Consider the following 141,455-nt stretch of genomic DNA (forward strand, 5'->3'; position numbering starts at 1 on the left):
TTTTTGTTAATTTTGAATTTCTGTGTTAATTTCATTTACGTGATGGAATATATTGCCCAATTGTAATTTACAATAGACACCCGACCTGAAGGCAGTGGAGCCCAGTTACCAATCTTTAGTAATTAGATCATAATTTTGTTAAAATAGTTCTTTTTTAGTTTGGTATAAATAAACTGCTGTTGTTTTTGTTATCAATTAAGCACGATTTCTCGAGGTAGCTCTTTTCTCCTGCTCCCCACAGGCTAATGATTACGCCTATGTTTGCAGTATTTCTCAGTCCCTGGTGTTGTTTAAGACACTATAAACAGTTGTAATACAGATTTTTTTTTTCCAGAGTCTACTTTGTTATTTTACTTCTGTCTGATTATTAGCGTCTCGGATACCTGTATTCTTGATTCTGGCAGATTGGTAAAGTTAGCCAACTGTTCCCTCAATAGTACATCTGGATAATGCGTCTTGGCAAATGTTTGCTCCAATACTTGAAGTTGTCGAGGCGTGAAACATGTGCGCATGCGCCTTGGCTTGCGTCTTCCTTTCTCCTCTTGACTTTCCAGAATCACATCTGTGTTAATTAGCAAATTGACATCAGTTTTTCATGCGTCTGCCCTTTTATTGATCATGAATTTCGTCATAACATTGTCAAAGTAACTGTGGATCCACGAGGCGATAGCTCTCTCCCGCTCTCGCTCGCTGACGCATCGCATTTTAAATTGTAAATTCATGTGTCTGTCCGCTTATTGACAATAAAAAATTAGCCAATGAGCGCGCGAGAATTTCTGCAGTTATCTAGTTTACATTACAGTTACATTATAGTGCTCTTAACAAATGACCCCCAAGGTTATTCCCAAGGTTATTCATAAGTTGTTTGTTGTTTCTACTTATTTTTGTTTCATTTCACCGCATTACTTTGGTCGCTGGGCATTTTTGCTGCGGGGTTTGCCTACTCTTACATAGCTTAGCCGATTGCATTTACCTCGGCTAAACATTGCCACGGCATAAAAGTGACAAATGCTTGTTAACTATCAACTTGGGAAAAGAAGAAGAACACGGGAAAACATACCTCTGGAATTCTCTTAAATAACCACTATTAAAAACTTATGCACAAAATCTTCAAGAAGTCAGAGTTACGTTACAACACAGTAAGCATCAACTCTTGGCATCTCTTGTTGTGGGTGATTGTACTTTTCAAATGTGGTATACAACTCATAGCAATATAAAGACTGGCTATTCCAACATCGTCAGGGAAGCATTCAGTGAAATCAACTTGTATGGTCAGAAAATGAAGTTGTCATTTAAAATCCAACGACAGCCACTCTTTCTGTTGAATCCTAGCCTATGCAATATTTTGGAAGTAGTACGGTACCTTTTGGCGGTAGCTTTTTTGGCGGCTTAATATAACTTTTTTTTTTACCGAAAAGACAGTAAAAACAGGTATCGTCTTTATCTCGCCTCGCTCTTAAAAGAATTGTTTATCATACTTGACTATAGACAATGGAGAATATGGGTCGGAAAGCTTTTAAGAATGATCTTTACTTTCACTTTTCTCACTGTTTTTATTGACAAGTATTTTCTGAGGCAACAACGTTATGAAGATCTTGTCCAACACAGAGTAGTTTACAGTAGTCTACCTGTATGGCTCTAATAATACGCAACTAGTGCATCTTACTTACGTATGTCGAAGGTTCTCAAGGAGCCTATCGTAATATGTGGGTCCAAGCCATTAACACAGACTTTACAAGACCTGTTATATCACAGAGACATGTAAAAATCAAGCGGTTTTCTGTCTTCCCACTGATCTCGCCTGTCTGATATCAGTGGACCTGAAGTGATACGCGACCTCATGATTCGTTTTTGAAGCACTTGGCCATGGCCCAGTAATTGGTGCCATTTCCGCTAAGAAGGCTTCTCTCCAATGTAATTAATCATTTTACAACTGTAGGTGCGCTATTAGGGCACGTAAATACGTCGAATTTTACTCGGCGCCTTATTTGTTAACCTAATCGCATCGCCGACAGGCAACTGTCGTTTTTCTGACAAATTGTTTTTCATGTAGGACTTGATGGAATTAGTACCCCGCCTATGTTTATGGTAGTCACAAAGTATTGCGCTTCCTGTCCTTTCTTCCTACATGTAACTTTAGCACGAATCGTTTTGTGAAATGTATTCAGTGACTTTGCAAAACTGAACAATGCTTTTTCAACCTGTTTTCATTTTTGTAACTCGTGTTTCAACGTACAGAACTCCCAAGAATCAGTAACAGAAGAACGACCTTCATCCTTGCAAGGTTAACAAAATGATAAAAAAGAGTTTTAGCTGAGAGAAAAAAAAGTGGAAATCTAATTGAGTTTGTAAAGAAGAAAAAGTACATTTCTGCACGGTCTACAAATCATACTCGACATCGAGATCGCACCGAGTTGTTTAAGTCCATTGCCAGGCCTTTCTTGCCGTGTAGATTTTTGATTAAATTAACTGAATATCTCGAGATCTAAGAGAGTATGTGTTTTACCGTTCCGTACCTGTTTGCCGCTGCTGCCAATAGTTTATTGTACAAAAAACTATAAAAACAAAATTTTCCACAAGAGCACCTCATAGGTAACGTCAACGGCGAGACATGAAAGCGAAGCATTGATTTATGTTGTTCACCTTCTTGTGTCACAAATGTATGACGAAAAAAGAATTTCCATTTGTAAAGATGTGTTCACCTTTTCACTATAAAACAATGCAGAATTACCATTTGAATGGATGTGGCATAGTTCTTTTCCCTTTACCCAAGGAATAGCGACTTCCGTGCAAGTACCTCGCCACGTACTAGCTTCCATAGGACGTTTTCATAAAAGAATGTAACTTAAGAGTCCAACTACTGAAGTTAGCTGAGTGATGATGATCAGTGGATTGATTCCCCTTGTCTATCTGGGAGGTTCTATCCAAGGTTACCTTCACTGAATGTCACCTCTCTGAGACCACGAATAACCATCGAGTGAGAGTCTGCTGTTTAAAGTTATCTACGTGTTTTCGCCTGAGGGTCTACATCCTACATGTACGCTGTTTGCAGTCAGGGGGTCATATTATTGACTTACCGCCCATATGCCGACTGTCAGTGGAATTTTACAGGGATGACCCAAGCAAGAAAACATGCAAGCAGACACTTTTTGAAAGGTATAAATCGCTTTTGGAACAATTTTGTATCGGCTAGCTTTGCTGAAGTTGCGATCCTTTAGAGGTTTTGTAACTACATTTGCCCTAAAAAATCCGTTCGTGTTAGCCCAGTGTGCTGGATCCAATTAAAGTAAATGCACTGCATTGAAAACCATACCTGTGAGCCATTCTAATAGCTTGGCCATTGTTAACGATTAAATTACTGTTGATTTATGATTTCTTCTGGGTACAAAAAGCAGTAGTGGAAATAGAATAAATTTGCAAACAAGGCGATGAAGGCAAAGTATGTAAGCCTTGCTATTCGGTGGGCAAAAGCGTTCTCAGTATAATTATGAACTTTATACCCCTTGAGAAGATATACATTTTCTCCCTCTCTTACGCACAGTACTGTTAGACAGATGTCGCTTGGAGACAACTAAAGCGGGGCTAAAGACTTCACGCAGTTGTTGTTTCAATTTACTCTTCCGTATAGTAATACTTAGTGAAAAGGTCAGACCAAAAAGAAATATATGAAGATTAACATTGTGACCCGTAAAGTAGAAATCGTTTTGCGATGAAGTAATTCGAATTAGTATTAACAGATGCTGCCCTAATTAACATGACGTTGCCGCCCTTTCACAATTCAATACCGGATCCCAGAAACCTCTCGTTTACTCGGGGAATTTAGCAATGCTCTCCTTTTATCAGTGATAGGAAGAGCTAATTTCTTGTGGAATAAGGCTAACAAAATCAAACGACCACCCAAAATACTGTGGCGAGTAAACAAGGCGCCTGTACATGTCATCGCAGATTAACTCTTCACGACTTTTGGAGCCTCGGAAGACAGCTCTTGTGGAATGCCAAGTTGTTAAGTCGTAAATGGGGAGCAAAACACTCATGAAAAACACACACACAAATTTGCAGCTTAACACCTTGCGCCCTAATGGACGAGAAGAGCGTTTTTTCCCCCTTATTTAAGCGGAGAGCACTTGCAAATATACTTGCCCGCATAGCCTGCGGACGTGGAGTAACTCTTAATTTGTACGCCAGCGAAACAAAATAAATTCATGTCGACCCTGCGTGTTACAGTTTCTTACTACAAGGAAAAACGATATGAATTTGTTTGACTCATGAATAGTACCAACGAGTGTGCTACTCACACTACATTGTAATTGTTGAATTTAAGAAACGGAAATTTTAATACACACAAATCTTGAAAAAGTTGTAAAACTATAACACTTCCGACAAGTACAACAAATATACATTTCGCCGATAAAAGTAAAATATAAAACTTTAAGGTAGAAAGCTGTTAAAATTACGAGTCTAAACGTTTTCGATCTGTTTGATCATCATCAGAGTGACTCTGATGATGATCAAACAGACCGAAAACGTTTAGACTCATAATTTTAACAGCTTTTTACCTTAAAGTTTTACATTTGTACAACAAAGTGGTAAATTTCCAATATACTATATATCCTTTTTACACCGAAATGAAGTTGAATCTACAAAATGTTCTACAAGTTGAGTTATAAATTAGTACGTTTAAGAGACCTTTGCTCTACTGAAAGATACATGGTATTAAAACAGTGTCTTGCCTGCCAAGTTTAATTTCGTCGAGTGAAAGGCAGCGTCGGTATATTTGCATTTTATCACGGTAATCATTTTGGCCCTCTCCAAAGCAAATGATCAGTAGCACGGGGACAGTAATTTACCGAAAAAAATATAATTTTACATTAAGAATACCAAACATAATTTGCCTTGAGTAAATTTACTATCGAGTCGCTCGTTGTAAACAAACGTCTGATGCTCGAACTATATACCCTTTTCTTCAAGGCCAGAGGCACATAACACTTATTATCTTGTGAACAAAACAACGTGAACATTTGTTTATTATATAGTACGTGTACCGTACGATATTTCATGTTGCATATTCGTATCACATTGACTACACTCAAGAAAGAAACAACTGAATGAAAATGATGAGCAAAAGCACGACAGTTTGCCTCTGACACATTTCCGTAACGCACAGTGTAAGAAGTTCCTTAGGCACCTCGGACGAATTTAAACATGTTCAATCGTACAAGAGTCAAGAAAAAGAGTGAAGTTTTGCGTATGGTATAAGAAGCAGCGAAAAAGTAAAGACTTGTTCAATTCTATTCACTGTCGAAGATATAGGACAGGTTTCCTCTACTGATAACCGCGTTGACTGCGTCGAACAGGATGTCGAAAAATTTGTAAGTTGTGCTCCCTTAATGTTACAAAAAAATAACTCTACTTCTTTGAGCCTTTAGCCAGTGTTGTCAGAGAAGTAAAGCTAGCGAATTATGAGTCTAATCTTTAGGGAACTTACACTGCTGGAAACTAATTTAGAGTAGTAACACTTATCAGTCGATTATGAGGTTCTAAACTAACAATTATCATACCGCAAAAAGTGTTTATTAGCTGCAAACACTGAAATTTGCACTGTTCATGCTCTCGAGCAGTTATGATACTTGTTCTTTTGTCTGTTTTGAGCTCTAGACCGTCACAAAGAAACATCATGTGCCCGAAGTGGTTCATGCAAGACTCGAGTTCCACAAATGAAGACGAAAGTTACGCAAACATGGCGTCTATGTTGTCGGAGCGGATACTTGTGCTGCACGAAAACTGATGCAAACTTAAAGACCAGCCTTTTTCTAAAAGAGAGAACTTACCGTTGAAAAGCTCTATAGTGCGTCGGAATTCATGTGTCGTAGCCCTCGTATTGAATAAAGCCACATGGCGGATATGGCGCTGTAAACGTCTAAGAGAATTGACAGTGATTCCTCTATTTCGCAAATTACTAGTTACCAAAGCTTTGCAAAGACGTAGCTTGTAGATCAAAACGCAAATTTCTCAAAAAGGAAGGATTAGGCCAGTATCACTATAGCTAAAACATCACCAGTTCACGATCAAGACACCCGAGAAGACAAAAATGTCGCTGGGCGTTCTCTTGCCCGCGTCTAAATGACAACAAACCCATCATTGTCGTCGCGTTTGCGCATTTCTCTTTTAACAAGGCACAGGTCAATAAAAAGTGACCCTGTCGCCTTCAGAAATGAAGCTTAAAGCTTGCAAGCAAACAATAACATTGACACGGAAAAAACTCTGAGGAAACATAAAAAAGGGGAAGACGACAAACCTGCTAAGCGTTCGGCCAACGACATTGGTGCTGGTGTAAATGGTACGGGTTCGTGTATATTGACACTCCTGAAGTGACCTTGATTAGAAGCGCAACTATCGTGCCGTAGGATATTCGTAATGTTAAATGGTGAATATTTCGTTTCCATGCCAGCTGACTACCAAATTAAGAAAAGGAACCCTGGAGGAAGGATCAGGAACCGCAAATGAGACTACACTGAAATGTGCCGTCAATTTCAACGGTCTGGAATTCTTTTATCTTCCGAAACTGGGAGGGTCCTGTTGTTTATCAGGAAGTAGATATAATCGACCTCGAAGTCCGTTCATCTCGCGTTATACTCACTTACAATCACAAGTGTCTCATAATAATCTTCGCACCATTCTTTATTGCATCCCACGACTGATGCGATCTCTTCTTTGCATCGTGAAAGACGAGGAACACGGCCAAAGTGGAACCTTTTTTCATTTTTGTTAATGTGTTATGTATGTCAACTCTGTGGAGTGATGTGCCTTTGCTTTTGTATTACCCGGCTCATTTGCGATATTTATAGTCCTTGACACAAAGTTTGTAAACTATTTTGGTTTCCGCCATGATGCCAAAATTTGGCGCATATTCAAGTACAGTGTCCTGATTCCTATGAAATCACAACAGCTGTCAGTTTCCTTTTAGCAGCTTATAAATCTCTAAATCTTTAAGAGTTATTCACGTAGCCCATTTTATCCGGGTAAGTTTCCCATTTACCTTTTTTTTCCAGGAAAAGCAACTTTCTGAAGGTCATATAACAGTTTCATCTGTTTGTTTATTGAGCCTATTTGGAGAGAAGTTGGTTCAAGTAACTTGTACGAGCACGGAGGTGTCATTGATGGATGGTAAGATAATTTTTATAATTGTTGCCCCACCTAAAGGTGCTGAGTGGCTATGTTCTTTTTTCTGAAAAGTGCCGAAGAAAATTCACTTGTTTTCTTTCGTTGAGTGAGTAGGTTGGCAGCTGGAGACCGCGCAGGGCTGGAAAAGATGATGTACGCCCTGGGATGAACATGTACGGCCTGTTTTACACATATTACCCAATTACCCTGGATATATTATTGCCGGCGCCGGCTGGGATCGCTCGTGGAAGATCTTTGTGGTCCGCTTGGCCTTAAAGATGATGATAAAAGGTTGAGTCATGGGCCATTTCGGAAAGGATAGGTCATTATAATTTAGCTCTTTCCCAAAGACCTTGTGCAACCTTTCGTTTTCCATCAATAAGGGTGCAATCTGATCTCTCGCTCTTCACTTGAGTAGTCGAGCTTTCGCAATTCTTCTAAACTTAAAAATGCTATTTCTAGTTGGGAAAGAAAATAATTTTTGCTGTAACTAGATCAAGCCAGTTAAGCTTACCGACAGCGAACATGTTTTAGCATTTTGTCGTCGCTAATTGCTTTCTTGTTCAACTGAAATGTAGCCATCATATTGACAGTGACAGCTAACGAAAATTAATTACTGTCAATTATAAGGGCTGAGGCTTCCTGTAAATATTTTCCCTTGGTTTTTTGATTATACTTGCGGTTCAAAGAGGCACGAACTTTCAAAAATAGGATTAGGAAATTGTGCATTCATCTTTGAGTCATGTAACAGCTTTATGAATCCTCTTTGAAGACAACTTGCTAAACACATAACAATCAATTAATCAAATCTTGGCAAAATTCCTCAGCGTTCTCAAGCAATCTTCACGTTGATGCGTATGTATCTGTTTGACTTGACTAAACACCACATTTGACTACAAAATGGGTGAAATGACAACATTTATTTGTCATATTGTTTCATTTTCAAACTCCTTATACAACTCCTTGGTATGGATGTACATTTGTCAACTAAGATTAGGAAAAGATCTCTGCAAGCCTTCATCTGATTCGCAAAATTCCTGCTAATCCTTCCGTTCAACACGACTTTCGTGAGATCATGCAACAAATTTCAAGTTAATAGAATTAGGATATGGCTTCCATTTGTCACATGTTCATAGGGGTCAAAACGATCTACAGGCTCTTTTCTCAAGGTCGTAATCAAGGTACATGAAATTATACACCTGTGTTCAGCAACAGATTAAATTTGATTTATTATTTATTTGTCAGTAAAACAAGCAACCCTGGGTTCCATAGTTATTGTTTATCATTGGTCACATTGCGTTGACTGATCCGTCAATCGCCATGAGTTAGGGTTCCCCCACACTCCACTAAAGACGGAGAGAGTTCGTCTTTGGTGTAACCCAAACTTCTTTTAACAACCTATTTTAGTAATTTTGTGGGGTTTTTTTTGTCTTTTTGTTTTCTCATAAGGCAGCAATCCTCAAAGGGATAAGTGTGGAGCTGTGATGAATACAAGTTAGTTGAAACGAAAATCCAATTTCTGTTGGCCGACAATAAGCAATAGTCCTGAAGTAAGATTGGTTTTTTCTTGGTCAGGATTTTGCCATACGGACCGTCTCACATGGAAACGGTCATAAGCCATGTTTTTGTTTTTGTTGTCGAGTGCCATATAGGTCGACATCAGGAGCCCATAATGGGCTCCTGGTGGACATATATTGAACTATTTACTAACCTTGCTCGCTAGAGCCTTACAGGGGAATATTGGCCCTCGGGCGTTTTTGTACGGACCGAGCACGGCGAGGTCTTTACTGCCATGACCCTGGGACATTATTCCCCTGCGCGGCCCTTGCGCTCGGGTAGGAAAAGTTTACGATTTTATAATACGACCTACAGCCCTCAGAAGTTTTGTTTGCAAACACCGCGGATGTAAAATTCTAAGAATAAATTCTATATCGCATTAACTCTTTCAGAGAGTTAACATTGTTAACTATATAGTCAATTAACCATTAATCCACGAGGGCGCTTTGGATATGAGATGATAGATAGCCAGCGAGGTGCTTAGCGCCTAGCTGGCTATAATCTTCTCATATCCAACAAGCGCGAGTAGAATAATTGTTTTATTAAAAACGCCCTCAAAATATAGAAAACTAAACTAAAATTAATTAAAAACGCCCTAAAAAATCACGCGTACGCGGCTTACCATATTTGTAGAGCATGGTATAATGGCTCATAACCCATGATAGCTAAGCCAATCAAAACTCTCGAATTGCATTATCTAATGATCCAGTTTTTAATAAAAACGTTTCTCGTGTTTGATGTATTAAGTATAATTGTATGTATGTTCTTTGACGCACACAGTGACACTTTTGCTTTGCACATGTTAATTTCAAATGAAACGATCTCGTTAATCCAACGTGATCATATCTTCAGGCCATTGTCATTTGCATCTTAGGAACGTGGAATTCCATCCGACAATTTCGTGCTGTCTCGTGATGATATATATCGGGATCTCATTAGATCAGATTATACCTCAGCATGCATCTTTAACCTGAGCTTGTTCATATAGCATCATAAGCTAATATAAAAGATACTCTACTGACTTTACACCACACACTGCAGTGCACATTTTATAAGGTAATGGGCTATTGACCCGTAGCCTGCATGAGGCGAGGCCGAATGGGTTATTGACCCGTGGCTCTTGAGGGCGAAGGGTCTAATTGTTTTATTGTCATCCAACTAGTCGGACAGAAAAGGCAATAATAAAGTTAGCAAATGCAAGTTGAAGAAATATTTACTTGTGAATAAAACGAAAGAAAGCGTCACGCTCGATTGCGCCAATTAAAATGTAGGAGTTGCATTAGTCCACTAGTTGGGTGATGCTAAACATCGATAGCTATTAATTTGTTTAGTTTGTGCCCGCTGAAAAGAACAGGCTTCTTCTGCCCTCGGCATTATAATAAATCAATAAATAAAACCCTTGTGACTCTTGTAGGCCTTAAAAAATAGTACTTTAGTGAAACGCGAGGTAGCTGCATATAGTTTTGTTAATTGTAAAGAGAGCCGAGTTCTTCTCCAAAAGCACAGATCTGAAAGGTAAGTAGCCTTGATAGGGCACTTGCAGGCTGTATCGAAAATGCGTTGACTAATTTACTAGTACAGCAAAGTGCATGATCACCGCCCTGTTATTTACTGCTCTCATGGCAAGATCAGTCATCCACCTGATTTAACACAGTATGAATGAGCAGTGTGCAATTCTCCGCCCTTTTTGGTTAATTACACAGTAATGAACTCTCCCACATCTGACTATAACCTGCTACGCAGACATCCCGGATCAAACGAAGGCCTGCATGAGATTAAAATGTGCCTCCGGCACTGTATTCCTCGCATACTGAGTGTATCAGTTTCTTACCGTCAAGGGAATTAAGCTGCTAATCAGGCAGTCTCTCTTATTTTGATTAATATAGTCATGATACTTTTGTACTTAAACTCTGTTTTTATTTTTATAAGAATACATCCTATAAGATTCTAGAGCGGTCTGTACGATGCCAATAACAGAATGACAATAACATTCTGTGTGCCATTTCAGGCTTTATTGCGTGCAATCTGACTCCAAATTAACTTGAATGTCACGCTATGATTTATAAAAATTCACGAGGATATTTTCAGCCTAAAATCAGAAGAAAAATAAGAAAATTCAGTGTGGTCTGAAAAAAAAACCAATATTTTCATACGAAGAAGAGTGTATTAGATGATCTTTATTGAGAACTTGGAATTTTTAGCGGTAGTCGCTTGTGCGTTAGTGTACTTAGCTATCATTGCAGAGAGGCCTTCACGAAGACAGTTGTCCGTGATCGTAGCCGAAGATCAAGCTCGCTAATGGGAAAGGCACCAATGTCCGATGATAAACGAATTTAGTCCTTTTCCGTACGTTAAAGATCTTTGTTGACAACTTTTAGCAGTAATTACTTCTGCCTTATTGTACCGAGGCATCGTTACAGAGAGGCTTGCGTGTGATTTCGAGGGTTCAGTTGACTAGCTGCAATACTCAGGAGTACCCGACGGAGCCGCTCGACAGAAAACCCGCTCGACAGGCTGCAATTACACTGGCTGGGAAATATTAGCATTAGATCATTTGCTGGCTGGGATTCTCGTTCAGCGTCTGGCTTGCTAAAAACTTATTTAAAACACTGTCCCTAACTGGAAAAAACGTGACTTGTTTGTTTTTCCTGGCTCTGACTTTTTCGAAAAAGCAATCAATCCCGTCCTGGGGCATAAAAAACGCGCGAGTGAGCTCTAAAGTCTAAAGTCTTCCGCCGTGAGACGATAAACCGCAAGCGGTCGTATGAATACTAGGGAGCTTAAGCAAACCACGACGAAGACGGCCACGAGAACGCCACCAAACCAAAGGTTTAATGAGCAAAACAATAGCTGTGCACGTGCGTTATAGATCTTTGTTCATTTCTTTGCCGTCCTCAGCAAAATAACAACGTGAAATGACCAAATTCTGCATCGTCTACTGAACGTGGACGACGACGGCTAATTTTTCGTATTTTCATTTGGAATCGAACGCTGTCATTGCATATTTAGCTTGAGCACGTTTTTAGAGCCATTGGCGCACCAAACAGATCGAGATAATCGCGAATTTCGCTGGTAAAATATAAATTCATTTTTTGCTAGGCGTCGTCCTCGGCGTCGTCGCCGTCGTTGCTTAAGCTCCCTATTGACGAGATTGTAGTTTCGTGAACGTCGCCTGTGATCAAACTTTCTAATGGGAAAATCACCGAGGTCCGATAATTAATGAATGTAGCACTTTGCCAGGGTTGATTCATCGATGGGCTTTGTCTGGAAGGTTCATGGATATGTTTCGTCTAGTTGTGGTTTTCTCAACAGCAGGGTACCAGGAAGATGCGTGGCACTAATTTTAGCTAATCAGATGCAGAGCCTTCCCATAAATGTTATGTTATGTGCAGAGCGGGGAGCTTAGGCCTTCGGCACGAAAGAGGTGTCCTCAGAAATTACATTTTAACCACAACTCAGCATGTGACCTTCGAAGACACACGACGCTACTTTTGAATAAAGATCTTCTCTCTAACATTTCAAGACTTGATCAAATTCATATGGGTTGGGGAAGACATTTGTTCTTCATTAATTTTGTGTTCCTCTTAGCGACGCCAAAACTATTAAAATAACTCCATTCCTCGTGTATATTTCTTTTTTCTGTTTGAAGTCCGAGTGTTCACCGGCCTCTTTTCCCATCTTGCGGCAGTTTAAGAATTCAGCTTTCAACATTCAGTATGCGTTTCACCCTTTCGCTTCTAATGTCTAGCTCGTATCAAATAATGGCGCTTGTAGCTTTTAGATATGTGGATGAACACAAGCCAATGATCATTCGAGAGAAAAATATTTTTGAGCAGCACTTTCACCATTTTTTCTTTTTTAAACATTTACGCTAAATGAAATTATGAATTTCGTGTTGCAGCCGAGGAAAGTACGTAATGTGATAAATTAACACTTTCAGTTCCATCTCAGACTTCCTAAGTTTCCCTTTCTGTTTATTCTGCAATTTTCAAGACCGATAATTTCTAACTTGAACTTAGTAAAACTTAGTTTATTTCATTTTTCTCTCAGTATTTTCTCAAAGACATTTTCTCCGGGTTTTTATCGAGGTGTAGTGACACCTGTGAAAGTTTAGGATATTTCCAAAAAGATGTGGAAACACTAGCTCGAGGCTGTTGTTCCCATATGTTGTATTTTTCTTTCTCCCAAACTTTTACTCGTTTCCATAACTCGATAGAAACACAAAAAGTTTTCTATTTTTATCCTTAATGCTTGCTATGGGGGTAATACATAAAAAAAGGTGCAACAGTTACTGTCTAAAGAAAGTTGTATTTCTGTAGGACTAAATGTTGAACAGAACTCGAAATTGTTTTACAAAAATTGGTGAAATTATTGTTATGAGTGAAATTAATGAAATTAATTATGAAATTAATATACTCAGTTAATGACGCTGCAATTTATACTTCAAATATTTCTACCGTATCTTTATTCTTAAATTTTCAACAGGGTCCCAAACAGAGCTGTTACACTAAACGAACGTGTAACTCTGTATCAATATCATACACTGTTCAAATGGAAAGCGATGTTTCAGTTCAATGGTCACACTGACGTAACTGGTGAGTCTAAACACAACTTATCAATTCACTAAAGATGTAAGCATTGTTTCTATAACTCTTATTCAGTTAAGCAGTGAACTTTCATAAATGGACTTAACTCTTATTTTTGAGGTTTATATTTCTGATTCTAATCTTAGTTTTGTCGTCTCCTATTCTTAAGTTGAGCTAATAAAATTTCAAAAAGCGATATTCTTAAAAAAATAAATATACAAAAGAACACAACAGACTTAACGAAGCGTGCAAATAGAAGACAGCTTCCTTTTTGGTATATGAGAAGAGTTCAGTACAGTGTGGATCCAACAGGAGCTGTCCATTGATTGTTGCCGTTTTGCAACCCTGCTTGAAAACGCCACAAATCAACACTGGACGAGGTTGGTTTGCGTATACAGAATAGATTTGATAAGTTTCGACCACGACAGGCTTCGAAGTCGCCAACTGGGCAACCGAGGGTCGAGCTGTCACGTGTTGAAACAACCAAATTGTGGGTGCGTGGATTGGTGCATTGCCATGAAGTATCGTACTGGCTGTCCGGGTATTTGTTAGAAGTGTACGGTTGTCCTTGATGGAAAAATATCTGACTGGTGTTGTTGGAAGTCCTTCCAGTACTCGGTCTTGATCCATGCTCAGTCGTTACTACTTTAGTTTCTGCTGTCAATTTTTCTTCCGGAATAGTAATACTTGGTGGAACAGGTAGTGGCGTTTGGTTGGTTGTCTGATGAATGTGGTTTTCGACACTGGTTTCCGATTTATACGAAGAGCTGCCTGGATTGCTTGGCTTTGTAAATTTCGTTACTTTTTCTTGCTTTCTGTACTTTGCCCTTCTGTTTTTAAACCAAACCTTGGGTTAAATGAAAAGAGTAGGAGCATTTATAAAGACGGTATTCCTAGTGGTTTGACAAGATGCGCACTGTAACAAACGAGGAAGTCTACATTCAAGAGGGGGTTTGAAACGAGTAGTGGGTGGTTGTTTAAAGCACGATTACGTCAGTCCAGCATTAGCGGGGAAAATTAACGCCCGGGCGGAGTGTGGGGGTATTCAGCGGGCATGCTTTTAAATAAAAAATATGTTGTGTAAGCGTCACGGAATATTTAAGTACCGTTCACACAGATAATTAGTTTATTTAGGTGTCATCAATTGTCATCAAATATCGCTTAAAGTGTGCATTCGCTCAATGTTGCACACCTGGTATCATTTTTATCTGTGTTTGCGAATTTATAATACTCAATTCTTTTTCCCCTCTTCTGTACATTAGTTACAATTACGCCATTGCGCGTAGATCGTCTGGCAAAAATTCATTACAATCGCATGGGAGCATTCCGAGTTCTGCATTGATATAAAGCGGACAAACGTGGCCTTTTTCCGAGGCATAATGGGGTACGTTGTTCCATCACAGTGGCAGCTGACTAAGGTTTAATTAATTTAACGGCAAAGAAAAAAAGAAGAGTATTTTCTTAGTTTCACTCTTAGGTTTACTGACATGGAATCGATATAATGTTATGCCGTGTTCAAAACAACTGGTAAGAGGCTCAAGAATTTACAAATGAAATTAAGACTCGTTTCAAAACAAAAATCTTGTTTAAGACAAATAATCTGGGGCTAGTTTATAATGCAATCAACTATAAAAATGGTTGTCAATGAGGGCACAAGAAGAATGGGTGTGAGAGGACTTTGGAATAACTGACACCGAGGCAGTTCGCATGGAAATATTAGACGCACCCGTCGCAGCCCACCCAGTCTTCTCCGTCATCATCTTGGCAAATCTTGCATAAATCCGCATTCCTCCTGCAAGTAAGATTCCTTACTATGGCGATCTGACAGAACAAAGCAGCTTGAATTCGATGACATATATTCTTCGAGAAATTCTTTAAGATCACCCTCGAATAAACCAAAGACATAGCCATTTTCCTTTCTATAATCATGCAAATGCAGACGGAGATATTCATCCATCCACTTTGTCCGCCATATTTACATTTTACGCGGGAAAAGTACATGTATGTCTTACTACGTATGTGCATGTGAAATGGCCTTTAATTTTACGGGATCACTTACACAACGTATTTTTATATAAAAGTGTGTCCGCTGAATACCCCCACACTCCGCCCGGGCGTTAATTTTTCCCGCATTAGCGTGAATATCTATATGATGTTTTTTGATTGTGTTTTCTGTCCTCCAGTTTTAACGTCAGCTGATCTCAAATTCCACAAAACATCAACAGAGAACACCACTTAGTTAATCCAAGAGGAAATTAAACCTTGAGCAACTTTTATTCCTGGATTAATGGGCAAAATCTTTCCCGGCCTATTACTACTAGGTTAAATCCTTAGTTGCGCGCTTGAAAGATAAGTTCGTTCTGCTGATTTGCTTCTTTATCCTAGTTCTGAGAATTCGGTGTGACATCAACACATCTTCCCTTGCTTAAATGAATGCAAATACCTCATTAATCTTTCTATAACTATCCCATATACAAAGCGCCTCGTCTCATTTTGAAAGCTACACTACATATAGACCACTTGCACCTGAGGTAGGTTCCCTGGTCTGTATCTGCTTAAAGGAGATGTGAGCCGTATCTCGCCACACTTTGCTCAACCGAATATCATTTCTACAATAACTGCTGAAATTCTTGGGCGCTCTTGACTATTTTTGTTGTCAATAAGCGGACAGACACATGAATTTGACAATGTTATGACGAAATTCCTGATCAATAACAGGACAAACGTATGAAAAACTGACGTCAATTGTTAATTAATTACCTGAATTCTTGATTCTGGAAGGTTTGTCCAAGATGCGAGCTGCTCCCTCATCACAACATCGGGGTAATGTGTTTTAGCAAATGTGTTCTCTAGCAGCTGAAGTTGTTGATAGGTGAAAGCTGTACGAGAACGACGATGTTTTCCTCTCGTTGAGCCATAGTGAACCTCTAGGATTATATCTACAACAGGAACACACCATAGCTGTTAGTTGGAACTTATCACTTAAAGTCTGCTCGAGTAGGACCTACCCTCAACTCCACTCTTTCTTTCCCTTTGGCGAGCCTTAAGGTGGTCGGCACCAGTTTCCAGCACCTTGCAACATTTAGATTTTTACGGGTCATTATGGCCATCTTATCAGTTGATCTCACAATCGTGGTCTCAAAAAACTACCCAATGGCTGGTGAACACGTTATCATTTTCGTGACCATAAGCCATCTTAATCAATGATAAAAGTCCCGGTGCCATTTTACTGTCGATTCAAGCTTTCTGTTTACTATAAGTAGTGCTTCAAATGTTACTCATTTCTCCATATTTTTATCTCGAGTTTTGGCTGGCATAATAGTTGGTGCACCCTCCTATTTTTTAATCACTTTCCTTTTCCAAAAGGTAAGGCTACCGCCTTTTTAAACTCATTATTTTTTTCCTAGCACTTTCTTGTTTACAATTTCATCGCTTCTGTTTCTTTGCTGAGCTGAATGTTAGTTGATAGCCACGTGAACATTTTGTATCTAGAAAGAATGTTATGCATTTGTGTGCCATTTGTTTAGTTCCTGTAGCCACTGTCGCGCGTAAATAGCACCGCATTCCCTCGCTCGCCCCCCCCCCCCCCCCTGCCCCCACTCTCTCTCTCTCTCTCCGTCGAGATTTTGCTCTTCGCTCATACGGGGAACGCTTGCTAAGCAGCTAGAAAATTCCATTCGAAATCGGTGTACCGATGCATGAGGGTTCCTGTTTTATGAGTCAAATGAGTCATGAGTCAATGAGCCACGAGTCAAGTTATGAGTCAAGTCAGCGGTTTTCAAAATTCAAAATGGCGGACGTCGCAAAACTCGGAGTAAGTACTGACTGTGAATTCGGTGGTTGGCTACGCAACGATTTTTGTTTCTCGAATTCATTTTAATAGACGAACAAGTTTAGAGGTTGAAATTACTCAAAGGACGCTAGTTACAGCGAAAGACCTTGGAATTTTCTTGCTGAAATGGGTTGGAAAAGATGGGCGACTGCCATCGTCTGATCCAACTGATCACTCCCAAGAAGTCGTACAAGAGACCTACTAACCGGAATCGAATATCACCTGATATGGTAGAAAATATATGGTTCGCCACCTTTAAATTTAGTGTAGACCTTTGGAACCTAAGCCGGCACCAATAAACAGCATGTCATGTGTAGCCGATAACGATTTACTACTGTCCCTCGAGCACATTGCCAAATATATTAATGGCACGGGCCATAATATCAATATCCAATATGGCAGGCAATGCAAACAGGCGGTAAATTTCGGAAAGGTGTGACATATTTTATGCGTGATATAATTTTGCGTGCGTGACTACAGTTGAAGGTAGTCTTGAAGACAACAGTCCTACCCAGGCTAGACTTATTCTTAGGTTTCTTGTAAAGCCATTTCTGTCATTTCACGAAACAATGGAAGCAGAAAGCTTCCAGAACTTTTCCCTAGTTTCATAAAATAAATTAAATGAAGAACTGTTCCTAGCATACCTCATAAGTTCCCCTTTGATGAAGACTTTCTTATTGCTAGAAGGGTGAAACGACTCGAAGGGTGTGTAAAGATATTTGTTAAGATATTTGCTACTCACACTGTTTACCGAACACTCCCGATGCATACAAATTTGTGCTTTCGATGTCTGTCATACAGTGTGTGGATAAAATTGAATTTGGTGAATTGCTACAAACCACCAATACTAAATATAAACACATTTCCTGGCCGGTTTATTCCCTATTTGTTTGGAAAAGACTGTGTAGTGTAGTCTTACTTTAGTCCTAAGACTTAATTTGAAACTCCTGGTGGATTCATTAGATAAAGTATGCTCAAAATGCTCACAACTTGTATTATGAAGCGCAACTGAGATTTCATGCGAGCATCGTGAAATTTACATGATGCTACCTGTGATTTTACTAATTTGAATTCCGTTTGTCAGACAAGCGGATATGAGGCAACATGAAGAGGGCGCGAAACTCGAAAAATTATGTTCATTAATTAGCAAAGACTTATTGCTAAGTTCGTAGCATTTATATTGATAACGTGTTGAAGGAACATGATTAAAGCTTACAAGTTTAATAAATTTGCTTTGTATTGTAAATACTGTATTGGCCGAGGCTACAAACACTGCTGGGCTCACTATTCTTTTGCAGACTTGCCTCTAGAGTACTATGTAAAAGCTAGAAATTTTCATTGCAGCAACAGGCAGCAACCGAGGTAGGACTTTCAAAAACAAATTCTAGATTGAACTTTGCAAAATGATCTGTCAAAAAACAACAAGGCGCAGAGGGTGGCCCTGGTATCGAGTGGTATGTAAAACTTGACATGGTTTGTACTTACTACAGTGTATAGAGCTTAATTCACTACCCGTGTTCAGAACATAGACAGGAGAAGACGAATAATGTGTATACGTAAAAGAACACTGCGTTTATCAAGCAGTGTCACAGTCCTCTGGGTTGACATCTGGGAATGCATGCATTGTTCTCCTCTCAGAAGCATTAATTTGGTACGATTATGGCCAAACGTAGCTCAGACGACCAGTTTAAACTTTAAAAATTCTGTTTCACTCTGCTGAGATGAAAGCAACACGTTCCGATTCATTCAGTAGTATTCTAGCTGAGCCGTCATGGCGCTTTCAGGAAACGTTTTTTTCCCCCTCCTGTCTCTTCATCGTAGCAATATTAATAAAGCCTGCGGCCATGCAATAAGCTCCTCGTACAATAAATGTGGAAACTGGAAATATTACATACCTGCCAAGCGCTCCGCTAATGTGAGAGCGTGAGGTGCATTCGGCTCGTCAAACATCTGGCTGTTATTTCTTGAAGATGGATTATTTCTTAATATACTGTCGATTGAAAATGATGATGCGAAATCCATCGCGTAGAACTTTTAGATTTGCGATAATGAGCGGCCTGTCTGTTGGCAATACCGAAGCTGCAGCGCTGTAGAACAAGAAAGCAAGAGAGAGAAGCTGACTCGCTGCTATCACAGGATCATCACATGGCTTTGTAATTTTGGGTGATGTCGGCGCGGTTTTTACTTACTTCTGCAAAATAGTCTGGCAACTGTCATGTAGTAATGTAGGTGTTTTACCTGCTGTGATAATTTCTACTCGCTCTTTTGTGAAAAATACGAAATTTCCTATTTAATTTGTTCTATGTTTGAACAGATGATTGCAGAATATTTTAATCATGAACAAGCGAGTGACGTTTTGTTTCACACAAAAATTTTAAAACTAATGGAAATAGCAGTTGGTGCACTCACGTTACATACAAATGAAAAAAGCAGCTAAATTGTCTAAAACGGTTCTTAAACGGTATTTTAATGCGATTATTTTGTATACCATTCACTAAGTGTTCCACATTGTAGTATTTCCTCAGCCTAGCCATTCACGATTCACGAATTATTATATTGTTTCATGTCATAGGTTTACATAAACAAGATATTAGCCTTCAAGTTGTACGATATTGGCTTCTATCAGCATGGGCAGACTATGTAGGTTTAATACACTCTCGCTACCTTTGAAGGCAATTCAGTGGTTTTTAAGTTAGATCAGGAATATATAACCTGAAATAACTTTGCACAAGCTAAAATATATGAGTTCTTCTTCAGCTTAAGTGTCAAAAGCGTACGGCAATTTTAACGACAACAGAAATCAGGAAATAGGAAGCTGTATCTTGTACGCAGGAGAGCAACACATCACAAAGCCGCGAAAATTGATTACCAAATTCCACCGCCGCCAATTAACAAGAAAAGAAGCATTCAAATAGGCCTGACCTTGGCGAGTGTCTCGAGTGAATTTGTCTGTCGTCCGTTCGTGGTGACGAAAATTACTTGCACTACAGTGGCAGAACAACTTGTGTGCGGCTGGTTCATCTCGACCAAGTCATTGATTGGTGATCCAAATCTCCCCTCCGTAGCTGACCGGTATTTGTTTGAGTAAAAGTGCCGAGCTGTCGCCGTGATTGATGGTAATTTAATTAGAACGAACTGTACCCCACCTAAAGGTAGTTATTGTCGCAGTAACCAATTAGCGCGATCTTTTTGTACGAGAACTATTGCTGATCCGCAAATCACACTCTTGTATGGCTGAATTATCAACCGGTTTTCAGAGCTATTGTGCATCATTTTTCATCCATAAATCTACGATACTTAATCCCTCTTGACTTTTGGCCTTAAAATGATGTTATTTGAGAAATTGAAGTGTTCTGAAGGACATAATATCAGACATTATTCAAGTGGCATTGAACAGCATTTGAAAGCAACTCTATTTCTCTCCCTTTTCGTCGAACGGGCTATTCTTTTACATGCTGTTCTTTTTGTTTCTTAATGAAAAGCCCTCGAATTGGATCCCCCACAGATGTACATAATTGAAGTAGAATAGAAAAAAAAAACCTTATTGGAAACCATAACTCGCCATTCAAAACATTTAGCTTATGTCCTAATCCCTTGTAATGGGCATGGAAATCAAAGCGGCAACAATTTCCCGTTCAATGCTCGCAAAGTAAGAGTGTGTCTGGATTTAGGCATGACACTGTGAAGTTCTGTAGCATTTCAATTCTTTGTACTTCGCCTGGGTCGCTCTTAAAAGAGCCATAGGGAAAAAGGAAAACATCCCGTCACGTTTTCTCACCTTTTGTCAGAGACCTCCTGCGTTGAAAGCAATTATAATAATTGTAATACGGTAGTGTACACAAAATGCACAAAACGAGAAGGCGAGGTCATTATTGCATAAATGGTTCATTTTGTACGTCTTTACAATAAGTCCAGCAGGTCAGATGAGTTTTTGTTCTTTGGTCATATTTTAGTCCAATTTCTAAGTACATGTTAATAGGTTTACTTCGACAGAACGTGCTATTTGTTAACGTGGGCCTGTTGTGACGGCCCAGTTTTGCTTTCTGTCAAAAAAGAAAAAAAAAAATGCTTGCCGCTTCATAAAGGAAACAGCTTGTTAATGTACTGTAACGTAAGATGTAACTAACTAACTGTGGGTCAACTGTGTGTTCAACATGACCATGCCCAAGTAGCTTCATGTACAGCAAAGTCTTACTTTGTAAATACCCGCTTGATAAGTTACAGATATGTTATCACTACATTTATTCATCATCCTACATTTGAAGCTTACAGCGAACGCTCAAATTCTTCACATTTATTGTGATACTGTAATACTCGTATGAAAGAAACTGTCAAAACCGCTCAAAGGTTCAAGGTAACACCCTAAAGTGTTCATTATCGCCTTAAGATATTTAAAGGATTGCGATAATCTCATTTTCTGCTACCCCAAGGAGACGGTGTGAAAATCCACTGAGCGTTTTCTGACTGCGTCATCCGCCGGATACGGACTTTCTTTTTATCTGAAAATATATATGGGGCAGTTATCAATAGGTACGGTTCCATTGAACTCTTATGTATTTGGAGGAATACGCGAACCAAACAGTTTTACGTTGATTACATTCATCCACAAATTCTATGCACCATGCACCAGCGTTAATCCTTCGACGCAGACCACATTATTCGTTGGATTAGCTCTGCAATGGGAACTGAAAGTGTAACGACTGGGCAGCATAGCCACGTGCAACTCTAAGAACCGACATGGTGTTTGAAAAGCGTTACCCCGGTGGGGGAGGGGGATACTCCCAGAAAAATTGGGTTGGGGTGTGCGGCCCGCTTCCCAAAACCCTTACCCTATTTATGACCAAAATCTGTGATATTCCCTACCAAAAATTCGAAACCCTATTTATGTCCTGACCCTAAAATCAAAACCCTGTTTCAGACTTGCGTTATTATTAGTTCCCCAGTTCAGACCAATGTTAAATTACCGTAAACATAATTTGTGAAGGGCTTTTGTTGATTTTCCTTTCGATAATGATGAAAAAGTGGCTTCTAAAAAAAAAACTCATATCAAGGCTAGAGTGCAAAAACCATACCCTATTTATGACCAAAATGACCCAGATCAGCTAAAATCGATACCCTATTTATGACCAAAACGGCTGAAAAACCATACCCTTTGGGGCCGCACATACCTATATAGCCCATATAAGGGAGTAGCCCCCCCGGGGGGGGGGCGTTACTCATTGAGACCAGTCATCTTGTGTCTCATATATTTAGTAGTCTACAAATAACCAGCCGCACGAATATCGTCGAAGGATTTTGCAGACATGTATGCCAAAAGACAATTAAGGTTAGACTCAAAATTTGATTGAACAACGTTAGTTAACTTCACACAGGACAAATACAACAGTGCTTTAGAATAGAAGTGTTTGTTCTGCGAAGGGTTTTGGTATTAAAATCGCTCGTTGTCCCAAACAGGATCCCAATTTCAGACCCCAATCGGCACCACGTTTTCCTAATAGGGTTCAAATGCCCCTCCTCCCTTCCTCCGTCTCTCCCACTTGTACAATAACATTGCTTGTTGTTTTATCTTCTTGTGCTAGCCTCTTCCAGACGTTCAGTTAGTAACCCAACGCCTCTAAGAGTCTATCTTGTGCCGTAAGACAGGAAGGGGGATACCTGGGCCCCATCACTCTCGCTTTTATTATGGGAAATTGTTGTCTACCGGCTTATTGGTTTCAAACGTTTTAAAAACTGAATGAACTTTTAAGCTCATTTGACAATCTTTGCAGGTAAATTTTTGAACTAGGTTGATAATTTACTGAAACAAAGTTGTCACCGACCAACATTTCTTTACCATTCCCACAACTTTCTCCAAAAATTTGGTTCTCCGTTTTTCAATGCACCAGTTGGCATAAACTAAATAAGAAAGTGTTCCCTGATAAAAGTATTCTGCAAACAAACTTTTATTTTTGTCTTCACATGTCTCCATTGACGTTTCTACTAAACCTCATGCTAAGGACCAATCCTTATGAAGCGGCCACCTCCCATTTCCTTGAGGGTGGCCGCTTGTTGGGGTTGGACTGTACTTAAAAGAGCAGTGGAGTCTCGGGGACGAAGAGAACTGAGCAGTATTAGCTTAAACTACAAGGCATTATAAATTACATTCAGATTCTAGAATCAAGTTCTGGTTACACTGTATGATATATTAAAAAAAGAGAAATTCTTTGGGATCATGAGTCTCAGGCGAATGTTTCCGGCCACAGCTCTTCCTGGTTCTCCAAAACTTTCACCAGTGTTTCTCTAACTCGATAAAAAAAAAAAAAAAAAACAGAGAAGCGGATAGATTTTATTTCTTTGAGAAAACCACTCGTTTATTTCGATTATTAAAATGAAATTTTTTTCCCCACACAATCATTACGTTAACAGCTCGAGCAAGGTCTGTATTTTATTTCAGTTTCATTTAACCAAATACTTAGGCTGTATTTTCTTACTAATGTTTCGAAGTGTTTCAAGGTATCATATGCCATTCGACTCCGTTACTTTTGATAACTAATCATTTTATCAATTTTCTATGTTTTCTAATTACAGGGCTGCAAATAACAGTCCGTCATCGGACATTGGCCAACCAAAATTTGCTCGTGTCCGACAAATTCCCAACTGTGATTGGACATGATGTCCGGACAAATTTTTTTATCCTAAATCATTTACAGTAAGGATGAATAAAAATCTACCTTGAGTAAATCTTACTTTTTTTGGTGATGTCCGATCACAATAAGAATTTGTTTTGTCCGAACAAGATGGTGTCTTAGTAGTCCTTTCAAGAGAAAAAAAATTATTTGCAGCCCTGTAATGACCATCAAATTACTTGCCGATTGCAATTTTTTTGTGAAGGTCTTGTTGTCACGTTCTCTATGATAATCTCATCTATTTCGCGATTTACTCCGTTCTCTTAACACGCTAAAAATACAGATGTTTAAGGCATTCAACCGAGCTAACTAGCTCGCGCTCCTGAGTGGCGTTACAGTACGTCACTTAACGTCCTCAACGAAGAAGTTAACTTTTTGTCTTTTTCCATGTTCAGTTTCATCCACTCCATGTAAAAATGTTTGAAGTTGCCAGAATAATCATAAGTTTACAAAGAAGACCGTACTTACCTAATTCTATTGACAAGCGAAAAATGAAAAACTGAACCAATAAGAATCGCTCAGTGTATTCATTACCGTTGGATAAATGCATGATCAACACGAGCCTTCAAAATTTTGCTAAAAGAGTAGAACAATGGGAAGTATAACTAACTAAACTGTCCCTGGATTCAGTTGATAATCGAAAAGTAGATATAGCTAAGTGCATGACCACTACAAATAAGATTTATTTACATTACATTATTTTAGATAGGTATTTTATTGTGTGTTTTCGCTACAAATCATTTAAGAGCGTCTTTTAATTGTTTTGCAATTTCTACACGAGCTTCCAAGCAGATGTCACTGAGGGTAACCTAGAAATTGACGGCAGAGCAAGCATCCTCTTCCCTTGCATTTGCTCCATGGTAGTAGGTTTGTTACCTTGGGTTAAGAATATGGGTGAAGTAGCTGGACAGCAGCAAGCCGGGCTCAGCGGTGATGCTGAGTTGTCGATGCTATAATCTTTCTTTACAGGGAGAATAGGAGTCCTTTTTTCCTTTCTGAACTTTGCCCTCCTGTTCTTAAACCAGATCTGTAAAAAGAAAATGAAAATAGCAGCAATATAAATTGAAGTTGATTGTCTTGCAACTTTAACAAAAAGCGTTCAACTACTCTGGCTAAAAAGAAACCAGCAGCAAGTAGACAATAACAGCATCCACATATTCACAGCTCAGTCCAAACTACGGACCATCGTCGAGGCGTGGCTGGGGTAGGCAGTGCAGTTCTTGAGCTATTGCTTACTATATAAATGTCAGACCTAAATGTATGACGCTAACCCTAAACCCCTTTTCAGGGAAACACTTAACTGTGTATAACCTTGGGGTTGAGAAAGCTAAATAAACAGCCGTAGCGGGTTAGTGAAAAGGAGGTTTCCAGCGTTAGCCCTTCGTCAGAGGATACTATAAGGGATAACCTTTGTCAACTTCAAGATGAACAGTTAAGTGTTTCACTGGCCCGTCTACCAACAGTTTTTTTCGAATGTTACACCTTTTAAAGTGATATTGATTCGTTTCCCCCTGGTTCCCGTTCCTCTTATGGTTCCCTATGACAGTATGTCTATTCAAGACTGCCAGAATAAATAAGTAGGCATTTAACACCAAATAAATATTTAACTCAACATTTACAGACATCTTTCCCGATAGCTTGTGAAGTTGAAAATCGCGAGCATGTCTGCTTGACAATTTATAGTGATAATGTAAAGGCAGTTATTCCTCAAACCTGTATTGTAGAGTCTGGCAAGCTGGTCCATTCGTTTAGCTGTTCCCGCATCACCACATCAGGGTAATGAGTGTGTGAAAACACGTTCTCCAAGGTTTTCAGTTGATACTGAGTGAACGCCGTGCGAGTTCGCCGACGTTTCGGTCCCCCGCCTTCTGTATTGTTCTTGGCATCCATTATCACGTCTGAGAAAATGGTAGTGGAAGATCAGAGTTATAATTGTGTAGAGTAAGTTTGTTTAAGTGTTGGAAACAGAAACTGATTTTCCGGGCTCTAAATTTGGTTTACCTTAAGCTTTTTTGTCATCGTTAATTTTCTCTTTTGATAGCACCTGTTGTTGTGACGGTCTTATCTTTCCAAGCGTAAGCTTAAGGTACTTTTCGGCTTTTTTTTCTGTCATGGTATTTTGAAAAAAAGTTCTCTTCGCTCACTATATGCCACTATATGTGTTTTTCTTATAGACACGTGGTATACGTCAATACCAATAAAAAAAATTACAATAAGTTAACAAAAGAAAAAGAAAATAAAATTGCTATAGTTTTTTAAAAGAAATTACAATAACATACAATTTCAGTTAAACAGAAAACAAAGGAACGCTCAAAATTATCGCAATCTCCACTTAAATATCAACCATGCTCACAGACTGTATGTTGTCGTTGAATATATGCGCCCGAAGCAGCGCACTAGGTCAGATAGATAACAGTTACACCGTATAGTGCAGTTAATCAAATCATAATCCGGCTATTACTAAAAAAAAGCAAATCTTTCGAAGCCCTCTTTAGTGTCTTTAAACCTTTATACAAACTGTCTGGGCAAATGGTGTTTTACCTTATGACATTCTTGGGAGTGAAAGGCCATGTATGGCGGTTTTTTTGGAGTAATTTATAGACCTTGGATGTGTTTGAATTGAAATTAAATGGGTAAAATTTTTGAGACTAAGTCTTCTACCCCTTAGATTTGCGTAATCTCAATTTGTGTTGCCAGACCCTCACACGATTGAAAACATTATATGGAGAAAATGCTGTTTTGGGTTCATGTAGCCCAGATGCATAGCTAACATTGGTAAACCTATCGATACATGTTACCTACTGGGAATAATCTTGTGATGTAATTGTGGATTATGGTGAAAAATTCTTGAAGACATCGGCGACGTTTTCGTTTTCTCGTATGGCTTAAACTTGTATGAGTGAGTCTCAGAACATATTTTAGCTCTAGGTATTTGCTACAGTGAACTCCGTTTTACATATACTCATATAATTTTTCAATTTTGCATTTGTATTGTTCAGGTGACAGGTTTTCTACAAAGTTCTGGTCAGGTTTTTTTTCCTTGTTAGCCCAATAAATTTGGTATTGTGGCTAACAAATGCAAGTCTTGTTTTCATAAGTTAGTTATCTTTGCGTGATCTTCTCCTGTTTATTGAAGAAATTAGGCGCATTCATAATTTTGAAGGTGAAGTTCAATGAGGATACCGTTTAAATCATCTATTTATCTCAATGAGTGATCGGCAAACCCTGCGTTTTGGTTAATTAGTCAAGCAATTTAACTTTCAAAATGGCACTTCAAGATGGAAGGTTATCAGTCAAGAAAAATTCAGAGGCAATTTATTATTTCATGACAGGAGATGGCTTGGAATGGAACCCGCGAGTTTGACGCAATTATTTTTCCTCAGAAACAAACGCTTAATCTGATAAAGTTATGTATATTTCTGTTGTTGAAAAGCGGTAAGACTCACAATGAAATAAAGAGTGACCGAATTATCCGAATGGTCCGTATAGAGGGCACTGCAGAATTCAAATTGTGGTAGTTTAGAACAGCAGTAGTACAGGAGTCGCTAATGCTCGAGTACTGTATCTTTTGGCTGAGGAATGAGCAGTAAAAATGTTAAAACAAAGCTGTGTAATAGGTCACGTAATAGGATGTACTTCAGTCTTCTATATTAATGTTAAGCCCTTCCTGTGAGTAAAGTTAAGCGACAGTTTCAGAATTCTATATAGCGTTCTTTGTCATAGTCATATACAAGCGATTAAGCCCATAAATATATAACACTGATCGGATGCCTAATATGTATTTAGGACGCTATTTACAAGATTGGCTGTGATTCCCTTATTCGAGCTAGTGTGAGAACCTGTTTATCATGCGTGATCGTAAGAGATTCCCGTTTTCAGTCAATGCTTTGGTGCATCGTGTCGTATGGCTTATGTAATTAAGACATACATTTCCGGGAGGCACTCCCTTATATGGGCGTTTTGGTCATAAATAGGGTATCGATTTTGGCCATTTTGGTTATAAATAAGGTATGGTTTTAGCACTCTAGTCTTGAATTGGGTAGGTTTCTTAGAAGAAGCTACCTTTTCATCTTTATCGATAAAACCGTCAACAAAAGCCCTTCATAACTTATCTTTGGGGCAACTGTGTCAGCCGCAACGGTCATAAATAAGCTATCGAATATTTGGACAGGTCATAAATAGGGTAGGAAAAAACGCAGAGTTTGGTCATAAATAGGGTAAGGGTTTTGGGAAGTGGGCCGCACACCCTCACCCAACTTTTCTGGAAGTACCCCCCTACCCCGAGGTACACATCTTCCTTGCCATGATGCAAAGATGTACTAAAACGGTTCTCGATGGAAATGCCGAGATGGCGCCTTCCCGTATGTGCATAGTTTGTAATGATTTGATAAAAAGGTTATATTGACGGAGAAGTATCACGTTGGAGAAATCGAGAACATTTGCCAGGATTACCGTTTATTTCAACCGATATAGCTAAGTAAGAAACTAGTGTAATCCGCGTATTTGAACTCCCCCGGTACTGATACATTCCTTTTTCGCTTCGACGCAATGCTAAATGCTATCTAATGGAACGTATAACGACTAACCGAGATGAATTTTACCAGTGAATGTTGAGGTTTAAATTGACATTGGAAGTGATTCTAATTTGCCCCTGGGAATGATTTCACAAGAACACTTCTGCCTTACAACTTTCAATTGTTGGTCTTGTCACTGAGGAAGAAATAGTTGACTTAGAGGACGAACGCCTCTCTACCCATGACTACCCATATTCATATTGTGAGGAGTGCACTTGTGGTAAACGCATTTTGCCAACACATTTAACAGTGTTAACTTTCCGGGGGAGGAAGACCTAGGCCCATTAGCTTCAAGTCTAATCGAGTGTCGCCGTCGCGAGTATGTTTTCGCTCAGTTTAGCTGATGCACGGTACAGAAATTTCCCGTTTTTGATCTGGAAAAGGGTATCATTTTTACTCAACATTTAAAACAATTACAAGCAGTTAAGACTAGGTAATTAATGCTTTTACTTTGCAATGGAATATGTTCGCAAAACCAGTGTTGTTTTTATTTGTAGCAGGGCGAGGTTGCTCCGGGGGCGTAGCAGCGCAGAGATTTTCTCCCCCGGTGTTAACTTTTCAACAACAGCTTTTCTGTCTCAACTTGTTAAGTAGTATGGGTATTCTTGGCGTATTAATCTGGCTAAATTCGGCTCTAATCCACAACATTGATTAATCGTGACTTACCTGCTAGTCGTTCAGCGAGAGTCAAAGCCTTACTGGCGTTGCAAGAAGATTGGTCGGCTTTTCTAACTCCCCTTGATAAATCGCCCTGCAAGATGTTTGCCACCGAAAATGGAAGTTTGTCCACCGATTCCCCCATTAAGACTGTTGGACGCTGCAGGGAGTAGGACTTGCACACGAAAACAGCCTCTTGGCTTTTTGTTGTGCTGGCTGTTGCAGCTTTTCTGCCGAAGGCTCTTCTTTTCACCCTCCTTAAGGGTGGCATGAAGATCACAATGTAGTTTGCCCAATTGTTTCCTCCTTACACAGTAAATGGTTAATTCGCGTTTCAACACATGCTAAATCAGTTATCCTTGTTGAGAGTACACCGAGAAACCCATCCCGTAATTTGTCTGTCCTTCTGGTATGACCTCAATGCGATGGCGACAGTAGTATCGATTGCAACATATACAGAGCCTAGCTTCAATCCAGTTTGACAAGAATTATTCCCTTAGACTGAATAGGAACGTTCCGTTCCAACTCAAAATCCTCCACTTTGGAGAAATATTTCTCGTCCCTAGAAGAATTCTAAGTGCCTCGTGGAACCTCTTTCCGACATGTTGTAGGCTAAGTATGCACGTACGTTTGTTTACATACGAGACGTCCCTGGCACAGTGGACGTTTATTAAAATCTTATATACGCTAAGAGGTTAGATGTTATCCAAGGCTCTGGAAGATAATTTATTTGTACAGTTGGATCAAATAGTTATAATTTTTAAAGAGATCCTGGACCGCGAGCCGAAACTGATTGCTTCAACTAATTTTCAGCTGTTATCTCGCCAACCTTTTCTATCTGTTGTTTTATAAAGTTTATCGCGCTGTGCGAGCTGTGTGCCTTAGCGGCACTGTAAATGGATCCATTTTGAAATTAGACTCATCTAAAAAGCAATTTATCATTTTCTGTCAAGACAGTAGTGACATTTGTAACAGTAGTAATAGATTGTTGATAGGTAGCTTATGGATCACTCTGTTCACTGACCCATGCTCTCCTTAGTCCTTACTGAATATATGGATATAAGACTGTACCGTTGTGTACATCTCATTTTCCGTAGCGACGCTGACTTTCCGTAGCAAAGCTGATATTCTGTCTACATAAACGGTTTGCTACAAGCAGCTACAAGTGACAACGAAAAGAACATGATCTCAATTGTACCACAATTTGTAATTGTCTGGAATGCAAAAGTGAACTAAATGACCTAGTAGGTTCAGCAAATACTGGTAAGCCCATTCCTTGTTTCCTGCAAATCTCGGATGCAAAAATCTTTCTGAGAGTAAGCACCTCCTCTCACTCTCTTACTACAGTGTGTTACAATATTTTCAAAGACGGATTGCTACAACTAACAAGGTAAGGAAAATGGTTTTTAAAGTAGAGACAGAAGCCAACACAGAAAAATTGTAAGACAGCGTAGATACCAGGATTTTTAACCAATAGCTTACAACTGCGATAAAATTCCCGTCTCCCAGAAAATAATCCTCCAAATCTCTGATGCAAAAATCTTTCCGATAATACCCTCCCCTTTCCACCATGTTGCAGCTGCTCGTTACTTTCGGGACTATCGCTGCTGACGTCATTGTTTACATTTTACCTCTTTGCTATACGACTTTGCGTAAAGAGGGATCATGTTACTCTAAACAGTTGAAGAGCTTGTGAAACTCGTGCATGGCGAAAATTTTAGCTCTTTGGGTGTAATATAGAAAGAGATATTGGCTTTCAAAACTTTCAAAAGCGCCAACAAGACCCGGGGGGGGGGGCACTGCCATATATGGGCTATATAGGTATGTGCCGCTGTGAAGGGTATGGTTTTCAAGCAGTTTACTCTAGGATAGGGTATATATATCAGAGCGTTTGGGTCTAGAATAGGGTATAATTTTTCACAAAACTGATTAGTTGGTTGAAGATTTTATCTAGACTAAGGAAACCAGGAATTGCCACTCAAAAAATATAAAAAAATCAAATCGGCAAGTTTAAATTAACGCAAATCAGCCTCAACAGTGTCGATAGATGGGGGGATTTGGGGAGGTTACTCTAGTATAGGGTAGCAAAATTCAGCTGAACTAGCTCTGGTATAGGCTAGGGGTTCCAGGGTCCCAGCGGCACATCCCCACCCAGAAATTCCCAAAGTACCCCCTCCCCGGGTAACAAGACCACACATTCGTTGTTTCACTTCGAGTTTTTAAACCAGCGTGGCACAAAAAGTATTTCGTTCACTGTTCTCAAATTCCTTGGAATAATTTATAGTGCTATGACTTTCTATAAAAAAAACTGCTGTTTTTGTAACTCAATCAAAAACTAAATCGCTTATGTTAATTAGGCAATTATCGTAAACCCAGACACCTTTATTGGACAATTTAAATTTTGTAACAGAGAAGTGGACGCGGTTGAGAAGAGTCTAAACTAAAGGCTTTTAATTTTACTCAGTGCATGGTGAAATGTTTACCTCTCTGGGTGTAATATTGAAGAGATATTGGCTTTCAAAAGCGCTAACAAAACCACACATTCGTTTCATTTTGAGTTTTTAAATCCTTCGTGGCACAAAACGTATTTCATGCACCGTTCTCAAGTTCTTGGGGATAATTAATCGAGCTATGACCTTTCAATAAAGAATTAATATTTTTTAGCGCAATCAGAAACGGAATCACTTAGGTTAATGAGGCAATTATTGTAAACAAAACTTCCTTTATTGAACAATTTAAATTTTGCAACAGAGAAGTGGACGCGGTTGAGAAGAGTCTGTACTATAGTCTTTCAAATGACAGTCTTAATCCGTTTGAAAAAAACAAACCTGCGTCTTTTTATGATAGAGGTGAGTCGCGACCGTAGCCCCGTCATGGAGCTTTTTATTAGATTTAGCGAACAATTAAGCCATGTAGGGAAAGTAGACCTGCGTTCTTGTCATGTTCTGCTCTACTTTAAAATAGCTATAATGAGGTTAGCCTGATTATGAGGTGTCTGGACGTTGGGAGAGACGACAGTAAATGAAGTGAATAGACTTACAAGATATTTTTAAAATAAATACCTAAGGTATGAGGGGAGCTATCTTTAACAAACTGCTAGATTTCCCTTGCTGCTATAGCCACGAAAAAAACTCGACAAACGGAATCTTTTTTTCACAGTGCGAACTAAGTATGTAAGGTCTTATCGGCTTATAGCTCTCTCAAGGCGAGGACGATATGTAGTCTAGTTGTCCTGCCATTCTCTGTGCAGCAGTGTATGTGGGCAACAGTGCAAGAACAAAAACAGCATAATCTGGCAATAACAAACTTAACCAATTGGCGAGTATGGTCCGCTGACTCCGTGTTTTGTTTAGTTATATATACGCCACAAAGCCACATGAGTCCCTTACTACATGGTGGAAACCACGGTAATTATTTTCTCTTATATGGTCATGAACGTGAGCCGGGTACATCGAAAATGCCGATCTTTGGCAATTTGAAAATCCTGTGGAGCGGTCTGGTAATGAGACAGAGTCTCCTTGAGATACTTGGTATGATGGGTAATGAACTGGAATCAAGGAGTAGGTATTACAATTTGTCACGTTTCGTCTGAGTTTTGCCCTTCTGTTCTTGAACCATATCTGTGAATATAAATAAAAAATATGATATAACCTAGCAGAAGAAACTTCAATCTGAAGCTTAAGATTTATTTAACGCTACCATAAAATTATATAAACATTGTTTTTACACGACGAATCTGTAGTTCTCTGTTGGTGGTATCTTGAAATCATATTAGGAAAGAACACTGGGTGTTTGCTGCGTGACTATACATTCTATTTTTAACTTGCACCCAACAAAAAAAACCCTTTAAAATTATGATCGCTGTGATTCCTCCTCTTCTAAAACGTTCCAGGAGAGGTGTATCTTTGCAAATTTGTAGAGCAAAAGTGGAAAAGCGAACATTTTGCCAAATATTTTTGAGAGGTGTGGGTTGGATTGGTGAAAATGTTATTGGAAATGTACCTGGATTCTTGATTCTGGTAGATTTGTACATGAAGCCAGCTCCTCTCGCAACGCTGTATCCGGATAATGGATTCTGGAAAAGGTATTTTCAAGAACTTTTAGCTGGTGACGATTAAAGGCAGTGCGTGTACGACGATGCTGTGGTATAGAAGAGCCACAATGTGCCTCTAATATGATATCTGAAACAGAAACAACATCAGATTAGTCGTTTTAATCTGAAGCTAGTAACACCAAGTTTCCTTGTGAACTGCCCTAATATTAGCTCTGACAATTTTGTGATACATCAAGTTAATATTCCCTCGTTGATGATTTTCTCTTCATTATCATTACCTAACGCTATCATTTAGGAAAAAGAGAGCAGTTTTTTTTTTGTATAACGGCGACAAATAACAATTTGAATCAATTGTGTTATCTTTCTCAGATATACTCGAAAATTATAAAATCATGCATAATACAAGAATTGAATAAGATCGTTCAAGAAGGCAAGTCAGGTGTCTTTCGTCACGCTGTTGTCGAGGCTTGAATTTCGCTGTAATAATATTTATCACTGGTGCTTAGTCGGAATAAGCTGATCCTTAAATGGCAGCCATACTTGAATCATGCGGATTTTCAGATCCGCTGTTTTTTTTCCCAGCACCCTAAGTATGCATATGTTTGGTTGTGCGGTGATGCCAATCATATGTCACATCACCAGTTTTCACGTTAAATATTATTTATGAGAACAGTGTGTTAACTACGAAGAACCCCGTTGGAGTTAGGTTTCTTTTTCTGCCTAGCATCTATTTAATTTTATTCAGGAATCTGGAATACTAGGAAATAATTTATGATGAAATTAAAGACCATTCTCATTTCAGGATAGAAATTGGTACACTGTATTAAACTGTGAAAATAGGAAACCTGAACACAAGAGCACAGCTCGATCTGTCCATATTTTGTTTAAGTTGTGGATCAGTTTTCGCATCACCTTTCAGAAATAACCCATCTCTTTATTTTTATAACTGCAGCAAGGGTTTCTGATTGTCCCAAATTACATGTCACGTTAAATTGATTGCCGAAAACAGATTCGTTATTTCATATCATTGTTATAAAAAAAAGGTTCAATCAGTTGCCCAGAGACTATACAATCAAGGTTTGTGCAATCAAGAATTTTAACGCTACTACATGGCTAGGCTGTAGGTACTCGTAAGGGCGAGTTCAGTTTAAAATTAAATAATACCATCAGTTTCTACATTCAGGTCCGTTAGTCTTTACATTGAGGGTCCTACCACTGGCCCACTGCTCTACAATCAAAAATGGTGGCCTCATCCTTGACATCTTTAGTTTTGGTCTTGCGGAGGAATTTTAGATATTCTCTTATCTTGCCATTTTCAATCAAATTCTGTCACAGGGTGTGGGACAATGCTTTCTTGAAGATAAGAAAATCCATGATCATGTTGACAGGGTTTGTGGTATAGTTTGTTCGGTCACTTTTATAACAAAATATTTATTACCTGCAATACACGGCCGGATCTAAAATATAGCACGCATTACGCAGGGTAACTATACTTGCTTCCTCGTGGAACATGCAATTTATCAAAATTATCGTTTCTTAAAATGACAATGACAATGAAAGTATTTGATAATCTGCAAACAAGGGAAGCAACATGTAGCTGTTTAACTATGTTGGATGGAAAAACTTGAACCAGTTGGAAAAGAGCCGTTTGAAAACATGCACGATATAACTGCAAAATTGATAGTTGTGGTCACATAAGTTCAATTCAAGGTTATTAGTTGCAATCACATTTTGTCTCATGTAAAGTAGGGGTAGGTGTTCTTAGAGATCTATATGCAACTATCATTCGTTTGTTTATTTGTTTGTTTCAGTCGTCCGCGAACGCTTTATGTTCATTCTTCGGCAGTAAACGGATTTTAGCTCCTTAGCAGAGCCTTGATCGCTACAAATAAATGCATGTTTGACAACCAAAAATATTGCTTTCTGAGTGATGGTGTTTACTGTTTTCTCCGCAAATTCTAACGTAGATAAATTTTCCCTAGTTCTGTTTTCACAGATATGCCGCACAATTTGTTCATCAACCAAGATGTCGTAACATATTTCCCGAACCCTGAAAAAAAATTAACTCAGGGCTGTCATCCAAAGGGAAAATAATATTTCCCACTTCTGCTTTCAGTGGTTAAAAAGCCGCAAACAATCCTCTCATGTTAGTTTAATATCAAGGCGAAAGCAAGAACATCAGATTAGTCTTTTACACTCAGACCTGCACGTCTTTTGTAAAGCCTCTGCATTAAACATTTCAAACTCTATTAGCAAATAGTTCCGTTCGTTTTCGACAGTTCCGCTCGTTTTGTCAACTGATGGATTAAAAGTTAATTGCGTCTTGCTGGGAGGTAGCACTTTCTACGACAGGTCATTGTGGCGAAGCAGGCAACTGACGGTTGATTATACCAGGGAGTTTCACATATAGAGAATGTTTCAGCCATTTAGCGAAAAAACAAAACCAGCATGGCCTTTTCATGGTTCGTATGTGATCTAACTATACTGTTTTCTCTCAAGCAACTTCAATTCTCCTCAAGATAAAATGAGGTTTTGAAGACCAGCTTAGGGAGTTTGGAGTGAAAATGTTCAGAGAATTGTTTGTGGGAATGAAATATTTCGTGGTGCTTTGCAAGGACTCTTCGTGACTGTGTACTCCTTGGTTCCAGAACATTGTGGCGTCTTCCTTAGATTTTTCAGGTGTTGAAATTGTTTGACATAATCTATGTTGATATGTGATTTCCCAATATCGAGAAATCAAAGAAGGCTTTCTTTGATCCCCTAACCATAGTGGGAAATATACGATTGCAGGGAGCAGAAAAATCGGAATGTCCTGTAATCAATTACGTTTACCTCGAGAGTACAAATTCAAACAGTCCGCTGTCTCAAACTAAGGTTTCATTCGAGCTAGTGCATGGTGAGTTCAGCAGCTAGGATTTAAATTTTCCGATGTTACAGAAAACAAAGGCTTTTTGACTTCAAAACAATGTAATCCAATTCAGTGAATTAGCAGAAGTGTTTACAAAGAAGGAAATATGGCGATGAAACATTCTTCTAACGATATTGTGTTGGATGCGTAGAGAAACAGAATGTTAAGTGACTCTTTACTTTAAAAGAAAAGAGTCAAGCATCAATGTGCTAATAGCCTTGGATAAACGAGTAGTTGCTATACATGAAATGAAAACGAGGAGCAAATATGGCATAACACTTAAAGAGAGGGAAGGTAGTACTCGTGGCTTTTTCTTGATCGATCGGCAGCATTCAGAAGGACTTTTGTGTACAGAAAGGGCTTTCAATATTTGTGGAAGATTACTTATTTTACCAAAATAGGAAACTTCAAACCTGCAAGGTGGGCCGCCACAGAAAGGGCTTTTATTTTTGATGGAGTCTCTTTCGGTTCTTGTTCTCCTCTGTCCCCATCCGGCTTCAACAGATTTTCCATCATAAAAGAGGACGATTTTTCGCTCATTCTCTTTTCTCTGCCGGACGCTGCAGCTGGGCTGGAAGGTGTTGCATGATTCATGTTTGTTATACTTTGATGACACGCAAGCTGTTTATTCCAAGGCGTTCCAAAGAGACTGAAGCGTCAGTAAGACTAGGTACTGAACATGCCAAATTGGGACAGGAACATCTGGTATCTGCATTTTATACTAACCATGTATAACTCGCGTTAGGAACACCTAAATGCAGAAAGGACTTCCATCCGCTCGATTTCCGTCATTTGAAAGAATGGTACATTGGTTACATGCTCAAGTACAACACGTCAATTTATTTCCCTTATATTCCAATCTTTCCATGCGGACGCATCCCATGCGTTAATCCCCGCTTTCTTATCAGATGCAAATCAACATCACCCAATCCAGCGGAATTTGAATACTGTGTTTAGAGAACCTCACGGATTGTTGTCATTGCTTAGTGTGGTAATTCGCAAGACTTACTTATACTCTGTAATCCTTAAAGCATGCAACGTGTTATTTTGTAACAAGTAGCTAGATAATTCATTTTAAACTTTAAAATTTGGTTGCGTGCTTAAGAATTCGGTGACCCTTCATCCCTACCTTGATGCTCGTATTGCATGGTTCTCAAAAGGGGGATCACTTAGGCATGCGAATCAGCGCAGGTTGTTTATGCAAACCACGAATCAGCTGTTTAACGAGGACCTTAACATCTGCATGTATAGTCTTAAAGGAGGTTAACGTAAATTTTGCTTTGTATTGCCTCTTCAGTTTGTCAAGAGTGATAAATTGAACTTCTGATTGTAAGCCACGGGATTTGCGTCTTTATTTTCGCAAGGGCTTTGTATCGATGAAAAATAACTAATAACATAAATTGCTTAACATGTTCATACGTTTCCGTGCAGGAAACGTTTCCTTGCAACTAACTTTACTGCCCCATAGTTCCCTAGTGGAAGGAAACAAACGATTGCTGTTGTGTTTGATGTTAATAGAAATTCTCTTTGCTGTTAAGATGAATGGGCTTTTTACTGGCGATGACAAGATAATTTAATTACTGTCACCAAAATGGATGGCTTTTAATTAAACGTCGGTTAAAGACTACCGCCAGCTGAAGTTGATAAGCTGAACCCCACTGTTTGTTTAGATATTAGAAACTTTATACCTATTTTACTGCGATATAGATAACAGGTATTTTTTGAAAACACCTAGTAAGTAATAACAGAATTAGGTCTAAGGGACTATTTACATTTGTGCGCTCTTGTGGTGTACATTGTAGCAAGTTATTTACTTTAGAATCAGGGCCTTTTCTAAATGGAATACAATTTTCTTATTGTTCTTCGAGTAGAATATATTGGGAATGCCCAACCTTAATTCATCGGATTATTATAAATAGGAACCAGATTGGGCGTGGCAGGCACGTAATGGGATTGATTGGGATCATACTGCTAGGTTTGACGGCCATGTTTAAAGCTGTCGATTTCATTGTGTCTTGAAGTTTTCTTGTTCAATCTCATTCTAGACCTGTCCAGTAGTTGATCGTTTCTCGTCCCATCTGATCAATGACGGGGTACGAGCTCCTGTCTCCAATCTACGTCTTAGTAAAGGAGTTGAAGACAATTCTCGTAAAAATCGATCGTAGACTTGATTTTCAAGCCATAAAACTTTTACTATCATTTTATAGCTACTATTACTCTTTCCGTTCGGACAAAGTGATCTGTTCGCTGGTGTTGCACTGAGAGGGATAAGACGGACTGTTTCATCTTATGATCTATCAAGGTGTGACATCTGCTTTTAGTGATAAGACGTTGTGCCCAGGATATGGAATGCTAGTGGAAACGTTCAGTGACCGAAACCGTAACCTGGCCTTTTTTTGTTGTTGTTGTTGTTCTCGAAGCAATGTCAGCGAAAACTATATTTTACACCTTTCCAATGAACCGATCGCTTTGATATCTGAATTTCACTTTCCATTAACGAAGGAAAGGACAAGTTCTGATCATAGTTCTTGTGTTTGTTATGTCTTTTGCTTTATCCTCTCAAGGTCATTTGAATTATGGAGTTTCACGAACATGCACTGTCATTACTCAACTGGGCAATTTTTAATCCACCGCGCGCGATGTTGGTTAAGGTTTTCACAGTTGTTCGTAGGAGATGAAAGAATTAACACAATCCATGGCGGTGAACGTTATTTATGGGATATACTTGGAAAACTGTAACGTTACATTGATGAGTAACAGATTATATTAGGACCACACCCTACACAACGAGAAATATGATAAAGCCACACAAGCGGAGATGACGGCTATAAAGTGGAACGGGCAAGGAAGGGCATTGCAGAGAAAGTTTGCATGTCTAAATATAACCTGCAGAAGAGTGTTGATTAACTCTAATCATCTGAACGAGCTTTCGTAGTTATCATGATAGTCATCCGTTGAAACAAATTACGTATTCGTTTGGAAATTATTCGTCTATAAAATGATGCGACAGATGCGAATTTTAACACGAAACACAAATTAAGATAAGGAAGGAAATCTCAAGGTCATCAACACATCAAAAATGTTTAGAATTCTTCAGGATATGGGAAAAGCCACTGTCCACTTATCGCACGGATTGTGATGGATTATAATTTAATTTGAGCAGGAAACAGTTTATTTTGAGGCTACAGTCAACTACGTGGGGGAAATTATGACACTATATGTAGCAACAAGTTCCATGAGACAAAGAGAGTAAGACAAATAATACCGAAGGGCAATATTTTCTTTTTGTAGCCAGTAAAAGAAATTGAAAAATAAACCGATTACCACATATACTTCTCTTTCATAGCTTTGACTGAATGGACACACTTCTGAAATTCGTAAGTCACAAATTCGAAAGTCACAAAGTCAGTTATATTGTGTTAAATAGTAATTAAGCAGCAGGACAACCTAGTTTCAGCAGTACAGAGGTCCCGTTCGTGTACTAAGCTCAGTAGTAAATGTGTTCTATCATATTCTATTTCATTTCCAAGGTTGAACAAAAGATTTCAAAATATTCCAAAGGAGATCTGTATCGAATAGAATAACTGCTCTGGATACCTCTTATTTGGAGAGTTTCTTCCAGATACTCCTCTAGTGTAAACGCATGATTTTTACTCTGTGAAACGAAAGTAATAAGTGACTTATAAGTGGTCTCCGTACTGATTTCACAATAGCGTTTGTTGATGGACCATTGGAAATATAGTTAGACGCACAAAATAAAGATTTCACTGAGGAAAGGCGATCCTTTGCTGACTTTTCAGTTACAAATTAAAAAGCACAAAACGCGAGACAGAGCCATGCAACTCTGTTCAGTACTGTCGTGTTCGAAGGACCCGCAACTGTATGTTATTAGATCGCCAGACAACCGCCGTTGATCGAACTACTCGGGGTACACAGGACGACGTGATGGAGACTCGCTGCCCCCGCTTCCTCAGTAGTTTTGCTCTTCCGAGATTGCGACAGGGAGAGGGAGGGGATGGAACTTGACTTATGGTTGAGTAGTGGGCTGCCGCTGACCCCGACACTGTTTTGGTAAGAAAAATGCCTACTATAAATAAGACAACACCCTCTATTTGAAAGCGCTTTAATGACAAAGAATTGGGTGGAATAAGCCATATTCGTATTCTCGGTATTCAGGACTGGACGGACCTAACTTGCAATGGAGGCGTCATGCGGGGGAATATCATTCAAAAAAGAGGTTACAAAGAGGTAATACCTCCTCCCTCCATGCTGGTGAAACTTTATTTCTGATCTATTAGGTCTGTGAAGCGGTCTCGCGGTCCAAACCCTTTTGCTCACGTGCCTATCTCGCTCTTTTTGAATCAATAATAATTATAGTTGTGCATCGTATCTGGTTTATTCGCAGTGGCCAACCCAAGTTCAGTTCAACCACGCAAAAGAAAATACTCCTTATGGCATGCTGACGAGAACTGCTTCTATTTTCAATCCCATTATGGCAGTCGTCCTAATTTAACGTTTCCCACGGTGAAAGTGGAATAAGATTAATTAGCGAGACATGAGAAAATTAAAGAGTTATTTTGCTTTATGAGGCAAAATTTCCGTAAGTTTAGTTCCCACGATTATTTGCGTTAAGAAGGAAATTCTTTGTGTTTGTTTATTTCTCAGCGCTCTAAAAATAAACGTTCTTCCGGCTAATCCTGTGTATTCTATCAGTGCAAAAGTGCTAGACAAAAACACTAAGCGCTAACTGTTTCTCGAGGTAACCTAGGACCAAATTTTTAAGAAGAGAATTGCTCATGAAAAAGTTATTAACGAACCGGGGCGAATATTTCGCTAGTAAGGCAACTTTTTATGCGTCCACAAGTTGGGTGTTAACTTTTGTAGACTAAGATTATGACAATAAGCACCTCGACTGAAGGAACATGCACGCTACTTTGAATTTTATCTTTTTTAAAAGAAAATTCTGGATCTGAGAAACAACGTCTAAAGTGATCCTGTTTAGATTAGATTATTTAATTAGATCTACAATTGCATAAAGATTCTCGTCTTTAAGTAAATATACCGGTCAATTACGTAATCTTTTTTAACTAGAATTGTGAAGAACCTTGTAATTTTGCGGTCCTGAATGTGTTTCTTTTAACCTAACTCAGACAACCAGATATAATGTTGGGCCAATACAATTTGCGAAATCAGGCTTCACAACCCATCCCTTGTAGCATGGCCGTTTTTGTTGTTTTCGTCGTCATCGTTGTTGTTCTTTTATTATTGTGATAATTGGTTGCTTGTACTGTCATCCATTTTGTTATGATCTGGGTACTTGTGGTATAGTACTCTCGAGATACTGGACGAGAAACAAATAATATTTACGCCATTCAGTTTTTGCTTTTGGAATGTTGCGCTTGACTTGACACGCGAACCGTGGGTAAAGGCATTAGGACTGACTTAAGCAAAGATGGTATTTATATTTAGTCGCCCAAGTCGGTGTTTTGAATTCAAACATTCTTCATTTATAAGCAGGAGCACCTGGCCCGGAAATTCGCGTCAGCTGGCCAGTTGTCATGCTACCCTTCCCACGCAGACTCTTCAGGGTGATAATTGCGACCAATGGTCCAAACATTCACTGCCAGTTTAAATTAATGCCTCTCCATCCTGGCCCTTAAATGCTAGGTGATAGAAATTAAATGTTTACGAGGTTGACCTTATTTCTAATCCGGAAATACACGGAAGGTATCATGTCCGAGTTTGACAAGTTTGATGGTCCACTGTCTATCTTCTATAGCTGCTTTCATAACCCCAAACTATCTATTTCAGTGTAATCTTCAAACTAGACTTCCAGTTGCATTAAGTTGATTTAAAATAAAACTGGAAGATTTAATTTTTTTTTTTCTATTTTTTATTTCTAAGACAAATTTTTGACCTGTTGACCAAGCTAATACACAGTATTGTTTTACAGTCACAAACTTTAGAACCTTATTGTATACATATTTAACATATATACATAACTATTTGCATAGTTATTATTTTTTCTTATTTTGAATTTACACTTTACAGTCTAATAGTTACGGTAACTTTAGTATATAGAGTCTATCGAACCTTGTATTTATGAGAGAATTGTTTTCGTTCTAATTTTAAAACTTCAGTCCGACATTTTTATTATCCAGCCATTTACATTTGGTTGATTATAAGTATCAATACAAAGTGAATGTCTGGAGGGATGTTTTAGTGGCCATTCGGAGTAATCTGAAGTGGATGAAGTGCCAAATCAATTATAAAAGTAAAATCTAGTAGCTACCAATAACAAGAAGAATTTAATCTGGTGGTGTTGCAGTTCGTGATTAAGTATGATTCTTTACTTCATTGCATCAGTCCAGATTGACACACATTTAATTGAAGACCAGTTATTGTAAATGGCTTTTTACATCCGTATTGTCGCAACATGCAGTGCACGGCCAAGACCTTCTTGGATTATCAGAGTACGACGGCAGACATGCGCACGGGCTTGAGGTATACAATGGAACTGCTGACCAGGAGTACTGTGCGAAATTGCTTTGAGGTGTAATAGCACTTCCTGGGCTGAAAGGTATACTGTTGGCAGCATAAAAGTGTTGAGGGCTCCAAGGTACTTCATGGCCACTGAAGTGATGCTCCAAAGCTTTATTTTCAATTTCACTCGTGGTTAGCTCTTCTCCGTCTTTCATTTGCTTCCTGTATTTGGCTCTTCGGTTTTTAAACCACACCTAAAAGGTAACATGATCCGAGTTATTTTTCACTGATTTGTATGTGAATCACTCTGTGCTTTGTCTGCACAATCTGCTGTCTGAGCGAAACAAGGGTGTCACATGTCCATTTACTTTATTCGGTAAGATGTCGGTAAACTGTCTAGAGACGCTAAGGGCGATTGAATCAGTTGTTTGAAGAGTGCGTGGTTCTCGAGGGGTCATTGCGAAGGACTCCCAGTCGAGTTGTGGAGGTACGAGTCTGCCCCCTTGCAATCCCATGTTCCTTGACAACTCATTAATTGGGAGGTTCTCTTCCTTCACCCATACAGGTGTGTATATTGGTGTCATTAATCGAATTGTTGTTGAAATCTGACATAATATTGGCAGACCTTCGATGACTAGTATTCTATCTAGGGGGTAAACAGGGCGGGTAAAGCGGATTTACGCGCCCTCGGCACGAGGCTTGGCTCTTAATCTGAAGTTTGTCCCGTAGTACTTGCAAGCTAGCTGTCTCACTCAGCACACAATTTATCCTTGAATTCATTTTCAAGAATACTTACATCTTTGACTCAATTGGTAGCAACATGCAGCTACCCGGGTGGAGAGAACCACTAAAGGCAAATTGTATTTCGCCACGATACTGGCGAAACAGCTGTATGAGACTAGGCTCGTTCCCTCGACCTCCCTTGTACCTCCCACTGCTAAGTACCGCGGTAAGCCGAGAGAGAAGGAGTATTCAGGTATCGTGATAAACCTCGACGGAGAAATCTTTCCTGATAATACTGTATATATAAGTCCATTACCACTATCTAAAGAATATTCCAATAAGAGACTTCCGACTTGCCTGGATTCTTGACTCTGGAATGTTAATATAGGCTGCCAGCTGCTCCCTCATCACAACATCTGGGTAATGTGTCTTTGAAAATGTATTTTCTAATATCTGCAGCTGCTGGTGAGTGAAGGCAGTGCGTGTTCGCCGATGCTTGCCTCTCGATGATCCATAATGCACTTCCAGTATTATATCTGTGAAGACAAGCGTTGTTGTGTTAAATTGTTTTCTGGTGAAGCTGGCAGGTTGCAGAAATTGTTGTGGAAATATTTAAGTTAATAATAAAGTTTCTATCTATCTATCTATCTATCTATCTATCTATCTATCTATCTATCTATCTATCTATCTATCTATCTATCTATCTACCTATCTATCTAAGTTGAATATCACGAAGGCAACGGTTTGAGAAACCTTTGTTTACCGCGAACAAAATCGGAATGCGTTTCAAACATTCGAGACTTTTAATGTTATCAATTTTATTGGCAGGTCCACACCCTGCCATATTCAGACCTGCCTTGTCAGAAAAGTACATGTATATGTATGTATGTACTTGAATCGAATCCTCCATTGCTGTGTTTATAATAAGTTTGTTAAAAAATTCAGTTTGTAACCACTCTGCTGATTACTCCAGTTAGGAAAGAAAATTAAGATACGAGCCATCTTTAAGTTTTTCAGGCTCAAACTCAAAACAAAAGTTCTTCATACTGATTACCATACTGTTATAATGACGCGAGTGGAAGCTGTAAGTGCAGTATATCAAGAATACAAACAAATTGGTATTCCAAGCATAAAACTCTTGATCCCTTTTGCAGGCATTATGGACAGCTACAAGGAGTGTGCTTTGTTTTGCAAGGTGATAGATTGATTCTTCTGGGAGAAAAAAGCGATTGCTCGAGGTATCTTCTAGTCGATTTACACCGGCTAACTCCTATCATGTAAATTACTTGGCAAAAACAAGAAAGAATGTTACGCTCTTTTCTGCTATTTTGAGGCCATAATTTTATCTTTACGAGATTTCGCTCGCTAGTGATGTTATCAATTCTACTATGACGCTGTCGTTGGCGAAGTGTGAATTCATCATACGATACTCACCAGCTAGGCGCTCAGCCAGTGTTAAAGCCCGATCTGCGGAACGAGGTTCTTGACTTGAATCACATTTGTCAGGCTTCAGTATGTTGTCTATGGAGAATGACGAAGTACTTAGATCTGACTCCATCTTTGTTGTTGGCTACAAGGTGTTGACACAGGATACCGTGGGCCGCACAAACCGTCAATGATCACAAGTGAAAGCCCTCCGTGGTTTCTTGTTTTGCTATCTGCGGCAGACAGTAGTATGTTAGTGACTTACCGTCTTTGTAAATTAGCGAAGCGCTAGTGGACAGTAAGTAGATAGAGGGATATGTTCAGCCGTGCTGTTTTGCATCGTGAAGTTTTGTTTCCTTAATAGTATTTCGAGACGCAAGTTACTTTAATTCCGCCTTTCCTGCAGCTAAATGCAATCGCGCAGATTACTAACTGATTTCTAAAACATTCTAAGCAGATTTACTTCTTTCTTTCCTTTCTCTTCGGGTAAAATGGTCAAACTTAAGACAAAACGACAGGCTCAAAATCCTATAACGAGTTCTTAACTGAATAACAATGGAAGAGAAAACGAAACATTTCCCGAAACAGTAGAAGTAATACCGAATGACGGAGGCTTTGTTACGTCCTAAGAACAGTTAATACAATGGAACCAGATTGCGTAGCTTTGGCTGAAAAGCATTGTAAGCAGATTTACTTCTTTCCTTCTTTCTCCAGGACTAAAGTGATAAAGAGGAGTTGAGACAGACTTGAAATCCTATAACGAGTTCATAACTGCGTTACAATTGATAAACAGAGAAAGGGAAGAATGTATATGGCGAAAATATCACGGAATCCGATTGTACTTTTTTTTTATCATACCCTCGCTTCTCAAAATCTTTCTTCAAAGGTTCCGGAATCTTCCTTGGCAGAATTCGTGTTACAAATTTACTTTGTCATACGTCTAATACTATACAGTACTTGTGTGAAACCGCAGATATTGTAACACAGAAACAAGCGATTTCCTTCGACTGACCTATTCTGTACCACTATATACACCATGAAAACCATGTGGATATTAAAAAGGTAATCCGTGTGAGCTTTGGTATCAAAACAGCTATGCCGAAAACCTTTATTTCATTTACTTTCCAAGCGTTGCTCATTTCCGAACATAAACTCCAGCAGTGGGGTTAAGCAAATCGTGCTTAAGAGAAACAGCCAACGGACTATATTGCCTAAACCAGGTTTATCACTGTGTACACACCTCCATCGGTTTCGTATGCCGATCGTTTGCTCAAGAAATTCGGTGGCTGACACTGATTGATAGCTGCATAATTACAGCCTTGTGGACCTCCTTGAAGAGGCTTTCTGTTAGTGTACAACGGAGAAAAGGGTAATCAATTTTATAGGAAACTATGATCATCCGGGATCATAACGCGTTTTCGGAACCACTTTAATAAATGCTACGTGACTTGAACCTTTGAGGATGTGTGACGCAACGCACGTAACATTTTTGTTTAGAATAGAAGATAGGCGAAATTGTCGCAGTCTTAACAATCCCTGCCCGCATGTTGTGAATGAGAAAAAGGAACAAAAATAAGGAAGTTGACTCATGCGAATTCATGATCACTAAGTTGGTTAATACATCACTTTTCAAGAAATTGGTGCCGTTAATAAAGAGATCTTGGAAGCACTGTCGGTCCGTGGTGGAAGACGGAAATTAATTCCCATTTCTTTGAATTCAGTGCCGTACTGCATGATTTACAAGATCAATTTAGATGATTAACTTTATAACCTGGAATGACGTCTTAACGATAGTTTACTGGAAATTTTAGACTTGTTTTTCTTCATTTTATTAGTCGCTTTTTGCGAAGGAAGCTGCCCATATGTTGAATATCCCATTAGTGAGCTGTTTTACCGTGATTTGATATAAAATCTCAGCGAGTTAATGCCTGCTTTCTCACTTCGGAAATTGACTGTAATAGCGTGTTTTCTTTATATAAACAAAGCATGAGAATGACGAGATTGTGAAAAAAGGTCTAAAAAATGTTACCAGAACTATTTTACTGTATTTTGATATTCTTTCAGGAAAGGTAACTATGGTGATAACAGGCATCAAAAGAATAATACCCTGAGTCGATTCTAACATAAATATTGAATAGCGAGTGCGAGCATTAATTATTTGGTGCTAATTTCATTTGATTTTAGTCAAGTGAGGTATTAGATGCATGACTTCAGTTGATTAAAATTCACTTAATGGTGCGAAACATTTTAGCGATACGTTGACGATTGTTAGTCAGCCTCGCTTCGTGCCGGCTAGCCCAGTGTCTGTGCACTGAATACGTGCGTTGGATATCTTTTGTTGCTTAAAAATCCACGCAACACACTGGTATGTTCATTCCTAGGCATTTCTAGACACTAACTAACATTTAATTTGGTCTCGCAATTTCTTGAAAAACTAAAAAAGGATACTTCCGTGTCTAAAGTGTGTCATGCGCGCATTGCGCGTTGCTCGACAAAGCCACTGTGGTTCTGATTCAAAACTGACCGGAAACATTTAAGCGGGAAGAAAAATCCAAAGCAAATCTGTGCCCAATTTTTTCATATGTAGCGCTTTAACGAGGTTCTTGCCTAGAGAAGGATTACAGAAGCACTCTCACGCACAGTCTCTGTAGTACGCTAAGTATGTCCAGTTACGTCATTAACCACGAAATACAAATCTTTTTCCGTTCTCAGCCAAACACAACACTGTTGATCCCCGCTTAGCTTCAGTGAGTTTTTAAAAACCGCTTAACTGTATTTTTGGACGTGCTCGTTTTGGTGATCCTATATTCATGTCACGCTATGTTCTTTACACGCCAATCTTTCTGCACAAGTGAGTGATTTAAAGTTGGCTTTTGATCTTTTCTTTGGTCTTTCCTATCATCTTCAATCGAGGGGTGAAAAATTAAACAACACTTTTGCCGGGACCAAGAATGATCCGGTTTGTTTTTCTGATGTCCAGCACACTGTTTCAAAGTCCAAACTGTTATTTTTTTTTTTTAACGTCCTACAATTCTTTGTAGGACGTTCAAAAAACAACAGGAACAGGAAGTGATCGCGTTCTAGCAAAAACTGCCGATGATATATTCTTGCTATTGGAAGTCGGTTATTTCAGTGGATTTAGTTGCCGGTCTTGCTGCCTGGAGTACATTAGATCGCTATTGTAATTCTTTATATTGCTGCTTAAAAAAGATTAAGGCGTTTTCTTCCACTATACAAACTTTGGAGAAACACTTTCGTTTAGGTGACAAGTGTTGAACACAAGTACTGAACACAGCGACTCTATAGTTTCTTGGCTTTGATGGCTGCAGAGCCGTTGAAGACTCTTTCAGAGTGTTTTGTTGAAGAACTTAATAGCAGTGGCGTCACTGAACGAATTCAAGTGGTCTGCGTGTTAACTCTAACACACCGGCATTTGGTGACGACTCAAACTTTGGAGGAGCGAAAAATAACGCTTATCGACAAGAGATGTTATTTTACTGTACGTTTTGGATAGTAAAAAAGTGAATCTTTTTTTATCGTATTCTTCACCACCCAATTATCCAACTATTGTTTTGCCAGTTACTTATCTGTGACATTCTGAAATCAAAATTCTTAATTCACTTGAAGAAGTTTATTTGACCTAGTTGTTTTGATCTTAATTTTAGTTACGCTTGGTCTTTGAGATTTCATATCCAAATAGGTTAAATCCAAGAAAAACAACAAGTCTGCGCGCTCTTTTCTTTAAAATAGTCTTATGTAAAGTAAAGTACGAGCAGTAAAATGCCACGTTGTACCTGTTTCAGTTGGACACGGACTTTTTCTATCTTGCTTTCCTTTATGTATAACTTCTGACGTTGGCAGCTATTCTTTAGCCGTCTCCTGCCAGGGAACTGTTAGACTGTCCCCGTTTAGGCTTTGCACCGCACAGTTAAGCACGTCCGTCACTCGTCATTGTGCCGTGTTATATATGCGTGATGGGTTGTTTGTTTAGTATTGCAGAAGTAACTGCTCCGTGAGCTCATTTTGAAAGCCTAATTCTGTCACTCTGCAAGGCATTTTACTAATCCTGTCTAGCCTACTTTATAGCTTTGAGACATTCATTTTTTCTCTAAAAAAAGAAAGTTCTCACTGCTTGAAGTTCACATGGAAAACGGCAAGGCGGAGTTAGAAATCACCAATCCGAACAGCGAAAGGAACGTAGTAAATAAATAGAAAATTGTTTTCACAAGACTAGTGATTTCACGAAGAGAGGAAACGTGTTTTTGAAAGGATAATGCTTATGGAGTATTAGTATTATCGTCATATATTTATACGGACTGTCGGATGGAAATGACTTAAAGCGATTTTCGCTTAGCTGACTATAACTGGAGATTGACAGGGTTTGTGCTGCATGCGAGGCTTTCTCAAAGGAACGCGGCGTATTCCTGGTAGAAAACTGATCAAGGTGGAAGATAATCGGCAAAGTATGTTTTTGTTGATTCAAAAACTGCGGGACAAACATTTTTTGAAGGCCGATAGGTTGACGTTTTCAGTGTTAAACAAATAATGGTGTAATAGGTACTTAGTCTGCAGATTAAATTTTAATAAAGCGATTAACGTATTGCATTTTTGCGGATATAGGCAAGAATACTGAGTTGAAATCTACGTGTTAATTTGCTTGCTCTTTTGTACTGAATGGTGATTCTGTTCTGATTGTTCAGGCATTTTAGGCTGAAATTTTCAGTGCACAGAACTTCCAACAAGAAATTCCACTATTTTTCATTGAAGCTGTATTGTTTTCGTCGAATCATAGTTTACACAGGGATTTAAAGAGATTATTTACTAATGAGCCTTCTTATGTGATTGATTATTACGGGCTGCTCATCGAACGAGGAGGGCTACGACAAGCTTGTGAACACGCGATGGAACCATTTATTACATGCTCTTTCAAAAGCGCCAAATTTCCAAGTCCGCCTTGCCCGATAATGCGTGCGCGAAAACATCGCACGAAATTTATGCTTCGTAAAAAGTAGAACATATATGTAAGGACCTATCGTTATTTGCCCTTGCCGCTAAAACGCAAATGACAAATGGAGGTCATTCACTACGACAGAATGAGAAAATCACTTTATCGTGACATAACAAGTACAAATGAGATCAGCATCGCTAATATGGGGACGCATGCCCACACACGACCTATTTAGGTCGTCGGCTAGTACTCATTTTTTTGGTCTCTACGTGAAGACATTTTAAGCCTAAGGTATTTAACAAATTGTTAGTATCCAAAGAATTGAGTTATTCCAAAGAAAGATTTAACAGAGCATAATACCAAACATGTAGACAACTATTGAAAAATGAGCTTCACTTCATTCTTTTCTTGCTAATTCTTTTGTGCCTCTGTTTTTTTATAAACTGCAGTTACTCATGCCCATAAAATTCTTGATATGTTTCCGCTTTTTTCGTTCTGTTTTGTCAAGCATATTTGAAATTATTGTTTTTAAACGTTATATTTGTTTTAAATTGTTACTTTCCTTGATTAAAGGAAGTCGGTGAATATTTCTACTCCACTGACCGAGATCTCATTGACAAGATTTTCAAACGTTTCAACCAGCGCGAGGATAAAGGAACTATTTATCAGTAGAATGTCAAAAGACACAACTTATAGGAAAGATGCAATAATTTGTTTTTCGTACAAACACAGATTTTAAAAGTTTCCCTTTTCCGAGATTATATAGTTTTTATTACGGCTTGAGAATATCTTAACCAGATTTCAGAGGAAAACTACGATTGACTAAATAAGCTGATTACTAAAGCAATCAAACAGTCACGGCATCACGTAATAACACAGGTGCGTTTTGCGTTTTGAAAATCAATGGAGTCTCACGAGCATTTAACATCTTTTCACCCATTGACTTTATTTTAATTTTTGGTTAGCTGATTTCTATGACAATATGTAAATTTTATTGCTGGTTCTAGTACCATAACTCATACCCAGGAAATGTTTAGTTAACGAATTACAGGAAGTGTTTACTGTGTTTATAGAGTGCTACATGCTTATACCAAACTGAAATATGACAAACCGTAGAGATTAGTGAGAAAAGTTATTGCACAGAACCTTGTCTTGGACTCTCTCTTTGTATTAGATTAGAATGAATGATGGCAATATTTAATTTCGCCCTATGCAAGGAGAAACACCATTTACGAGAGCAACGCCCATTTGATCAATATAATACGTGGAAGTAATTTCTTCAGTTTATAACTACAAGCTTTTCATTTTTAAAGCGCACTATTTTGGTTTCCCTTGTTGGTGTGTCATTGTTGGTACGATTATGAGGTTCCCCTTTTAAAATGTATTGAACCACGAGAGACCGAAAACTCCGTTTGCCGGATGGTTAAACAAACTTCAATTCTAGTTCCAGTTAGTTAAAGTTTAATTCTAGTTATCTAAACAAACTTAATTTCGGTTCACTGGATACATTTGCAAACTAGATGAAGGTTAACGTTTTAGTTTTGAATTTTTCTCAAATGAATTGCCCATAATTTTATATCGCATGCAGCTGAGCCCGTTGTAGTGGTGAAAAGTTCCATTTTTGTATCTCGTAGCTTTTGTAACACGAACCTCTGATCCGATCCGATTTTTCTTTGAAGAATCTGCACTCCGGCTGTGATAACAAACGTTTGAGGGAACGAGTACAGTAAATTCTTAAAATTACATTGTCACTGCGTATACTTGCATAGATAGCGTACAAGAGAGAAAATGCCCTACGTCTTTGTGATAGATATCCGCAAATAAACTATGCTGTAGCCAAAAAACGTACCGCATGGACCTCTCATGACCTCCACACAGCTAGTGCCTAAGAATAAAGCTGGCTTGGGATGTTTAATACGGTATTATAATAATCTATCACGGAACACACACTACTGGCACTGCTGACTGTTTGGTAATTGCAGAAAAGTGGTCGGGTGACTCATGGATGTTCCCATCAGAAATGTTTCTTTCAAAAAGGCTTTCAATTTTCTTGCAATTTCTTCCGTTAATTGTATGGGTTACTCAAGGGAGGATAGGGCTAAAATTCATAAGGGGATCACTGCACTTGCTCTAAAGATAAGTGTCGTGATACTCAAGACTATTTTCATAGTTTTGTGAGCCACAAGCCAAAGCTTGGCTCACCTTCAACCGGCGGCAGATGGAAACCTTCAGATCGTCGTCTTGGGGGGAGTGTCCGCTTTACACGCAAATCCGATTTCAGAGATCTCTCAAAGTGGATTTTCACGATTTTTAAAATGTTGCGACGCCTTGACACGAACGGAAAACGCGCACTCCCTGATGGTGGTTAGGACAGAGTTATTCACGGGAAAGCACGTAGAAGAATCTTATTCTATTTCTCATATTCATGACAGAATATTTCATTTTCTACCACACAGATGATGGAGAATTTGTAAATAAACATGTATGAGAATCAAATGGGAGGCAATGAGTATTTAACCTTTTTAGCCCCCAAAGTAGCCAGCATTAAATTTCTCTTCACAACGTCAACACAGAGTACACGAGAGTCACGGGAGAAATGCAATTAGTTCTCCCTACGTGTGCTATAGGATTCGTAGATAGATCAGTATAGAGAATTTGTAAGAGGAGTTAGGAATTAAAAACTGATCACCTGTTGAATCAGGATACTCCCGTTTCATCCTTTTGTTGTCTTGAATTTTCACAATTACCGAGCATGAAAGTCATTTGGCGTCATAAACCCGAACTTTTCGATTCATTAATGATGGGTTTTTTTTGCCCAAATGTAAATATTACTCAATACTTTGGCTGTAACTAGTAAAACGTCCGCTGCTCTGCTCTAAACTTCGTTGCAGTCTTTAGACATGCACATTCATGATGCACAATGCAGTTCACGGGAACGTTCATTTAAAAATAAAGTGAAGACGAGGTAAAAGAAAAGAAAAACCCTAACCCTAACCCTACAAGGAAATAGAACTAGTCGTCAGTCCTTGCTGAACGAGGAGAAAATATAACAGCAATCAAGGTACTTAGACAAGACGACTACTTCATTCTGGCAGTCGTCACTCGATGTTGCATGGATTTAGTTTGCTCACACAAATCAGAAGCAAGTACTTCTTCGCAAGTTTGATACCCGAAGAGCGTGCAAAGAGACATTGAGATTACTAAAGACAATTTGCATTATACAGATTCGTAGCTTGATATTCGATTTTCAAGTTACCTTGTTTTCAGTGTTGCAAAGTATTTCCACTGGTGTTTTGAAAAATTCACAATATTTTATCAGGTGCATACTAGATACCGCTCAAGCACCCTGCCAAACTTGTCAAGTTGCCTTCTTAGATTTTTTATGTTACAAGGAAATGAATAGGATTCGTTCGCGCAAAATGAATTGGAACGTATTTTGTATTCTTTGTGAGCAAGCAAGATATAATGATGTCAAAAATTAGAATAATACTGTCGATTTATCTAACCCCCAAAGGAATCGCATATTAGTTCCGAGAAATCGGGAACACGGAATATCCAAGGAAGCTTCGAAGAAAGCTAAACTGTTGAGGTACTCTTTTGTCACGACTAATTAAAGCAGGCACATTTATTTTCGTGAAATTTAGTAAAAGCGTCCATTCTGAGACAAAATTGGTGAAATGCAGGCCAAATCGACAGAACAGATCCCGAAGGATACATGGCAGGCGCTGAATTTGCACAGCTCTCAACAGCATTTCAAGCCATAAAAGCACTACTGTATAAATTGAAGTTACAACTGTGGATACGCTCTTACATTTTTTTTGACCAAGAAACCTTTCTCTTCAATGTCTAAAATATTTCAAGAACAATTAAAGCAGACTCGTTAATTTTCGTGAAATGCTGTGAAAGCCTGTTTGTTTTAGATGCAGATCTTCATTCTCAGACAAAACGTATTACAAAAAAAGGAGTCCAAATTATTAGAGCAGAATGCTAGGGATGCAGGTGGTAAATCCACCCAACTCTCAACAACATTTCAATCCACATAAAAACAAAATATCTTTTGTATATACATAAAAACAATGTACTCTCAAATTAATTAAATAGCGGGTATGGATATGCCCTTGCCTCTTTTCAACCGAGACCTCTTCTCTACAATGTCAGAAATTTGTCCCAACTAATTAAAGCAGACACGTTAATGTTTGTGAAATGCTATTGAAGCCTGTTTTTTGTGGATGGCGATGTTCAGCCAATTCGGCAGATAGGTATCCAAAGGATACCGACGATAAATCGACCCAACTCTGAACTGTATTTCAGTCCATGTAATAACACTGTGTTGTGCCTCTTTTGAACCCAAAAACTCTTCTCTTCAGATTTATCGTTTGCTATGTAATGGAAATAGAGAACTTGCACAACCTCAGGATCAACAGGTACCAAATTTTGGAAGGTTCGAGTTATCGAGGGTCGATTTTTTCCCACGGGAAAGTTTTTTCGAGTTATCGGGGGTTCGAGAAATCACAGGTAAAATAGTATTGGATTGAGGCAAATCCAACAGAAACGACCGTTCACTCGAGCTATTGGGAGATATGACAAATCTCAGCTCGCGAATTCGCGAGAATTAATTCTTGTAACATTCTATCATGTTAAAATTGAATTAACAATACCAAATTTGATTACAGCGCAATATGAGAATACGAATGATAGAAGATGACTGGTTATTAATAAATCACAAAATTCGCTATATATATAGTGATAACTAGTGAAGGCGATAATGTGGTTAGCCATCAACCGTCGCGTCAAATAAGAGTAAATTGTTAGGTCAAACGTCATGGAGAATAGTTCTTATCAGTCGTCAAGTAGTCTCAGATTTATTATTTTAACAGGTCCTACTTAAAGGTTTCCTGTTAATTGTTCAATTACACAGAAGCAACCCAATGGTATTTTGAAGAAGTAAGCTGCCAAATATTTACATGATATAACTTCGTGATAGAATTCACTTCCGTTTTAAATTTACCCTAGCTTCTCTGAGTGTGTGTAAAACAAGTTTTAAATACTTAATACGTCGCCCAAGAAGACGTTCATACTTACAAATTTTATAATACTTTCAGAATTTAAAAAACAAACCAGCAGTTTTGTCAAGCCCTGAAATTTTCTAGCAATTGTGTCGGGCGCAAGTTTTGTTTCTGAGATCAGCGGTCAACGGTAAAATGGCCTTCGTGTGATGTTGTTTATGTTCCAACGCCGGCGTTGGAATGGGAAGTCTGCTCCGAATGTCAATTTTAAACTTGGACCGTTCGTGGGAGTTTAAAGGGTTAAAGTTCTTCATAAATTGGATACAAAATTCTTTATCGGCTACGGCTGAGAAGATTAGTTTAGTCGGAAACGGAAAAAGAAGGCGTATAACGGTTGCTTTTACTGATAGTTTTTTTTTTCTAGTGATAGGGGAAGAGACTATGGCGTTACCTTTAAATAAAGACCTGTCTGTATTGCACTTACTATACACTAATGTTAAGCATTAACACAACATGAGTAGTGTAATTTTTCTTCTTATCTGAATTTCATTGGCAGTCAAGGCGGCGTAAGCATTTTGCTGTGCGGTTTTTACTGACAGGAATTTACCCTTTACCCACGTTAAGCGCTAATGATAATACTTGGTTTTGAGAGCTAAAAACCGACAGTTGAAGCAGGTTTTTTTTTTAAACTCAAATCCAGCCTTGTGTTGCAAACTGATAATATCATTCATTAGGAAAATTAATCGAGACTACAGTAGCTATAAAAGGGCAATGCAGAGTCATTGCACTCAGCACTTCATTAATCTGTGAGTTGCAGATAGCTACGTTTCAACTCAACATGTACCTATTACCGGGTTGCAAAGTCGAATTCTTTTTTCTTGTTTTTCTTTGCAGTTGTTATTGTTCCTTCTGTTTGAAACATGGTGTACGACCTTGGTTTCTTGTTCTTTTTGTCAAGAACTTGAACCACGAAGCTGGGGTTTCCATACCCGTTAATATTTTCCATAAATTTCTAAGTTGAACGTTCAGTGCACGAGATAACTTTCCAAACGATCTGGAGACAATCTCAGTGGATACACATGCCTATATAAACTGTAAATTCAATTATACATACGTATAAACTCTCTGTTGAAAGGAAGTTTCGGAAAATTAATTAGTCTACTGTGCAGAAAACTTTCCCATCGGAAAACGTGTACAATCCTTCATCTTTGACGTCAAGTCTCGACAGGAAAGTGAAAAACAAGTGTTCAATATTTAGACTAAAGTTGATAACTTTCTGGTGGCTCCCAAGTTCTTCGACCTTTGAATTTTATCTCCATTAATTTAACTCATTAACATAAAAACCCTCTACTTTTCGTATTGTTAAGAGTGGAGTTTAGCGAATCTTCGCAATACCGCCGAATTAGGCGTTTATTTATGAAACATGACCGGATTCCGAACGGAATTGGGACTAAATTTACAAAATTAATCGCTTTAAAAATCCTTTTAACACACAAATTTTCTCATTTTTGCCATCAGTTCTGGCTCTAGTTTGGAAGATTTGCACGTTCCTTACAAATCAGTGTCTTAAATTCTCTTAAACGCGATTTCCTGCGCTGTTTTGATGCTAAAAAAGGTTGTTTCTCATACCTGAAACGTTTGACCCTTTCTCCCTTAAGTGCACCAAAGTTGAAACTGAAATCACTGAGGAATATCATTGAAATATTGCAAAACACGCAACGCTTCTAGATACTCTTCTGTTGTTTGATGACACGTTTGAGTATAGTCCCGAAACTTCACAGTAAGAACCACATTAATTGATTAATTGATGTTTAGCTCAGTTTAGTAAAAAGGGTAATAGAAATATTTAACATTCAGGATGAAGCTTACGTTAATTGCATTGGTTAGGTTCAATCAGGGATTAAGTTTTTGTGAGAAGCGTCGGAAGCTAAGAACACAACAAAATGGAATATTTTCATGAAGTTCTAGCAATGCTGTGGAAGATCGCTTTAACGAACAAGAGCAACAAAATCTTCGTTGCTGTAAAGCATAATTATAAGGTTGTGGTTTAATTGAGAACAGGACAAGAGATTGCTGTGACATCGTGCGTGTGTGCCTGAATTAGATTGCTTATTTCGGTCTAACCTTAATCCACGAAACAATCTTAATTTTTATATATATAACCCACCAGTTGTTTTCAAGACCAATACAAAGTTTGAAGTCTTATAGATTATAGAAGATTAGCAGAGATTAAACTTTTAAAAAGTCGGGTAAATTAGACAGGTAGACATTTTCTTTCTCTTCCACGGGACTTAAAAAGCAGTAGTTGTCATTTTTGCACGCATGGGCAAAGACACTCTTCCGTTCTTCCAATCAGCGAGTTGGTTTGAAGATGATTTTGGTATTGTCAAAAGACGTTTTGGGACATATCGTGTTTCAGCAAAACATGCACAACAAATTGAGAAGAATGCTTTAACTTTTATAAAGGGAATAGTTTTTTTAAGAAACTTTTTTCCTTGCTGTAATTTTTATTAATAAAGTCTTGGATTTATTTTCCTTCTAAAACCTTAAACAGCTTAATTGCTTTGAAAGATCTGCCGTTGGTCAATTAATCTGACTATACAGCTATACATTCCTGCATTCGTGATCTACCTCAGTAACCAGATACATGATGGCTCTTTTTGATAGTCATACATTTTTCAAAATAGCTAAGGTGAAGGACATATCTTCCGACGGAGGCAGGAAAAACCAAATCCGTGATGCGATAAATGGTGGTGTTTCCTGTCAGAAGGATCAGATTGTTTTTATGCACGATTTAAGCTGGCAGTTTCCTTCCATTCATTATCTTTACCAAGCCTGTAACTGGAAGCAACAAACGCCCACATTCCTTCCTGCTTAAATACATGTATCGGCAGGCGAATTTCAACATTTTCTCTTTAATGCAATTCCGCTTTCGTGTTCCTGTATCATTTCTCATCTGGGTTAAAAATTGTTTCCGCTTTATATTTTATATAATTTACAAATGATAAATATTGTTTTCATCGACTAAAGTACATTATTGATATTTGTCGTTCACTGTACTTACCCATGCAAGAGTGCATTCAAGTGAAAGGCATGCACGTCCATCCTTATTCGTTGGTGGCGGCCTCTATAATCCAGGCTAGGTCCACGTCAGTGGAAGCGGGTTGCATGGGCAGAAACGCTAGAGAAAAATCCGTCGAGGCTTTCGAAGGCGCATTCCGCGCAAACGACTGAGTGATGATGACGAAGATGATGATACTTCAGGCGAATAAAACTTGTTGTGCATCAACTCTTGATAAATTAGGGCGGTAAATATGATTGCGTCTCTTACATATGGATATGCGTTTCGTCGACATACAGGCATTCCTGTCACAATGTACGCTTGAGAGAGGCACATAACTCGGATGATGTTTATTAGTCTCAAGTAAAGAACGAATGGTAAGAGAAAAGAACGCGGCAAAGCATTCAATTAATGCGATCGATAAACAACGCTTTTGTCGTAGCCATCCTATAACAAACACATTTATTTTTACCTCTTTGATTTTCCCACAACCTAGGGTTCAATGAAGGCGGTTCCACAACATGACAGTGTTGCTTTGAACTCTGATCCCATGTCATTTACCTTCTGTAAGATGTGTCTTTTTTCCTTTTTTTATTGTCATTTTCTTGTTGACCAATTGTGCATTGGATAAGAAAGGAAAATTCGACAAGTAACGGTATTCCGGTGGGAACCTACTGAACACACGACTCCTGCTGCTTTGGTCCTCTGTTGAGAACATTCTTTTCATAGATAAAGAAACAACAAACGGAAAAAAAGAAGTATCCTTTACAATTATAGCAAAAGTGAATATCGCCACAGAATTACACTCATTTGCTTTAAAAAATGATCTCTGACAAGAAAGATTTCATACTTGGTCAATAATTTTTCTAGCAAACAAGGTTAACTTTACTCCATTTACAGAACTATCACCTCTTTGAATGATTCCTACGATCTGATGGATTCAACAAACAAACAAAGTGGAAACACGATGTCTTTCCCATGCAATTGAACTTGTTCTGTCGTTTTAATTTTTTTATTTTTATTTAATCAAAGACTTTCAACTTAGCTGACATAGCGTCACTGTATTGAGAACAAAGGATAAACAATAGGTTGATTACAATTTTGCGGATAAGATTCTAGAACTTTGTTCTAAGGAAAATAACAAATATTATCATAGAAATATCTAGTGCATGTAGGGTTGTGTCACGAGATGACGTCATCCGTGCTTGAGTACGCTGATGGACCCTGATGTGTTTTGGGCATGGAACCAAACAAAACGTGACGTGATCTATTTTGTCTATCATACATGTCTTTGCTTCCACGGTAAAATTCAGAAGGAGTTGAATCAGTTAACGGTAGTGATAGAGCGGTTTTCAACTGAGTGTCGTAAAACCAAATCCAAACCAGTTACTTACCAATTAGACTACTTAGCCAATCTCAAACCGTAGTAAAACCAAAACCAAAACCAAAGTAATTGCCTGATTACTTTCGACCCTCAACTGAAAACTACGTAATTGACCTATATTTTGTATTGAAAAGATGGCGATCGGCACATGCCAATTTCATTAGAAACTCAGAAAGTGTTTCAAAACTCGCAGACGCCTTCGACCGTTTCACTACGGCATAGAGTCAATTTTATAGCGCTGGAACGAATGCAATCTGAAGCACATCCTCATTTATGATTTAGAACTATTAAGATACTAATGCGTCTGAAAACAAATTTATACTAATCCAGATTTTTGGGTGATTGTTGTAGTTTGTTCAACACCTTGTCAAGAAGCCTTTTATAATCGATCAAAAATTCCAGACTTGGTGAAATAAACTACGTTTCTGTTTTAACGAAAAGGAGCATATAGCGTTAATATTGATCTAATTTGGACATCTAGTATTCCTTTCCAACAACAAACGTATTTGTATTTCGTGGTGCTAAACTAAAGCGGCCGAAACGCAAAATGATGATATTTTTATTGGTATTTCATGACTTTACGACATACGTTTATGACGATAATTGACAGTACTGATAAATATTGTCGGTGTTATAAATCCATCTTAATTCTCGACCTAAATGCTCTCGACGTGTGCACTTGAACACGTACGCTTTTTCCATGTCTTAACCCCCTATAGGCTGTTGTGCAACCGTGTAATTTGGGGTTTAGTCACTGTTAATGCTGTTCTTGTTATTTTTTTATTGCTGTTGTTTGTTGAGTATTTTTGCTTCCCCCAAACCGGAACGATGGCTGGCTTTACAAGGGACAATGCGTGCGATGATCTTGTGTCCCGCACAAATACTTCTATTGGACAACTGATTCATGCTTTAGCATGGATCACTGAGTTATGATGCACGCACGGGGAAAGTGCGGAGAGCACGAAAGAAGCGTAAGAGTTTCTCGAGACGCAGCCAAGTAATGGGAATTCTAGGAGATAATTCACCTCTTGTTGGTCATCGTTAATTCATATCTAGACGGACAATACACCGTCGTGGCACTAACAGGCTTGATTGCTTTCAGCTTTTCACACGCCATTTGCATTTTCCCACAAGCCATCACTCCATTAGCTAGTTTCATTCCCCTTAGAATATACAGCGACCGAGATGCAACCTTTTGTTCGTCTGATGTAACTTTAACGTGGCTCAAAATAGTTTCTGGTACTTTCCAAGACTTAAACTTCGAAAATTTAAGGTGGCTCTGAACCCCATGATGATTTGCTCATCTAGAGGAGCAACTGGACCTCGCAAATCATTTTAACAGACAGACAAATCGATGGACAAATTGACACGACTTTTACGTCCAAAATTTTCTTCGTCCCGTTTTCACACTAAGGCGACTGTGTCCGCCCAGGAGATTTGCCGTCTCTAGTGTGAAAACGGTCATTGTTAATTCGTAGTGTGGGAAATTACGCCATCAGACATAAATGCTTAACAGTAATAAGGGAACGACGTAGATCTGAAACAAAAACATCTATACTATTTCAAAAACCCATAACACGCTGTTTTTGAGAGTATTTCTTGGCATCTGTGCTTATATCTAACAAACAGTACATGAAAGCCGCTTATCAATACGTGCGTAGGAAGTTAATCAATGGAATCAATGGAATACAAAGAAAGAACAAAGAGAGGTGCAAAAAGTAATAAAAAAATAAATAAATAAATAAATAAATAAACATATTTTTATTATCAAAACTTTATTTATAGCCTTGCAAGAGGCAACAACATTTACGTTATCTTTAATTTTCCTTTCCTAGAAAGATAGCGACAAGTAGCCATGGTAAGTTAAAAACTACATCACAATTGCAACCCGGTTCGAACTTGGTTATTTTGACTTCCCCGTTATTAAGAACTCAAAACGAATTCCCTTGAATTTGCCCTTCAGTCGGTTACTACAAGTTATTTCGAACTTCCGCGCTATTTCGTTTTCCCCGAGGGTTCGGAATAGCGAAAATACGTGTGTAGGAAGATAATCAATGGATTATCAAAGAACAAAGAAAGGTGCAAAAAAAGTAATGAATAAATAAATATATTTTTGTTATTCGAATTATCAAAATTGTATTTATATCCTTGCATGAGGCAACAGCATTTACATAATCTTTAATTTTCCTTTCCCAGAAAGATAGCGAGAAGACGATGTAAAGAGCCCAAAAGGATCCTTTTCAATCCTAACCACTACAAAATAAAGACCACAGAACACTTGGATCCCGGTTCGAACTCGGTTATTTCGACTTCCCCGTTGTTAAGATCTCAAAACCATTTCCCTTGGATTTGCCTTTCATTCATTTACAACCAATTATTTCGAACTCCCGCTATTTCGTGTTCAACTGGTATTTACGAAAAATAATGAAATTTCTTGCATGGCCTTGATTCTATATTTAGGGGTACTGGTGCTTGTCATCGAAGCTGTTTGGTTTAATTACTGCTACTGTGTAAGAAGCTTTAAATTTATTTACAATGACGGACGTACCAAAATAAACGGCTTCCTGTGTCCCATGCGTGCAATATTTTCAATGTCTCTCCAAATTTTCACTCCGAATTGGAACCAAGTGCAAACTGAACTGGGAAATTGAATAACTCATTTTGCATCAGTTTGAAAATCGAATGGCGTCAGGTGAAAGTAGCGCCCAATAGCTTTTACTTGCATGGTCATACACGGCTGACCGACAGTGGGTGTGACAGGGTCTAATAGAAAAACGTCATTCTCTCCAAGTACAACAATTCAAGTTGTTTTTCCAAACATTTGGCGATAAAGACCATTTTCGTGTTTATGAAAGAACATTTCAATTGTGTTTTCTGATGCCTTCAGTATTATTTCAGACCACTTTTCAGCAGTATAAATATTTAATATAGCGGCCTAATGGTCCGCGGCTGATTTTAGTCAAGAAGAACTTTGATCTTAATTTAAGGAAAATAAACAGTTTGAATGTACTGCATCAGACGTTTTGGTAAGACGATAAATTATCTTCAAGCATACTGACTATAACTATAACTACTGCTAAGAGGTGGTGTTGTAGGGGTGCTTAGATTGCAAATAATTGCCAACTATTCAAGACAGTGGGATTAAGAATTAATCGAAAGAACAAAATGAGTATTTGCCATGTTAATCTACAGTCGAACCTACGGGCGGAGTGTCCGTATGATACACTCTTTTTTATATAAGAATATTGCTTTTCCGGCCAGGGCTGAATAGTCTTATTTTTCTGCAAATAGTAGGCTGAAAATATTCTTGTGAGTATTTCTAGATTACAGCTTATGACATTTCTGTTTTGGAATGTATTTGGTGTCTGGATGGTGTTAAAGTAATTTTGCAGCCAGACTGCAGGCATTTAAGCCTGATATGACATTCATGACGTCTTGCAGAAATGTTATTAGCATCGAACATACGGCTAGTGCTCTGATTTTGTTGCTTTTTGGCTAATTTTGCTGTTTAGAGAAAGGAAGAATTTTACCATAGTTTAGTTAAAAACATATAATTGTATTATATTTACAAATTTTCAACACACAAAATTATATTCTTTCAAAGTCTCAGCCTCGGGTTATTCGTAATATATTCTAAAAATTCCGTAAACTTCAGCCTCGATATAAATTCTTATAAAATGTATTTTTATAAAACAAAAAAGAGTGTAGAGGTAGGGTTTATATCAATTCTGGTTTCTCTGGGACCACGTCAGCTGTCCGTAAAATAGATGTGTCCGTATTGCGGAGGTGTCCACAAGGAGAGGTTCAACTGTACCTACCTTTTGAAAATTTCCTCTTCTACTCTTCTCATCAGAGCGCTTTAGCAGGCACCGTCGAAAGCAATCATCAGATATTGATTGATCCAAGCAATTTAGAGGATCAGTGATATGCTTCAGTGAGCCAGACTGTTAAAAATCCTATTTTTTCAGGCATACAATAAGTTGAAAAGTTTAGAAAATACGTATATAATGACTAGACTTCACGATTTTGTCTAGACACGCCCGTGTTACCGTTTATTTTCATATTGGTTGTGAATTAGCCTTAGTTTTTCATCAGTTATAAGAAAATTGCCCGATGCTTAAGCTACTTTGACGCACTGGCTGACCGAAAACGCGTAAAACAAACATTTGTTCTACAATAGGATCAGTAAACACTAAATGACGGGTATTAAAAGAGGTCAGTCACGGCATTTTGAGATATCTTGGCCACGTACAAAATAACTTTTAAATTGAAAACCTGAAAATAATAGTTTTTCACTAAGATAGAGAAGCACCAAAGAGAAAATAATAAACCATAAAGGAAAAAGGATGGTTAAGGATGGAGAAGATTGACACAGATTACAAACGACGAACTTGAAAAATCGAGGCTAAACTATTCAAGATGCGCAAGCCGTTACGTAATTCCTTTAAGCGTTCTCTTGATCTTAGAAATGTTTAGCCTACCAATTAATCAGGCCAAGTGACGAGACAATACCTTTCAAGACGAGCACATTAACTCACGTACCTTTGGTAGTTTGATCGAATTTTTGGGGGTAACCTTGACCCTTATAATCAGGTCTTCTTGATCGATGTTTCCAAAGTTTTTACCAGCCGTGCTTTTTAGTGAAGTTGATACTGCCATGACACAGAAAAAGTCAAATATGTTTGTCTCAAAAATAGTGTTAAAATATGTCGCATATTTGACAGAGGCAAAGTTTTCATTTTCTTTTTGCTGATCTCTGGAACTTTCTTATTTGATAAGATCATTCGCATGAAAATTAAGTTATTTCTCTTATCTACTGACCATTATTATTCAAGATGCGCAAGCCGTTACGAAACTCGTTTAAGCGTTCTCTTGACCTTGGAAATGTTTAGCCTACCAATCAATCAGGCCAAGTGACGAGACAATAACTTTCAAGACGAACACATTAACTCACGTACCTTTGGTAGTTTGATAGAATTTTGGGGGGTAACCTTGGCCTTTATACAGAAAAACTCAAATTATGTTTGTCTCAAAAATAATGTTAAAATACGTCGCATATTTGACAGAAGCAATGTTTTGCTGATCTCTGAAAATTTCTTATTTGCTAAGATCGTTTGTATGAAAATTATGTTGTTTCTCCCTAATTACCATTATATTACAAATATTACAAATAAAGGAATGCGATTTATTTAAAACTAAACATTAAAATGTTTTAATCCTGCCATAGTTTATGTGGCATACAGTTCCGTTTAAGATTTTTTGTATTGACCTCAACATGAATTAGGTAATGCGCAAAATTTAGGTTTTTATTGATTTGGGGGTTTTCTGGTTATCATTACCATCATGACAATATCAATTTCACTTTAAGAACAGCAAGCGAAACTTAAATCTAAACAAGCGAACCGGCGAACGTGGAAAAAGCTGGTTGAAGAAGCTAGGTATGTTCTCTCAAAAACTGTATTGAAACGCCTTTATCTACGGGGTCCAGTTTGGGGGGGGGGGGGGGGGGGCGGGGCGTAAATTGTATCGGCGCGCAGAAAAACAATGGGCATACATATAGTTTCTGAATGTGTCTTGTAATTTAAAAGGCCCCACGTCTGTCGTGGGATGCGAATATGTGGATTTCGTTCGAGATAACTAAGATAGACTCTAGTTAATGGTTAAAGTGCTCCGTAATTTCGAGTTTATCGGAAAACAAAAACAAAAACAAAAGAAAAACAAAAGAAAAAAGAAAAAATAGGGCGATAAATCTAATATCATTATCATCCACGCCACAGATCTCCCAGATGCTTATGATCCATCATCAGGTTTGTAACTGGCTGCCAACCGTGTATTCCATGTGCTGGTGCCAACTGAGTGTGTGAAGTGAGTGTGGGGTACATGCTCGTGGAACATCCAAAAGATCTCATTGAGTCTATAGGCTCGTTATAGTTGAAATAATATGGAACTGTGTTGCACTGAAAACAAGACGGCGGGACTTGGGTCGGTGTCACTGGACAAGCAGTAGAAATGTGCTCCTCATCACTGTCGTAGCTGTCTTGTGGAAGACACGTTCTTACTTCCTTGCGGTATTTGGCACGTCTGTTTTTAAACCAGACCTAAAACCGAGATGTGAAGAATAAATTAAACATTGATATGTTCAAAGAGCCAATAATTTTAATTTCGGCTAAAACGTGAAAATGGTTTGAACGTTCGTTTAACTTCCTTTGAATTAAGCCACAAACAACCAAACGAGCAAACGCTTGTCAGCGTAGCTTAGAATGTAAACCCTGATACTATAAGCACTATTCATTTTGTCGTTTTGTAAACGTCGTTCATTGCAACTTTTAGTTTAGTTGTAAACCATCACGTAATCTATTTACCTGAATCCGGCTTTCTTGCAGATTGGTCTTCTCAGCCAGTTGCTCTCTGAGCTCTACATCTGGGTAATGTGTTTTACTGAAGGATTTCTCCAGGATTCCCAACTGCTGGTGCGTGAAGGCTGTGCGCGTGCGCCGTGGTGTACGGCGAGTTTTCTCTTGTCGAGCTTCTAAAATAACGTCTGAGAGAGAGAAAAAATCGTGCATGTGATTGGGCTTACCCGTTAGACTAAAACACTCATTGCACTGCGTGGGACATTGTGTAACATGCCAGTAATATATATAATAATAACGAAAATAATTTTTAACGAGGGAACCCAAAACAAAAATCAAATTAATTCCAGTCGTTAATTTTTTTAGAGAAAACTACGATATATAGGAAGTATACGAGGCTCTCGTTATCGTATATTAGTGGTCAAGCAGATTCAGAGGGAGTCTGAGGCCCACTTTCGCCATGAATCAAACTGGCAAAAATAGTCTTTTTGCGTCCTTTAGATCATTTCCATCAATCAAACAGAATTGAAAAATTGCCAAGAGCACCAATGTCCGGAGGGGAGGTGGGGGATCTAGTATCAAACTGACGGAATGTTCTCGTCATCATACTCCGGTGGGATTACCAGCACCTTATTTGGTACCGCTTGGAGATAAACATGTGTATGACCTGGCATCTTGAAAGGTATTTTCATTTTTACAGCAAAATAAGTGAGTGTTAGACTGAATATGACCAAGTCATAATAGTCTAAAACAATATTTATAGTCGTGACGAATGCTAATTAGACAGGATAATCAATTTTTGATTTCATTATGGTACCTCTTAGGAAGTAGAATAACAGATACAGTACGCCTATAATGGGCTGCTAGGGCTTTTTAATCTATATTTCAGACAGACATCTCTGCATCTCTGTCAGTGTTAAATATAAGGTGGCCGCCCCCACTGGACCAACTTGCTTGGGCTTCAAACGTGCTGCTCCATTTTATCTAATGTAAAACCATACTTAAATGTCAACCACAATAAGTTTAGTGTCCTTGACATCAGCTCGTTTAAACGGATAGCCATTTTGCATACTTTTACGGCGCCAGATTGGTTCAAAAAGACATTTTGTTTTGATAAACTTCGCGATAAAGAAATAACCAGGTGTGGTAGATTGCTATCCTTAAAATTTGTAAACGAGATCACCTCGCTTCGGTTTAATGAGCCTAGAGGTTAGCCTGGATGAAGATACTTTTGACATTCTGCTTATTACGGGTGTTTGAAGATGGATTTCTCATTAAGATGTAGATAGCTCTTCGCTCCTTGTTAGCTTGTTTGCATTGACTCTTAGCAGACATCGGTGCGTGTTCAGCCATTCAGCAAACCTTATACCGCTCTAGTCAGCTTCAACAGCCCAAGGCTCACATCATTGATGCAATAGCATTTAAAAGGGCTTATCAAAGTACTCAGTAACTAAACTTAGAAACATTGCAAAAGCGAGTCTGCGAAAATGCTATCTACGAGTAATGATGTTGCCAAACTATTCCTTGGAATACCATTACTAATTATGCGGTTTTGCGTTCATTACATTAGAACTTGCATTTCTTTTCTTTGAATCGGTAATATAGTCTCGTACGATGAACCATCACTATTAGAAGATTAACAGATATTCGGGGAGAAAACCTAGCTTTAATCTGTAATCATTTATTCCTATTTAAATAAGGTGTTCTGTTTTGCCAAGAGGCAACTTGTTTTGATTTGACATAAAGCTAAACGTCTACGAAATAACTGCTCACGTTTCGTTTTTGATGGGCCATAAAGAGTTTAAGATAGTCCATCGAGGTAACCGAGCACCATTATAGCAATCCTGTTCTATTCTACTGAAGTACGCACTCTGTTATTCAAACATGCGATTTGTTTTGATTGAGATTATAGATCTCAGAAGGCTAAAACTTAGAGATTTAAACGTCGCATTCAACATCTTACCATCAATTATTTTACGGACGAGGGGGATATGATAACACATTTAATTTGTTGCACAGTTTCTTCTCCCAGACGATCTGATCTCAAAATAATGCCCTAGTGTGTTTTTCTTTTATTTGTCACCTTTAACGCGGATTCTGGGATCTAACTTAATCGACACAAGACATCTTTCATTAGACACTTATGGTTTACTACATGTATGGACCTGAATAAGCGTCATCTTGGATAAATTGCAACTTACCAGCTAGTTTCACAGCGAGTGAAAGGGCCTCTGTTGATTTCGAAGGTTTGGGTTCCTCTGTGTTATCAGTCGGCGTGGACGAGTTCTTTTTCAGAATGCTTTCAATTGAGAATGGATTGGTATCCATTATGGAATAGCGTACCGCTACCTTCGATGTATTTGATTCTTTTCTGACAGACTGTCAGATTGTGTTCTATCCCTGACTGCAGCACCTCAATACTTGCAATGCATGTACCTTCGCATCGCAGACGCTCGTATATGTGTGTCATGTGTGCTTTTCATAATCAGATCGTGTTAGCTTACAAGCTGCTGTAGCTGCTAATGTAATTAAGCCACGCACGTTGACATTGATAAATGCTCCAGAAACTGTCGCAGATGCCAGTAGTTAACGTAACAGCAGCTTTGAAGGACGTTTTTAATCGTGCAATGCATAACATAAATCACTCTAATTCGTAGACGTTTGCTCCAAAAGGACGGAGAAAATAATCATTTCCTAGTTCTTTCATCCTTACTTATTTTAAGAATGATGTGCTAATGCCATTAAATGAGCAATTAGACACCTTAACGTTTACATTCTGTCAAGGACCGCTTATCTCCTTGTGGAGTTAAGTTGCAAGATGTTTCAACTTCATTATCAAGAGAGCCAAGTTTTAATGAAAAAAAACCTGGATTACCTGGTGTGTATCAGGCAAGGCATATGTGATGGGGCTGTTACTATTCACGTGTCACAGGATTATAGTATCAATGCATACAAATCCCCCAATAGTGATACCCTTCCAAGGCATGATTTATTGGTCTCGCTTTTTCTCGACGGCATCCATCAGCAGCCATTTAGTCAGTTTATTTTAAGTTTTCGTTCTGTTTACAGGATTAAATTGTTTTCATTCTCAAATGCTTACCGACAGAGGCGGCGTGTGTGAGATTGTGTTGGAATTTTGTTCATTAATACTCGCCGATGTTTATCGCCTATCGGTTTATAAATTAAGGCATAATCCATGGTTTTAATTACGAATAAACGCCGAACATCCGTAAAGTAAAGGAACTAAACAGATTAAACATGTAAGTATGCAGCGACAACTAGCCGTTTTATGAGTCTTTCTGCTACAAGTGCAAATGAGCAGAAATGTCGCGCAGCAAATGAAGAAAGTAGAGTGCTATCGTGTCACAGCTGTAGTCTGTGTTCAGGATCTCTTGTTGATTCATTAGTTTTTCAAAGAGAAGAAGCAACCTATGTTCTTAGTATGCAATACGTTTGCTTTGTATGTTTCTACCAAGGGGAGTTAAGAACCAACAAATATTGAATCTCGCAATGCAGGATTATAATTAGTTTCATTGAGACTCTCTAAAAACAATTTTCACCAGTTTTTCAAATGGTATTTGGAAGCAGTATCTACCATTTATTATTTAATACATGTTAACACAATCAGTGAAAAAATAATACCAATATGTGTGTGGGACCCGTTTTACCCCATGTATCGTTTTTCAATTTATTAATTATGGATGATTAATTACATGAAGTTTAGGATATTGTATGTCCATCTTACTCCAATTGCAGGAAATCGTTTTTCATTCACGATTTTCGCACATCGTATAAAAGGTTAAAGCTCAGCTTGGGATTTAACGATATTGTTTATACTCAAAAAACAAGTTTTACATTAATTCACAGAGATTGTACCAAGAAAACAGCAAATAACGCATCAATAAAACATGCTGATTTCTTTACCTTTCTTTCTCTGGTTACCTTTATGTGAGCGAAATATTACATTTTGCAAGCGGCTTGAATTGTCGTAGAATAAAAGTTATTTTATCACAAAACCAAAAGTTCTCGAGATTCTGTCATCAATAAGTCGAAAACGTTCCGTTTTATATTATTTTTTCCTTCTTCTTTAGCCTTACATATTATCATTTTACCTCTTGGCGAATATTATGTCAAATATTCTTTAAAAAATGTGTGGCAACAGATTATACAAAGGGACAAAGTACCACCTGGCTTGCTTCTCTATGCTGCAAATATTTCCATCTGTTGTTCCAGACCACGGGTCCATTTAGAATTTACCATGCAGTGTTCCAATAAAGTAATTAATTAGCGCCGACCGCCTGAATGCACTGTCCGAAGAGCCGAGGTCGCATGCTGTAATTGCATTTGTCAAACGGCCAGTAGAAAAACAATGAAACCTTTATTACCTTATAAAGCCTATAAAACAAACTTTTAGGTAATGCTAGACGTTACTTCGTAAGATGTTTTGAGGGGCAGGCCCTTGATTAGAAGATAAGAATAAGACTTCATGAATAGAGCAATTAACTGGAGTGAATGATGCAAAAAATGCAAAATCTGTCGTGATTTTACTCTAACAGAAATACATCTAACTTTTAAAGTATATTTGTTTTACAATTTAAGTTAGTCGAGTAAGTTGTCTCTTCTCCTTAGCTAGTTACATGTAATATTCTCAATATTTCCTCTCTTTTTTTCTTTTTTCCTCTAGAAGCGATCTTGTATTGCATCACCATGGTCTATCTTTGTCTTCTGGCGCCAAGATGGTAAACTTAATCTCAGAAGTGTTTCTCCGATAAAAAAAATAACTGATCAAATCGAGTAGAGCACGAAGTCGGCGTGATGATACGAAGTTGTGGAAACGTAACTTATTTACATTAAGCATTCAATGTCCTGCTTTCCTGCTTTAACGGTAAACTTATTCAAGAAAATCATTGAACAGTGTCACTTCCTCGAAGGTATTGAAACAGTGACCTCCTCACTCCTTGTTATATTGTTTACATTTTTTCTCTGTCGTAGTGACCCTTCGCCACGTGCACGAAAAAGGTTGCTTTCTATTAATGAGATTACCAAGCGCTTTTGTTGGTAATTGTCTTAAACCGTTGATATTTTACTGTAGTTCTTTATCCATAAGATAAGTAGCGAACGTTGTTTTGACCTTGAGGAAGCAATTTAATTATTTGACTGTTCGGAAAACGTCATCTGACAAGGGGTTGAATCACTTACATTATTTCCCATAAAAATACCACATCATTCGATTTGCTGTATATTTTGTTACTCGGGGAGAAATTAAAAATATAGGTATATGACATTGATGAATTGTTTCTGTAACCATAAGCAAAAGTGTAATCTTTGCTGGGTATGATGTGAGCCGGCATTTAATGCTGTACGTAGACTTTGTAGAATGAAATTATTATCAATCATTTAGTTAACTAATCATTTCATAACAATCCAACGGTTAAGTACAATTACTTTTATAAAGTCACCTATATTAAGACACATCAGTATGCGTGTTATCCCAGTGTCCGAATGAAGCGAGCTGTTAGAATGAATGCACACCCACTTAATACGGACAGTTGTGCCTGTCTTGACGAAAAGGCCATGCGGTTGGACCCCGCTAAATCGAACTCGGTCATTTCGAATTCCCCGTTATTTCAAACACAAAACCATTTCTCTTGGATTTGACCCTCAGTCATTTACCCTGAGTTATTTCGAACTCCGGCTATTTCGGCCTGTATCTGCTTTCCCTTGAGAGTTCGAAATAGCGGGGTTCAACTTGTTAGGCTTAATACCTTATGATTAATAAAAGGTGTCCGCGTTAAGCGGGCTCATGAAAGAGAAATCATTATCTTGTGGCAATAAAGGACAATTAAACTAGCTGACATTAACTTTTGTAAATCTTCAGTTCAACTGTGCAAACTTTTGCGTCTCGGGCACGGGTTTTTACCTATTGTAGTCTAATCACACTAAGCTATTCAAATACGCGCAGGCAACTAATTCGCAACCTCGAACATCGTAGACTAAGCTGCATTTCCTCAGGTCTGCAAAACAAGACTGGCATTCGTATTCCATCAGTTGACAGTTATTTGAAAAGAAAAGTCTGTCTGTATGTTTTTGATTGTCTAATTGGAAATGTATGCACGCCTTTTAAGAACTATTTTACAAGGGTAAGTCACAATGTCAACACAAGAAATAGATTTTCCTCGATCGAACTGCCGAAAATGAACTTGGAGTTTGGCCGTCGGAGTTTTTCGTTTTTAGGGGCTTCAATTTTTAACAGTTTACCGGTGGACATAAGAACTCTGAACTCTAGGCTTTTATTTAGGCAAAAGGCCAACGAACATTTTTATTTGTAATTTTTAATCGTGAGTTTATATGTTTCCCAATGTACTAGTTTTGCCTTTTTAACTTTTTACCTATTTTAAACTTTTAAATTTTTAAATCTTACAGGACCCCTTTGATAACAGTACTTTATAGTACTGATGGGTTAATCCTGTCTAAAGATTCGTTATTATTATTTTTTTTTTTTTTGACTCTTACCGTTCGCAGTGTCGGAATTCGTCCGACGCAAACTTCACTTCCCCATTCTGAAGGTTGTTTTTGGAGAGGTTTCTTTTCGATACATGAAATTTAAAGCCAAATTATCTTCTTGTAGCTCTGTTTATCGTAAACAGGCTTTTGAAAGAGAAAATTCCAAGTGAATCATGCGGCAATTGAGGCATTTCCTTCTACACGCAGCAATAGCAACAACAGCAACACACTCCATCTACACTGACAAGCTGCGCCTAAAAGCTAAGTAAGCTCGGTAAATAATACATGAACGTGTTTGCAACAAAAAGAAACTAATAGTAAAATAAATTATGAACGCTAAATAAATTAAATAACTCAACTATAAAACGCTGCGACAATAGGAAAAAACGTAAAACCATTTTGGTTGAAAAACAACGAAGACGTTTCGACGTTCGCTTAACGACATTATCAAGTCAACTGAGTGAATAAAATGGGTACAAATACTATTCACTCAGTTGACTTAATAATGACGTTAAGCGAACGTTGAAACGTCGTCGATGTTTTTAAACCAAAATGGTTTTAAGTTTTTCCATATTGTCGCAGTGTTTTATAGTTAAATTGTTAAGAAAATCTCTTCCTCTACGAAATTAAATAACAAACGCTAAATTATTTACATTGTTCATCTTTATGTTATTTTTACTTTTCACGTTTTCGTTATTGGAAAAATTAATCGCACTTTTTTCCACTTGTTCTGTCTGTGAATCGTGGTCAGCAGCCTTGCTGTCGCTTCCCTCTTAAATTGCATGTGAGTGCCACAATTCTTCCCGGAAGACGACTTGATGTAAGCACCAAGTTCACGAGTATCGCATATCCCGATTTTCGCCACTAACGCTATCCGATCTTTGTTCCCGCAGGAGGCGATCGCCCATCTTCCTGTCCTTGTTTATCCTCGCCACACATGTGCAATGTGCGCATGATCCATTACTTGGTTATTCGCATACGACATGGGATACGACAAACTGTTAAGCCCATTGGCGTGTGCCAGCTGAGCATGTGAGGCTAAATGGGTACACGCCGTTGACGAAAATCTGCAGAAATGTCTAACGGTTTCCCCGGTACCGTTACAGCTGCAGTAGCACGGTACTAGCGTGTTAAACTGAACATAAGATGACAAGTTTTGAGTTGGTATCACCTGATAGGTGGGTGCAATGTACTCATCCTCGCTTTCATAGTTCTGATTGCTATGCACTGGGAGACATTTTTTCTTCTCCTTTCGATACTTGGCGCGTCTGTTTTTAAACCAAACCTAAAAAGTAAAACATGTGCCTCATTATAAAAATGAAAAAAAAATAGGACAATAAAAATGAAAAAGGCGCCATGTTTATCCCGCATAGACGCCAAAAGGAGTTTAGTAGGATCTCGAGATGCATACCGAACCCCACCCCATCCCCGCACTTTTTTTGCTAGCTATCCATTCGCCTTTTCCCATAGGAGAAAGAGGGTAGCGGAAGGTCTCCTTGTTCTCTTGTTCCCCTCGGCCCGCCCGCAATCCTTTGGGTCTTAGTCAATTAGAGAGCCAAATCATTTTTGGCTGTAACAAACAAGAAGACTCAAAACACAGAAGAAAGTTAGCTGACATTACTAAGCAATCTATTTACCAGTTCACCTGAATTCTACCCTCTTGCAGATTGGTCTTCTCAGCCAGTTGCTCTCTGAGCTCTACATCTGGGTAATGTGTTTTACTGAAGGATTTCTCCAGGATCCCCAACTGCTGGTGCGTGAAGGCCGTGCGCGTGCGTCTCGGTATGCGACGAGTTTTCTCTTGTCGAGCTTCCAATATAACGTCTAAGTAAGAGGTAAGCGTTTGTGAATTACTGATTAGCAATAATATGACCATGATCATGTGACAAGGGAGTTTAATTTTGTCTCCATGAAATGTTTCCTTTTGGTCCACCGGTACGATACTCAATAGTTTTTGGGCAATCAAGCGCATCATCGTCCGCTATTCTACTAAAATTCGTCAAGATATTCGCATAAGCATAGCCTTGGTAACAAGCCCCTTTAAATACAAGAGATGAGGTGTCATAGGTAGAATTATAAACATTTCGTGCACGGGCGTAATCAAATAGACATTGCATTCCATGTAGCTCATGGAATGACTATATCTTGCTCACAAATTTGATAACCGTGACTGATGTTAGCAGCTGTTAATGCAATTAAGCCAAATTAGATTTGGTTTTGACAAATATTGGAAAACGATGCGATCTAAACTGAGTCGACGATGGACTCCTACAACTCTACAATGTGAGTCATGACTCAACTGGTTCATCGAGAAATAAGCGATGAGATAATGATTTCAGAGTTTGATCGATCCTTGTGCCTGAGATGTAAAGGAGCAATAAGACAGCCAACTTAACATTATGGCACATTTAGGCGCTGAGGCCATGTTAGATGATCCACAGATACGAAATAGTAGATAAGTTCATAACAATATTAGAAACTGCTGCCAAACATTCGTTACCATTGGTAAAAGTGAACAAGAACTCCGAAAAAAGGCACTCTCAAATTTGGTTTGATAGTGACTGCAGTAATGTAAGAAAACTTTTAAGCCGCCTTTCACATAAAACCCATAAAAATCCTTTCGACGAGCAAACTCGACTAGAATATATGTCTGTAAGAAGACAGTACAAACAGTTATTACGACATAAAAAACTCAAATATCGGGATAACAAAATTGACGAACTCATTAAAACTAGAACCTCAACCGAGTTTTGGACCAATTTAAGATATTTATCGACTCAGAAAAAAGCTTCACCTGACTCGAATGTTCCTTTGCGCAAGCTATACAATCATTTTCAACAATTACATTCGGCACCAAATGCCGATAATCTTCTGTGAGAAACAAGATGAAATAATCAAAGAGTTAGAAGACAGAGAAACAATCCTGTCACAATTTGCTGAATTAGATCAACCTTTTTCTGAGGATGAAGTTAAACATTCTATAAAAATGCTCAAAAATAAGAAAACTGTCGCCCTTGACCGAATAAGGAGTGAAATGTTAAAATGTGGAATTCCTTATCTGACTACCTCTTTAACAAAATTATTTAATTTCCTACTCAGTAAAGGAATCTATCCAGATAATTGGTCTACTGGAGTAATAAGTCCTATTTTCAAATCAGGGGACAAGTCTAATCCATCGAACTATAGAGGCATTTGTGTCACTAGCTGTTTGGGTAAATTATTCTCGGCTGTCTTAAATAAAAGATAATTCACTTATCTTAAAAATCACAATTTATTACATTCCTCTCAAATTGGTTTCCTTAACGGTTTCAGAACAACCGACCACATCTTTTCCTTAAGAACACTAATTGACAAACATGTGAAACATACAAACAAAGGCAAATTATTTTGCTGCTTCATAGATTTTCAAAAAGCATTTGACTCTATCTGGCATAGTGGGTTATTACACAAGTTACTATACAATAAAATAGGACAGTTTTATCGTTTAATCACTGATATGTATTCAAAAACTAAATGCGCTATAAAAAACGGAAACAAAATAAGCTCCTTCTTTAATTACAACAGAGGAGTGCGACGAGGTTGTATTCTTTCACCATTGCTATTGAATTTATATCTAGATGAATTTCCACGCATACTAGAATCCTCAACTGGTACAGATCCAATTATTTTACCAAATGGGTCTCCTCTCAATTGTTTATTTTATGCAGATGATCTCATATTAATATCAAGCAGTGCTGCTGGTCTTCAAAACCAACTTAATACCCTCCAAAATTATAGCGAGAAAAGGTTATTAAAAATTAATCTAAAAAAGACGCAAACCCTAATTTTCCAAAAACAAAATCGTAAATCAACACGTGACAAATTGTCCTTCTTTCTAAATGGAACTCCAATTGCCAAGGCTTCACAGTACACCTACCTTGGCGTTACTTTTAACACTAATGGAAGCTTCTCAAATTCTAAAAAGGCTTTAGTTGAGAAGGCTAGAAGATCTATTTTCGCATCCAAACGTTATCTTGATTTCAATAAACTTCCTATCAATATGTGTAATAAACTATTTGATACCCTATTTCAACCCACACTTTTATACGGATCCGAAATCTAGGGAGCATATGATAGCATAAACCTGAAAAAATGGGAAAAAGACCCTGTGGAAAGACTTCATACACAGTTTTACAAATATTACCTCGGCCTCAACAGAAGAGCACCAAATATTGCTGCTCGAAACGAAACAGGACGGTTGTCGTTAAAATTTAATTTTCTTCCAAGCATTATTAAATTTTGGCTACATCTTGTCTCTCTCCCAGAAGATAGCGTTGCCAAACAATGCCTCGATATTTCGAATCAACTGGCAAATGAAGCAAAGTCCTCTTTCATGTTAACAGTCAATGAAATCATCAAAAATTATTTAGATGACCAAAACCATCCGCATAATATAAACACACACAATTACAATGAACAAATCATCAAACATAATTTACAAAAACTAAAATGTCACATCTCAAATGATATGAAAAGACACCAAATGGAGATAATTCGGTCTAACAGAAAGTTGAATTTCTACTCAAGTTTCAAAAGAGATGTAAGCAAATCTGAGTACCTAGAACAAGTAAAGAACCTCAAACATAGACAAGCTTTGGCAAAACTCCGATCTGGTAATCATAATCTTAGAATTGAATCTGGGCGACACTGTACTCCTAAATTACTTGAAACTCTTAGAATTTGTCAGTACTGCTGTTCTAACCAAATTGAGAATGAAATGCATTTCTTATTTCATTGTGACCGATACAATAATATTAGACAACAAGTCACAAATGACATCATCAAGAAATATCCAAAATTTGATTCCTTTAATAACACAGAGAAAACAATATTTCTATTTAACAACGCTGACACTTTTATTTGTAAAAAACTAGGTTACTTTACATATGAAGCACTACAAATAAGAGAACTTTGTAACCCTAGAACTTAAAATAAAGAATCTTGTAACTAACTATGTTTATTTTTCTTTCCGGTTGCTGTTGTAATTTGTTTCGTTTTTGAATTTTTATTTAACGATTATGTATTTAGGTAACACCATTTATATGGGAATACCAATAAACATGAAACGAGAAACGTGACCTTCGCCTTGCAGTATCTTGAATTCCAGAATGCTTCCACGTCTTATCAGATGCGTTGTGGTTTTAAGTTAATAATAAGAGGGACATTGCCCGAGAAATTTGTCAAGAATCAAGCTTAACCTTTAACAACGGTCTTAAGCTTTTCTCGTATCAAAGGATTAACGTATTAGTACAGAATTTCCCTCTATCACCAGACCCTGGGAAATTGTGATTTATTGCGAGTCCTGTTTTCCCGACAGCCATCTATCACCAGCCATTTAGTCAGTTTATTTTAAGGTATTTACCCCTGTGATTTGCAAGATTAAATTGTTTTCATTCCCAAATGCGTGCCGACAGAGGCGGCTAGAGTGCGACAGTCTTGGAATCTCGCCGAGCTACATCTGCCATCACCTACTTGTACAAAGGCAGAATCCATGGTCTTAATTCTGTTTCAGTTTAAATAGAGGACAACACAAAACTCCCTTCAAATATACTGACGGCCCCATTTGCGTGAAAATCTTACAAAGAGCAATGTTAAAATGATTTTTAAAAAACAAAAAGATGGTGAGGCCCGCATTCCCGAGACTCTCACTGGATTCGGGTGCAGTTCAAGGTGTTGTATACAACACGTTATCGATTCCTAGGCAATTACACCGCAACAATATGTATGACTACACTTACCAATTTATTCATTAAGAATGATTAATTACTTAAAGCCTTGGAGTGTTGTATGTCCGTCTGACTCAAATCGCAGGAAGTCTCTCCTTTCCTTTATTATTTTCACACATCGTCCACAAACTTCCGCTTTTCTTTCAATCTCGTTCATTGTGTTTAAACACTTGGTTTTAGTGTTTTTACTCAGGTCCTGATTGCTTTTAAAGAATATTTGCCAATAAAACAAAAACCTTCATTTAGACCATCAAGAAAGCCGATTTCGGCCAAAAATGGGCCCCCTTGGACCCCTCAGCCATAATCTGCTCCTGATCATCACACTACACAGAATTGAGGCTGACCTTCTAGCGTTGCTTAATCTTTATCTTTTCTCGAACACCGGCAAAGCCACCTTTTCCATCAGTACGAATCCGTAGAGATTTTCTCTGTTGACACTGCCATAACAATTTATCGTGCATGTTGAACGCTGAGTAAACACGCAGAAATGTTTGCTGTAGCCAGAAGCACGAATGCACGAGTCGCCAATGTCAGGTGATTGGGTCACTGATAACAAACACGACTAATTTCGATGTATGCTAGGAGTGGAAGACCATGCAAGAGTAGGAAAATTGGCCTGTGATTCTTTCATAAAACCTCTACTGCAATGTTCCTTAACTCCGTGAATCAGTTCGCTGAAGTTTCTGTGAGCTGTGTAAATTACTAATGGGGGTAAACTGAAACAGTATTTTTGCTCCTATGGTTTGTTAGTTTTATCTACGTGTTGTATCTTTTTCTGGCGCCAACTGGGCAAACAAAGGAACGTTCAGTCTTGTGATAAACACCGATTAGTGGAAGGTCACGAAATTGGCAGATTTTCTTTGAAACAGCAATCGTTTCATTAATGTTGTTTTTTGCCGTTCATTTCTCTGATTTTCAACAATAATTCTCATAGTATGCTGAACCGCTGTCGCAAAAGAGAACTTGAAACGTCAACACTTGCATACTGCATCACTGAGAGACACGTGCAACTGAGCTCTCGGCTCAAACAAATTGGAAATGAAGCTCTTCACCCCTTGTTATCTTGTTTACATTAACGTTGAATTTGAAGCCTCCTCGTCACTTGGAGTAAAGTTAACAAGATCATTGGTAAAATTATTACTCCTAAAATATGGATACAACCACGTTGGCAACCTACATGTTATACGCCTGTGTTATCTTGGAAGAGAAAATAAAGTATACCACACAACAGTCAGGTCATACCATGCGGCCAATGTTGCGCACGTCAGTTCAATTTGAGTGCGCTTTGCTCGTTTAAAGTTATAGATGCGCAATAGGCTGCTTATAGTCATTTATCCAATTGATTATTCTACCTCAGTAATTCTTGTAACGTCACTCGAAACGAGAAAACAGTTTATTTTTGTTATCAACTTCGTTGCGTTTAAGAAGCCCTTAATCAGTGAAGCAATCGGCGTAACTAAAATCCATCAGCACAAGAGAAGAGCGATCCTCGTTTGAAAAGAAGTCTTTTGTGAAGTATTAGGCTCGACAATATATCGTTTCAGTTAAGCTATTAGCTGAGGTAGAATAGCTTAAAACGTATCCCAAGGGTCATTTCAAAAATGAACGCTACGTTTGGTAATGAGTGGCTAATGTACTAGTAGAGGGCAAATGTCCTCCTTTCGCATCGGAGAACTTTTAGCATCGAAGCTCCGTCGCTAACTAAAACTACATTAGTCCTAGTTCAAGTGGACTTACCAGCCAACTTCACAGCTAATGATAGGGCGTCGTTGGATCTTGAGGGTTGGGTTTCTGTCGCCTCTTCAACGCTCAAGGTAGAACCTTTCTTCAGAATACTTTCTATAGAAAATGGATTGGCTTCCATGGACGGTGCTTCTACCTTTCTATGCAAATAACGAGAGCTTCTTTGTTGATAAGACTGAGAGTGTAACTCACTGTCAAACTGTAACAGTCAATTCACACCAGTGTATACTAGTGGTGATCGTGTGAGCTTACCAGCTGTTAATGTAATTACACCGACTGACTTGACATTGATAAATGTACCCGGAAACCGTTCAATAAAGGCCAACAGAATTGCTAGTCGGGTCCTTTTTTATCATGCGTGGAAGACACCGTGTGTGGTTGTGCTTTCCAAACTAAAATCATAACAAGTTTTCCCAGGTATCTAGTGTTAAGGTAGATTTGAAGAACTGTTTTATTAACCTGAATTTCTTTCATCTTAGCTAAGCTGAATTTATAGTATACTAATTCAATTACGTGGGCAATTAAACACCTTAGGTTTTCTTATATTCCAAGTTCTGGTCACACAGGGGTACGAAGTAGATCCACGAAAGAAGCTTCCAAGTGACGTAGCGAGACATCTGCGAAGGACGTCATTGAAACGGGCATTCAAAAGTTTCGTTTGGACCCACTCCATGCCCTTCCAAAATGCTCAACCCAGCGCTAGTTTATCTTAAGTTCTGATCAGTGGGCATATCTTTCAGCCAAAAATAAATTTTTCAAGGATTTACGAGTCACAAGATTAGAAGTTTAGAACAGAATAATCACCTTGTGCTACAATGAAGTATTACGACGTTTTATATTTCCGACAACCATCTATCAGCAGTCATTAAGATAGTATATTTTAGGTATTTACCCCTTTTTGCTGATTAAATCGTCCCCATTCCTAAGTGCGTATCGATCCACCCTTTCAGTTGTTGTGGTGTTCTGGCTAAGAAGTCAGTATTCGTTCGGTTTAGTTTTGTTTCGGCCGAATATTCTTATACTCGACTTATCTATTCAGCTCCTTTTGATTCAGCCCGTAGCTCGAAGAATCAAAATACTACATGCAATCTCTTTTCGCTTGTTCGGAGAATATTTGGTGACAATTTTGCTTGACTATGCATCGTTACTGTGATGAAGGTCCTGGAAGCCTTGTTGATAACATGCACCTAGGTATGTTCGATATCGAGTTATTTCGGTCAAAGTGGTCAAGTCCCGGGGGGGGGGGAGTACTGTCATATATGGGCTATATAGGTATGTGCCGCTGTGATGGGTATGGTTTTCAAGCAGTTTACTCTAGGATAGGGTATATAAATCAGAGCATTTGAATCTAGAATAGGGTATCATTTTTCACGAAACTGAGCAGTTGGTTGACGAGTTTATCTAGACTATGGAAACCAGGAATTGCCACTCAAAAATATAAAAAAATCAAATCGGTAAGTTTAAATTTACGCAAATAAGCCTCCACGGTGTCGATAGATGGGGGGATTTGGGGAGTTTACTCTAGTATAGGGTAGCAAAATTCAGTTGAACTACAATCTTGGACAAAATAAATGGAACATCTGGACCACCCCTCCCCCCATTTCAATGATGCCAAAATGGCGCGCTTTTGCTCCTTCGCGCCTTCATCATTGCTTTGGGGGGGATGGGGGATAATTGTTCCATTTTATTCTGTCCAAGATTCAATCTTGGACAAAATAAATGGAACATCTGGACCACCCCTCCCCCCATTTCAATGATGCCAAAATGGCGCGCTTTTGCTCCTTCGCGCCTTCATCATTGCTTTGGGGGGGATGGGGGATAATTGTTCCATTTTATTCTGTCCAAGATTGTAGCTCTGATTTATGCTAAGGGTTCCAGGGTCCCAGCGGCACATCCATACCCAGAAATTCCCAAAATATCCTCCCCCCCCCCCCCCGGGGGTCAAGTACCATATCCAAACGTGAATTCATGCGATGAAAGTCTTTAACCGACTTTTTGTGGTCACTATGATTGAGTGTAAGATAATTTTGCGACTGATTACATGCCACAATTATCATCAAAAGAATGCAAGCCTGATAGTCTATGTTCGCTTGACGAGGTCGGGTATAATCTACGTTCCAGCGACATTTCCGACATTTTGATCCAAAAAGTGACTGATGAGAAATCAGAGATTACTAACAGAGAGTCCTTTGTTTTCGTATTCCGAACAAACTTGTTATCTTGAGTTGTTTGTAAAAGCTTGTAGCTCATGCCCTCTTTATCTCTTTATTTCGTTATTTACTTAAATTCTGTCTTTGCGTGCAGTAGTCTTGCTGTCTCGTTTTCCATCATAGTTTTGTCTCTGGTTCATTCAGACACTGACCGTGACTGGATTAATGCATTAAGACGATTAAAACCACGGTCATAATCGCCGATTAACCCTAATCGGCTTCCGAGCAACTGGGAAATAAAGATAATTAATTATTTAGTTTAGAAATAAATTGGGATCTCATTTTAGCGTACGTCAAAGACTTCCATGCCTGTTTAACACAGAAAAATTAAATTTACCTTATAGTTGCCTGCGAATTACAATTGACCCAAAACAAGAACTGGAAGAACTTATTCATATACCTGGTTAATTTCCCTTGTCCCATGTTCTGTACAAGGCTTAGAACAGTCCATCATTTTCTTATGGTCCATATGGTTTGACTTGTCGCAAACACGCGAAGCATCGTTATGTTTCGAATTTGTCCCGCTGTCTTGTCTTCAGAAAGACGTCCATCTGTGAGATAAATACTCGCAGGGATGATAACTCGGCTGAATGTCAAAGAGAGTGGAGGCGGTGCGGCCTAGTGGTCAGGGGGCTGGATTTGTAATCCGAAAGTTCCGAGTTCAAATCCTCCTCCATGCCACTAGATGGATTTGTGTTTGGTGGTCTCAGATTCAACTCCTCCACGCTTTGTAAATAGCCAACTGGTCAGTCTCCCGCCAGTTGGGATTTTGAACAAGTTTCTGTTTAAATTACAATATTTGTTTGCTTAATTTCAGTGTCCATGATTAGTACAGCAGTACTAAACACTTCGACACTCAAATAAAGTTAGAATGTGGAACCAAATCCTTCTGCCGGTGAACGATATTCATGAGTCCTGACAGAGGAAGACAGGGAAACCAAAGTCAGAGAGAAAGGTAGCTTACAGCTTTTATACATCGAAGGAAAACATTACATTCCAATACATTGCCTACTATACACTGTAATACGACACTAAGACCCCCCCCCCCCCCCTTCCCAACTGACCCCAGCATTAAATTCGTCGATATCTTTTCATGCACCTGGGTGGAGAGAGGCTCTGTGAGAGTTAAGTGCCTTAGCCAAGAACACAACGCAACGACCCCGGCCAGGGCACGAACCAGGATAGGCTCGATTACCAGCCGCGCGAAAGGCGCCCTAGCTCCTACCCCCGAACAGACTCGAGAGAGCGGCGGAAATCGACCGTAACACTAGGACCACGCGATCCCCAGTCCAGCATTAGGCCACTGCGTCCTTTCCCTAACCACTCAATACCTGTCACTCATTGTTATGAAATGAAACTGGGGAGTGGCAGTAGGCTTGTAACCAGATGGGCCGGGACTGGATTTGGTATTAGCAGATCATTGGCTTTAACCGGGAGTGTCAGTAAACGAGATAGTGGACTCCCAATAAATACCTTTAGATATACAACGCGACCACAATATTCCGCAGACTGGATTTTACACTTTCTGGGTCTGAATTGTTGTTTCAGCGTTTCGTCCTCAAATAACAAGAGGGGAGTGATCAACTGAACCTCACCTGAGACGTTGTGGATTACCCATCTACCCTGGGAAACGTTCCACGTACTTAACCATAGTAACGGGTTTTAAGGTTAGTTTACATTTATTACAAATTGGCATGATCAACAAAAAATCAATTTCACGTACATTTTAATGAACGAATGTAAGTTTCGAAAGGCACTGGTGTAAGCTTAAATATATTACAAATATGTGTATTAATAAGTATAAATAAGACCTTTCCTATGAGCTATGAGCTTGTATTATTGTGCTGTTAGTGATGAAGTGTTAGTGACACTAGATGAAGTATTTACAGTTGTTCTATTGTTGTCTACTTTTATTTATTATAATCACAATTTATTTGCGGTTTTTTGTTGTTGTTGTTGTTGTTTGTTTGTTTATGTCTTATGCTTTCGTTTTTCTTGAATGATGGGGAAAGTTTCGTAGCTGGGAATTTGTGCGCTGCGTGACACCAATTGGCGACAGCAAGGGAAGTGTGCCATTCGCGATAATAAGCTATTTTGAAGTACGTATGTTGCATCAGAACGGTAACTAACGCTTTAGTAATATGTAAGTTAATCTGAACACAGCAATATCTCAAAGAGCCATGAAGCACGCAAAGTTTAAAAAGTATGAAAAAGCATGCCATCTTGGTAAAAAAAGAAAAGTATACTTTCAAAATAAAGCAAAATAGTTAACAGTACTAAACAAAACCATGACAAAGTATACATTAACTACTGTAATGGTGAAGTTGCAAAAATCTGCAATTATAAAGAATCATGATTTTTATGCTATATAGAAACTCTCTATGATACCTTAACACATGTAATACGTCTTACATCAACCGACATGCACTACTGGACCTATTTTTTCTTTGTAGCTTCCTTTTAAAAATTTGTAGCATACCGCACATCTACTATTTACAATAAATTAATGCCTGTTAAATCTTTGTTACAGCAAAGCCTCTCTTGAGTAAAAGTCAATGAATAAGTCCCACGTTTGGATACAGTTGTTGCGCGGTCAGCGGACACTGGTGGTAATTTACACTGTCGTAATAAACCCAGTCAGGCACATAAGAGCTGCCATACCCTGATGCTAATCTTGGGTCAAGCTGCAAAGACCTCTGCGAATAAGGTGATGAGATGTATGCAGAGCTCAGTGGTGTTGGGCGTGCGGGTATTACGGTACTACGATCATCCAGATCTCTGTCGACTTTCTGTCTCTTGCTTGGCGGCTGAGGTTGGGGTCGGTGCTCGACGACCGACCCTTCCTCCTCCTTAAGATCAGTGTCCTCCCTTGTGTCGTTCGTTTTCGTTTCCGGTCTGTCCTCCGATTCCTGGTCTTCGCTTTCTTTGGATCCTTTCAGTTTACGATACTTGGCGCGGCGATTTTTGAACCACACCTAAAATAACGTCAAATGTACTTTAGAATTCGCATATTATAGATGATTTTGGTCGAGTAGAAAATGCGACTATTCTACATGGTTTTCCAACTGGCCAATTAAGTATGCACATCTAATTTCAACACAATACCGTACCGGTGCAGGTACATGTTGGTAAGTGATGCAAACAAAGGAAATTGTACCACCAATTCAAATTATGGAAGTTGTAAGGCAATGTGTGACAATTTGTGAGGAGAATCGCAATAAAATTGCATCCTTTAAGAGTCATTCCATAAATAGATGTAGCTGTTTACCCAGAGTGCATATTCTTTTGGGCTTTCTGATAGGCTTAAGAATATTGCAGGGCACAAAGCGCACCAAAACAGACTTGAAAACAGTTTTGTGAGTGCATGGAAGTTTGGAAACGCCAGAGATACCTTAAGTGAAAATTTCTGAATTTTAAAGTGATATCTGATGTAAGCATCGCTGCGAAACGTATTTCCACTCTAATTTGTTTTTTTATCCGTAAGCCCTGACGCTAAAGCTCATTTCATCTTATTTAATTAGTTCGGCTTGGCTCTACATCGAGTCATCAAGGTGTTTTTTCTACAAGCCGAGCAGGTAACGCGCAAATGATAGACTGAAATTTTGATTATAATCCTTTTTAAAGTGAATGGTGTTGACTCCCTTTGTCAGGGGCTATTGCTTTTAAGCTTGTGTTGAAGCAACTAACATCCATTATATGCTACGTTTGTAGATTTCGCTTAATCCTTTAAATCCCTTTGTTATGGCTTAGTCGTTAATTAAAAGACTAAGGGAAATCGAAGTTATTTTTGGAGTAAAGGCATTGAATTTACCTCCCACAAAAGGCCTAAAAATAGCACACCCATATAATCTCATCGCGCAAGGAAGGATTTTGAGTCTATATTGTCCAGTTATGCAAATGAGATTCATTTATGTGGATAGCGCAGAGAAACGGCCCCAAAACAAAACGAAAGCTGTGAAATTTTCAATGGGAGTTATCGCCTGTTTGAAAACGTTCATGGATTTGAATCTTTTCAATCCTCAGGATTTATCTCTACGCTTTTCTTGCAGCTGCTTTGGTAGCTAGCTTCATAATTGTGACTATCTTTTTCATTCGTGCACTGCATGTTTACCACTGTTCACATATAGTATTGTCATGTTGTGTAGTTAATTAACTATTTAGTTCATAAGTCTTACACCTTTCTTAAAAAGTTAAAAAGTTTTCGTCCATTTAAAAGGTAATCACTATTCAGTGAAAGCAAATCGAGGTACTACCGACTTGATTTGTTGGTAATCATGATTTTGTTTTTGTTGTCACTCGTGACGACCTATATATAGTAGGTGACATGGAAAATTTTTATACTCTCCACCTCACATTACTTTCCATAATACAGCAATCTCGTTAATAACTGGTCAGGTCGGCCCCTCAGTTGATTGAGCACTTTTGTTTATCAGATTATTTCGTCTCAATTTAAGAATACTGGTTGAAAATGATCTACTACCAGTGTCTGTGAGCCAGATTAAATCATTTAGGGACGACTGGAAAACTTATTATTATCAATGCCTCTGTCCAACGGCAGTTCATAAACAGCACGCAAATGATAAAATGAAAACCTTAGAAGCTGTGTGATGCTAACTTTGAAGTAATCGCGGTAACTCTCAGTGATAAGTATAACTGACCAGTTTCATGATAAACTTTTTAAGGGTAATCTTAAACTTTACAGCTTTTACGTTCCTTAATATTGTTAACTTTGTAGTGTAATTCACATTGGGGCCTTTTCTTCGCATAAAATTATTAAGTAGCACTTGCACTTCTGAAACTAACCTGGATTCGTGATTCAGGCAGACTGGTGTAGGCTGCTAACTGCTCCCGTAGCATCAGATCTGGATAATGAGTTCTAGCAAACGTCCTCTCGAGGGTCTCAAGCTGGAACTGGTTAAAGGTGGTCCGTGTGCGTCGAATCTTTCTTCCCTCCATGCAGCTGACCTTCAATATGATATCTGCAATGAAGAGTTTGTTATCGCGTAAGGAACAGTATATAGCGCAAACATTCAACTTCCAATTTCTCTTAACATTGCGACAACTTATCGTCAACAAACGACAAGAAAGACGAAAGTCGTCAACTAGACGGATATCGCCTTGACATACATATATATCACCAAATCCTCAGAAGCAACTTACAAGAGCACACATAGCAATCTGCAGAAAGGAGAACCGATAGTTTGAGCATATCAGCCTAGGCAACATTCTAACTTTGTGATCGTCCAAGAAGCTTCGGGTCCATCCAAAATTAACTTCCACTGTTAATCTGTATACATCAAAGTAAACATTGCATGGACTGAAACTACTCTGAAGTTTTCCTGATCTACAAATGGACAGCCCAGCTACTCGAGTCTATGTCGAACGCCCTCCTTTTACTTATGACGTCTCGTTAGACGTCTTGCTAGAGATAAACGAAACAAAATTAAAAATGTGATGAAGGTGCTGTTACATTGTCGATTTCCCTTACTAATAGACACCTTGCAATCTAACGTTTCCTATTTTGGGTCAGTCTGGTACAGGTACAGCTGTTAGATAAATACTTGACACTTATTTAATACAGCTTGGCTAGAAACTTTTGAATACGTACAGCCAAATTTAAACGGAACAAAGTTCTGGTTTCTTAGACTTCTCAAAGTCTTAGATGCTAATCTGACATCCTAATTCGCTTGGGAGAATCGGATTTTCGGTGAAAGTGTTTTCTCAAGAAGAGGGGGTTATTTATTCTGTCGTAAAAAATTAACTGACAAGATGAAAATCGTCAGTAGGCTATGTGTAGGTTTGTGATCATCCTTTGGTACGTCTATTCACATATTCCTATAAAAAAAAAAGAGCCTAACGAGATTATGCACTTATTTACCATCTAAAATGGACCACATCTTTGGAGTCTAGGAAGACAGTGGCTATTATTACAATTTTATGCCCACCACATGCACAGGTGCTACCTAGCTTTGTAATAAGTTTGTACAGTTAAAGCTGGTTAATCTAATGGACGTTATACACTTTATCATTGTTCTTGGGAAATGAATTTAACGCACTTGTTTATACAGTTTTTTGATTCGGAATTGTGGTGGAAGTCGGAACAGCTTGTGATGTGACAGCTCTGCATTCAAAGCACCCTGCCTTTTGTTACTGTTTAGTTGCAATTTCCGGCGTCCTTTGCAGCATGTAGCATAACCAGACAATCAACGACTAATCGCTGATTATAAAGACCGTTGATCAAAAGGTTCTGATTACGGAAATTCATGCTTCTCAGATCTTCCGTTAGCATCAGAGTACGTGTACACAGTGTTTCGATCAAAATGAAGTCAGCGCCAGTGTTTATTGCTCTGAAACAAATAATGCTTGAAAAGCTAATTCTTACCCAATAAAAAGGAGCAACTAAACTTAAATATTGCTCGTCAACACCCCTATGATTGGTCTATTTTTTTCTACGTCTCGAAAACGATGCAGTTCACGAAACCCGACGGCGAGCTCTCCACGAGGAAACTTAAACAAATATGCACGTCTCGCTCTGAGATTGACGAAGAATAAGCTATTAGATTTATCAATGTATCTCTTCACAGCTGAGACGATAACCCAATGCAATTAAGAGCTTTCTCTGTACGCTATTTGAGAACGCAAGGGGCTGTCAGACAACGTATGCGATAGAAATAGACAAAATACCCCTGTACACACAAATCGAACTGCTAATTTAAGTTCTCTCATCAAGTTAGAGCGCTTGTGTAAACTCCACCACCTGGAACTATCCAGAACTGTAATTAATTGTTCCCTGCAACCCGACAAAATGTGCTAATAAATCTGATTAAGAGTTCTTGTGTTGACTTACGGTGTACCGATCGGGTGCAAACAGGGCTTTATGAGTTTGTCAGAAATGACATTTCCAATTAGGCACAGTAACTAGCGAACAAAGGCAAAACCCAGATCGTGATTAATGGGACTTTCGATGGATCAGTGCTAAAGAAATTGTGATATCAGCATTGCATATCGTAAGCAGGGGCAACGCCCCTTGGAATTTGCGGCCTCACTGTGGTCATACTTAATCACGTACTTATAAAATCGTGTGTTTTTTGAATATAAGGACATCAATAGTTGCAGTTTGTCGCATCGCTGTTCCAGAGTTGAGACGAGTATCGTTAAATGTCTATGGAAGTTGAACACACGCTCCTTTGTCATAAATTAGTATTAAATTTGGTTGACTTCATCACATGTAATATCAGCACCCACATGCAGGGAGAATGAACAAGCTTTATTTCATTTTATGTCGCTCAACCACAGCATTACTCAGAAGTATATGCGGTTGACTTGTTGTGGTAATGCTTAGTAGATTAAGTCTTGTTTCAGGATACCGCTTAAACAATGCGCATTTCCGTACAAATGGTTATCGGCTTTCTGAAGTAGTCAACGGTCACGAACTCAGTTTGCTTCCATTTTTACGCCATGAATAAATAACCTGTTCCGCGCTTTGCTGGATGGCACTCAATTGAACAAAGGATACTTTCCTGCGGCGCATGTTTGCTTTGTAGTGAGATTTTAAAATCCCTTGTGTATAAAAGATTGAGGAAATTAAAATGAAAACGAAAATCCGAGCTGAGAACGAGGACAATGACAAGCGTGCTTTTTCACACGAGACTCAGGATTACCAACTTGCCACAAACAAACCGACCATTTTTCTTTAATGATTTCAATCGTCTAGCGTAAACCCTGCCAATTTCTTTAATGCATGAATTACTGCATTTTCTTATTAACATAAACATTTGCTCAGTTTTGTAGGTCCTACTATCGAAAAAGAATTTAGTTAGATTAGATTAGAGGTCTGAAATTTTGGTATAACCGCATCTATGGGCTTACCAATGATACCTCCAGCTCAAAAAGGCCAGCTCTATCTATGCCCATGAATTGTTGGCACTGCCTAAAGCTTCCGATCTGGGGGAGACTGCTGGCCTGGCCTAATACAATCCGACGCTACTGGCTCCTTAAATTCATTAACGCCACTGATTATGTGGTTTTCGAAACGAAAAGACCTCAAACAGGGAGTTCACAGAATGATTCGAGAATTTCTGAGACGAATTTTCCCGACTTGGAATCCAAAGCGTCTGCTTGCGATATCTTTCCTTCCACGAATAACGAACAAGATTTTCAAAGTTTCCGGCAAGCGAATGCACAATACTTCGTTCTCTAAAGGAACGATTGTGAATAAAGAACCGTTCGTGATCACCTAGCCCTTCTGTCCTTTACTGCTGCCTCTGTGTCCTTTTCTGCTTCTTCTGCTACGTATTAACTCTAAAAAGAGAATAAGTTGGCACCAGGACACTTAAGGTCTCTGTCAAGGGACAATACGAAGTTGACTAACCTGCCATTCGCTCAGCCAGGGCCAACGCTTCGGAAGTCGGTGCTATTTTCAAAATACTGCCAGCACCTCGTGTATCTTTCAAAATGTTTTCAATAGAGAAAGGATGACGCTCCATGTCTCAATCTCGCTGTTCAGCTGGCTGTAAGTAAAATGAGGTAAACAAATCAGTTACTCTTACCATATGGTTAGGCGATATGTTTTATCCGAAAAGAATGTTGTTTTAAGAATGTGATGAAAAGTTTGATATAATCCTCTTACGATGAATGTAGTGCATTTGTTCCAGCAGCGTTAAATTTTGGAGAAGTGACAATTTCTTTGTTACCCAACAGTGCACGATAACGTCCTAATTTCCAGCAAGGCTAGATTCACATCAGCAGAACCTTGGCCCGGCATTAATAATTAACATATATTCTTTTCCTGAAGCTTACACCAACTCTCATCGCACAGTGTTTTCGATCATACGCCGTACGTTGACGCCGCACAAAGCGAAGACTCCATTATGTATATGTTTGCAAATATTATTTGAGGCTATTGGGAAGTTCATGTTGATTCACGCGAGTTAGTGTAAGGTAGGCTAATTTCTTAGGTAATAACAACGGCCGACTACTTCTCGACTATTCAGTGAAGTCCTACAATAACCTTGACGACAGATTTTGGTTTGTAAGTGGGCTCTTCAAGAAGTCTAATTTCAAAAGGCACTTGGAAATTAAATCAAAGCAAACACTTTGTTGAGGCTCATAAGTTGAGTGCACGATGAATAAAATTCACCGTAATTATCTTGTAATTAACTTGAATAGCTACCTGAAGATGTCAATAGCACGTACCGTATTCCACGTTTCAGTGCTCCTTTTCAGTGTATTGGTAAACTGGTAGACTACTGCGTGGTTCTCATTACCCCTGAATTTAAACTAACTGACTGGGAGTGGCCTAATGATAACATAATAAGCTGGCTGTCAGAAAACTGTCGTGATAAATGATGGCGGTAAGTTCATGAACACAACGTCGCGGACTTGTCTTTTATTTTATTCCTGTGATTACTATTCGCCGAAAAGCGCGTGCGGAAAGTAATGTTGCGCTCCGTCATTGTCTGCAACGCTTCGTGGCTTAATCGTGGCGAATTATTGATTTTAACTTTGATTCGCAAAGTGGCGGACGATGAATGCCAACACGAAGATTTAATTTACTGCTGGCTGAATGCCTGAAGGAGCATGGAGTTATGTTAATTCCTAGTTCAATAAGGAGCACGATTTCAGTCAAAAGAAGCGGGAAGAAAGCAAATAACGAATTCAAACAAGGTACGGGATTGGAATATTCTTACACGAGGCACAGTGTTCTGTTAAGTTTTGTAACTTTCGTGGCGTGCCTGGTTGTAATCATTTGTAATAGCAAAAGTGTTGTTTAAGAGTTTTAGGAAAATGATTGCTTTAGACTGCGGAAACATAAATCGTTTTATCTGAACAATGGATTCCTTTCAGGGCTCTCTGCCGATCAATGCGATACTCGCCCACATCCTGCAAGTGTAAATACCTGGTTAGCACATCTTATTGTGTCAGCAGAGGATTTCATATCACGGCCGGAGGATTACTTTAATTCTCTTATTAACCCGGGTCACGCATCAAGACTTACGTCATCAAACTTTGGGCTTTTGGAAACAAACAAATAATCTAATTATGGTTAAAATTACCACTTGTCTTCGAGTAGTCAGAGGTTCAAATGAGATTTCACTTTCTATGTGTGGAGTGGCCAAGCTTTCAAATCGTGCGAGATTAAGCGAAAGGCTGCAATAACATTAATGAAGTAATAGCTTAATAGCGAATTGCCCTTTAAATGTTTCTCAAGCCAATCGGAAATACTTGATTTTTTCCTACCTGCCCCCTGCCTCGTATTAAGAACATCGCATTACCTCCTGATCACGTATTTCTTGTCACAGTGTCTCACTGATTTATCGGGGTCCTCAGTCCCTGGTATCTGTGGCAACCAAGGCGTTAGTCGTTTGCGGTTACGCTTGCGGATTCATAACGAGCGCTTATAGCCCAATGGAAATCCGTTTAATTGGTTCATTCTGATCAGATTAGATCAAAAGGGAGCAATAGATTTTCAATAAAAGAATTCATTAGCACAACTTTGACTTGGTAAAATGGATCTAGCACGTCATTCACAAAAGAAGAGACGCTTGGTGTGGCTATTACGATCGTGTCGGCAAAAGAAATCCGCTCTTTCGGAATCGCGTGAGCCTTTTGAAGGAAGTAATTTCCGACGAACCGAACAAAGAATACAATATAACACCTTTTATATGAATCAGTTGCCGACACTCAACGAAGAAAACTTATTAACTAGATGCTGCGGGCAAATTGATCAAAAAACTCTACTTTTTAGTACCTTTTTGAAGCCATTCAAGAACATTAAGCCACGTCCAAAATTACCATTATTATATTCTTAGGAGGTGGTTTTTTACGATCTATTTGTGAAGATAGCGATCTGTAACGCGCTCAATCGCAAGTGGTGGATACTCAGGTGTCCATGCGATGTAAAAACGTGTAAGGGTTGAAACAATTAACCACGAATCCGTTCGTTTTCCCCAATTCTCAAGGTGAGTGTTACTGGTTTCGATCTCCGTGTATTCTCGAGTTAGTGTTGATGTAATTCTCCCAATTACAACATAATCATCCGCCACCATTTCTCTTAGCTTTCGCAGTAGATCATAGAGTCATAAATGTTTAGTTCGTTATTGAGACTAACTATGTCAGACAGACGCTTGCATAAATTTTCGATTTCGAAAATCAAGGTAGCGTTCCCTTTTTGAAGATTTAAAATCAGTTTTCCTGAAAGATCATATCCATCTTAACGTTTATTTAAAAACTACTTGATCTCTTCTATATACATTTCTCATTATATCAGCATTAGGTATTTTTATAGGTATTTTTAAAGCTGAGGATTTTTGTACCGTGGATGAATAAAGATTGTCTATCTATCTACACTGTAGATTCTTAGCAAAAAAATCTCATCTTGAAATTCGTTCGAGATCAGTTTAGGTTATCACAAAGAAACAGAACGAATCAGTGCAATTTAGGAGGTCTTTTCAATGAGGCCAAAAGAAAAAGAGAAACAAGTTTCTTTCTGCTCCCAAAATAATTCAATTTCTATTACCTAATGAAAGATTACCTTCTTTTAAAACCGCTGAAGTATGGATTACCGGATCATGAAAGAGTTGTGTCAAATCAACAATCGAAAAGCAATATATTTTGAGAAACACGTACACGTACGTATTAGGAAATGGTCGCAGGTGTTGGGAAACCCCTAATGTGTGACGTCGTTTCCTCCGTAAAGAGGTGGCGGTTTGCTGGTTAACTTCGCCGAAACGAGTTATAAAGGGCCTTAACATTGAAAAAGGTCACCGTCTTCATTACTCATCTCGTCTCTCTCATAAGATTCCTTTCATACTTTTGTCACCGTTATGGACTGTCGATTTACCAGAAATGTATATTTCTCTTATTTTAGACAGACATTCAGTATTGAGACAAACTGAGTTTTAACAAGTTGCTCCAAGAAGTCGGTTCCTCAATTGCTGATGATTTAAAATTCAAAATTTTAACACTAAAATACGTTTTGCAAAGTTTGAAACTGTTGCCTCGCGGTACTGACTAATTTATTCTTTTCACTTCACATCTATGTTTCTTTGCTCGATTGTTTCTTTATTAGCAGACACTAAAGACCATTTACTGACGCAGCCGCAAGTTATAACGTTGCGTCAACCATTTTTATAAAAGTATGCAACGTTTGGCGTCTTTCAAGGTTGAATAGCACAAACGATGGTCAGTCCTTAGAAGTCGAGCCACGCTGGCAAAATGCTTAAACACCATTGTACTCAAAAGCTTAATCAAAGCCAGGGCTAAACGTATAAATAATCAGAAGAAGATTAAAGCTAAATTGTTTCTTCACGCCCAACGAAAAAACAGTTGAACAACGGGAAGAAATTTGGCGGTAATCAGCAATATTTACAACCAGAAGTGTAAGAAAACAGTTGTGCAACTTACAACGTAAAAGGAACAAAGGATAAACCTCGTCTTCTTCTTCTATTTCATTACTCGGTTATTAGATCGTCTAAAGATTAGCCCCCTAGAGAAATAGACATGTTTACAATACTGTCTAACCCCTCGATTCAAATATCCCACACGGTGATTGAGAATTAAACGGTCTAATTAGATGGGCACTTGTCGACAGGCACAATGCGAACTTAAACGCTTCCGGAAGTGATATTAGTTTAAAGGATTAAGTGGCAATAATAAAGAAATTTAATGAAAGTTTCGTGTACGCCGACCAAGACTAAAGGAATAAAAACGTAACGCATTTGCTTCCTGCTTTCAAAAGCGTATCATGACGTGAAAAATCTTGCATGATTATCCTTGTCAGAAATGCTACGCCCATCATCTAAGAAGTCAGTAAATCTGGCATAATAGTTCTTGCACAGTTTTGAAAATATAAATGACGTACCCATTAAGAAAAGTTTTATATCCGTGGCAATATAAATATGCACCGCTATTTACCGACAGTGATCTGAAAATGGATCAATGTTTAGAATAAACTGCGACAGTGCCTAAACATCGCTTACTCTCGACTGCTTATGTAAAGCATTAAATTACGAATAAAACACTTAACAAACATAGAATGTAGACAACTTTTCACGACCTTGGCCATTCTGCAGAAACTGTCACAAAATAAAGCCACCAAAGATTAAAAATACAATACCTAGAAAAGCTGATCGAGGAGAGACAGCTGTGGAGGGCCTTTGATGCTGCCCTTTGTGCCAGTGGGCACGACGGGCAGCGGGTGAGAGAGACGTAAAAAGGCTGAACTGTATTAATGTGTAAGCTACCTTAAGTTTGAAAACCTCCAACCGTGAGAGTTTCAGACGAGGTGTGTCAATTCAAGTCTTGTCTCTTCGCTAATAACACCGAGTAAAAGTGAGTGACTAAATGAAATATACGCGCAACTGAAGGAAAAGAAAATAACACTAGCAGAGCATGAGGGTGCGAGACTGCCCAATCCGCCGTAAAACGAAGTTTGAAAACCTCCATCCAGGGAAGTTTCAGACGGAGTGCGTCAATTAAAGTCACGGTCTTATTTCTATCCTCATAACACCGAGCAAAATTGAGTGACAAGGTAAAATATACGTTCAGACGAAATTAATTTAAAATTACCCTAGCAAAGACTGAGAGTGCAGGACTGCCCAATCTATCTATACAAGGGAAGACAACTTACGATTTTTTATCAATGGAGGTGCCTTGATTATCAACTGGTCTTGGTCCTTGCACTTTACTAGAAAGCCATCTGAAATTGTCGAGAATTTTTAAAGGTGTCTCTGAACCCCTTCCATAGGATTGTTTAAAACTTTGCAAAATTTGTGTCTTGGCACGCTAATGATAATTGCACAAAAAGAAAATGGGGTCACCGAGCTCGATTTGAGATACAATCTCTTCTGAAAAATCAGCACTTAAAGCTAACGTCAAGGTCGTTCTTAACAGGTTATAGTGTTGCTATGGTAACCATTTATATAGAAAGTATGACCATAACTTTTCTATCAATGATTGGGCTTTTGTGTAACATCTAAAGAAAAGTGGTAGAATTGGTCCATCAAAGTACAAGTAATGGAAAGAACGAATAAGGCTGCCAAATCTCAAAACGCTATATCTCTAATGAACGAACCACTCTGCTGCAACCAAAATTGTCTAGCAACTAGAGTCACACTAAAGTGTTGAGCATATGCTAAGAGAACAGCCTAGCCGGATCAATAGTTTTCAATTTCCAACTTTCGACGGCACCACCTGAAAACGAAAATCGTCTAGCAACTAGAGTCACACTAATGTGTTGAGCATATGCTAAGAGAACAGCCTCGCAGGATCAATAGTTTTCAATTTCCAATTTTCGGCGACACCACCTGAAAACGATCTGTACACCTGATCATTTTTTTAAATTAATTTTCACTCATACTCAGGCTTACAATTTAGTGATATGGTTGCTTACCCTACTTAACAGTTACTTAACTTGCATTACTAACAACGTTACTTAAACTACTTTTAATACAATACAATGACTCGCACTACTTACAATTCTTATTCAACAAATTACATACATATCTTTTTTCCGTCATCTCCTGGTTTTCTAATTCCATTGAGAGGTATTTATATGTCACTGCTTTTGAACGTGACATCCAAAATTGCGAGTTTTGCTTGTAGACTAATCACTACGAGGACATCTGTCAATATGAGGGTAAATGACTTTTTTTCCCTACTAATTACAAGATCAGTTCAAGAAGCAACGACATGTTGATAGTTTGTTCAATAACATATTTCCTGAAGATATCTTACCAATATTACACAAGACTAATAAGTTTTGTAATAGTTTACTTATTGCCAATTCTTTAGAACTGGAAGACTTCTTTTTCCTAAACTCCAAGCTTAACAACTTTTGTCAAGGTAAGCGTCGTCACGAAGAACTGTTACTGCAATCCGTTTTCTCTTTTTGTCGTTTTGTTTTCCTTTTTTCATTACTTTTTTTTCCTTTTCTTTCATTGCCTTTCTTTTCTTTACGTGTTTTCTCTTTGTTTCCTACTTCCAAGTGCTATTTTTACAATGTTCCCCGAGAGCACGTCCACCTCATGAACTATCGTTATTTTAAAACTTTGGACGTCACAAATAGTCGTCAAATTAATAGATGGATTTGTGAGTTCATAGCGAGTTTCTTAGTGCCAGGATTTTTGTAGCGCTTCCTCGACACTCAATGGTGTTCATTTGTACATGCGCCCTAACCCGTGACCTTTCTGTCATAATTACATTGTTGGCATATCAGTTCAGGCAACATGACAATTTTACTCTGGTTTCTGTTGCATTATGTACTTAGGAAGAAAATTTTCCAGTTTTCTCAACAATTTACCATGTATACTTCTAGGTGAACATGGTGAATGGGTGAATAACACGAGGGCAATAGGTGTAGCCAATGGCAAAAAATGTGGGACTATTGAAGGCGAGTAAGGCTGCCATTTGTTTGAAAAACTTAACTACTTTGTTGAGAAAATATCACCAAATTGCAACTGACCTTTCCTGTTTTATCAAATGAATGACAGCTTTTGAAGTGTTGCTTGAAATAAGAGAGTTAGGACATAATATATAGATTTAGGCAAGACTAAAAGCAAAGCTACTGATTATAACTATGTTTAGCACAAGTCCGCAATATGGTCACGTGATACTGGTCAGCGGATACCTTGTTTTGACAGGTTTCAATTGAACATAACATGGATGTCCAATATTTAAGTTGTACGCTGTAAACCCATCCCTACTGATCTCTATTTGAAAAGCCTTGGGAACTAGGTTGTTGCAGAGTGACAATTCACATTGATTTACATGAAGGGACGTACGGGTGGACGTACATATACGTACGTATGGACAGTCACGTGACAACCATATTTTTGGAGATCGACGGGTTATCAAATTTCACAAGGTATGGTGCTCCGCTCGCGCGTCTTATCGCGCGGGAGCTCCGCTATAATGTAAGTGTTTGTTATTGTAAAGTCTTTTGCAGTTGTTTTGAATTTTGAGAACCCATAGAAATAAACCTTGAACACTGAGCAAATTTTGAGAGCCCTAGCAAAAAAAAAAAAAAGATACTTGAAAGATGAGAAGCGTTTGGGAGAAGCTAGAAATTCTCTTTGCCGCTGTGTGGGGTCCAACAAATACGGCCTTAGTATAATGATTGGCATGTTTTTGTTTGTTTGTTTGTTTGTTTGTTTGTTTGTTTTTGTTTCGTCTTTTTGTTTGTTTGGTTATTGTGGTTTGCTTGGTTTGTAGATTTTGCTTTGATGTTTGGTTGGTGGGTTAATTCCATGTTAGGTTTTTAAAATTACAATGATAATGTTTCACGCTTAGGAAGTTTAAGGCTTACTTGCGATTAAATTATTCTTTGACTCCAGAACTCATTCCAAGTTGCATGTGCTGTATTTCGTCGGTAAACTAGATGTGAAATTAATTACATCGCTCGTGTTGAGCTTGAAATCACATTATCGACTTATCATACGTTTTACCTAGTTTTATTTCATTTAAAGCTTTGCATTTACGTTTAGAAACGTTTTCTTGACTCGGGCCCAGTCTACCGCGTTTGGAGCCAAAACGGAAAGAGACTTTTTTCCAATTTTGGAGAAGAGAAATGAAAATAAATTATTTAGTAAGCCTTAGTGCGGAATATGTAATATTCCATTTAAGTGCCTAATATTTTCTACGAAAAGGAATTTTTTAATTATTGCTTTGTGATGTGGTCTAAAAGATAGCACACTTTGGCCAATCTGCGATTCAATTATTTGCAGCCACTTCATTTTTGCCTCACGTAGCCCTCCCCAATTCCCACACGGGTGGTTTTCACCGGAGAGGTTGGTTGAGGAGAGTGAGAATTCATATCCATGACAACCATGATGACCATGTATAACTGACTTAAAGAGCGTTTGAATGATAGGCAAGCAAATGACAGGCTTTCAAACAAATTAGAAAGAGATGACGTCTTATGGACTGGTTTGAGCAGCTTTGTACCCATAACGAGTTGAAATAATTTGTGTTTAAACTATGCATAATTTTTTGTGTGCTTTCAGCCGGTATGGAAACAAGAAGGATACATTCTGCAGGCTTGGGTCGCGTCAATGTCCGACAACCGACACTACAAGCACGCAATGTACATGTACTAACAACACATTCATTCCCTCAGTTGTTATGCTAATTGAGCACGGAATAACGGCTACAAACTGTTAAAACACTGAGCAAGAATGAAAATGAATAATTTTTTGCAGCCTTCGCCGTAAGGATAGAAAGAAATACGCTGAAATGATGGCTGATAAGAGACTTCATTTGTAATATGATGGACGTTTTCGTATTAAAAGACATGTTGGGTCTTCTTGTCTAGTTGAATTATTTAGTACGTTCTTTCAAGTTATTTTTTTTTTAGTTGTTACTTCGATACCATAGCTGTTTTCACGTTGCCGAGCAACAAAGCTATTATAAAGACTTTGGTTATAGACTTTGTTTATGGAGTGTTATGAAAGTTGATTTAAAACAAAGCACAGACTAACCAAATACTTTATTATCTTAGTATGAAGTAAAACGCTCCTGTAGAAGGGCAGCTTGGAAAAATAACGAGTTTTAAGTTGATTTGGCTCTGCGTCCAAAGATAAGAAAAGTGGTTTGGTCGTTTGAAAGCAAGCAACTGGAAAGACGTCCGCGTTATCACGGAAATAAGCTTCTTTGTGATTTATTCCACCAAGTATCTCTTTCTTTCTCAAACGATCAATTTTTTGTCGGGATTAATTTGAAGCTTTGAAACATTTACAAATGTCGCTTCTTTATCAGCTATCGTAACTTTTGAAATTTACCTCGGAGTGAGCTAGGAAGGGCTTCCGTGCGACAAATTAAAGCGTTAAGCTTGACTACACTGATAGTACAACGGATCTCTTTTGTGACCAGCCATCTGTGCGGAGGTCCAAGCACCACAAAAGATATATTTTTGAACAACTGCTCGAGTTAATTAACATTAAAAGATAAGAGTTGGTATTCTGCGTCAAATGGGAGTTGCTGATTAGCACCATTCCATCAGGAAATTGTACAAAATCCGGTCAGTACTTCTTCCTTTAAATTTAAATAAAAGCCACGTTCTTTTTAACTGATTGCCAATAAACAGAGGAGATGTGTTGAAAAAATCATATCCGTATCTTAGATAAATTAGATTTTTCTGGAATATACTTACCCAAAATAACCTAGTCCCATTATCTAAGTTTTCTTGTTCACACTGTCTGTGTGGTAACAAAAGTTAAACACAAATGTAAAAGTTGGTATTGTGTATGAATTTTACGATATCCAAATTGAATTTTTCGATTAAATGGAAGAAACAAATTGCTCAGTTCTTGGTCCATCCTGATTGCTTGTTTTATCGAAGTGTATCATCGACATCATCAAAATCTGGAATATTGTGGTTCCTCAGTGCTGCGACTGTTTTAAGGACAATTAGAAAATGTGAAGTGAAACTAGCACATTCGTGCTGCCATGTGCAGTTTACCTTGTGTGTGTAATTTAGTAATACATCTGTTAGTAACAATTGAACCGAGAAAATTCAGTTACCAAATAATGTGGTCAAAATTACAAATGGTATTCCTGCAAGCGTTATTTTTTATTTTGTCTCAATCTGTTTGACAAACATGCTTCCTTCTGTCGCTAATTGGAAAAGAGTTGACACTTTGGCTTCGTTTTAATTATTTACAAACCAAAAATCAGATATGCATATGAATGGAGCGGCGCTGGTATCCGGCCGATAATCGATGTCAAAATCCGTTCGCTCGACTGAAATTTTATTAATATTCCTACAAGGATGTTTTGCTTTTTATTGTTCTTTTTTTAATTATCTTTTTTTAAATACAATATTTGCCACAGGTTCAGTGTTTTTTCAGGTAGCAAATCGACAAAGGTAAAAAAATTGGTCACTTTAAAGTTTAGAGCTTGTTAAGCACCGAGACGAGAAATATACATACAAGTCTTCAACATGAAATAACTCGCAAAGTGCCGAGGAGGTGGTTACTGTATTCCCAAAAACCTTTTGTCCTAAGTGAAATAATAATGATATACATTTTAGCGATACATTAGCAGAAAAAAGAAAACAGCAGATGATTTTCGTTTCTCTTTACCCATCTTGTTAATATGTACCGGGTGATGAATGCGTTTCAGGCCTTTCAGGTTTGGACACAGTCCAGTTAATTACCTCACGATGCATAAAGATAGCCGACTGAATTAAGATGGAACATTTCTTTCCCTCGAAGCTCATCTGCTTTGTAATATATTAGCTTTAAAGATCCAGTATAATTGTGTGCATTAAACATGAAACATTCTACCGAATGTATTTCTGATCGCAGATGGTATTATTTCATTTACATTTATATTAAAAAAAATAAGGATAATCAATCTTTTTCTTGATGTCAAAAATATAGTTGCATATTTATGTGACATTCAACTGTGTCAAACAAAATGAAGTAAGGGCTTTTACCAAATGAAATTTCCTGGTAATTTTCATTTGGCTTGTTGATATTCTTCGTCTTAATTCAAAAGATATCTCGTATAACATAAAGTGAAATTTAATTTGTCATAACAAGTTTTGGATTAAGACTCCTGTCCAGTGATATTTTGAAAATGATGCATGACCAGTGAATAAGTAAGGTAAATATTGTATGTCAGAGGATAGGTTTAAAGGCGATATTAAGTAAAGTGGCTTGATGGGAAAAGTAAACACAATACACAGTTGAATGAATTCTCAAGGAGTTTAAGTGAGAAAATTCAATACGTTCGAGTATCGGTGAGCAGGATTCTCATAAATCTGGCCATGATCTTTCGGGTTTTTTTTAAAATGTAAAGTGATGCCTTAGAGGTTACAATAAATTCACGTCTGTCTCCAGAGAACTGCCATCGAAAGCAAATGAAAACGAGAAATAATCTGGGGAAAAAACAAGTGCTTTTCAAATTTTACATAATACTCATTGTCAAACTGAAGTTGTTGGTTTTTCGTACACTAATTAATTCAGCAATTAAATGCGTTGAGGTCAGTTTGAGGTGTTATTCAATATAGGTTTGGAAGAAAGAAGCGAATTTTTAATACTTTCCAGACCAAATTGCAACCAGTTCTGCAAAGCCTTTTTTGTTTGAAAGCGATTTTTCAAGACACCATCGTAAGCGTTGGGCATAAATTTATGATTAACTTTAGTGAATCCAATTTACACCGCCAACGTAATGGTCGATTTGCAAGTGTGTGATAAAAATGCTTATTTCCATGGCAAACCAGATGTGTAATACGATCACAAGCCATTGTAGTTTTACCGAAACTAGCGGAAATATGGAAGAAAATACGACGTAATTGCCACACAATGGCGGTAACCTCTGCATGGCCCAACAAAGATATTAAAGTTTTCAGGAAAAAAGTAAATTAAAGAAGAGAAGAAACCAGAAATCGGAAAAGCAATTAAAGTGAAGCCTTATAAAAGACTTTTGTTCCAACGTCTGAATAATCGGCAATCGTTTTAACAAAACTTTTTCGAAGTGAATCTGATACGATTCAACAAATTTCGCAGTTTTGGCAACAGTCAAGTGAATGGGCAAACACTTCGCGTTGTTTTTCTTTTTTTTCCTGGAAATTGTGCCACAAATCAATCTCGGTTGACAAAGATCTATAACTTTGCGACCATGTCAAATTACAATAAACACAGATGGTCTCACGGCGATTCAGAAAGAAGACCTGTATATTTTAAGCATTTGCAGTTTTGTTCTTGTTTAGCCAAGAGGAAAGGTGAGACACTGCCTTGGTTTGTTAATTGTACATTAAAATAATGCTTGTCAAACATTTCGTCTCGCTTTTGACAATGTCAAAGTGATTCCGTGCGGAGTCCACCTCTGCAGAAAGTGGGCAATTTACTTTTGCGCAAAAGACGTTTTGTGGACAACTTTGATGTATTTATCGTATTTTATCAGATACATCACTGTAATGGCCCTATTTAGCCGTATCCGTCCGGTAAACTGCGAATATTTATCGCTTTTGACAACCATGATGAATAGAATTTTGAATAGATGATAGGTCAATTTGCATTTTTCTTTCTTTCCTTTTTTTTATTTTTTGCATTCAGCGGTTCTGAATAGAATGGTCCACACACGCAAGCCAACAAAACATTTTATCCTGTTTTTGTAAAATTTCTCGGCCGCAACGTAATACGCAAGTAGTCGTCAAAGATCCTTCGACATCGAAGCGCTTTTCAGCGGCTCCTTTGCAGGCTGAAGGAAACTATACAATGGACTTTTCTCTTTTGTCTCAGTATGTGAAAAGAGTGAATTAAGACACAAAGATTGCGCACAACATTTAGGTCTTTTATTGACTGTACAAACTTAAATACAGCTGAAAATTCCCAGGGCAAAACAACGTGGCCTCTAGACGCTGCATTCAAACATTGTTAGTATTGTGGCCTCGCAAGCAGTCTTGTAAAACTGAAAGTAGTTTTCTTTTCGAAATTTCCTTTAAAGAGCGAGCACTTTTCGAAAGTGTCTGTTAAGATATCGACGGGCGTGCCGCTCTTAAACGCATACTACTTTTAACTTCTCACAGCTAAGATTAAAAGGAAAGACTTATTCATTTTAGTTAGCACTTTTCAACAGCTCATCGCCTTACACAAGAATGGTTTGATATTACCTTAATAACTTAGTCAATGTAGATCGGGATTAAGAAGCGAGAACTACACGGGCGCGAGACAAAACCATTATTAGGAAACGCTTACAACCGGTATCAAAACGTTCTTAGCTGAATGAGAAGATAGATTTACGCGAATTAACTTCAGCAAATATACACGACTTCTTCATTTCGCCCCACCAAAATTATGCGACGAGACTCTGCTAAGAACAAAAGAGAAATTTGAATGTCGGTGAAGCATGGTCCTTTAAAGCGTCTACGTATAATACTGAGCAATTCTAACCAAGAGAGAATTCAATGTCCTTTAAAACTATCTTTCTATAATTTCAACTACTTTTGGTACTTTGTTCGTCTAAGAACTAACATGGCAATCTTTTCTTTGACAACTTTAAATACATCCAATCTTGTAACTAAAACCTTTTAATAATTTGTATTCAGCATTCGCTAAAACACCCAAACCTCACCTAGATTGAATCTATTAACTTCAAGAGATTGTTTTCGCCTTTTAATTGCGCTTTGGTGCTAACTTCGGTTTTAAACCTTTGAATTAAACTTAAAAAGAAACCAAACTGTTTTGCTTCTAGCGACTGCTTTTCAAACAAAAATTACCTTAAAGACAGTGTTCTTAAAAACTCCTTTGCTACGTGCATTCGTATGAGGTACTCCATTCTTAGATATTGTTTGTCAGCTCTAAATATTAATCGGTATTTCGGCCATCCCGTATGGGTATGAACTGTACGGGTTTGGCTGTGAATAGTTCGGATGGTGATTCAGCGAGGAGCCTTTACCTTTTAAATAGACCGAAGTTTGATCTTGGTATCCATAAGTTGGCGGGTAGCCACACGGAACGCTAGGTACACTTGAAGAGTTGGGAGCATACGATGAACTATTTTCGCTTGACATTGGAGTCGAGAAAGGACTCAGCGACCCCGATATTTGCGGTGGCACCGGGCAGGGTGGAGGTATTTGGCTGAACGAGTTGTAACCCAGACTGTTACTGCTCTGCTGTAAGGTGGTGTAGCCAATACTAGGAGCTCCCTTGCTCCAGTAGTTTGCTCCATAGTTGGGATAAACAGACGGTGGGGTCTCGGAGCTTTCGTAACGAATAGAACTCGAGCTTTCGAAAAATCCATTGACACTGGGAATAATGCCACTGCTTTTTTCTTGTCCCAGCATATTCGGCGGGTTGTTCTTCTCCTTTTTGCGCCATTTCGCCCGGCGATTTTTGAACCACACCTGGAAGAAAAAAAATATTATTTGTCAAATCTATTGAAACCGTTGTTGTATTTTGCTGTTACGTGTACATTGATGTACAAACGCATTAGCCGATGAAAAGTGATGCGCAATCTAATAAATAATGTGGTGATAAATTGCAGTTGTGAGTGTTTTGTGAATCTCGTCGTTAATAAAATGAGATACAAACACAAAAGTCTGACATTTATTTAATAGTCTACTTAAAAATCAAGCTTCCCTTCTGGCTAAAACCCGAACGTTCTTAAGAGATAAACGTTTTTAATGTTATCAATGAAATGTTGAAGTACTGAGTGTTAAAGGGGCCATATGAAACCAGAGTAAAATGTCGACGAGCTACTGTTATTGAAAGCCCAGTTAATACGGGGCTTTTATTCCTCGAAGCTAAGTGTGAAAAGAGAAATGAGTCCCAACAAGTTTTTTTCACACATTTGAGTTTGTAATTAGGCAGCTTTCATAAAGAGAAGACGTCGGCAGGGCGCAGCAAACTACCATTAAGCTTTTTCTAAAGACCGGACATTTCAGCGAGTTCGTGTATCGATATATTTTCAAGATTTCGCCGAATTCTTTTAAAAGGAAACATAAATTTTACCCGTTATTCAGCGTTTTCTATAACCATTTCAGAAAATTCACCTGTCTTTGCTAATCGCCACAATACAGGTACAGTTGGTATTCAGGTATTAGCAAAGGTGTTAACACTGAAAGCCTTCCAGTTCTATCGTCTAGGTGGTACAGAAGATTTAACGGGACAAAAAACGCTTAAGAAGGCTAACAAGAAATCTGAGCACGAGATGTTCGACTTCTTGATACTTTTTTTCGGTCGTCCCGCAACTAAATGGACGGGAATCGAACACTAGTGGTTTGTTGACTGCCAGGTGCTTTTGAAACGGTTTGGCGAATCCTGAAGTAAACAATGTAATTGCACGGAAATACATTTTGAAGAAATGCATTAAAAAAGCAAACATCTTGACGATATTCGAGTCTTTAAAGTGATTCTAATCCCAATTTACTAGTTCTCCGCGCGATCGCGGTATTTTATCAACCCAGAGAATGAATGCTAGCCATTACCAGAGTTACTTTTAAGGCGGTACCATTAGCTTGAATATGTTCCAGGTTATTCTGTGGTGATGTCAATAATTTACGCGTCGCAGCACAAGTAGAACCAGCCTGTTCGCCTTTTTCATTCCGTATTCAAAATGCAAGACTTAAGTGGCGCTTGTTTTTATGCAAACAAACATGCCATATTCCTTGTAAGCTTGGCGATAATAAAAAGCGATCTCTTTTTGGCTGGAAATGGAACAGTATCTCGGTGGAGTTTCTGCGGGCTGTTTTCGTGCATCAAACCAAGCGTTTGATGATTCCGTTGTGTTTCAATTATTCAACATCGCCCAACTGAGACTTCGCCCAAGCGAGCGGCCGGCCCCGACCCGAACTGACTGTCTGTCTAATTACACTCTACATACCCTGACTCGCGCTTCTGTGAGACTTGTCCACATGGCGATCTCTTCTCGGACAGCCATGTCGGGATATCGATTCCTAGAGAACATTGCCTCCAGCTCCTGAAGCTGATACGAGGTGAAGTGCGTCCGTTGTCTTCGCTGCTTTCGTTTCTGCTTCAACCCATCGCCATCCATGGAGGCACTCTCTGCAGGACAAAACGTAAACAACATTTATCGAATGATTAGCACCTTCCGGGGAGAATAAGAGGAAGCAAAACACGATCCGCACCAACAGACACTGGAGCGTTCTTCCTGGAATGTGCCAAAAGTGCTCATTTCACTGCGGACAGCGCGTTCGCACGTTCAATTGTGAAAAGTAAGAACACATATTGTTGTTTCAGGCAAGATTAACACTTAATCCCTGAGAAATCCTGAACTAATTAGAACTTAGTTATCTAGAATCCTGGAAGGTAATCTACGTTCTTCTTCCCCGAGAGGAAACTCTTACCTTCAAGTGAGTCCACGCACTTTTCTGACAAGTCATTGCTCGGCTGATTGTTGTTGATGTCGTACGACGGCAATTCAGGCGAGTCTCTTGGGGAACTCATCTTACTCGCGAGTGTTTTTAGCTGCTGAAATTTCTCTGCGCGATGATTTCTTGTGACACTGCAAGAATCTTTAAATCACCCTAGGCGCTGAGCTGGACTTTCGAATGGTATGCCTTGATTGCGGAGGTAAGCTGACACGCTATAGGCCGGGCCGCGATCCAACCGTCATGCGTCCAAGTTGGGTCTGTGACTTTATGCGTCACTGAGTTTCTTTACAAACCTTACTTCGAAGCTAAAAGTTCCGTCAGCCAATCAGAGCACGGCCTCATTATAAATAAACTCATATCTATATTAATTACATTTTAACGCTTTCAATTGTTTAGTTTGAAAAATACTTCGCAAATGTCAATTGCGGTGTGTGGCGCCGACTCTTTTGTGAGGTGCCGTTGGCTAATTATCCGCCGGAAAATTTCATTCACGTCTTTGCGCCACACAGCAGAAAAGAACCGAGGAAGGCACGGAACCTCGATACCACGGCATCTTTATCGAAGTGATGTGTTCCAGGCAAGTTCAAGCCAGTGGTTCGTTGAATTGCTTGCTCGATATTTTTTTTTACTTCAGCGTGCGATTGAACGAAAGAACCCGTCTGCGCTTACTTAATAAAGTATCGTATTCCTAATAATGTGTAAATAAAGTTGACTGTGCCTTGGCGAACAGGCAAAACAAAACTTGACAAGAATTTGTTGATTAAATTTTATTCAAGTGCTTCATTGTCGAGCTAATACGTGTTGATAGGAAGCCATCGAGTTGTAATTAGGCGTGCGGGGTTTTGATTTGTAAACCGTTTGACTTTTAGCTAGCAAGAGGCTTTTTCTGTCATTCTTGTCTTGCATCCAATTGTAAATTCAAGGACATTTAGGCCGTCTTCAAACAGTTTAACGGTTAAGTGTCGGGTGATAAAAATGGCCTACATTGAAATCCATAATATAAGTCGTGAAAAACACTTTTGCTACTTTTTTGCGCATGTCGATATCACGGCAGAGCTTGGTTTCCCACTTCTTTCTGATTAGATTTCTAATGTTTGTTTAACGCACAAAGGCAAAATTTTCGTGAAGTCAAAACTTTATTAAAGTCCATGTATCGATTAATTCGTTATAAAAGACAGTGGCGAGTAAACAGAACCTTTTGAAACCGCTTTGTGTTGTCTACAATGAACAGTTTATTACATTCGGTCTTGGCGCCTTCCGCAGATTTGCTTCATTCGTGTATTTTGTGATTTTATTGGATTCACAATGACGCTTGGATGTGCGAGAAATTCGTGAATTCAAAATTGAGACTTGACGTAAAAAGCGATTTAAGAAAAGTGTTTTCACACTAACTACAAATGCTGAAAGCTTACAAGATTCTGGATAATTTTCTCATAGAGCTTCTCATCCCAAATAAAGCTCTTACTAAATTTCATTCGGTAAGAAATTATTTCCTAGGCGAAACTTGTTAATATATTCACTATTTGTAGAACTAGTTCCTCTACCGACAGAGCGGGTAATGTTTACAGAAATCGTTTTTCCTTTTTCCGATTACGTCAAATAGATCTGAACAGTGTCTGTGCTCTTGTTTTAGTTAGCTTTGAGAGTGTTCGTGGCTTAGCGAAAAGCCACTTCTTCGATTTTTGTACACTGTCTAATCTTCTCATGGGGAAGAAAATTATATTCATCAAATACTTAGGGACTATCCGTGTTGTCCGTCGGCTTGCTCTATCGCTTGCTAATTAGCTATTAATCTTGAGAAAAGCTAACAAAGATTTTTTAATTAACTAGAAACACTTTGGAAAGTACAAGTGAAACGTCGTTCTTCCTGAAGTAAGCTTGTGTTACTGTGTGTTCAGCTAAAACGTCCATTTATAGAACAAGCTGCCTTAATTGGACTTTTAAAGGGAGAGTATATGATTTATACCCAGCATTGTAACCGACGACAAACAAAAGAATCACTTTGCAGGGTACTATTTCCTTCCGAAAGGAACCGATTGGGGCGAGCTGTCATTTACACGGAGTTTGATAACTCAACCAACGGATGGCATGTACAACACAGAAAGAGTATGGAGTCGTCCCTGTTTGCGAATCTGTTCCCTTCGAGATAAAAAAGGTCTGTAAAAATTTATCAAAAGTTTTCAAAGATAAGCTACACACTATTTTTGAAGAGAAAAACTTGGTTTTCTGCTTTTCATAATAACAACTTTACATGTAGTTAGATCGCAGATGTAACTCTACTTGTGAATAATTTATTGGGGTTTGTGAACTTGTAAAGTACATTTTGAAAATAAAAATGTTTATTCCTGGTGAATTATTTTGGTTTAATTCAGGTGCGCAAAGTATGCTACATCTCTCAGTGTTTGTACGACATAAACTGACTATGTTCCACTGTCTCCCAGACAACATCAGAAACGTCATGTTGTACCGATTTGTAATGAATAAAATGGCTTTATCGACTGGTCGTGTAAAGCTGATGCAGTTCTCTCATTATTTTCAACGGAAATGAATTCCAGGATTTCTGATCTCGGTATTCGATTTTTGAGTCCCCCTTGATAGTTTTTTTCCGGTCGATAGCGAAATGTATTTCCAAATATTCTGATCCGTTAAATTGTTGATTACACCGATTTTAACTGTGGCTGTTTCTCCCTATTTAATATGGCTCAAGAGTATATATATATCTTTTACTAGTAGTCGATGTCATGCTTTGTTTTCTTTTCCTTTGGCCTTGCTGGTATGAAGATAGCAGTTCAGTCGTAGATATATAATGCAGATTCAAAATCGTCCTCGATGGCAATTTTTCACTGAAGTTTGTTATGTCCCATAGATAACATAAATTTGGAATCGATCCGGATTGACTCATCATGTGTCACTTCCTTCCGCGCATCTCCTGGAGAATAACTAACTTTCAAAGTTTTGTTTTAGCTCGACTCTTTGACAATTAGAAAACAGAATTTTTCTGTCGTTTACGACATGCCGTGGCCCAATTTTCGACGGCAGTTCTCTGTAATTTTGAACAAAACAATTGGCTGACCCTTCAGGTGCCAAGTATAAAATATCAATTCTTGTTCCACAGATTGTCAAACCTATCTGAATGATAATTCCTAAACTTCGATACAATGCAGTACATCAAGACACCCTCACACCATGTTGATGGTTTTCGTGATTCCCTTACCTGTTCGTTTGAGGGAGAGAAAAAAACACTTCAGCTCACTCTTGGGACGGTTACTCGTAGGGAGAGTCGGAGAAGAAGATCGAGATTACTATATTGAGCACCGGAGGCATATTCGAGTCTCCACCGTGGTGAAAGTGAAAGTGTATCGTGTCCATGTGGTAGAAAAAAAAAGTTCAAATCTGGACAAGGAAGAAATAATTTTTATTCCAGCCAAAAGTTTTCTGAACCACTTAAGTAGCCGTTATGATGCGGGAATTTATGTCTGCATATCCTTCAGAAAACTTTTACGACCAAGGAATTTTTCAATTAACAGGAAACCTCGACCTATTATTACTTTCTTTGTGTTGTGGCCGGTTGCCCTTGTAGTGAAGCGATGACAAACATAGTGGATTGTCACAAGTGATGACTGCCAGGACATTGATCCGAAATTAAAAAGTTATTACCTCTTTTCAGTGGATTGAGGGAAACGCAAACAAGCCATTGTTATAGGCAAGTGACGTCTGGTGCAGACTCCACTGGTGCAATAAGCGGTATGGCTTTCGCGGTTTACTGAAGCAATAAGATGAATAAAACACAACAAAGAGCTTTCTAGTTGACAGATCTTTGGGTCTGTTAGCTTTTCGAACTGGAAACATTGAATAAATTACGTGGGTTTTGATAAATAAACCAACCATTTGGGCGATTCATCCTCAGGTTGTTTGCTTTTAACTTGGGCAACTTGTCGTCTGTGGAAAAGCTAGATACATCTTAAGCAGACTGCTATCTTACCCTTGTCGTGCTTTTATAGAGCTTAACCAATTTGTTCTTAACTAAGATGTTTGCTTGCCTTTTTCTGAGTCTTAATGATTTTATCCCATTCAGACTAGGGGAAGGACAGTTCTGTTTTTCTCAGCGAGCTTGCAAGCCCGAAATCAAGAGCAGCCAAATCGTCAAAACCGAATTGGCCGGCCCATCTGTTGTTGATCTAGGCTAATCGAACAGAAAATTTACATTTAGGACCAAGGTGAAACGATTTTAATTGCCCTTAAAAAGTGAGTAAAATCAGTGCCTCAGAAAATACTCGTATACCTTCATTCCTGTGTATGACCGTGCATGTGTATGCACTGTGTTAGCGCCAGCATATGTCCAAAAAAAACTTTTAGAATAGAAGAGGTTCTTCAACCCTTACACTTATGAAAGAGTATCCAAAACAGTTACAGCATAAGTACAAATCGTTTCTAGTACAGCAGACAGGTCAAGTGTTTTAGTGGCGTGTTGTAGCCCAGGTGTCTATCCCATCCATTTAAACGGGTGGCTTAGGAGATTACGCTGTTGACACCAGATCTTCGTTTCGTGACCCTATTGTTCCAAAGCTTGTACACTCCGATGAATGAGCCTAGAGACAAGCTTAAAAACAGAACGATCTCTCATTACGGATATCAGTTGGCCTGAGCAGAGGGTGTAATGGTGACCTAGTCGGCAAACAGACATCTTTTGTTCGACGACTTGGCTGAGATTTGGCAATGTTGGTTCCTTCTGATGTCTAAGAAAAAGGAATTACAAAGGTGTGGGCGCTGCTTGGAATGAAATGCGTTCTAGTCGGTCAGTAACGCGGTGAGCGTTGCCACAAATTGGTGTCTGTCTTCAGGTCCTTCTTGCGATGTACTGTTTACACGGTTTTGGAATCTCCATAAAAACTGTACTCCAATTATTGAGCTTAGTTATCTAAAAGGAGTGAACCATTTCCAGCATTCCTCATTGGTCAGTGTGAAACTGCGTACACATTTACTGTTTAAAATCAGAGAAATTTGCGCTAAAACATTGAATAAGAAAAGTTTATCACGTGTTTTGACAATCGAGATGGGACAAAGCAATGTGTATCTCTCGTTTGAAACAGTGGTTTAGACCTACAGACAATGCAGATAACCAGTAATTACGTTGAAGTATGAAATTCATTACTAACCATGTCATATATGGGCGATGGCTTTTACTTTTATTGTTCTTCAGTCAATGAATGCATCGAGGTAAAAAGGTCTGAGAGTAGCTCTTTGGTTTGAATTATTTCTTGTCGTTAGTTACCCGCTGCAAAAGAACCATTTCCTTACTACGGTTGCCAGTTTGAAAAATTTCGTGTTACATTCCCGAGTTTCATTTCATACTCGGTACAACATCAAGCTGCTGTTTAATAGCTTGCAAGGGTTTATTTCTCAGAAAAAAATAAGGGTTGATATTATAGAACTATCATATTCGACTCCAGGATGGAGTTTCTAAACGTGCTTTTCGACTCACATTATAATGTATTCATGATCGGAAACCGCGTGTTTACCCCCTTATGTAAACGTTTTCAAACGCTTAATGACAAGACTGCATAAAGACACCAAAAAACACGAAACATTTCCTTTCAGAGTAGAACAAAGCGAGACTACAGGAAATGAAATTACCATAGCGGTTTCTTTTGAAATGGCTGCCATCGACACTCCATTGACGTCAATACACACGTTGTTCATAAACGCGATCATTATTGTTAGCTTTTTATGGGACGTCTCATCAACAATGGGAAAATGATAACATAAATCCTTCAGTTGATATTAAATACGTGCTGTATTGGCAGTGTTCCTTCGTTAGTGTACTATTAAGGCCATCTAGTGCAAACTGCATAGCATTTGAAGGGCGTGGTGTATTTTTCACATGTCGGGTAATACAACTGCACTCGTGCACGTTAGTTTCACATGGTCACAATATTCGTTTCGCGTCAAAATAAGCTGCAATCGAGAGTCAATATCTATGTTAACCCAGTGTCACCAGTTAAGCTCCTGTTACTGTTGTGTATAAAATTAATTAGTTTTCTCAAGTATTACGTCAAGTATAGACCCATGACATGGAGGGCTTGTCGACAAACCTCTCCCATTTCAAGTGGCCCACTTGATCTTTGTAATCACTTGGATTTTCAAGAGAAAATAAAATTATTTTATCTCTTATGTCATGTATCTTCTTCAAGTTATTTAAAAACATCATTTGATATAAAACCTTCAAATCATAGAACTGTTGACAATAGGAATAAACTCTTCGAACGTAGCCGTCTTGTATGATATTCAGTTTTCAGTATTAGTTGTATTTAGTCGTCAGAAATTTTCTTGTCGAAAATAAAAACCACTAAGAACAATGGCATCCACCGCATATTTTTCAGTTTAATTAACAGCTCGTGTTTAGGTAAAGTGAAGTAAAAACCGAGTCCTTTTAAGAACTTGACACTTGCGAGTGTTTCGTGCAAACGAAAGGCGAAGTGTGAACTCTATGGCTTATAGAATTGACAAAAAAAAGGAACGTTTTAAAAAAATTATATCAAGAAAGAACAAGGGGCAGCACGTGAACCGGTGACTATAATTTCCTTCTCAGAGAATAGTTTGTGTGAAGTCCTGGAGCTAAAAAGAGAACGACATAATATAAGTCGATATAAGTATCTTTACTGAATAATTTGTATAAAATTTGTCTTACTAAACTTTCCTTAACTGTTCCATCACAAAAAACAGACTGTTTCAACACAAGGAACAGACTTTCGTCAGCTGAACTTCCCAAAAATGAAATTGGAGTTTGGCCGTAAACGTTTTCTTCTTTAGGTGATTTAATTTATGATAGCTTGCCGCTAGAGGTTAGAAACATGAATTCTAGAGTTTTATTTCGACAAAAGTTCGACAAACGTTCTTGCTTTTTAGTTTTTATGTGTATTTTTCAAATGTAATTTTTATAAACACTTTTTACTAATGTAGTTTTGCATTTTTTACATTTTTACTTTTTAAGTTTTTCAAGACCCCTGTGATAACTGTACTATTTGTAGTAATGGGCTCATCCTGTTCGTTTTATTACTGTTCACTGAGAGCCAATATGATACTGTCTAAGCTTTTGAAGTTAAAATAATCTCCGCAGATGATGTTGTCCAGGAGAAGTACTGTTACGTTTGTAAATGTAGAATGCAGCTCTGTAACCCAAGAGAAGAGCAAAAGCGTTCGGCACCAGTTCCTCACGAACCCAGCTAATTTTGCTAGTTTCCCACAACTGACGTCTGACTAAGGGCTAACGCTCGAAACGTCTGCTTCAATAACTCGCTACGGCGGGTCAATTGAACTTTTCGGCGATACGGCGGCTATTTTGAATTCAATTGTTGCAAGTAGCTATTATGGGATGCTCAGGGGGGCAAATACATACTAATTTGCCCCCTGAGCATCCCATAATAGCTATTTGAAACAATAGAATTCAAAATGGCCGCCGTATCACCTAAAAGGTCCATTTGCCTTTATCAACTACAAGTTAATACATCGCTTTATAGCGTGAATCCGATATGATTATTACGGCCTCTTGCTCTGAACAGATCCTAAAGGTCTGTCACATGTTATCTCCAGGCGTTTACAATTCGTATCAAGTTACACTTAGATGACAAAAGACACTATAGCTGTATAGTTAGTTGTTTTGACTAAATGGAGTTCAGGGCTTCAACAAACGATCATAAGGTCTCACCTCACACGTGCAAATAACCACCTTGCCTTTATAGAAAAGAATACTTCAAACAAATTCAGTCATTAATAGTTAATTGGGTTATTTCTATAAACGTTTCAGATGCAAGGAATCGGAAGGAATCTTCAGAGTTTCGGATTCTGATGCAAGGAAGTGGGGAAAACCTGGTACATCTAGTATAAGTAACTTTATTTAATGAGGGTAAAAACACTTTACAGTCATTGACTGATAAACTCGTGGCCCTCCTTTAAACAATTAAAATATAAATCACAATGATTTTAAAAACATCTAACTATGAATAATAATAAGTATAAAACTGGTAAAATTACTAACATCAATAAAATGGATAAAATCTTGTTGGTGCATGCGATACAAAGAGTTAGAGGACACTAAGAAATTGTGAAATGTTCAATATTTGCATACCCCTTCTTTATAAGATGGACGCATTTCTCTTTAAAAACAGTAATGCTATCACAGGATCTTATGTTAGGAGGTAGGGAATTCCATAGTGAAGTTGATGTAGAAGCAAAAGTTTTTCCTCCTTCTGTCGCTCTGTTGCTCTTAGGGCATCGTAGCGTGATGTGACTATAACGCGAGGATCTTACCGATATGTCACTCACACGTATCAACTTACTAGATATGTATTCTGGGCATTGACCATGTAGACATTTAAAGATAAGGCATAGCTTATTAACATTGATTTCTTCATAGAAGGGCAACCAGTCCAACTTGTTAAATAAGTCAACAGTTCGTTCATCCCTTGCTGTTTTAACATCCAATATTACCCCGGCCGCTCTCTTTTGCAGTCGAAAGACTCGTCTGATATTTGCTTTAGATGTTATACTCCAGACTGCTCCGCCAAACAGAAAAAGGGGCTTTATGGTTGCATTGTAGAAGAGTATACGCTCATTTAAAGGTAAATAATGCCTAATTGATCTCAAGATACCGATGCGCTTAGTAAGTTTCTTACATAAATGTTCAACATGCTCGTTAAAAGAAAGGTCTGGGTCAATATATACTCCAAGTAGTTTATAGCTTGTAGTAGTTTCCAATACATCTCCCGTGCTGGAACGGATTTCCATCTGGTCGCAGTGGTCCATCTTTGCACGCAGTCTAGTACCGGTTACGAACATGGATTTTGTTTTGGCCATGTACATATACAAAACCTCCTCTTCACTCTCTCCTGACAAAATATACTTTCCAAAAATCACATAACCCTTTACAAGTCTTTTGTTAAAATAATTGATGCAGTCGCTATAATCGGACGATTTCGAATTGATACTGATACCTGCCGATGCCTTACATGTTTACTTTCCTTTATTGATCTCACTGTAAAACCAAAGCTGATTAAATCGTTTATGGATTAGTTAACGTAAGCTGAAATCTCGAGTTATTATTAGACGAAATGTACCTTGACAGTTAACTCGCCAATATACACTTTACTACAATTGCTACTAATCTCGCAATCTGATTGGCTGATTTGCCGTTGTCGATAAGAGTCCAGACAACGCTGCTCGCGTCAATGTGTCACGCTCTTGCAACCTCGTTCCCAGGCTCTATCTCCTAGTCACGCTCTGAAAAAAACCATTTTCTTTGACGTTGATATTGTGGTAAAATTTGTTGTGGACTCGCCTCGTGAGTCCACAACATTTTGATCACTGTGATGACGCGTATCGTTGTCGATAAGAGTACGGACAACGCTAAACCAAATTCGATTTGTTAAGTCTATATAAGCCTTAACGTTTTTTCGTCACCACGTGATCCGTAAATAGCACCTTCATTCCTAGGCTATCTACCATACTCGTCCCTTGTAGTTAGCGAGAATCATTGGAAAAGGGCTGCATATGGGGTTGTATTGAAATCAACGTTTTGATATGAAAGCCGTGATACCAGGTTTTACATTTACATGCTTTCGACCTCCACATAGTTCATTGTTATAAAAGATCTAATGAGAGATCGCCAACTACAAAAAAATTTTTAAGTCACTGTCTGTTAAATAACTAAATGAATAACTTTAGGTAAATGTGAAATGTATTTAGCACTGTTCTGCTAATTAGGGAGACTGTAAATAAATCATAAACACATATAACAAATAGAACATAAACTATTAAAAATCCCAACTGGTAGGAGGCTGACCAGTTGGCTATTTACGCAACGCGGTCGAGGAGTTGAACTCGGGTCTACTTGTTGCAATTAGGCTGCGAGTTTGACAGTTCTTCCCAACTTCGTTTCCAGGGTCTCTCCTTTTTAGGGAAGGTACGTTTTTCATTAAGGGGAGGGGGGTGGGCCGGGGCTTTGGAGGAGAGGGTCATTAGTAACTTTTTTTCAAATTGGGGAGGGTCAAACCTGTTCTATTCGCAACCAGGGGAGGGTCAGAGTTTTTTTTTTTTTTGGCCGAAGGAAAAAATTACTCCATGTCGCTTAATTGACTCATTTGTTAACAAGCACGCGAAGTGTATAGAAACCTAAAACTTGTATATACAAGCAAAGCTACCAGTCAAGATTAATCTAAATCATTTACAGGTGTCGAAATATTCTATCAAAAAACTATCGTGTCCCAACTGACATAATTGTCTCTCTCAACCCGTGCCCACTTTCGTCCATATTTTGACGGCGGTAATGTTTCCACGCGGGGTTCAGCTGGTATAAAATTAGTCTCCGGTCACGATTCGTTACTTAAGCTACTAAACTTTCTAATAGCCTCACTGTCCCCACTGACTAGTTCACTTTCCTCAAACAATCGCTTAATCTGAGCTCGAGGCTGGGAGTCATCTGGCTCACGGCCGTTGGTGGGGGTTGCACTCCAAGAGAGATAATGGAAGTTTGGTAGCTTGCCATAGTCGGCATATGGTCGCCGAGTTGGAAGTGAAGTGCTGGTAGTCTTATCCTTCTCGCAAAATTACATAGTTGGTCATTTCTCTCTCGACACGACATTCGCCTATACTCCATATAAAGCTCCCCTTTCTCACAATGGAGGCTCTCAAATTGTTCTAGCTTGGAAAAATACCCATGTAGGGACAAGTGGTCCAAAAGGACAGGTAGAATTTTGGCAGAATACCATTTGAGAATTCAGAATATTTGCCCTTTGGGTTCGTTCCGGTTAGTTATTTTCACTTCCTGTTATTTTTGTCTTGGAGGAGGTGGGGGGAGGGTCAGATGTTTTTGTGTAGGTATCTGTGAAGGGTCATGCATTAATCCATTCTGGGAAGTGAGAAGGCCACGACTTTTTTCGCAAAAACTTTCTAAAATACCCCGACCCGACCCCCCCTCCCCCCCCCCCCCCCAATAAAAAACGTACGTTCCCTTAGGGGGTAAAAGATAAAACCTAAGAACGAGTTTATTTTCTACCAGCTCTAAAAAATAATTGAAAATAAAAAAGAAAAGTGCAATTTGTTGTAGTATAACTAAGCTACCAGAGCCTGTGATTGAGAACAAGAAGCCGCCCATGAAAAGAAGCTACGATACGTACAAGACCCCTGGTAAAAAGGCTGCAACCCTGCTGGGTTTTTTTTTTTTTTTTTTTGTCTAGAAACGGTCGCTCTTGGAAACTATTATCTATTGATCTCATTGATATTGTCATTTTCCGAAGAAGATATGATTAAAACGTACTTAAATAAGTAAAGGGATTGATTTTTTTTTTGACGATATCAAAAACATAAGCTTCACCGCCGGATTTATCATGCCTAATCAGTAGCGAATGTGCGAAGTTTCATAAAAGTCCGTTGCAAACTCATGATAATATAGAACTCAACCCGAAACTTGTCAATTTTTACACCGGACTTTCATTTCTTTGTGGCAATTGAAACTGGTTTTCCATATTTTCGTGAGTTTGCAACGGATTATTTACCTGTTTTCTAAACTATGGAGGTGTGTTTTTTTATATTGCGTGTGATCGACACAATGGCCCATTAGTTATGTTAAGGTCTTGGAGCGCCGAAAGAGTGTTTTTCTCTTTTTATGGCCGACCAAGTTAACAATTCAATATTTTGAGTTTTACTGATTGCCAAATGTTTTATCTGAGAACTGAGCTCATCACGTCATGATCGACTTTTTCTTTGAAAGTACTGCCGAAGCATTTTCGTGCTAGTCGCATATTCGTTGAGGGATTTTGAACTTGCATAGTTGCTTAGGCAGCCTAAAACCTCAAGAAAACACGCGAGAGAATGTTACCTGGTTTCTATTGTAATTAATTTTAAAATATTTTCCGTTGAAAGATCAGGAGACAGAGTAACGTAAACCTTTGTGTCCGACATGTACTGAAGTGTTTTGAAAGCAGCAGCAAAGAACCATTTTTTGCGGTCCGCAGAGTCAAGTCAGATAGTTGTGTTGCATTGTGGCATGGCTCAATGAAGGTAAGATATCAATTCTGATTGATGTCTTATTACTTTTAAAGTTCTCTTTAAATAAAACAACTCTAATCGGAGAGTTTCAGCTCGGATCCTGAGAGAGCATAATCAACAGTACGCCATGTAAACAGTAGATTCAGATGATCGTGTTATAATAAAAAAGTAGACTGGAAAAATAAACGATAAAATGAGAGAGATCCCAACAGCAAGTCAGAACTTGAATGATAAATTTAAGTGTGAAATATTTCACAATTTGCATCAACCTTATCGAAATTGCTAGAAATGTGTTTCGATGCAAATTCACTGCTTATAGGTCTTATGACGACAGTAATAAGAAATATGAAATTTAAATTGACTCTCATATCCGACTATCTGGGGTTTACAAAAGTAACCTCCTGTAAAACCAATCGAATAAGAAGTTTCGATTGTTAATGCCATGTAGGCTTTTGATATCAACGTAGTAGTTACGATTCCCGAAATGTTCAGCGACCATAATGCAGCGATCGTGCAAGAGAGCCTGATCACGGCAATCTTGTTCAACTGTACAACAGCATAACATTTACCACTCGAAGAGCAGTCTGTCACCCAAACACATCTGTATAATAAAATTAAGCCATTAACACCACATATAGTTTTCGCAAATAATAAAGAGCTTTAACTTCTTATTCTATCTATCCATATTATTACTGTTTACTACATATTGTTTCATAATTTAAGCGCATCTGTGAGGATTTTTTCCTCACATTACCGTTCAGTTAATGCACCAGTCATTTGAAACCCCCGCAGCCCCCCACTGGGGGATACCCGGGGCATTCACTTTTACTGCCGGTGACATGCAGTGAAAGCCCCGTCTTGGGGAGAAAAAACTTCGGAGTGAACTCCCCCTCCCTCTAAACATCAAGCACAATTCATTAAATAGATCATAATTTTTTAGTAACTGAAGGTTTCACAGGATTTTTTTCATATCACTGAAGTCAAGTCAAAGCATGAAATCATACCTGCTTTGTCAGTTGTTCAGCCTCCATGTTTTCTGCGAACATGCAACTTGAACCCAGTCTTCTAAAAGAGGTCGCGAACCGCGAGTGATATCCCCGCCAAACCCCCTCTCAGCCCCCGCATTGTATGGCGAAGCCCTGAAAAAAGTTGCATTCCTCGACTACTGGGGAGCCTAAATCGAGTGGAAACGAGGTGAAAATCCCCGATTTGCCCCGGGTATCTCCCAATGGGGGTTGCGGGGGTTTCAAATGACTGGTGCATAACATTCAGATTTTCACCCTCGTTTTCACACTTTTATTCCCATGGATTAAGAAGAAATCTGGATTTCAAATGAAAAAAATATATATTAAACTTGTAATACGTCGCTTTGCAGGATGTTACTACGAAAACAATTCTTCCGTCTTTTCTCTGGCTTAATTGTTCTTTTGGTGGTCGTTAATGGCATAATATGGATAAGTAGGCATCATCGGAAATCAAATTTAGACGAACACTTTCGTGGAGAGGGAATTGCAGCAGAATTTGCCGGGTGGAATGGTGATATCTGCAATCGTCTGCTGGATTGCTACACACTCGGATCATGGGAGTTTAAACCTGGCTTGACGAAGAAAATGATACATGAGAGACGAGAGGTGGACAAAGGAATCCTTGAAAACCTTGACTTTCCAAGGGAGCTGCACAGGGAAGATGGTCGTTGCGGGCAAATAAATCGTCTCTTTCCATCGGGATTACCGTCACTCTGCGATGAGGAAAGCGAGAAGCCTTGCTGCAACGAAGCCACGGGACTCTGTGGGAATTCTAACGCGGATTGCTTGTGCCCTTACTGTAAGGACTTTAGTAAGTATTTCGCCGCGGAGCTTGCTAATTGGAAGCCTTCCAGCCAAAAGTGCCCGTTTCAACATTTTAACAGCGATAGCACCCGTGCACTTTTGAACGAGCACGTGTCGGACTTGGTCTTCATTGGTGATTCATTCATTGGGCATTTATTCTTGACTCTGACATTGCTGATAACTGGTGATCCGGTAAGAGGTGCATTGAGGAGCACTCTTTCTGAGGAGGAAAAAGAGCAATGCAGTGGAGAACTACAGTTTTTTGCAGGAAAGCACTCGTGCCATCTCAAGCTCATCCGTGATTTGGAGGAGCTCGATACAAATCAACTCTGCAATGGAAAGGCGCGATTTAAAAGTTATTTCGTCGAAGCCTACAATGTGAACCAGTTTCCTTTAGCCGTTAAAACGGTGAAGAATCTTCTTGGGAAGAGAAAGGCGATCATTGTTCTCGGAGTAGGTATTCACATCCACTTAAATGCCACAATGGTTATCGCGAAATACCTAAAACCTTTCCTTTCTTTGATTGAAAACAGTGGTAACGATAGACCACTATTAATCTGGGCGACTATCCACCAAGTCGATAACTTCCTCACTTCTGACTGCGTGAAGAATTACTCACCCATTGCAAAGTTCAATGAAGAAATGTCCAAGTTTTGCCGTGCAAGAAATATCCCTGTGTTTGAGACTTCCACAGTTACTCGGAACATTAAGAGCAACGATGGACAACACGTTGGTTATGGCGGCAACATAGCAAAAGTGCAGATACTTTTGAACTATTTGAAGAGCCGTTTTGAGATATGCCAAAGTTCAGAACACTAATCCCGACTTCGGCCAGTAAAGAACTTTTCCCGGGCGAGGATGGGTCGCTTTGAGATGCCGCCAAATTTCACAACCTTAATCGTGATTTTGACCAATGTAAAATTTTTCCTGGGCAATGAAGAGCAGTTGAGGTGTGCCAAGATCAACATAAGTCAGGATTTGAACCAGTGCAGAACTTTCCCGCGAGCGATGATGAGTCGCTTAGAGATGCCCCAAAGTTCAGATGATTTAGACCAGTGTAGAACGATCTAGCACATTTATCGGACGATGTAGAAATTCTTTGAGATGCGCCAAAGTTCAGGACCTGAATCATGATTTAGACCGGTGTGGAACTTTTCCCGGGCGATGTCCATATGCTGTTTGATTACATCCCTTTGCGAAATGTGTTTCACACACACTATATATTTCACAGCACGTAACAGTTAAGTCTCCAAAAGTCGTTAACAAACAGTTTTGTCAAATTTTTGAAGTCCGAACTTTAACAAAATCAAGTATTGAAGGCAATTGATTTAAGCTCGACTGATGCAGCTAATTATTTCATGTAGTCAATGTAATTTGCAACTATTAACAACACTGATATTATATCTTATTGTCCGTTTTATCATCCAAATTAGTTTGGTTCGTAAACTAAGGCCCATCCATACCACGCCAGACGAATTTGAAAACGGTGATTTCATTCTGAAAGGGCATCAAATTTTTCCCTCCACAAAACGCCGAGAGGAATATAGAAACGCAACAATCACCAGTCATTTTAAAGTTGTGTTTGAGGGAAACGTGACGCCATCGTTTTCGAATAGCTCCGTTTTCAAAATGTTTTCCGTCCACACGAAAACGAAAACCCGGCGTTTTCAAATTCCTCCGGTTTGAAGAGCATTTTCAAAAAGCTCCGTTTTCGTGACGCATTAGTGTGGACGGTAGGTCTAAGCATGGAAATAAAGCTGCGTTTTCAAATTCCCCCGACATAGTGTGGACGTTGCCTTACTCTAAGCAATACCATAGCATTTCAACTTTCCTAAAGTGTGAAAGCCTTTCTCTACTCTTGGATCGCCCGTGTCACCAAAACGGAGCTGCGTCACCGGCAGTTTTGACTTGTCAGTCAACAGCCCACTATCTTCGCGCCAAGTCATATCATTTGCGTCGCAGTTACACGCTCCCCCAGTTGCGCACGAGTCGTTCATTCCGCACGCGCACATGTCACTCTCAGGAGAGGCTCCTCCCCAGTACATCATCTTCTCTTTGTCACGCGACACCCACCAACCATAACGCGAACCTTCCCACAGGAGCACCGAATGGTGGCATTCGTATTTTATGAATTGTTCACAATGGGCTGAAGCTTGGATGAGGTGTGTGATCTGGGCCATGGTCGCTCCGCCGTAAGTCACATTTCTTACATAGCTTCCAGGAGCCACGTACCCTTTAACGGCGGTCCTTTGCTCCGAGTTGTGACTGACAATCGATACGCCCACACCACCCTTGGCCGTCATGTTGCAACGTACTTGGAAATACGGCGAATTCTGATCTGGCTTAATATCGAAAACGCCACTGTGATTGTAACCCGCTAATCTCAACTCACTGCACGATCTTGCGTGAACCGTTAAAACGGAACTGGCGTTTATGGCAGCAACTTCGCTTTTCGCCAAGCAGACGTACAACCCGCCATCGTCAAGAGAAGTGACGTTGATCATCAGAGTTCCGTTGCGCAAAATCTTGTGAGCCTCTGGCATAGTAGGGTTCTGTCTAGACCAAGTCACTATACCACTATTCGCTAAGCAGAGGAGCAAAACTTTGCCACCGATATAAGAATTTAGCTTCGCGACTGGGTGATCAAGAAACTTTAGTTTAGGGAGTACGGAAATGTGAGCAGAAGCTTTGACCTCATTTACGTCGTTTCTTGCAGTGCATGTGTACCTATCACTATCTTTCAGGGTGGCATTGTTGATCACGAGTGTTCCCTCAAGTGAGTTCTTTGCGAGCATGCGTCCCCTCGCTGATGACGCTGCCCAACTGATCACGGGAGCGGGAAATCCAGACGCTTTGCAGCTCAGAGTTGCGTTCTGCCCTTCCTCTATTGTTACGGGGCGCGGCCTCTTTGTGAATTGAACTGGAACTAGAAAGAAATGAAAAAAGTTTTGTTATGTGTGGCTTCTTACAGTGCATCTACTGTCAAAGCCACCTCGCATCTCCTCATCGCCGAGAGAATTTTGGCGTTCAAGGCTACTATGCAGCAGGCAAACTCAAAAATGTAACTTCAGTTTCAGGCTATCCGTTATCTGCTTCCCCACACTATAATACAAGTCGAATTTGTCACGATACTTTGCCTAAAGCACCTGTAGCATTAGTGAAGCTAGCTCTAGTGTACGTTATAAAGCCACAATTAAAAAAACTCTGTTGTTAGTGACTATTCAACTAAGAGAACGGGCTATTAGGTAAGACTTTCATGTGGTACTGCTATTGTCCTGAATAAGGTAGTTAAAACGTTTAGGTTTAGAGATGAAAACATTGGAGTGTGACGATTCAACTGATAGCTCTTGAGTGGTAAATTCATGTGATCATGGTTTATTAGGCTGAAAAAGATTGTTCCAGTCTTGACCAGTGGACGATCGAAGTAGGCGCTAAGCTGTTGAGCAGTAGTGTCATAATTCATGGTATACTGTTTATTATGCTTTACAGCTGAAGTTGGTTGTAACTGTCAAAAAACACTGAATAAAACTCAAGTGAGCGTGCAACTATTCGATCTCAAATGAAGGCTACTGAGCAGTCCTTTCATGTTGTACTGTTAATAATGCTGTAGAAAGTGGTTCTTACTGTTAGGACTGTAGATAAAACCCAAGTGCCAGTGCGACTTTTCCAATGGAAGCTCGTATAAAGCACCACTTTCTTGAGGTGCTGTTTGTCTTAAGTAGTTTTCCAAATGAAAATACAATTTTTTGTTAATTGAACTTGGTAGTGAATGTAGTACAAGTACAAAAGCATTACCCATACCATGAACGATCAACAAGTTGGTTGATTTTGCCATCCCCAGAACATTCTTAGCTTGGCACACATACATTCCGGCGTCCTGTTGCAGTATTCCGCTTATGATCAAAGTACCATTATTATGTATCACGTGACGACCTCCTGGTAAAGATCCATAGAGTCGCACCCAGGTCACGTCTGGTAAAGGAAGTCCCTCGGCTTCGCACGATAAAGAGGTTGTATGCTTCTCTTGAATGGTTACCACTTTAGAAGGTGTAGTGATTGTAGGAGTGGAAACTGAAATGCCTGGGTCACCTGGAAGAATAGAATAGAGTTGAAGGCTAAAAAAATAATACGGTGATATTAACAATTTAAAATGACAGATATAAAGATATGTGGATATCTGTTTGCGTCGGAGAAAAAGGTACTGGAAAGAGCCTCGCAGCCTAAGCTGCCGATATGGCTTATCCAAACAAGGAAGATGATTTACAACAAGATAACGTGAATGAAAACTGATTTCTCTGGTGATACTGGACTAATTGTACTGAAAAGAGTTGATGCGCAGTGCCTTATGGTGAGCGTTTTACCTTCCCAGTGATTGAGTGGTCTGGGTTCAATCGTTGGCCAGGGTAATTATGCTATGATTACATTTAACTATCAAAGTGCTTCTCGTTTAAATGATGGTAGAGATCGATCGCGACGTGAGGTAAGCTGTAAAGGACTAGCATCCCATTTAGTGGTGACTCACAGTTCCCCTAATCGTTCCATACTACGGAAAACCGCGATAAACTCAGGTAGAATGGGTCATTGTGGCCCTAGAGTGGCTTTACCCTATATTCGAGTAACAATTAGAGACTTCTCTACTTTAAGTCGATTTACCTTTTTGTCCTTTAATACCCGAAGGTCCAGTCAGACCTCTCTCGCCACGAACTCCAGGAATTCCTCGAGTTCCTTCACCGCCCTTATCGCCTTTAGGACCTCTAAGACAAAGTCTTTCTTCCGTTGCACAGAACAATTGAGTTAAAGATCCTATCACTGTGCGAACCTCATTCTTTATTTCTAGTTTCATCTTACGATTGATGCCTTTCCTCGCTTTTTCCCGTGGCTTGGACTCGTTACCAGGCCCCAGATCTCTACTAAACCTTCTTTGGTGATCTGTAGGCTTGCTTTCTTGTAATCCGTCTGTATTAGGCCGGGCATAAATTATTTTTAGTGTTATATAAACAATACCCTCCATTTGGCGCGAAAATACGCTCAGATATTTGTCCGCGGACATTTTCTGTTCCGAGCGGCGAACAGTTTTTCGAGAGCATAGCTCGAGGAAAACTGTGAGATTTGAGAAACGGACAATGTCCAAGGACAAAATTAATATCCGAGCATATTTTCGTGTCAAATAGAGGCCATTGTGTTCATTATCCTTCAAATACATTGCTTGCGACACGCGCAGTTTTGAAAATCGGGGAATACCTCTCGGATTTTCTCCAGTTTTAGCTGAGGAATATTCAGTCACGGGACGCGTTTAGACCAATCGCGCGCCAGCGAAAATATATGACGGATTATAAATTCAGGTGTTTTCTTTTCTTCGTGGGGCAATACTCTGTATAGTATGAGTTAGGAACAATTTCATGAATAACACTAGGAAATCTGTTCAGTTGCGGTAGTAGACAAAGAATAAGACAACAGCTCTCGAAATTCCATGTTGCACAGTGCGTATCCCCCGGGGGCGGGGGGAAGTACTCCCAGAAAAGTTGGGTGAGGATGTGCAGCCCACTTCCCAAAACCCTTAACCTATTTATGACCAAAATCTGCGATTTTTGCTACCCTATTTATGACCTGAGGCCCGTTTCTCGAAGGTCTCGAAAAGTTCTCGCAGCCGGAAAGCCGTAGCAAAATCTCCAACCTTATGATTACAGAGCTGTTTTATTCACATATTCTTAATACGAACAGGGGTTCTCTTCGTACAAGAAGTTTCAGGCGTATACACTTCTCCGTTTTTAGATACAGATGAATTAAAAATGGTTTTACGGGCCCGAAAAGTTCCGGGGCTTTCGAGAAACGGGCTCCTGACCCAAAATTTGATACCCTATTTATGACCGTTGCGGCTGGCACAGTCGCCCTAAAGATAAGTTATGAAGGGCTTTTGTTGATGGTCTTGTTAATAATGATGAAAAAGAAGATTCTTCTAAGAAACATACACAATTCAAGACTAGAGTGCTAAAACTATACCATATTTAAGACTAAAATGGCCAAAATCGATACCCTATTTATGACCAAAACGGCTGAAAAATCCTACCCTTTGGGCCTGAATTTGGGACGGCACATACCTCTACAGTCCATATAAGGGAGTATTTCCCCCCCCCCCCCCCCCCAGGCTCAAATAATGCGCGGCAAACCTTTATTCTAAGTAGGTGATAAGTCGATGCTTGACCTGCCATCCTGGCCTAGTTTAAAACAAGGCAAAATTTTTAATGGTATTTGAGAAACTACACCAACTTTCCAGCTGGCAACTAATATGGCAACTCTCGTCATTTAAGCTCTCTTAAGAACACTACCAACGGTCCGGTGCAAAGTTCGCCTCTGCGGGAATTCAGAAGGCACTTGCCGCTCGCAGCTTATAAATCGTTTTATCCACACCAAGCGGTGATTAAATCCTTAATTCTCATAACCATTTTTTACGCAAAATCAACTGAGAAGGCATGCAGTGGCATGGGGAATTTTAAAGGGACTTTGTCATCGATTATCATCTCATCAAAAGAGATAATGAGTTCTCCAAGCGGGCAAACAGGAAGTGCTGACGCAAAACACGAAAAGAATAATTTTTCGGCAATCCTTTCATGAGACATTGCTATTTCTATTCCCATACTGTCAATATTACTATCACGAAGACTGTCTGTCGTATGCTTTTAGCTAGTGTCATTGCATGCGTTTTCCCCCAAGGCAGATCACCGTTAGATTTGAGGCGAATGTACATGTAAGCCACAATTGAAATGTGGAAACATTATAGAGATTTCCAAATTGAGGGGGTGAATTTTGGCTTCTTTGATGTTGACGGTGCTAAATTTATCAGGTTCCGAAAGAAACTGTCGGTGTCGTGGTGTCCGTGTAAAGGAAGGGCAAGAATGATTGTACACTGAGTGTAGATCAAGTAAGCTTTTATTACCTGCTAACTTAGAACCCCTGAGAAGATCACGGCACTGAACGGGAGAAAAAAGATCATTTTGTGGAAGTGCTGGTCAGTTCATTTCCTTTTGAAACCGACAGAAGGTAGAAACATTGTTTCTTCATCCTCTGTCATCAAAATCTAAACTGATACGCTAGGAATCCAAGAACAATCGCTTAACTACTTACCAGGTTCACGGGGAAAATCTGGGATGGCGAATCCTTTAGAAAGGTGAACCTCCAGTTCTTCAATTCTTCTCTGGATAAGGAATAACTCGGCTGACGTGTTGCTCGATCGCATGAGAGTGACAGCAGAAAGCAGCAAAGCGAAAAGAGTCAGAACAAAGAGGCAGCTTTGAAACGCATCCATCACTGATTTCAGGTCAATGACGCTGGCAAGCTTTTTGTTTTTGCAGTCTAGCACGTCCTATTCGGTAATAAACACGCAGCATAAAGAAAAATCGCTACATGATATATGACAAGTTCACGGCCCCTGCAGGGAATGGAATTATTATTATTTTTTTTTAATCTGAAAAAAAAACCCTTACTGGTTAATCCGAGAAGCCAGCTCAAATACTGCGAGGAGGGCAGCTTTGTAGGACCGAAGTTAAGCCGACTCTCCCTCCAACGAAGCAATTATTACGTAGACTGTACTCTACGTGTGTAAAGTAATTCAACTTTACCAACTGACTCCGAAACTGAAATTCTTTTTAAGATATACAATGGAACTCGGTCACTAACTGGCCACGTGGGCGTATTAACGGGCTGACCGTATTGCAGGGCTTCTGCATAAGAATATGACTGACCAAGACGTTTCTCTTGGACTAGCCTCTTTCAGGCGTTCAGCTAGTTGGGGCGCAGCGCGAAAAACAAAAATTCGGTGAGAGGAGTTTGCCCACAGGCGTTCTCTCGCTTCCTCTCGCCGCGCTTTATTAATTTTTTTGCGCGCTGTTTTCCGCGCTGTTTTCCGCGCTGCCTCCCAACTAACTGAACGCCTGGAAGAGGCTACTCTTTGACTGACTAACTTTCGGGCCAGAATGGGATGGCCGTATATATGGCGGGGTTCTACTGTTATTACACTTAAGTTCCACAAATCTGGTGTGGAAACGTCGAGACAAGTTTGTAAATCGCAGAATTTCCTATATTTGACACTATATACTGTTATTATAACAATATTCACAATCCATCGAATATTTTTGCTCGCACACGATTGGTCTAAGCGCGTCACGTGACTGAACATTCTCCAGCTAAAACTGAGGGAGTTTCCGAGTGATATTCTCCAATTTTCATAAGATCCTGCGAGTTGCGAAAAATATGTGAGGTATAATAAACACAATAGCCGTCATTTGACTTTAAAAATATGCTCGGTTATTTGTCCTTGGACATCACTGAGTTCTTCGAAGCTTAGAGTTTTTCTTCTCGGAACAGATTACGTCCTCGGACAAATATCCGAGCATATGTTCGCGCTAAATGGAAGTTGCTGTTAAGATATTTTCTTTGTGCTTGGAAACTGCGGTAATCGTGGTCGATATATGGCAAAATAAAATATTACCTAGTTACAACATGAGTTCAGTTATATATCTAATCAATGTTTATATGCAAAGTTTTAAACTGGCCATGAAAAATAATTATATGTCTGATAACGAATGAGCTAGCCTGCAGAGCAGGCGAGATTTTTTCGAGCGAGCGCTCACATCGTAAAAAGTTTAGCCGCCATCTTGAATTTTTCATGCAGTGGAAGACTGGGGAGAGAAAGAAAGTTTTACCAAGGGGGTGAATGATAGGCAAGAGGAAGGATAGGGGAGGGGTGGAGCGAAGAAAATCTCGCCTGCCCGAGGTCATTGTTCTTTTAGGAAACTCCGTTCGCCCACGAACGGAGTTTCTGATTGGTGCGGCTTGACCCTGCCTGTCAATTGTCTGTCAGTCAGTTTCGTTTCGTTCGTGCAGGTAAGAAACATGGCAAACTCTGTCGAAAGTGATGTTGTTAGTTTCTATTCCGCCCTCGAGGAATCTCTCAAGCGTTTATGTGAACTTGGAATGTCTCGCGAATTACGAACGGAGCAAAAAGACGCAATTTCCACACTGGTATCCGGAAAAGATCTGTTGGCAGTGCTACCCACTGGCTTTGGGAAAAGCTTAATATTTACGTAAAATGGGGTTGACTAGCCTACACGACTTCTACGGTTCGTGACATTTGCACATTTGCCGTTCTCTGTTCGGTCACTCGACCTTTGTTGTCGCTTCACTCGTGTTCATGAAGGGCACTTCATGTTGTGTAATAAGGAGGAATTTTAAGCGGAGTTGAGCCGTTAGATCGTGCTATGGCAAATTTTTATAAGTCAAAGGTCTGCATGGTTTGCGCTGTTATCTGCATGTCGACTCGTTGAGTTTGACACCTCTGTAATTTGCCATGTGTTTATGCATTGTTTAGGCTCATTTCTATTGCAAGATATCTTTTTAAGTCTCCCTGAATTTGCTTTCGAGGGACAAAATATGAAATTTACCGTGAACATGTTGCTTACTTGCATTCTATATTGTGACACCGGGTCCGGCTGTGACTAGAACTGTTTACAAGCACAGTAGGTAGAACCTTATCACGGATATCATATTTGTTCTCGTACGATTTCCTTCGGAGACGCTGTAGCTTTACTTTGAGAAAGCTATACGTTTGTCTAGAGACATTCTTATGTTTCTTACAGCTATCTAATCGAGCTTATGTTTCTCTTGCTCGATGTATAGGTTTATTCCTCCTTTGGTTGTTCTGGCACCACATGATTCAAGTGTAGCTGTTTACGCGCAAGTCCCGTTAACTGTTTTGCGTGTTTTATATGCCATTGTTCGGCTTAGTTCAGGCAAGACCATGGTTTCGATCCTCCATGTGGATCTCATCAGTTGCCGGTATTTCTAAAATACTCTACGTCTGAAGTCGCTAGCGCAACACGTACCTCTGTGAGAATGCAAGACATCCTGCGGCTTGGCACAAACTTCTCGTGGTGTGTACCCTTGTGAGACTTCCGGTGTCGAGAAAACCTCATTTTGATTGGTTACCCGCTCATTTCCGGAAATGCAGTGAAGCGCAACTAATCAGGAGGTGTTTCGCATTTTAACGGGCTTTTCGGGCAGGCGTCTTCTCATTTTTCCCCTCCCCCATCCCCCACCGTCTAACATGGCGGTCTAAAAAGGCGCTCGCAAGGTTGTAACGCTAACTCGCCCCAATAAGACGCCTGCACTGCAGGCTACGAATGAGCATGCGATGTTGACTCCACATGCTCGTTAATCTCGCCCCTAGAGCCCACGTCAGCAGTGACTGAACGCGCATGCTCAAAGTTCTGGGCAAAATTCGAAAACTGCAACCAGAAAATCCTGGTTCCGGTTTAATTGTGCACATGCGTTCAAGTTCAAGAACAGTTTCTGAGCATGTAATTGCTTCCATTCTGTCCTCACTTTTGTGAGTAAAGATAGTTGCTCTCTCGCCATTTTTATCTTTCATGTCACAGAGCGCATGGAGCAAGGGAACTGGGCCCTCAACATCCGGGTCTATCCGATATTATCTCCTTTCTGTGTTACCTTTAGACACAAGTTCGAACCGATACATCCACCTCTACTTCAAGTTGAAAGGAAGTAATTATCCTTTGCAGCACATTTGCAAAAGCCTACGCTTTTTCAATAGCGAGATTTACATTTTACAGTCTTTACTGAAGGCCGCCGCACGCTAGCCGCTTTTTTGTCGGCCGACAAATAATCTTCACTTGTCAACTAGCGTGCGGTGAATTCAGACAAGTCTGCGACAAGATCGGGGCTTGTCGGGTGATATCTGACAGTGCTAGATCTCAAAACGCCTTGTCGGGCCTTGTCGGCTAGTGTGTGGTGGACCAAGACGTCAGTGGAATAGGCGCCATCTTAATTTTGGATGACTCGACCCTAAGCCTCAACGAGGTTAGTCGCGACAAAAATCGGCTAGTGTGCGGCAAACTGTTGGCCCGACAAATTTTAACCCGATTTGACCCCGACAAAAAATCTGCAGGTCTACGACAAAAAAATCGGCTAGTGTGCGGCAGCCTTTAGAGGACATGGAGACGGAGGCTAAATAAAGCGCCAACTTTCTTTGACCACGTGACTACAGAAATGAATTCTCCCCTGCCTGCAGCGCATGTTAAAACGACGTCATCTCCTTGGGTTTTTTGTAACAGTAGACTCTAGCCTCGTTCAATATATTTTTAGCCGAACCAGCGAATAAGCCGTCATCCTCCGGTTAAATGAGCTCATTCACGCTATTTTGAGTTATTTTGGCGTCGAACAATATTACCTTTAAATTGAAGGAAACCTGAAAATAAAAGTTCATAAACGTAGAAAAACACGACAGAGATAATAATAAACCATAAGAAACAAGGATGGTTAAGGATGGAGAAGATTAACATGGATTACAAAAGACATACTTCAAAAATTTAGGCTGAACTTTTCAAGATCCGAAAACCGTGACTTTGCTTACTGTCTGAGGACCACAATCTACCTCATTTTCTCTTGATATTGTGAAATCCCATTTTGATCCATTTTGTCTCCATCATAATACGACTTTCCAGAGGAGAGGGCACGGGAGGTTTTGTTCCAAGACGGGACAACGGAGCTAAGGTCGCTTTCCACTTTCCTTCCTAAATGTCCGATGAAGTGAATGCACAATAACAAAGAAAAGATCATAGGTAGCCTCACAATGCAAACATTTTGGGTCACCCTGGGGGACAAGGGTATTCCTTGTGCTTTAAAAGGAGGTGGGGGGAGAGGGTGTGCCGCCCGAGACTCTAAACCCTGGCGTGTCGACGTTTCAGACTCCAAATTGCCTCAGAAACACACTTTTAGCTACTTGAAGCTATAGTGTCGTGCTCGTTTTTCAGGCAAAACCTATAATCTTGTTTCCAACCAAAACAGCTCCGGGACGGCACACGGAGGTACGTACCTACATCGGTTGTAAAAGGGAGTAGATTGTCACAGAGCACTAAATCTCTCGGCAAACAAGTTAAGTGTCTGCTTAGTATGTACAATAACTCGACACTTTAATACTTAAATCTGGTTTATTTTTAAACAAGAAAGTCACTACTCATTGATTTTTGACATACTGTAGGATGAATATATTCCGATAAATAGTATTGAAAACAATTAAGTTGGTCACCTCAAGTACAGCAATAAAACTATCAATAAATTACTTACATATCTTACTATCAAGTCAATTTAGATACCATCCATAAAAGCAAGTATAAGAATCAAAGAAAACCTGAATATGGCCCCTGTTTGTTATAAAAAGTACAAAAAACTTCAGTCAGGTTACAAAATTTTAATTATTACTAAACAAAAATCAGTGTTTAATCTATCATAACTCTTTCATCATTTGTCCTATTATACAAATCCAAAAGCAAGGCCAAAAAAGACTGAGCGATGCAATGTACATGGTAAAGCTGGCGTATTTACTTTTCTTTAGGCCTCAAGTAGTGAGTATTTAATCAAATGAAAAAAATAAAATAAAATAAAATAAAATAAATCTGCCCTTCAGTTAGGTATTACTCAATATAGGTACATCATTCTGTTTTTACATCAGCTCAATTATGTGAGGAAATTCTTCTGACTACTATTACATGTGCAGTGCAAGCTAACCGGCACTCAGAATTTGAAAGTTGGAGGGAAGCCTTACAGTGCGACGTACCTTACTATTGCACCTAATAAGTTTTTGGTTAGTTTTTGACAACTTTTTGACAACTTCTGACGGCTTCCATTTCAAATGGGAAATCAAATTGTAACAACTTTCCATCGGTTACAACCGTTTGCAGGTTGAGACTTTTGAAATTCCCATGAGATTTCATGGTGAATTTGACAATTTAACACCTCACCCTTGACAGTTTCCATGTTTTGATTGGCTGGTTCATATAGAAGCCAACAAAAATTAGCAAAAAGTTGTCCAGAAGATTTCAAAATTGAATAAAAAACTTTCAAAAGTGGCAACTGTATGGTGCATAGCACTGTAACAGGTTATGATATATGACTACTAGGGTGCAATTTTTGTTTATGTGATTGTTCTGACAATTATATTTATAGAAAGATGACATTGAAAGACTTTGTCCCATACAGTAATCAGAACAAAAAATAAAAAAATATGCAAAATATTTCTTTTTCAATGTAACACAACTACAAAATGCATGGTTTGAAGAAAATTTTGTAAGCTTCAATCAATCAATCAATTTTTGAGGCCCTTTAGGGTTAAAACAAAATTGAACTTCGTTAAATTAGTCTTTTCTTTATTATGATTGGCTATTCTATAATATTATTATCATGTTGCTGAATCTCTCAATCTGTAAAAAGAAAAAAAAGAGGAACAAAAGAATTAGCAATGAGGAGATTACCATAATCTTTCACTGATTGAGCATATTTATTTGTTAACGACCAATGCTTAATACAAACATTCTTTAACAGGGAAGCGAAAAATTAAAACTTACATATGGGTGTAAAATGCATCCTTGTGACGTGGGCTTTCAACTGCAATCTAACTCCTCAGGTTTTCCTCTTGTCCGCTTCTCTCTGCTGTTCTTTATCCTGTTTCCCAAACGGTCCACACACCAGCATTTACTCCTGTCCATTATGCATTGCATTGGTGCAAAATTGCCTTCTTCATCGCACTGCGGCATGTACTTTGGCTGGAACATGGGTACTCCATGAAACAAGATGCTCTTCAGTAAGTCTGCTTTGTGTGCCATCTTTTTTATTTTATGTAAACAGGGTCCTTCTTGGTGTTCTTGTTCTTCAGCTGAAGAATTGAATTCTTTATCATCTGAAAGAAATTTTACTCACACAAATCAAAAGACGTGTTTAGCACAGCATTTCTCATTCTGTGTGCATGTATGTGTGTTATGTCCTTGCCAATCTAGGGTAGAAGCTGTGACTCAGGGTTCCAAATACGTTTTCAAGGCTGGGTGTCAACAAGGAATTTCAACAGGTCAATTTCCACTACTCCCACCAAATCAGGGTAAATTTTCTATTTCTTTGCTGGGTCATGTAGCTGACCTTATAGGGTTTTTGACTAGAGACCCCTAACTTATCTCGAAGACTGGTAACTACATTTCCTCATGTAAGAAAGTAGGATGATCAGTCTGAACAAATGTCATGTTTTCATTTCTCAAACCCCAGAAATTAACCGCTTTAACTAATTTCACACATGTGTATGGCTCTTGATAAGAATAATTTTTTGACAAAATTTTGTTCTTTTTAGATCTTCAATACCATTAATGTTACTGTAAATCTTCCAATTTTAATTTGTTTTCTGCAGAGCTTTTAATGCTACATCAGCATGCAAGTTCTCTGCTTACTATAGTTACATTCTGCATGCTAATGAACTTTCTCTTTTGTCTCAAGTTGTTTCTGGCCTGAGTTAACTCCAATGTATATTAGCATTCCACTGTTTCTGCTAGCTAAATTAATATATAGATTTAGCCGAGCCTAAAAGCAGAGCTCCTGACTGCAATGTAAACTAACCATAAAGAAAAAAGAGGATTTGTTTTTCTTGGATCAGAAACTCAAAAAAATGATCATTTGTGAGCATGTAATTGTTCAGGGTGTGGTTTTGCCATTTTTTTCAGTTCAGTTTTCAACAAACTGACAAGATGATTGTGCAAGGAATATGTCAGAAGAAAAGTCAACAGCATGCAGGGGTTAATTTGTGCCAAAATTTTGCCTTTGCATGTACTCCCTCCTTCTCCCCCAGAGTAATAACCTGGCTTGAGCCCACCATCCAATCAAAAAAACCAGTCCCTGGTCAGCGGTAAACTTAAAAAAAAAACACTGACCTGAATGAGCTCTAAACCCGAGCCTGTGGTATGGTCACGTGATACAGGTCAGCGGATGGCTTGTTTTGACAGCAATCAATTAACCATAACACGGATGCCCGAAATCAGAGATGTAGCTATGGCAATGGTGCTACTCTCCTATTTTTCAAGGCATTGGCGTACAGACGTACATACAGATGTACAGAAATACAGACAATCACGCGACAACCAAAATTTTTTAGATCAATGGGTTACCAAATTTTTTAAGGTATGGTGCTCTGCTTGCGCACCTTTGGCACGCAAGAGCTCCGCTATAAATACCAGTAGGTTTTAATGTTACCTGAATGAGTGGTTGAGGATCTTTCTTGCTTTTCTTCCTGGTCATAGGAAGACTGTAATTCTTTGTCATCTGAGAGAAATCATGTACAAGAAAACATACGTTGGTAAAGTGAAAGCACTGAAGATAGATTTAACTATACAGGGGTGTAGTGGGACACTTTGTGACCACGATGTTACATAGTGTTTGGTCCTATAAGTGGTTGAATCTGGTCAGAAAACAGAGCAATGCTGTTGAAGCTAAGTTGTTTACTCAGTTTATACTGTCATGTGTCACCCTCTCTAAATAAAGTTGATTGATTGGTTGATAGATTGATCGATTGACTCCTTGCCTGCGCTGACTAGTCAAGAGTGTTGTGTTCCTTGAACTATGTCCCAGCCTGTTTACAGGAGAGGGGGGGGGGGGGGGAGGGGAGGGGTGTGGCAAGAGAGATGTACAGGGGGCAGAGTAGAAAAAAAAACCCATCAACATAGGGAACCTGTTTCAAACAAGACACCACCAAAATCATAAGCAATGTACTTTGAAACTGGTTACTTAAAGACTCACTTGCATGTAGGCATGTCCTCTCACATTCCTCTATGGACTCAAAGTTGTTTCTATTTCCCTGGCACCCTCCGAAGATGAATTCCTTGCACTTGTTCAACTTACTGTCAAAGTACCACTTTGGAAAATAACCCATGCACATACCCGGTTTGACTCTCTGCTGGCAAACATCTATTTTAACAACAAAATGAAGACTCCTGTGTTAGTTAAAAATGTATTCAACATGTACAGGTAATGACCATGAACACACACTGTACAAACAACTGGCACTGCAGTGTGCCTGGCTCTTAAATATTTTACTATTACAGGCCTTGGAAACAACTTTACAGATGATGCACAAAAATTGGGTGCAAACTGTGACAGTATATCTCGGGCGTGTGTCGGTTGAGTGTCGATCAAGTAACGATCAATATATCGACTGATGCATCAGTCAATATATTGATCGAGGTACCCTAAAAGATGCATGATCCGATTTTTCTAACATTTTTAGCAGATTTATCCCTCTTTTACCTGATGGGATACATGTAGTTAACTTTCTTGACAATGGCATAACTGAATGATTCATTAACAATTTACTTGGCTTATGGTGAAATCATTCTTTCGTACAAGGGAATGAGAGTAACCCTGCATTAGTAAGATCAGTGAGTCTGTGCTCAATCCAAGAGTAGTAGTTCTGTCAACAAAACATCAACACCTCCCAGGGCGGTAACTTATTTAGGAAATAATGTCTGACTAGACTTAAAAAAACATTCCCAAGGAAATATCCCTACATTAATTTTATGTGTCTGGGAGGCAACCCAGAAATTTCATAAGCTTACTGATGATTAAGTTGTCTGACCGCGTCATGTACAATGATCTGATCGGTAGTTTCTGGCACACATGAATTCAAAACCAACCAACAATTAAGCAATACGAGACAATGTATGTATCCCAGTAGAGCTGTGTTATTAGTAAAGAATTTTACGCTCTCAAAACTCGGACATCGTTTTTGCCGTACAATTATAGTTTGTAGTTAAGCTTAATTAAGCTTATAGGAGTTTGTTGTGTATGAGATGGGCTTTTCCCAAATACTGGCGGTTCCATACAGTCAATCCTTTACTCTGGTAGCTAGGGGTTGAACAGAAACAAACGCACCTCTTTACAACTGGCTTGTAAATAAGATTAAGACGCGACGTAAGCTTACATGGAAAAATGATTTTACATGCTTGGCTAATTTAATTCGGCTGCACAGATCAAAGTTTTTGGTATGTTCGAGTTTCATTCTCAGTTAGGTCTGTTACCCTGAGAAACTTCTTAGAATTCTACAGCAACGCTCATAAGACATAGTGTAAAGAACTTAACAACCCCTCTTTTCTTATCAGTCTGCTGAAAATTACGAACAAAGTTTTGCGATGAATACGACATTACCTGGATTTTCATCGTCTGCGCTACTGATAACCACACCAACCTGTGTGAAATGAATGTAGAGAGAACAATCAACAAAATTCAAACAACTGATAAACCGAACTGAAGCACAAAGAACACTGACTTTGAACTTACCAGTAACATGGAAAGCAAGCAAAATAACCGGTGGTTCGCCGCCATGTTTGATACTTCTCTTGTTGTTTCCCGAGAACCTTCACCGGTATAAATAGCAGCTGTCAAGATCTGACGTCACTTAGATTACGGAACTTCCGGAATTTACACCGGAAATGCCATGTCTCGTGTGTCATTTGCTTGTCTCGTACTTTTGGAATAGCAGATTTGCACGTTGTCGTCATTTGACTACAACTACTACAATTCCTTTCGATTTTTATTCATTACTTATATTTTTAAATAAATAACAATTGCCCTAATTAGCTAGCCTGCGTAGCTGGCGGCATCGTAGACGCGCGGAATAAAGTTTTGGCGTAGCCCGAAATAAAGTTCTGGCGGCGAAAATTCGCCGCCAAAACTTTGTTTCGGCCTACGCCAAAACATTATTTCGCGCGCCTACAATACCGCCAGCTACACAGGCTATAATTAGCATAAGAAACAGAAAAAAATTGAAGGACTCTGGTAGTTGCAGTCAAATGACGCCATCATGCAAATCGCCTATTCAGTTAGCTGCAAAAGGTAGGTGATTCCAACGAAGGTGAACGCCCTCTTCGCCCCCAGCCCTCGTGACCCCGAATATGAAATGTTGTCAAAATGAAGTCTTGAGAAAGTTCTAAATTTCTCTCCTGTGACGCGCTAACGATATATTAAAACAGAAACTCTTTAATACCACCAAACAATGCTTGAAGTCTTAAGTCGTCGTTCCCCTAAGCAATAAGTAGAGAGGTATCTTGTTCGCAGTGAGTTTTAATAATCTAGAAAAGATCCCTTGCTCCCTATTACATGATCATGCTCTTTTGCTCCCCCAAACCCCTGGGAAGCTGTCATAAATCAGTGTAAAAATTCACAGGCTTCCCAAGCTCAAAATACGTGGTGTATGCGACAGCTGGTGTATATAGAGAATTGTATGAGAAAATCAGCGATGATCAAAAAAAAAAAAAAATTGTGTAAATAACTATCTCATTTGAAATAAAGTTTTCCTACATCAAATATGCCGCGTACTTGTTTTTTGTGCCGCTTTTAAAGCCACTCTGACGCCGTTTAGTGAAGTTATTCGAAACCGTTGTCTCTCCTTTTAAAAGAATGGATTCCATTCTTTTAGAAGGAGAGACGACGGTTTCGAGCAACTCCACTAAACGGCGTCAGAATGGCTTTAAAATCGACACAATAGACAGGTACGCGACACATTTGAGGTAGGAAAACTCTATTTCAAATGAGATAGTTATTTACACAATTTCGCTAAACTCCAGAGTACCCGGCCACTTATTAGCATCTCAATGAATAAGAATAGCAACTATTGTTATATACCTCGTTCTTGAAATAAAGTAAATAAAGTGGGCGGGTATTCTGAAGTTGCTCCCACAATTTTATTTATGATCGGTGATTTTCTCATACAATTCTCTATATACACAAGCTGTCGCATACACCACGTAGTTTGAGCTTGGGAAACCTGTGAAAAATTATGCTTTGCTCATTGCGTTTAGTCCTCCTTTGCCCGAATTATCGGGATGGAAATGGTTCTTCAAAAAATACTCTTCTCCCACAATTTCAGTCAAATTTCATAGTTCTCACAGTCTTAATTTTAATTCAAGAAGTTGTGTTTGTGTCTCCATTCCTTTTTCAAGGCTAAGAGAGTCCTTGGCTGTGGGACAAGTCTTGGGGGCTTCCCAGGGCTTTGGAGGAACAAGGGATAATTTTGGGATTAATTTGAGGGAACAAGGGATATCACTACTATCAAAAGGAACTTTGACAATTTTTTTTTAGGTACAATGGAATTTATTGTCAGGGAACAAAGTAGAAAAATTGAAATTTTCAAGGATAAAGGGAGCTAGTCCACCAGCTCACTAGCTAGCCTAGCTCACTACTTCCTACTACACGTGAAAAAAACAACCTCTTATTTTTGTTTACTTTATTTCAATTCATCTTAAGCACAAAAATTCCCTACACATTCCCTTACTAGCCAAAACAATTCACTTGATTTAGCTGTTATTTAAGCAAGATTGAGCGTGAAAGAATAAGATACTTATTAACTACAGGATTGACTTAGTCTTGAAAAGTTTCATTTCTTTCTAACTATTCAACACAAACCTATAATATTCAGTATGTTTATCTTTATTAAAGTTACAATATTTTTAGCAGTTGTCACTAGTGGCTATTTAATCAATGCACCAGTAGCTGCTGGAGAAGGAACGTCTCTCAAATTTATCTACTTTGATGGATTCACAACAGCTTCCTCTTCTACTTCTTCTTCCTTAGGAGGCTCTGTGTTGTCCACTAAAAACAAATTAACAGTTATAATTATCAACATTATTTAACAAATATATTCCATGTCCCTGTTATATCACAGTTGATGTCAAAATGTGTTGTTCCAAAAAAAGTATCCATGCTCCCCCACAGACAGGACTGGAATTTCTTGGGGGTGGGGGTTCTGTAACACCCCCCAAAATCTAAGAAATGTATGAAGCTTAAATGGAATTAAATAAGGTGGGGGTCTTTGAAAAAGTCCCTTCTGTGGGGAAGGTATGGATATGTTTTGTAGCTACACCAATGTGTCATAGGGTTAAAAAAACATGATTTACATTGAATCCTTAGCGACAATTTTCAAGTTATTCACAACAATTATAAACATATTAGTCAATTTAATTTACACACAACAATTCACATCATAACCTTGTCAAAAGTTGTCAAAATTGTTGCATTGCCACCAAGATAAAGTTAACACCATCTAAATGGCAATAGAGAAATGATAATTTTTAAGTTGAAATGAAAAAACAAACTTCACTTGACCAATCAATGACATCTTTTCATCAAATTTTGATGAAAAAATGAGAAAATTAGAGTAACGTGAAGAGTAAATTGAAACCTAGACCAACAAGTTTTTGCAGTAATTCAAAAAGAAAATACCTTACGAAAGTTTGGTCTGTATTGTTTTGAATACTAACCACACTCTGTCAGTCCTTCAATCTTGCTTCCATTTCTGTCCACACACCAGCATTCCTTATTACCACTTCTGTCGGTAACTTTGCATTGACGGGGGAGGTAGAATCCATCTTCATCACAGGATGGAGTGTAAATGCCAGGGAGTGGCCGGGACTCTCCTCTCAACAGTATGGATGGGATTTTGCGCAATTTGTGTAGGCATGGCGGTTCTGTAAGATAAAAGTCATGATTGGCATCATTTGTTTAAAGCACTAAATATAATATGGACCTATCAGGAAGTAGCACGGGCTTCTAATGTGAAAACACTCATCCTTGGGGGTTGGTGCATCTGAGGCTGGGGAGGTCATTCTTGGAAATTAGCACATCTGGGGCTGGGGGGTCATCCTTGAGTGTTGATGTATCTGGGGTTGAGGGTTTAAAGGCAATTTCTCTTTCCTGAAGAATATAAAGGCCCAAAGAACTAAAGGAAGTCCCCTTAGTGTCTTGCCAAAAGTTTAAACATGTAACAAATATGATCCTGTAAATCTGAAATGCAATGTACCCACCATACCCTATACCATAGTGAAGGAAAAAAAACAGCTCTGAGTTACAACCCCAAAAATACCTTTTTACTTTTAGAATTTTTAGAACATAAAAAGTTCTCCCTCACCAGCTGTGGTAAAACAAGAACAAAAATCAGCTTCTGTGAAAGTCTCTCTTCCTTTGGCACAATCCTTAAAGAATGATTTTATGCAAGGCTCTGTTCCAATCTCATAAATGTCTGCCAGCTCAGCTTCATCCAAAACACCATCAGCATTTTGATCCAACACATAGTTGAACACAGAGTGTATTGGTTCACGGCAATCTGTTTTGTCTGATCCTGACATAAACAATAACAAAAATTTAAAGTGAGCAGGCGACAAAGAGGTTTTACGGTGTGATGGGTGCCAGGAATGAATGTAGACTTCCCTCTGCTCAAGATTCCTACCTGAAGGGAAAGGCATTTTTGCTTCCTTTATCTTCAAGTGCGGTAGAACC

At 38.8% G+C, this 141,455-nt stretch overlaps 13 protein-coding genes and 2 long non-coding RNA genes across 19 annotated transcripts in view; 3 read left to right on the forward strand and 12 right to left on the reverse strand.

The window, feature by feature from the left end:
• Positions 1-6,508, reverse strand: part of LOC110065909 (retinal homeobox protein Rx3-like) — an 8,820-nt gene extending 2,312 nt beyond the window's left edge. The window contains exons 1-2 of one of the 2 annotated variants that reach the window (XM_020773092.2): positions 6,296-6,508; positions 384-562 (exon numbers count right to left, since the gene is read on the reverse strand). In XM_020773092.2, coding sequence (XP_020628751.1) covers positions 384-562; positions 6,296-6,443 — 327 coding nt within the window. In that variant the 5' untranslated portion in view covers positions 6,444-6,508. Of the gene's footprint in view, positions 1-383; positions 563-2,731; positions 3,322-6,295 lie in introns of those variants that run through there. The other variant, XM_020773091.2, reaches the window with a different exon arrangement.
• A 6,501-nt stretch (positions 6,509-13,009) lies between these two features.
• On the reverse strand, positions 13,010-20,359 carry LOC110065831 (uncharacterized). Its single transcript, XM_020772996.2, has 4 exons — positions 20,059-20,359; positions 19,032-19,223; positions 16,065-16,243; positions 13,010-14,151 (listed from the first exon to the last, which is right to left on the reverse strand). Exons 2-4 carry the CDS (start codon positions 19,156-19,158, stop codon positions 13,594-13,596), a joined length of 864 nt encoding a protein of 287 aa, XP_020628655.1. The 5' UTR covers positions 19,159-19,223; positions 20,059-20,359; the 3' UTR covers positions 13,010-13,593.
• A 3,100-nt stretch (positions 20,360-23,459) lies between these two features.
• On the reverse strand, positions 23,460-29,670 carry LOC110065916 (diencephalon/mesencephalon homeobox protein 1-like). Its single transcript, XM_020773102.2, has 3 exons — positions 29,042-29,670; positions 25,515-25,699; positions 23,460-24,828 (listed from the first exon to the last, which is right to left on the reverse strand). The coding sequence occupies exons 1-3, from the start codon at positions 29,301-29,303 to the stop codon at positions 24,574-24,576; spliced, it is 702 nt and encodes a 233-aa protein (XP_020628761.1). The 5' UTR covers positions 29,304-29,670; the 3' UTR covers positions 23,460-24,573.
• A 2,064-nt stretch (positions 29,671-31,734) lies between these two features.
• LOC110065834 (diencephalon/mesencephalon homeobox protein 1-B-like) lies at positions 31,735-37,187 on the reverse strand. The gene is made up of 3 exons (XM_020772998.2): positions 36,408-37,187; positions 33,035-33,213; positions 31,735-32,652 (listed from the first exon to the last, which is right to left on the reverse strand). The coding sequence occupies exons 1-3, from the start codon at positions 36,586-36,588 to the stop codon at positions 32,386-32,388; spliced, it is 627 nt and encodes a 208-aa protein (XP_020628657.2). The 5' UTR covers positions 36,589-37,187; the 3' UTR covers positions 31,735-32,385.
• A 4,677-nt stretch (positions 37,188-41,864) lies between these two features.
• On the reverse strand, positions 41,865-44,769 carry LOC110065886 (retinal homeobox protein Rx2-like). The gene is made up of 3 exons (XM_020773052.2): positions 44,635-44,769; positions 43,558-43,736; positions 41,865-42,731 (listed from the first exon to the last, which is right to left on the reverse strand). Exons 1-3 carry the CDS (start codon positions 44,756-44,758, stop codon positions 42,393-42,395), a joined length of 642 nt encoding a protein of 213 aa, XP_020628711.1. The 5' UTR covers positions 44,759-44,769; the 3' UTR covers positions 41,865-42,392.
• On the forward strand, positions 42,975-45,700 carry LOC149103765 (uncharacterized). The gene is made up of 2 exons (XR_016201905.1): positions 42,975-43,042; positions 44,355-45,700. It is a non-coding gene; the product is annotated as an uncharacterized LOC149103765 (long non-coding RNA).
• A 17,348-nt stretch (positions 45,701-63,048) lies between these two features.
• On the reverse strand, positions 63,049-67,965 carry LOC110065840 (diencephalon/mesencephalon homeobox protein 1-B-like). The gene is made up of 3 exons (XM_020773006.2): positions 67,579-67,965; positions 65,387-65,565; positions 63,049-65,122 (listed from the first exon to the last, which is right to left on the reverse strand). Exons 1-3 carry the CDS (start codon positions 67,703-67,705, stop codon positions 64,787-64,789), a joined length of 642 nt encoding a protein of 213 aa, XP_020628665.1. The 5' UTR covers positions 67,706-67,965; the 3' UTR covers positions 63,049-64,786.
• Positions 67,966-71,858: 3,893 nt separating this feature from the next.
• LOC110065901 (intestine-specific homeobox-like) lies at positions 71,859-81,281 on the reverse strand. Its single transcript, XM_020773079.2, has 3 exons — positions 79,384-81,281; positions 73,527-73,705; positions 71,859-73,166 (listed from the first exon to the last, which is right to left on the reverse strand). Exons 1-3 carry the CDS (start codon positions 79,508-79,510, stop codon positions 72,804-72,806), a joined length of 669 nt encoding a protein of 222 aa, XP_020628738.2. The 5' UTR covers positions 79,511-81,281; the 3' UTR covers positions 71,859-72,803.
• A 2,027-nt stretch (positions 81,282-83,308) lies between these two features.
• On the reverse strand, positions 83,309-90,897 carry LOC110065900 (uncharacterized). Of its 2 annotated transcripts, none has more exons than XM_020773075.2 (4): positions 90,795-90,897; positions 89,971-90,109; positions 86,403-86,578; positions 83,309-84,574 (listed from the first exon to the last, which is right to left on the reverse strand). In XM_020773075.2, the coding sequence occupies exons 2-4, from the start codon at positions 90,083-90,085 to the stop codon at positions 84,152-84,154; spliced, it is 714 nt and encodes a 237-aa protein (XP_020628734.2). In that variant the 5' UTR covers positions 90,086-90,109; positions 90,795-90,897; the 3' UTR covers positions 83,309-84,151. The 2 variants fall into 2 exon arrangements, with proteins under 2 accessions (XP_020628734.2, XP_020628736.2); XM_020773077.2 differs by having other exon boundaries at positions 90,772-90,897.
• Positions 90,898-90,901: 4 nt separating this feature from the next.
• LOC149103766 (uncharacterized) lies at positions 90,902-92,092 on the forward strand. The gene is made up of 2 exons (XR_016202012.1): positions 90,902-91,265; positions 91,446-92,092. It is a non-coding gene; the product is annotated as an uncharacterized LOC149103766 (long non-coding RNA).
• A 10,783-nt stretch (positions 92,093-102,875) lies between these two features.
• LOC110065819 (pituitary homeobox x-like) lies at positions 102,876-107,205 on the reverse strand. 2 transcript variants are annotated; one of them, XM_020772987.2, is made up of 3 exons: positions 106,411-107,205; positions 105,927-106,108; positions 102,876-104,448 (listed from the first exon to the last, which is right to left on the reverse strand). In XM_020772987.2, the coding sequence occupies exons 1-3, from the start codon at positions 106,508-106,510 to the stop codon at positions 103,903-103,905; spliced, it is 828 nt and encodes a 275-aa protein (XP_020628646.2). In that variant the 5' UTR covers positions 106,511-107,205; the 3' UTR covers positions 102,876-103,902. The 2 variants fall into 2 exon arrangements, with proteins under 2 accessions (XP_020628646.2, XP_089129795.1); XM_089273669.1 differs by lacking the exon at positions 106,411-107,205 and adding an exon at positions 106,192-106,309.
• Positions 107,206-117,972: 10,767 nt separating this feature from the next.
• On the forward strand, positions 117,973-122,087 carry LOC110062014 (uncharacterized). Its single transcript, XM_020768886.2, has 2 exons — positions 117,973-118,491; positions 119,855-122,087. The coding sequence occupies exon 2, from the start codon at positions 119,856-119,858 to the stop codon at positions 121,125-121,127; it is 1,272 nt and encodes a 423-aa protein (XP_020624545.2). The 5' UTR covers positions 117,973-118,491; position 119,855; the 3' UTR covers positions 121,128-122,087.
• On the reverse strand, positions 119,070-127,683 carry LOC110062021 (uncharacterized). Its single transcript, XM_020768895.2, has 4 exons — positions 127,431-127,683; positions 124,962-125,264; positions 124,110-124,397; positions 119,070-123,234 (listed from the first exon to the last, which is right to left on the reverse strand). The coding sequence occupies exons 1-4, from the start codon at positions 127,609-127,611 to the stop codon at positions 122,111-122,113; spliced, it is 1,896 nt and encodes a 631-aa protein (XP_020624554.1). The 5' UTR covers positions 127,612-127,683; the 3' UTR covers positions 119,070-122,110.
• A 5,658-nt stretch (positions 127,684-133,341) lies between these two features.
• Positions 133,342-137,609, reverse strand: LOC110062031 (uncharacterized). The gene is made up of 6 exons (XM_020768906.2): positions 137,463-137,609; positions 137,331-137,370; positions 135,927-136,094; positions 135,384-135,452; positions 133,721-134,052; positions 133,342-133,576 (listed from the first exon to the last, which is right to left on the reverse strand). Exons 1-5 carry the CDS (start codon positions 137,505-137,507, stop codon positions 133,757-133,759), a joined length of 618 nt encoding a protein of 205 aa, XP_020624565.1. The 5' UTR covers positions 137,508-137,609; the 3' UTR covers positions 133,342-133,576; positions 133,721-133,756.
• A 1,642-nt stretch (positions 137,610-139,251) lies between these two features.
• Positions 139,252-141,455, reverse strand: part of LOC110062030 (testican-2-like) — a 6,832-nt gene continuing 4,628 nt past the window's right edge. For both annotated transcript variants that reach the window (XM_020768905.2, XM_089273345.1), the window contains exons 3-6: positions 141,406-141,455; positions 141,088-141,297; positions 140,441-140,647; positions 139,252-139,772 (exon numbers count right to left, since the gene is read on the reverse strand). The exon at positions 141,406-141,455 is cut by the window's right edge and continues 112 nt beyond it. In XM_020768905.2, the coding sequence (XP_020624564.1) occupies positions 139,705-139,772; positions 140,441-140,647; positions 141,088-141,297; positions 141,406-141,455 (535 nt within the window). In that variant the 3' untranslated portion in view covers positions 139,252-139,704. The remainder of the gene's footprint in view (positions 139,773-140,440; positions 140,648-141,087; positions 141,298-141,405) is intronic.

The sequence above is a fragment of the Orbicella faveolata genome, unplaced genomic scaffold, assembly GCF_042242905.1.
Source record: "Orbicella faveolata isolate gen_17 unplaced genomic scaffold, um_ofav_v1 contig_35, whole genome shotgun sequence".
NCBI classification, from domain to species: domain Eukaryota; kingdom Metazoa; phylum Cnidaria; class Anthozoa; order Scleractinia; family Merulinidae; genus Orbicella; species Orbicella faveolata.

Coding starts and splice junctions, on each gene's coding strand:
- LOC110065831 (XM_020772996.2), bottom strand. CDS start 19,158: ATGGATTTCGCATCATCATTTTCAATCGACAGTATATTAAGAAATAAT. Junction 16,244..19,031: donor ATTAGCGGAGCGCTTGGCAG/GTATGTAATATT, acceptor TTCCTGTTGTAG/ATATAATCCTAGAGGTTCAC. Junction 14,152..16,064: donor TTCCAGAATCAAGAATTCAG/GTAATTAATTAA, acceptor ATTTAACCCAAG/GTTTGGTTTAAAAACAGAAG.
- LOC110065916 (XM_020773102.2), bottom strand. CDS start 29,303: ATGCCACCCTTAAGGAGGGTGAAAAGAAGAGCCTTCGGCAGAAAAGCT. Junction 25,700..29,041: donor TCTCGCTGAACGACTAGCAG/GTAAGTCACGAT, acceptor CCATTTTCTCAG/ACGTGATAATGGATGCCAAG. Junction 24,829..25,514: donor TGCCAGACTCTACAATACAG/GTTTGAGGAATA, acceptor TTCTTTTTACAG/ATCTGGTTTAAGAACAGGAG.
- LOC110065834 (XM_020772998.2), bottom strand. CDS start 36,588: ATGAATCATGCAACACCTTCCAGCCCAGCTGCAGCGTCCGGCAGAGAA. Junction 33,214..36,407: donor TGTGGCGGCCCACCTTGCAG/GTTTGAAGTTTC, acceptor TTTCTGTTTCAG/ATATCATATTAGAGGCACAT. Junction 32,653..33,034: donor TACCAGAATCAAGAATCCAG/GTACATTTCCAA, acceptor TTATATTCACAG/ATATGGTTCAAGAACAGAAG.
- LOC110065886 (XM_020773052.2), bottom strand. CDS start 44,758: ATGGAGTCAGATCTAAGTACTTCGTCATTCTCCATAGACAACATACTG. Junction 43,737..44,634: donor ACTGGCTGAGCGCCTAGCTG/GTGAGTATCGTA, acceptor TTGTCTTCACAG/ATATAATACTGGAAGTGCAT. Junction 42,732..43,557: donor TTCCAGAGTCAAGAATCCAG/GCAAGTCGGAAG, acceptor GTTACCTTTTAG/GTGTGGTTTAAAAACCGAAG.
- LOC110065840 (XM_020773006.2), bottom strand. CDS start 67,705: ATGGATACCAATCCATTCTCAATTGAAAGCATTCTGAAAAAGAACTCG. Junction 65,566..67,578: donor ACTCGCTGTGAAACTAGCTG/GTAAGTTGCAAT, acceptor TCTCTCTCTCAG/ACGTTATTTTAGAAGCTCGA. Junction 65,123..65,386: donor TGCAAGAAAGCCGGATTCAG/GTAAATAGATTA, acceptor TCTCGGTTTTAG/GTCTGGTTTAAAAACAGACG.
- LOC110065901 (XM_020773079.2), bottom strand. CDS start 79,510: ATGGAAGCCAATCCATTTTCTATAGAAAGTATTCTGAAGAAAGGTTCT. Junction 73,706..79,383: donor ATTAGCTGTGAAGTTGGCTG/GTAAGTCCACTT, acceptor CCTCTTACTTAG/ACGTTATATTGGAAGCTCGA. Junction 73,167..73,526: donor TGCAAGAGGGTAGAATTCAG/GTGAACTGGTAA, acceptor TTTACTTTTTAG/GTTTGGTTTAAAAACAGACG.
- LOC110065900 (XM_020773075.2), bottom strand. CDS start 90,085: ATGGAGCGTCATCCTTTCTCTATTGAAAACATTTTGAAAGATACACGA. Junction 86,579..89,970: donor CCTGGCTGAGCGAATGGCAG/GTTAGTCAACTT, acceptor TCTTCATTGCAG/ATATCATATTGAAGGTCAGC. Junction 84,575..86,402: donor TGCCTGAATCACGAATCCAG/GTTAGTTTCAGA, acceptor ACGTTATTTTAG/GTGTGGTTCAAAAATCGCCG.
- LOC110065819 (XM_020772987.2), bottom strand. CDS start 106,510: ATGAGTTCCCCAAGAGACTCGCCTGAATTGCCGTCGTACGACATCAAC. Junction 106,109..106,410: donor GTGCGTGGACTCACTTGAAG/GTAAGAGTTTCC, acceptor TTTGTCCTGCAG/AGAGTGCCTCCATGGATGGC. Junction 104,449..105,926: donor TCACAGAAGCGCGAGTCAGG/GTATGTAGAGTG, acceptor TTTTTCTTCCAG/GTGTGGTTCAAAAATCGCCG.
- LOC110062014 (XM_020768886.2), top strand. CDS start 119,856: ATGTTACTACGAAAACAATTCTTCCGTCTTTTCTCTGGCTTAATTGTT.
- LOC110062021 (XM_020768895.2), bottom strand. CDS start 127,611: ATGGATGCGTTTCAAAGCTGCCTCTTTGTTCTGACTCTTTTCGCTTTG. Junction 125,265..127,430: donor AGATTTTCCCCGTGAACCTG/GTAAGTAGTTAA, acceptor GGCCTAATACAG/ACGGATTACAAGAAAGCAAG. Junction 123,235..124,109: donor CAACTTGTTGATCGTTCATG/GTATGGGTAATG, acceptor ATTTCTTTCTAG/TTCCAGTTCAATTCACAAAG.
- LOC110062031 (XM_020768906.2), bottom strand. CDS start 137,507: ATGGCGGCGAACCACCGGTTATTTTGCTTGCTTTCCATGTTACTG. Junction 137,371..137,462: donor GCTTGCTTTCCATGTTACTG/GTAAGTTCAAAG, acceptor CATTTCACACAG/GTTGGTGTGGTTATCAGTAG. Junction 134,053..135,383: donor ATCCTCAACCACTCATTCAG/GTAACATTAAAA, acceptor AATTTCTTTCAG/ATGATAAAGAATTCAATTCT.